This window comes from Trichomycterus rosablanca, chromosome 8 (assembly GCF_030014385.1).
Source record: "Trichomycterus rosablanca isolate fTriRos1 chromosome 8, fTriRos1.hap1, whole genome shotgun sequence".
NCBI lineage: Eukaryota > Metazoa > Chordata > Actinopteri > Siluriformes > Trichomycteridae > Trichomycterus > Trichomycterus rosablanca.
This window is the reverse complement of record NC_085995.1, coordinates 34,416,001-34,560,179: the sequence shown is the minus strand read 5'-3', so window position 1 is coordinate 34,560,179 and position 144,179 is coordinate 34,416,001. Positions and strand designations below refer to the sequence as shown.

Below are 144,179 nucleotides of genomic sequence, written 5' to 3'. Positions count from 1 at the left end.
CATTCCAATAAAAATAAAAGCTTGGAATTAATGTTGGTGCAGGAATTGTGTTTGTGATGAGATTTTAAACACAACAGCATTTTCTTCTCACATTGTTTGATGAGTTTGGTGTGGAGGAACTCCAGTAGCCTGCACAGAGACCTGACCATAACTCCACTAAACCTGAGTAAACAGCTCTGGGATGAATTGGAATGCTGATTGTAAACCAGACCTTCTTATCTAATATAAGTGCCTGACTTTACAAATACTGTAAGTGAGCACAGGTTCCCACAGATACACTCAAAATATTGTAAATAACTTTGTTAAAAAGTGGAGGCTGTTATAACCACAAGTGGGGAGAAAAGGCAACACTATTGTAATGTCTATGGTTTTGGAATTGGACGTCCAAAAGGCACATGCTTTTGTCAATTTAGTGTACGTTTCCCTGTTTTGTTAGTACTCAGGCTCATATTAAAAACAGTTTACTAGTATTTATTTGCACACAGTGATTAGAATGTAATGTATTTACACTGACTAGGCATAACATTATGACCACTGACAGGTGAAGTGAATAGCACTGGTTATCTCTTCATCACGGCAACTGTTAATGGGTGGGATATATTAGCCGACAAGTGAACATTTTATCCTCAAAGATGTTAGAAGCAGGAAAAATGAACAAGTGTAAGGATTTGAGTGAGTTTGATGAGGGCCAAATTGTGATGGCTAGACGACTGGGTCAGAGCATCTCCAAAATTGCAGTTCTTGTGGGGTGTTCCCGGTCTGCAGTGGTCAGTATCTATCAAAAGTAGTCCAAGGAAGGAACAGTGGTAAACCGGTGACAGGGTCATGGGCAGCCCGTGTGGTCCGATCCAACAGACGAGCCACTGTAGCTCAGATTGCTGAAGAAGTTAATGCTGGTTCTGATAGACACAGTGCATCACAGTTTGTTGCGTATGTGGCAGCAAAAGGGGGACCAAGACAATATTAAGAAGGTGGTCATAATGTTATGCCTCATCAGTGTACATCAGCATGCTTATGTGGGGTAGAAAAATCTTTTAATGTTTCAGTTTTTTATTCTCAGCTGTAATTAAGTGACCATGCCACTATACTTGAAAGCAAGTTCATATCTGGTTTAACATGTATTTGAGCTACCAGTTACACTGCAATATATTAATTTACAGCAGGATACTGATATTTGATATATAGGTAACATTTAGTTTGATAATGCACACTAAACATAAAATATTTCAAGCAATCACAAGTAAAAACCTTTAAGGTTAGATATAGATACAGTCAGGGCCGGAGTGAGCCCCTTTTTCAGCCCGGGAGTTTCATTCCCAAACCCGGCCCACTTTTTCCATGGAGGAGGAATTTGAATAAATAAAACAGCAGCTAGTTCTTTCAATGCCTTTTTATTGGGTATAAGTTCAGGTATATGTTGGTAAGTTAACAGAAAACACTTGACTTAAACATGTTTAATTTAAATCAGATAAAGATTTAAAAGGTAAAAAATGTTATAAAGATGAAAACGTATTTACATTTGTACAGGAGCAATAAGGTGAAGTAAAAATAATTTGAAATTAAAATTGCATGTCTTGAGAGGTGCTCTATTGTCAGGTTTACACTAAACTCTTAAGTAGCTTCACTACACACATATTTAGTAGGCTACCTACAGCATCAAAAGCCTCCTAAGCAGTGCACTGGTTTCTGCAACTTTATTAATAACGGTGTGATTGTCTATAGACATGAGAATTTCCTTCTCTGTGTACATTAACATGAAGGCCTCCAAGAGTTCCTGTTTACCTATTTCATTTGGGCTGATTTTAATGCATTTTCAGCATTCTGAATATCTGGGTACTGGGTATCATTTAGAATCTAACCATCACATCTGTTCTGTGTGCAACTTGTTACATAAAATAGTTTTTTTTTGTTCATTTTTATCCTCTCTACCTGTCTCTGTAGTCCTGGCCTCTCCATGCCTACTAGGTTCACTAGCAAGATCAGACTGGCTTATCTGCTGCTCTGAGGCAAAAAAAAATTCATTAAGGGTTAGCTTATTTTGCTGAATAACATAACATGCTTCAAGTTTTTTTGTTTTGTTTTTAGCCTATATTCTTCTTCTTCTTTCGGCTTTTCCCTTTTCAGGGGTCACCACAGCGAGTCATCCTCCTCCATCTCACTCTGTCCACTGCGTCCTCTGTCCTCACCCCAAATACTTCCATGTCCTCTCTAACTGCATCCATATATCTCCTCTTTGGTCTTCCTCTTTGTCTTTTTCCTGGCAGCTGCATATCTAACATCCTTCTACCAATATACCCGTTGTCCCTCCTCTGGACATGTCCAAACCATCTCAGTCTGGCCTCTCTAACTTTATCTCCTAGTTGTTTAACCTGTGCTGTACCTCTGATTATCTCATTCCTAACCTTGTCCATCCTTGTCACTCCCAAGGAGAACCTCAACATCTTCATTTCTGCCACTTCCAGTTCTTTCTCCTGTCTTTTTGTTAATGCCACTGTCTCCAAACCATACAACATAGCTGGTCTCACCACTGTCCTGTAAACTTTTCCTTTGACCTTTGCTGTCACCCTTTTGTCACAAATCACTCCTGAAACTTTTCTCCATCCACTCCATCCTGCCTGGACTCTCTTTTTGACCTCTTTACCACACTCCCCATTTTCCTGAACAGTTGACCCTAAGTACTTGAAGTCCTTCACCTTTGTGACTTCTGCTCCTTGTAGCCTCACTGTTCCACCTGTCTCTCTCCCATTCACACACATGTACTCTGTCTTACTACGGCTGACTTTCATTCCTCTTCTTTCAAGTGCATATCTCCACCTCTCCAAGTTATCTTCCACCTGTTCCCTGTTCTCACCACAGATCACAATATCATCTGCAAACATCATAGTCCATGGGGATTCCTGCCTGACCTCATCTGTTAGTCGATCCATCACCAAAGCAAACAAGAAGGGGCTCAGAGCCGATCCTTGATGTAGCCCCACCTCCACCTTAAAGCTATCTGTGACTCCTACAGCACATCTCACCACTGTCCTGCTGTCCTCATACATGTCCTGTACCAGTCTGACATACTTCTCCACTACTCCAGATTTCCTCATACAACACCACAGCTCCTCCCTTGGTACTCTGTCATACGCTTTTTCTAAATCAACAAAGACACAATGAAGCTCTTTCTGACCCTCTCTGTACTTCTCCATCAGCATCCTCAAAGCAAAGATGGCATCTGTGGTACTCTTTCTTGGCATGAAACCATACTGCTGCTCACAAATAGTTACCTCTTGTCTAAGTCTAGCTTCTACAACTCTCTCCCAGATCCTCATTGTGTGGCTCATCAACTTAATTCCCCTGTAGTTGTTACAACTCTGTACATCACCCTTGTTCTTAAAAATGGGCACCAGCACACTTCTCCTCCATTCCTCTGGCATTTTTTCACTCTCAACAATGCCATTGAACAATTGAGTCAAAAACCTCACTGCCATCTCACCTAGACATTTCCATACTTCCACTGGTATGTTATCAGGTCCAACTGCCTTCCCTTTCTTCATCCTCTTCAAAGCATTCCAAACTTCATTCTCATTGATCTTTTCTACTTCCTGATCCACCGTTCCTATGACCTCTACTCTTCTTTCCCTTTCATTCTCTTCATTCATTAGCTCCTCAAAGTACTCCTTCCATCTTCCCATCACACTCTCCTCACTTGTTAGAACATTACCATTCCTATCTTTGACAAGTCTAACCTGCTGCACATCCTTTCCAGCCTGATTCCTCTGTCTGGCCAATCTATACAAGTCCTTCTCTCCTTCCTTAGTGTCCAACCTCCCATACAACTCCTCATATGCCTTCTGCTTTGCCTTTGCTACCTCTCTTTTTGCCTTACGTTTCATCCCCTTATATTCCTGTCTACTTTCGTCAGTCCTGTCAATGTCCCATTTCTTCTTGGCTAACCTCTTCCTTTTAATCACTTCCTGCACTTCACTATTCCACCACCAGGTTTCCTTATCCTCTTTTCTCTGTCCAGATGCCACACCAAGTACCTTCCTACCTGTCTCTCTAATCACCGTTGCTGTTGTAGCCCAGTCATCTGGAAGCTCTTTCTTACCACCCAGAGTCTTTACCAGCTCCTCTCTGAACTCTTCACCACATTCTTCCTTCCTCAGCTTCCACCATTTGGTCTTTTTCTCTAATTTGACTCTTTTTCTTTTCTTCACAACAACAGTCATTCTACACACCACCATCCGATGCTGTCTGGCCACTCTCTCTCCTGCCACAACCTTACAGTCCCCAATCTCGGTCAGGTTTCCTCTTCTACACAGAATGTAGTCTACTTGTGAACTCCTTCCTCCACTCTTATAGGTCACCCTATGTTCCTCCCGTTTTTGGAAATAGGTGTTGACTACAGCCATTTCCATCCTCTTGGCACAATCCACCACCATCTGTCCTTCCTGGTTCCTTTCCTTGACACCAAACCTACCCATCACTTCCTCATCTCCTCTGTTTCCTTCACCAACATGTCCATTTAGGTCTGCTCCGATCACCACTCTCTCCTCCTTGGGAATACTCTCTATCACTTCATCTAGATCCCTCCAGAACTTCTCTTTTTCCTCTTTCTCACAACCCACCTGTGGAGCATAACCACTGACAACATTCAACATCATACCTTCTACCTCTACCTTCAGACACATCGCCCTATCTGACACTCTTTTCACCTCTACTACATTCTTTGCTAACTCCTCTTTCAAGACCACCCCTACTCCATTTCTCTTTCTATCCACACCATGGTAAAAAAGTTTAAACCCTGCTCCAATGCTGTAAGCCTTACTGCCCCTCCACTTGGTCTCTTGAACACATAAAACATCTACCTTCCTTCTCTGCATCATGTCAGCCAGCTCTCTACCTTTGCCTGTCATTGTCCCCACATTTAGAGTTGCCACCCTCAGTCCTACACTCTTGACTTTCCTCCTCTCTTTCTGTCTCCTGACACGTTTCCCTCCTCGCGGTCTTCGACTAACAGTAGCACAATTTCCACCAGCACCCTGTTTGTCAACAGCACCAGTGGCGGTCGTTGTTAACCCGGGCCTCGACCGATCCGGTATGGTATCTCTTAGATGAACTCGCATGATAGTTTTGGCAAAGTGTTTTACGTCGGATGCCCTTCCTGACACAACCCTCACCATTTACCCGGGCTTGGGACCGGCACAAAAGATACACTGGCATGTGTTCCCTAGTGGCTGGTTAAAGAACCCTAAATAAACATGTTAAACCCTGATCTACACAACATTACTATAAACCCTAAATAAACATGTTAAATCCTGATCTACACAACATTACTATAAACCCTAAATAAACATGTTAAATCCTGATCTACACAACATTACTATAAACCCTAAATAAACATGTTAAACCCTGATCTACACAACATTACTATAAACCCTAAATAAACATGTTAAATCCTGATCTACACAACATTACTATAAACCCTAAATAAACATGTTAAACCCTGATCTACACAACATTACTATAAACCCTAAATAAACATGTTAAATCCTGATCTACACAACATTACTATAAACCCTAAATAAACATGTTAAATCCTGATCTACACAACATTACTATAAACCCTAAATAAACATGTTAAACCCTGATCTACACAACATTACTATAAACCCTAAATAAACATGTTAAATCCTGATCTACACAACATTACTATAAACCCTAAATAAACATGTTAAATCCTGATCTACACAACATTACTATAAACCCTAAATAAACATGTTAAACCCTGATCTACACAACATTACTATAAACCCTAAATAAACATGTTAAATCCTGATCTACACAACATTACTATAAACCCTAAATAAACATGTTAAATCCTGATCTACACAACATTACTACAAACCCTAAATAAACATGTTAAATCCTGATCTACACAACATTACTATAAACCCTAAATAAACATGTTAAATCCTGATCTACACAACATTACTATAAACCCTAAATAAACATGTTAAACCCTGATCTACACAACATTACTATAAACCCTAAATAAACATGTTAAATCCTGATCTACACAACATTACTACAAACCCTAAATAAACATGTTAAATCCTGATCTACACAACATTACTATAAACCCTAAATAAACATGTTAAATCCTGATCTACACAACATCACTATAAAACCCTAAATAAACATTATTATGCCTATATTATGATGGTGTAAAATTGATAGTGATTTAGGCTATTTGTCTCCATTTGTTAAAATAAATTAGGCTATCATGCTGACATCTTTCTGAATGTCTGAACAATTTAACATATATCATGTATATTCTCTACGTTATATTTTACATTATAAATAACTATGTTAGTTTAAATAACTTCCTGTCCCTTCAGTAGTCATGGATCATCAGTACAGCAGCGTCGGAACATAAACATTCCATATATTCTATTTAATATATTACACTTCAAATTATGTTTATTATTTTCAGCTTGAAACTGGATATTTGTGATTTATGCTGTGTATTGAGTTCTAAAAAAAAACACCGACTGATGATTTGCGAAAATCACCACTGACTGTTGATTCTGTTGTAAGTTTACTTTTACCGGCGCTCAAGAAAAGACGACTCGTGGGCCAAACCAACTGAAACATTTGGGAGGGGGGATTCCCTCAGATGGTAGAACCCATCTGATGTACTGCGATGTAGGTAGGGGCTGCGCTGTCAGATGAATGAATGTAAGAAGAAGATTAGATAAGTGACAGATAAATGTCAAAATTATTTTTTCCATCCAACCGGCCCAAACCCGAGACTGACATGAGCCGGCCCATCGGGAATCCTCCCGAATCTCCACTCCGGGCTTGGATACAGTGGACACTTGACTTGCGAATTTAATTGGTTCCGAAGGGCTGTTCTTAAGTCAAAATGTTCGTTAGTTAAACCTATTTTTCCCATAAGAAATCATGTAAACAGAATTAATCCGAGATGGAGCGACATGAAACAGAAGGAAACTGCTGCTACCGTGGGAATTAAAAGGGGTTCGGTTATTATTGTAAGCAGTGTTCACTTTTAGTCTTAGTAACGCCGTGTGTAGGGCGAAAGTAAAGTAACACACGCAGGGCCGGTACTTTTCTCACTGCCCCCTAAGCAACGCAGTCCAGAACCGGGGCTGCATGTCAGTGTGAAGATGGATCATGTAAAAATGTTGTTTACACCATTGAGAAGAAATGTTACATGATGTTCTTTATGTTGTTTTGCCTAAAATATGGTTCTGATGGTTCTCCCTCTCACTCCATGTTCAAAGTTATTTGTGAGGGCAAACTGACAGATGACTTAAGATGTTAATTATTTAAGCTTTAATTTACCCATTGAACGGGTCACCTTGTCCACCTTGTGTTTGACTATAGCATTTGATTGATTTGTATCCAGACCTTGGCAGGGTGTGTACATTTTCTGGGCAGCTTGTTCTCTGCACGGCCCTTTTGAACTACAACCATTACAGTCAGTTTACATTTCATATTTAAGGATTGCCAGGTATTTACTGAGTTAAGAATGTTAAAGTTTGCATAAGCCTGTCTAGGACACTCCCTATAAAACAAGCACTTGTCTTTATGCATGATTCTCATGAATCTAAAGGTATATGTTAAGGACCACAGACACAGCAGCGCTGCTGGAGTTTTTAAATATCGTGTCCACTTACTGTCCACTCTATTAGACACTCCTACCTAGTTGGTACGATCGTTCATCTATTGTTGCTGTTTGAGGTGGTCATTTTCTAGACCTTCATCAGTGGTCACAGGATGCTGCCCACAGGACGCTGTTGGCAGGATATTTTTTGTTGGTGGACTATTCTCAGTCCAGCAGTGACAGTGAGGTGTTTAAAAACTCCAGCTGTGCTGCTGTGTCTGATCCACTCATACCAGCACAACACACACTAACATACCACCACCATGTCAGTGTCACTGCAGTGCTGAGAATGACCCACCACCTAAATAATACCTGCTCTGTGGTGGTCCTGACCATTGAAGAACAGTATGAAAGGTTAAAAAAGCATGCAGAGAAACAAATGGACTACAGTCAGTAATTGTAGAACTACAAGTGCTTCTATATGGTAAGTGGAGCTGATAAATTGGACAGTGAGTGTAGAAACACGGAGGTGGTCATAATGTTATTCCGGATCCTGTATATAAGGGCAATTTTGGTATTTGACTGCACATCCAAAGGCATTGAGTTTCAAGGAATTTTTCCCTTAAAGCTGATTTTTACATTTTCTCAGAACCTTGAGCTGTAACACAAGTTTAAAAGTAAAACAATAAGGAAAATTCAGATAAACACAGATACATGTGTAGCTTTCAGAGTGAATGGTTATTTTACACAAATGCAGATTTGTCTCATGTGCACACTTTGATGACGTATTAGCTGTCAGCAACTACGTAAACTAAGTAAATAAAACATGTCACAACAGTTATATTACCAAGAACTGGACATCCCTCCAAAACACAAGAAAAAACTGGTCTGGGAGGCTGCCAGAGGCTCCAGCTACATTAAAAGAGCTGCAGGAATTTCTGCTACTGATTGGAAATAAAAACATCCATATCTAGCTACATCTTGCAAAAAATTAACATCAAGTCTGCCAAAATCATTCAGGAACACTTGTTATGGTCAGATAAACCCAAGGTTGTATTTTTAGCCAAAATTTCAATGTGCATTACCAAATGAAACATGGTAGCGACAGCAATATACTTTGGGGCTGAAGAGGAAATAAGGAATTATAAAAAGTCTACAGTCTACTTCAGTCTAGTGTGTTACGTGGGCATACGTTAAGAAGTTAAGATTTTAGTCAAATACTACAAAATAAATACTAACAGTGTATGAGGATTTATTTACAGAGACATTAGTAGAAAGTAGATTTTACAACCTGTAATTTTACTTAAGTATGTTTTGTATTAAGAATTGTAATTCGCTACATTTTAAATAACATCCGTTACTGAGTAACTGGGAAACTGCTGCAGTGAATTCTGCGATGGAAAATAAACTGGTGCTAAAATAAAGGAGCTGTAATCTAGGTATAGAGTAGGGAGGGAAGGGTGATTTTAAAAGTTTAACATGTTTGGAGTTTGATGTTTCGTTATTTGACAACATAGTCTGATGTCAAAGAATGGCAAAGTTTTGTCTTATACATCTTGAAGGTTCTCTTTGGGTCATTTAGTGAAAGTCACAACACTTGTAACCTTGTATTTGTTGGTGATGAAAAGAAGGCTGGTCTATAGAATCCACAATTAATGCCAACTTCAGTCATTATACAGTTCGAAAAGGTTTTATGGGATAGTCTGTACTAAAATGACACATTACAAATCCCTAAATGTTTTAAATGTTGTATAAACATGTTTTTTTCTATTATATTTAAATTAAAAACAACTATTGTGAGATTTATATCCACTTGCCCTGTTTGCATTACACAGGAGACACACTCCCTCCTTCTGTTAAAAAAGTAACTAAGTAACGTTTACTCTGAGTACATTTTAAATGAGTTACTTTTTACTTGAGTAGATTTTTAGACTAGTAATTTTACTCGTACTTAAGTAAAAATTCATTAAAGTAATAGTACTTTTACTTGAGTACAATATTTTAGTACTCTTTCCACCTCTGCATATACCCACCATAACTATACCATGTTTTTGACTTTGTACTAACAAAGAAGAATTCATCAGCTAAAAATTTATATGTTTCAACAATAGAAATGATTTTTTTCAAAAGCTACAAACGAATAAGAGGTTTATTTATTTTTTAGCGTTTTACTGTCATGTTTTACACTTTACATTCGTGACATGACAGGTAGTTACAGGTTACACAGGATTCATAAGTTCAAGTTCAGTGTTAAACACCGTCACAGGCAATTTTGTATCTCCAATTTACCTAACTTACATGTCTTTGAACTGTGGGAGGAAACCCACAGAACCCACAGGGCCGGTCCACCTGGGAATCGAACCTAGGTCCTTCTTGCTGTGAGCCGACAGTACTACCCACCGAACCACAATAAATAAAAGCTATTTAAAAAAAAAAAAAAGTTAAAAAAAAAAAGTCTAAGACAACTTGGTAGTTGTCTTAGATAGCAAAGTAAAGTAAAAGCCAAATGTATGTCCCATTGCTAAAATACAATTTTAAGAAACACCCCTATAATCTGTCGTCCATTAACAGGCAGGCAAACATGCAACTGTACAACAAGCGTGTTTGTATTTGTAGAGTATAAAACTACATCTTTTAAAGCCTTTGGTTGGTGCAACAGACTAATATGATCACCCACTATGGCTGAGACCCGGGTTTCAGGTCTGAGTCTTGGTGGTGCCACCAGTCTGGCTGGTGTTTAACAGCCTCAGTTAGGTGTGTTTAAGCAAAGTATGAATGGATGGGGTATAGCAGCCTTGAAACAGCGACCTCTACTGTCTGGTAGATTCACCAGGATGAACAACAGTAAAAACTGAGAAAGGAAAGTGGTCCTCTGTATGTGCTGAAGTTCTGAGTGCACAGGATACTGAGCATACAAAATTGGGAAAATACAAAAAGTTGAACATTAAAAGGAGAAATATTGCCTCAAACTAACGCTGGCTTTCTTGTTAATATGATTTAGTTTTGCATAAATAGGTTTGAGAAAACACTGAGTTCAGTATCAGTTGGTGTTACTGACCTGTTACAGTTTCTTACATTTTGGCCTCACCTGTTGGTCAAAAGATGAACGGCATACAAAGTCTTTCAGATTATTAAACATTATATTACACCGCTTAAATAAATACAACACATTTTGTAAATCATAATAATTGAAGGAACAATGTAATCTAACATGCATTTTACACTTTACACTTACATGGCTAACCAAAACACGTGAACCAGTTTACATCTGAATGACCCCCAGACACAAATAATGTACTTAAATTGCCTAGTTAAAGTCCTGACCTCAAAAGAGATGCTTTGTATTAGTTATTATTATTATTGTGATTATTTATCCCGAATAATTTGATCTAAACAAACGAAAAGAAATCACTCGTACAGCCGTAGTTATTGCGCATGCGCATTGGCGGAGCCCCAATAGCGGTTCGGTGAATCACGTGACTGCAGTGACGGTTCACACCTGCACTCTTTCAGTCGACTGTGACGTCACAGAGCGCGGTCTCGGATCAGGGTTGATTAGGAGGAGGATGAGAGCTCATCACCTCATTTCTGTTCTTGTGTAGCAGCGGAAAGCAGAGAAATGTAAGTGCAGCTATTACATTAATGATACAGGCGGGTGCTCCTAATGGTTTTTATTGAATAGATCACACACGTCCTATAGAGCATGTCCCAATATTTTTACATTAATAAATTTGACATTTTAGGACATTTCCTAATATTTTAGATTAAATATATTTGAGATTTCAGGTCCTGTCCTGATATTTTGTAATAAATAAATTAGACATTTCAGGTCCTGTTCTAAAAGGCACTTACTTAATAATCAATGATAAAATGGGTATATAAAATTAATATTTTATTTCATTTTATGTAAACAATTACGAATTAAATCATTAAAACCTAAATAATTTCACTGCATTAATAACATAAATTAAAATTAATTTCTATGATAATTAATGTTGTTATTTTTTGATTGTGACTGTGATCTAAAACTAAATTGCTGCACAGCATTTGTTAAAGCTGCACTTTAGGGTGTGAATACTTTGGGGTCATGATCAGTTTAATAATATCTGGACAGTAGTTTAGTGTTTTTAAAGGTTTAAACCCTGGCAGCAGTGTGGATTTTCTCTAAAAGCTCTGATATTGAATTGACTATCATGCTGTTCATCCTGCATTTCTGACTGGAACTGGGGGCACCTTGATATTTTTATTGTTTTCCACTGCCTTGTAAGCATCAGTTAGCTTTATTGATGGAACTGGAAGGGTGTCCAAACCTTTATACATGTCACAAAAAATTTGATGGTGTTTTGTCTGCATTTCCAGATGCCCAGTGAGAAGAAAGAGAATGCTATAGGCCCCATGAGGACCCGTAAGGGCTGGAAGGTTCCTTTTCGCCTGGGGCGGTTGCTCCAATGGTTTAGGAGCAAATTAGGAAAAAGTGTAAGTACCTAAACTAGTTTTACTCTCGACTTTGATTATTAGACTTAATGTTGAATCAGACACTTTAAATTGAACACCATAACTTGATGACTAATATTTATTTTAGTGCATTTTGTTTCTTCTCATAGCGAAAAATAAAATCGGCAGTATTTGACCAGTCGAACCTGAACATGCAAGTGGAGCGTGGATCCTCCAACAGCCTCTGTGATCCACGCTCGAAGAAATTCATTAACTGGCCACAGAAGAAGCAGCAGCTAGTTAAACAGAGCCTCGTCACTGAGGAGGATCAGGTACGCTCATTAGATCTCCAGGAATTAGAAGGTCATACATGAGCAGTTTTACACCTTTAGCATTTCAGAAGGTCTTTAGCATCTCTGAACAAGCGCTTTGTTTCTTTTAGGTGCTGTACTCGCTGATGGATCTGATTGAGTACATAGAATACATCAGCAACGTTCAGGAGAGCTGGCAAAAACGTTTACTACAAGAGGTAACGTAAAACTTACCATACCTCTACTTTGTTAAATAAATGTTTATCTTTACATTTACACCACCATTATTAGAAAACATCTCAGTAACTGTCAGAGCAGAACTGTTTAGTCATAAGTATCTGCTCTGAGTAATGTAGCTTGCAGTTTGAGTATGAAAATGTCACGTAACTCCACTCTAAATTCAAAACGTTTATTTATTTATTAGCGTTAAAGTGGGTGTAGTACTAATAAAGCCATCACATCTGGTCCTTAGAAGCAGCTGCTGAAGGACTTTCTGCTGCTTAAAGTAAAAGGTGGAGTTCCTGAGATGTTGCCTGAGAACATCAGCTCTGCCCACATGATAGACTGGCTCATCTACAGAGGCAGGAGCACCTTCAGGAACATGTAAGCTTCAACAGCTTCTTTATTCCAAATCAAGATTCTTTTATTTATTCCTTTACATTGATATTGATCCATCATGGTTGTTTTCTATGTCAAGCACCAAGACTTATGGGAAACCCAGCAGTAATCCAATCTATGCTGATCTGGTAAGAAGAAGCTTTCACTACAATATAATGGAAAACAGCCATTTTATTTTATTAAAATGATCACTCATATTTATAATGTGTTTAGGTGTGGGAATTAAATCAGAGGATCCAGCTGGAGGAACTGAAGGAAGAAGTTCTGCAGACTTTAAGTGCTGATGACCAGGAAAAAGTCATCATTTTAGATCAGGACTCGAACCCTCCTGGTTGTGTTGGTGCTCGGCCTGGATCATCTGTACTGGTTCTACCATTTACAAACTGGAATCAGTAAGTGCTTCAACTTTTGATCAGCGTGGAGAATGTTCTGAGAATAAGAATAATGTAAAATCATGTGTAAGTCTAAAACTCTTTCCATGTGTTAGGAGAAACATGTCGACTGATGGAGCTGAAAGTGTGCTGGTGAGTTCATGATCATTTATCTTCAGTACTGTGACTTGACCAGATTTTGCACCAGATTTGACTTACTTTAATTTTCTTTTAAACAGTTCTTTTAAACTTTGATCTCTGATTTCAGATCCAATTCTAACAGTTAATGTTTTTTCTTTGCTTGTTTAGATGATGGTGGATGATCTCCAGATGCTAATTAATAGGATCAAAGCCACTATATTGGAGAAAGTTCAGGAGGATGTGGTTCCTGCTCTGCTGGACTTTGTGCAGCTCACACCAACCACCAGTGTGAATCTTCAGGATTCGGGTTCAACTCAAAATGCGAGCTGGGAATGTACAACTCTGGAGAGTTCTCGGATTAGTCCAGATAGTCAGAGTGATCCTGAAAGCTCCGTTTCAGTTTCCTCCAGCGAATCTTTGAAGATAACCACCGTGTTCATGTCGGAGGAGATTGTCGTGCTGAAGGCACTGAACAGTTTAATGACTCTGTTGAAACAGATGCAATCTGAATCCCCAATTAATCAGGTGACCTCTGGTGAGTTCGTACTTTCTGGAGAGATCAAATCTCAGGGCATCACAACTGACAATGCTGCAGAAGTCCTTCAAGCAGAGCAAATAAGTGGAGATATCTTTCGACCCACCTTGGAAAAGATAAACCGTCTTCTGACAAGTTCAGGGTTTCTGTCATCAGAGTCTGGTCCATCGATATTATCTAAATCTATTAACTCAGACAGCCATAGTTCACCCTGCACATGCTTCCACCCATTGCACAAAGCAAAGACGTTCTTTATTAATACTCTGGTGGGAATCCAGAGAAAACTATCAGCTCAAGAACCTTCTGTGTCATCAGTTTCCTCAGTCAACAGTGATGACATCAGGGACATGATCAGTGGCATCCTGAAGCAGATTCAGGAATCATCAAGTCTTCCAGGATCATCTTGTTCATGTTTCAACAAGAAGCAAGGCAGAAGGATCTCAGCTTGTTTATCAAAAAAGGACAAGACTGACCTCGGAATAACCATTAGACAGATCTTCAATATGTATGACAGAAACAAAGACCAGGAGGAAACTGTTGAATGTCTGAGCATTTCCCTGTCTGATGCCCTCTGTGAACATCTGCAGACGAAATGCCAACCTGAGATCTCAAAGGTTAAAAAATACACCAGCTCTCAGGTGGAGTGCATTCTACCCTGCACCAGCATGGCATCATCAGATCTTCAAGTGGTCTCCTATCCACTAACAGAATCTGTTCTGAATCTGCTGGAGGTCACTTTTGGTAACAAGGTGATGAACTTGGAACTTGCATATAAACCAGCAGTTGATCCAAACTTGAAGAAGCTCCTTGTTCAGTCACACAGTAACAACTCTGACCTGAATAATGTTGAGGAGCTTTCTACTGAAGAAAGAGGTCTACAGAAAACTTTTCAGGCCACTGATAACAGCAGCAATTCTTCAGGTTCTACTGATCAGGACAAACTGTTGGACTCCTGCAATCAAATTCTGGAAAAAGTGGTGAAGAAAACTGTACTGAAGGTGCTCATGGAGGAGTTCAGTGTTTCTAAATCGATCTTTAATGAAGAAATCCTTTCCAACCAGGAATCAATCAGGTCGCTGTCTCCTCGAATTCAACTGATTTTATGGCTGCAAGTTTTGATTGTGAGAAAGATCTTGGAGCACCCGTTTCCTACACAAACTGGTAATATTATTAAAAATTTTAATATTAATACAACAATTCATGATTTCTTCTTGTTGTAGCAAATTTTATATTAATTTATTAACATTTATCCAACAGAAACAGACGATGATGCAGAGAATGATTCCATCCCAAGTTTTCAGTCCATAATAATGACTGATGGCAGAGATGAACACAACACAGCTGCAGATTGTTCAGATGATTTGGGTGCAACAGAAGCTTCTGCTGAAAGAACTCCAACTCATACACCAGCATGTGAGTAAAAGCTCAACATAAATGTCTAGGTAAAAATGATCATCATGAATTATTAATGAACTGAAATATACATTGTTATTTTCTCTGATTCAAAGGCACTGAAGTTAAGAAGAGTAACCAGGTCTCTACCTTCTTCAGGAGAACCTGGAAGTCACTGAAACGGACTTTTACCAAACGGTCCAACAAGATTTACCCCGCCTAATTTTCCACAATTTGGTTCTATTCTCAGAAAGAAGCAAAAGTATATTCACTCCTCAGCTAGTCAGGAGATAGGAGATTTCTTCTTGCAAGGCTGTTTTTGTAAAGAGAAAGAGACACTTCGAGGAATTTTAACTACTTGTTCTATCATCAGGACTTCTTCATCTTTCAGCTTTTATCATTGAGAAGTTGCCTTTCTCTCTGCCATTCACCTGGCATTACTGTTTTCTGCTCCGTCTTAGTCCCTCCATCAGAGTTCTGCTGTACCAGAGACTTCTTTTGTGCCATCTTGGTGTGGTACGTGTAATGTTCCACAGCCTTTCTTTCCATCTTGATAAGGTACTACTGTACCTGCTGTACCACTGTCTATTAACTTTGGTACAATTGCTATTCCACAGTCTTTTGGGGTTCCAGCATGTTACAGAAATCTTCACTGTACCAGAGTCTGTAGTTCCTGGTGTTCTGAGTAATGCTGCTTGCCGAAATCAGGCTACTTCGTATTAACATTTACATTTACAATTAAATGGCTGTATGAAGTGGTGAAAACTGGGATTGTGTGAGCTGAGCTTCATCTTTATAGATTTTGGGCTCCTCCTTTACCAGGATTCTTACTTTAACACCTGAAGTATTGGATAACAATGAAAACTGGGACTGCGTGTGCTGAGCTTCATCTTTATAGATGTTGGGCTCCTTCCATACCAGGATTCTTACTTTAAGTGTTGGATTACAGAATGAAATCTGGGATTGTGTTTGTTGAGCTTTGTCTTGATTGACGTTGGGCTCCTCCAGCATGATTAGTGACCTCAGCACCTACTCAGCATTGTTCAGATTCTTACCTTTGGAACCTTTGTGGATCTGGAGGATTAAGGTATTTCCACTAGAGGGAGAAGAGCACCTAAACATCCCTACTGACAGAATTCCATGGTGACTTTTCTGGCCAGCTGTTCCTGTGAAAAAATGACATGAAGACATCACACTTGCTCTTCTGAACATCAACGATCTAGCTGAGGATGTGAATATACTTTTATCTACAAGCCAGACACCCCAAGACAGAGCACCCAGTTCCTCCAGCTGTGTTCCATCTCTAATATCAAATGGACATTAGACGTGCAGTGCCAGTCAGAGGAGGATGGGCTCCCCCTACTGAGCCTTGGTTCCTCTTAAGGTTTCTTCCTCCTAGTCAGAGGGAGTTTTTCCTTGCCACTGTAGGCCTCAGCTGCTCACTGGGGGTTTAAGCACTGATCTCCGTCTAGCTGCTTTCTTCTCTGCATCATTCCAATAAAAATAAAAGCTTGGAATTAATGTTGGTGCAGGAATTGTGTTTGTGATGAGATTTTAAACACAACAGCATTTTCTTCTCACATTGTTTGATGAGTTTGGTGTGGAGGAACTCCAGTAGCCTGCACAGAGACCTGACCATAACTCCACTAAACCTGAGTAAACAGCTCTGGGATGAATTGGAATGCTGATTGTAAACCAGACCTTCTTATCTAATATAAGTGCCTGACTTTACAAATACTGTAAGTGAGCACAGGTTCCCACAGATACACTCAAAATATTGTAAATAACTTTGTTAAAAAGTGGAGGCAGCAAAAGGGGGACCAAGACAATATTAAGAAGGTGGTCATAATGTTATGCCTCATCAGTGTACATCAGCATGCTTATGTGGGGTAGAAAAATCTTTTAATGTTTCAGTTTTTTATTCTCGGCTGTAATTAAGTGACCATGCCACTATACTTGAAAGCAAGTTCATATCTGGTTTAACATGTATTTGAGCTACCAGTTACACTGCAATATATTAATTTACAGCAGGATACTGATATTTGATATATAGGTAACATTTAGTTTGATAAAGCACACTAAACATAAAATATTTCAAGCAATCACAAGTAAAAACCTTTAAGGTTAGATATAGATACAGTCAGGGCCGGAGTGAGCCCCTTTTTCAGCCCGGGAGTTTCATTCCCAAACCCGGCCCACTTTTTCCATGGAGGAGGAATTTGAATAAATAAAACAGCAGCTAGTTCTTTCAATGCCTTTTTATTGGGTATAAGTTCAGGTATATGTTGGTAAGTTAACAGAAAACACTTGACTTAAACATGTTTAATTTAAATCAGATAAAGATTTAAAAGGTAAAAAATGTTATAAAGATGAAAACGTATTTACATTTGTACAGGAGCAATAAGGTGAAGTAAAAATAATTTGAAATTAAAATTGCATGTCTTGAGAGGTGCTCTATTGTCAGGTTTACACTAAACTCTTAAGTAGCTTCACTACACACATATTTAGTAGGCTACCTACAGCATCAAAAGCCTCCTAAGCAGTGCACTGGTTTCTGCAACTTTATTAATAACGGTGTGATTGTCTATAGACATGAGAATTTCCTTCTCTGTGTACATTAACATGAAGGCCTCCAAGAGTTCCTGTTTACCTATTTCATTTGGGCTGATTTTAATGCATTTTCAGCATTCTGAATATCTGGGTACTGGGTATCATTTAGAATCTAACCATCACATCTGTTCTGTGTGCAACTTGTTACATAAAATAGTTTTTTTTTGTTCATTTTTATCCTCTCTACCTGTCTCTGTAGTCCTGGCCTCTCCATGCCTACTAGGTTCACTAGCAAGATCAGACTGGCTTATCTGCTGCTCTGAGGCAAAAAAAAATTCATTAAGGGTTAGCTTATTTTGCTGAATAACATAACATGCTTCAAGTTTTTTTGTTTTGTTTTTAGCCTATATTCTTCTTCTTCTTTCGGCTTTTCCCTTTTCAGGGGTCACCACAGCGAGTCATCCTCCTCCATCTCACTCTGTCCACTGCGTCCTCTGTCCTCACCCCAAATACTTCCATGTCCTCTCTAACTGCATCCATATATCTCCTCTTTGGTCTTCCTCTTTGTCTTTTTCCTGGCAGCTGCATATCTAACATCCTTCTACCAATATACCCGTTGTCCCTCCTCTGGACATGTCCAAACCATCTCAGTCTGGCCTCTCTAACTTTATCTCCTAGTTGTTTAACCTGTGCTGTACCTCTGATTATCTCATTCCTAACCTTGTCCATCCTTGTCACTCCCAAGGAGAACCTCAACATCTTCATTTCTGCCACTTCCAGTTCTTTCTCCTGTCTTTTTGTTAATGCCACTGTCTCCAAACCATACAACATAGCTGGTCTCACCACTGTCCTGTAAACTTTTCCTTTGACCTTTGCTGTCACCCTTTTGTCACAAATCACTCCTGAAACTTTTCTCCATCCACTCCATCCTGCCTGGACTCTCTTTTTGACCTCTTTACCACACTCCCCATTTTCCTGAACAGTTGACCCTAAGTACTTGAAGTCCTTCACCTTTGTGACTTCTGCTCCTTGTAGCCTCACTGTTCCACCTGTCTCTCTCCCATTCACACACATGTACTCTGTCTTACTACGGCTGACTTTCATTCCTCTTCTTTCAAGTGCATATCTCCACCTCTCCAAGTTATCTTCCACCTGTTCCCTGTTCTCACCACAGATCACAATATCATCTGCAAACATCATAGTCCATGGGGATTCCTGCCTGACCTCATCTGTTAGTCGATCCATCACCAAAGCAAACAAGAAGGGGCTCAGAGCCGATCCTTGATGTAGCCCCACCTCCACCTTAAAGCTATCTGTGACTCCTACAGCACATCTCACCACTGTCCTGCTGTCCTCATACATGTCCTGTACCAGTCTGACATACTTCTCCACTACTCCAGATTTCCTCATACAACACCACAGCTCCTCCCTTGGTACTCTGTCATACGCTTTTTCTAAATCAACAAAGACACAATGAAGCTCTTTCTGACCCTCTCTGTACTTCTCCATCAGCATCCTCAAAGCAAAGATGGCATCTGTGGTACTCTTTCTTGGCATGAAACCATACTGCTGCTCACAAATAGTTACCTCTTGTCTAAGTCTAGCTTCTACAACTCTCTCCCAGATCCTCATTGTGTGGCTCATCAACTTAATTCCCCTGTAGTTGTTACAACTCTGTACATCACCCTTGTTCTTAAAAATGGGCACCAGCACACTTCTCCTCCATTCCTCTGGCATTTTTTCACTCTCAACAATGCCATTGAACAATTGAGTCAAAAACCTCACTGCCATCTCACCTAGACATTTCCATACTTCCACTGGTATGTTATCAGGTCCAACTGCCTTCCCTTTCTTCATCCTCTTCAAAGCATTCCAAACTTCATTCTCATTGATCTTTTCTACTTCCTGATCCACCGTTCCTATGACCTCTACTCTTCTTTCCCTTTCATTCTCTTCATTCATTAGCTCCTCAAAGTACTCCTTCCATCTTCCCATCACACTCTCCTCACTTGTTAGAACATTACCATTCCTATCTTTGACAAGTCTAACCTGCTGCACATCCTTTCCAGCCTGATTCCTCTGTCTGGCCAATCTATACAAGTCCTTCTCTCCTTCCTTAGTGTCCAACCTCCCATACAACTCCTCATATGCCTTCTGCTTTGCCTTTGCTACCTCTCTTTTTGCCTTACGTTTCATCCCCTTATATTCCTGTCTACTTTCGTCAGTCCTGTCAATGTCCCATTTCTTCTTGGCTAACCTCTTCCTTTTAATCACTTCCTGCACTTCACTATTCCACCACCAGGTTTCCTTATCCTCTTTTCTCTGTCCAGATGCCACACCAAGTACCTTCCTACCTGTCTCTCTAATCACCGTTGCTGTTGTAGCCCAGTCATCTAGAAGCTCTTTCTTACCACCCAGAGTCTTTACCAGCTCCTCTCTGAACTCTTCACCACATTCTTCCTTCCTCAGCTTCCACCATTTGGTCTTTTTCTCTAATTTGACTCTTTTTCTTTTCTTCACAACAACAGTCATTCTACACACCACCATCCGATGCTGTCTGGCCACTCTCTCTCCTGCCACAACCTTACAGTCCCCAATCTCGGTCAGGTTTCCTCTTCTACACAGAATGTAGTCTACTTGTGAACTCCTTCCTCCACTCTTATAGGTCACCCTATGTTCCTCCCGTTTTTGGAAATAGGTGTTGACTACAGCCATTTCCATCCTCTTGGCACAATCCACCACCATCTGTCCTTCCTGGTTCCTTTCCTTGACACCAAACCTACCCATCACTTCCTCATCTCCTCTGTTTCCTTCACCAACATGTCCATTTAGGTCTGCTCCGATCACCACTCTCTCCTCCTTGGGAATACTCTCTATCACTTCATCTAGATCCCTCCAGAACTTCTCTTTTTCCTCTTTCTCACAACCCACCTGTGGAGCATAACCACTGACAACATTCAACATCATACCTTCTACCTCTACCTTCAGACACATCGCCCTATCTGACACTCTTTTCACCTCTACTACATTCTTTGCTAACTCCTCTTTCAAGACCACCCCTACTCCATTTCTCTTTCTATCCACACCATGGTAAAAAAGTTTAAACCCTGCTCCAATGCTGTAAGCCTTACTGCCCCTCCACTTGGTCTCTTGAACACATAAAACATCTACCTTCCTTCTCTGCATCATGTCAGCCAGCTCTCTACCTTTGCCTGTCATTGTCCCCACATTTAGAGTTGCCACCCTCAGTCCTACACTCTTGACTTTCCTCCTCTCTTTCTGTCTCCTGACACGTTTCCCTCCTCGCGGTCTTCGACTAACAGTAGCACAATTTCCACCAGCACCCTGTTTGTCAACAGCACCAGTGGCGGTCGTTGTTAACCCGGGCCTCGACCGATCCGGTATGGTATCTCTTAGATGAACTCGCATGATAGTTTTGGCAAAGTGTTTTACGTCGGATGCCCTTCCTGACACAACCCTCACCATTTACCCGGGCTTGGGACCGGCACAAAAGATACACTGGCATGTGTTCCCTAGTGGCTGGTTAAAGAACCCTAAATAAACATGTTAAACCCTGATCTACACAACATTACTATAAACCCTAAATAAACATGTTAAATCCTGATCTACACAACATTACTATAAACCCTAAATAAACATGTTAAATCCTGATCTACACAACATTACTATAAACCCTAAATAAACATGTTAAACCCTGATCTACACAACATTACTATAAACCCTAAATAAACATGTTAAATCCTGATCTACACAACATTACTATAAACCCTAAATAAACATGTTAAACCCTGATCTACACAACATTACTATAAACCCTAAATAAACATGTTAAATCCTGATCTACACAATATTACTATAAACCCTAAATAAACATGTTAAATCCTGATCTACACAACATTACTATAAACCCTAAATAAACATGTTAAACCCTGATCTACACAACATTACTATAAACCCTAAACATGTTAAATCCTGATCTACACAACATTACTATAAACCCTAAATAAACATGTTAAATCCTGATCTACACAACATTACTATAAACCCTAAATAAACATGTTAAACCCTGATCTACACAACATTACTATAAACCCTAAATAAACATGTTAAATCCTGATCTACACAACATTACTATAAACCCTAAATAAACATGTTAAATCCTGATCTACACAACATTACTACAAACCCTAAATAAACATGTTAAATCCTGATCTACACAACATTACTATAAACCCTAAATAAACATGTTAAATCCTGATCTACACAACATTACTATAAACCCTAAATAAACATGTTAAACCCTGATCTACACAACATTACTATAAACCCTAAATAAACATGTTAAATCCTGATCTACACAACATTACTACAAACCCTAAATAAACATGTTAAATCCTGATCTACACAACATTACTATAAACCCTAAATAAACATGTTAAATCCTGATCTACACAACATCACTATAAAACCCTAAATAAACATTATTATGCCTATATTATGATGGTGTAAAATTGATAGTGATTTAGGCTATTTGTCTCCATTTGTTAAAATAAATTAGGCTATCATGCTGACATCTTTCTGAATGTCTGAACAATTTAACATATATCATGTATATTCTCTACGTTATATTTTACATTATAAATAACTATGTTAGTTTAAATAACTTCCTGTCCCTTCAGTAGTCATGGATCATCAGTACAGCAGCGTCGGAACATAAACATTCCATATATTCTATTTAATATATTACACTTCAAATTATGTTTATTATTTTCAGCTTGAAACTGGATATTTGTGATTTATGCTGTGTATTGAGTTCTAAAAAAAAACACCGACTGATGATTTGCGAAAATCACCACTGACTGTTGATTCTGTTGTAAGTTTACTTTTACCGGCGCTCAAGAAAAGACGACTCGTGGGCCAAACCAACTGAAACATTTGGGAGGGGGGATTCCCTCAGATGGTAGAACCCATCTGATGTACTGCGATGTAGGTAGGGGCTGCGCTGTCAGATGAATGAATGTAAGAAGAAGATTAGATAAGTGACAGATAAATGTCAAAATTATTTTTTCCATCCAACCGGCCCAAACCCGAGACTGACATGAGCCGGCCCATCGGGAATCCTCCCGAATCTCCACTCCGGGCTTGGATACAGTGGACACTTGACTTGCGAATTTAATTGGTTCCGAAGGGCTGTTCTTAAGTCAAAATGTTCGTTAGTTAAACCTATTTTTCCCATAAGAAATCATGTAAACAGAATTAATCCGAGATGGAGCGACATGAAACAGAAGGAAACTGCTGCTACCGTGGGAATTAAAAGGGGTTCGGTTATTATTGTAAGCAGTGTTCACTTTTAGTCTTAGTAACGCCGTGTGTAGGGCGAAAGTAAAGTAACACACGCAGGGCCGGTACTTTTCTCACTGCCCCCTAAGCAACGCAGTCCAGAACCGGGGCTGCATGTCAGTGTGAAGATGGATCATGTAAAAATGTTGTTTACACCATTGAGAAGAAATGTTACATGATGTTCTTTATGTTGTTTTGCCTAAAATATGGTTCTGATGGTTCTCCCTCTCACTCCATGTTCAAAGTTATTTGTGAGGGCAAACTGACAGATGACTTAAGATGTTAATTATTTAAGCTTTAATTTACCCATTGAACGGGTCACCTTGTCCACCTTGTGTTTGACTATAGCATTTGATTGATTTGTATCCAGACCTTGGCAGGGTGTGTACATTTTCTGGGCAGCTTGTTCTCTGCACGGCCCTTTTGAACTACAACCATTACAGTCAGTTTACATTTCATATTTAAGGATTGCCAGGTATTTACTGAGTTAAGAATGTTAAAGTTTGCATAAGCCTGTCTAGGACACTCCCTATAAAACAAGCACTTGTCTTTATGCATGATTCTCATGAATCTAAAGGTATATGTTAAGGACCACAGACACAGCAGCGCTGCTGGAGTTTTTAAATATCATGTCCACTTACTGTCCACTCTATTAGACACTCCTACCTAGTTGGTACGATCGTTCATCTATTGTTGCTGTTTGAGGTGGTCATTTTCTAGACCTTCATCAGTGGTCACAGGATGCTGCCCACAGGACGCTGTTGGCAGGATATTTTTTGTTGGTGGACTATTCTCAGTCCAGCAGTGACAGTGAGGTGTTTAAAAACTCCAGCTGTGCTGCTGTGTCTGATCCACTCATACCAGCACAACACACACTAACATACCACCACCATGTCAGTGTCACTGCAGTGCTGAGAATGACCCACCACCTAAATAATACCTGCTCTGTGGTGGTCCTGACCATTGAAGAACAGTATGAAAGGTTAAAAAAGCATGCAGAGAAACAAATGGACTACAGTCAGTAATTGTAGAACTACAAGTGCTTCTATATGGTAAGTGGAGCTGATAAATTGGACAGTGAGTGTAGAAACACGGAGGTGGTCATAATGTTATTCCGGATCCTGTATATAAGGGCAATTTTGGTATTTGACTGCACATCCAAAGGCATTGAGTTTCAAGGAATTTTTCCCTTAAAGCTGATTTTTACATTTTCTCAGAACCTTGAGCTGTAACACAAGTTTAAAAGTAAAACAATAAGGAAAATTCAGATAAACACAGATACATGTGTAGCTTTCAGAGTGAATGGTTATTTTACACAAATGCAGATTTGTCTCATGTGCACACTTTGATGACGTATTAGCTGTCAGCAACTACGTAAACTAAGTAAATAAAACATGTCACAACAGTTATATTACCAAGAACTGGACATCCCTCCAAAACACAAGAAAAAACTGGTCTGGGAGGCTGCCAGAGGCTCCAGCTACATTAAAAGAGCTGCAGGAATTTCTGCTACTGATTGGAAATAAAAACATCCATATCTAGCTACATCTTGCAAAAAATTAACATCAAGTCTGCCAAAATCATTCAGGAACACTTGTTATGGTCAGATAAACCCAAGGTTGTATTTTTAGCCAAAATTTCAATGTGCATTACCAAATGAAACATGGTAGCGACAGCAATATACTTTGGGGCTGAAGAGGAAATAAGGAATTATAAAAAGTCTACAGTCTACTTCAGTCTAGTGTGTTACGTGGGCATACGTTAAGAAGTTAAGATTTTAGTCAAATACTACAAAATAAATACTAACAGTGTATGAGGATTTATTTACAGAGACATTAGTAGAAAGTAGATTTTACAACCTGTAATTTTACTTAAGTATGTTTTGTATTAAGAATTGTAATTCGCTACATTTTAAATAACATCCGTTACTGAGTAACTGGGAAACTGCTGCAGTGAATTCTGCGATGGAAAATAAACTGGTGCTAAAATAAAGGAGCTGTAATCTAGGTATAGAGTAGGGAGGGAAGGGTGATTTTAAAAGTTTAACATGTTTGGAGTTTGATGTTTCGTTATTTGACAACATAGTCTGATGTCAAAGAATGGCAAAGTTTTGTCTTATACATCTTGAAGGTTCTCTTTGGGTCATTTAGTGAAAGTCACAACACTTGTAACCTTGTATTTGTTGGTGATGAAAAGAAGGCTGGTCTATAGAATCCACAATTAATGCCAACTTCAGTCATTATACAGTTCGAAAAGGTTTTATGGGATAGTCTGTACTAAAATGACACATTACAAATCCCTAAATGTTTTAAATGTTGTATAAACATGTTTTTTTCTATTATATTTAAATTAAAAACAACTATTGTGAGATTTATATCCACTTGCCCTGTTTGCATTACACAGGAGACACACTCCCTCCTTCTGTTAAAAAAGTAACTAAGTAACGTTTACTCTGAGTACATTTTAAATGAGTTACTTTTTACTTGAGTAGATTTTTAGACTAGTAATTTTACTCGTACTTAAGTAAAAATTCATTAAAGTAATAGTACTTTTACTTGAGTACAATATTTTAGTACTCTTTCCACCTCTGCATATACCCACCATAACTATACCATGTTTTTGACTTTGTACTAACAAAGAAGAATTCATCAGCTAAAAATGGATATGTTTCAACAATAGAAATGATTTTTTTCAAAAGCTACAAACGAATAAGAGGTTTATTTATTTTTTAGCGTTTTACTGTCATGTTTTACACTTTACATTCGTGACATGACAGGTAGTTACAGGTTACACAGGATTCATAAGTTCAAGTTCAGTGTTAAACACCGTCACAGGCAATTTTGTATCTCCAATTTACCTAACTTACATGTCTTTGAACTGTGGGAGGAAACCCACAGAACCCACAGGGCCGGTCCACCTGGGAATCGAACCTAGGTCCTTCTTGCTGTGAGCCGACAGTACTACCCACCGAACCACAATAAATAAAAGCTATTTAAAAAAAAAAAAAGTTAAAAAAAAAAAGTCTAAGACAACTTGGTAGTTGTCTTAGATAGCAAAGTAAAGTAAAAGCCAAATGTATGTCCCATTGCTAAAATACAATTTTAAGAAACACCCCTATAATCTGTCGTCCATTAACAGGCAGGCAAACATGCAACTGTACAACAAGCGTGTTTGTATTTGTAGAGTATAAAACTACATCTTTTAAAGCCTTTGGTTGGTGCAACAGACTAATATGATCACCCACTATGGCTGAGACCCGGGTTTCAGGTCTGAGTCTTGGTGGTGCCACCAGTCTGGCTGGTGTTTAACAGCCTCAGTTAGGTGTGTTTAAGCAAAGTATGAATGGATGGGGTATAGCAGCCTTGAAACAGCGACCTCTACTGTCTGGTAGATTCACCAGGATGAACAACAGTAAAAACTGAGAAAGGAAAGTGGTCCTCTGTATGTGCTGAAGTTCTGAGTGCACAGGATACTGAGCATACAAAATTGGGAAAATACAAAAAGTTGAACATTAAAAGGAGAAATATTGCCTCAAACTAACCCTGGCTTTCTTGTTAATATGATTTAGTTTTGCATAAATAGGTTTGAGAAAACACTGAGTTCAGTATCAGTTGGTGTTACTGACCTGTTACAGTTTCTTACATTTTGGCCTCACCTGTTGGTCAAAAGATGAACGGCATACAAAGTCTTTCAGATTATTAAACATTATATTACACCGCTTAAATAAATACAACACATTTTGTAAATCATAATAATTGAAGGAACAATGTAATCTAACATGCATTTTACACTTTACACTTACATGGCTAACCAAAACACGTGAACCAGTTTACATCTGAATGACCCCCAGACACAAATAATGTACTTAAATTGCCTAGTTAAAGTCCTGACCTCAAAAGAGATGCTTTGTATTAGTTATTATTATTATTGTGATTATTTATCCCGAATAATTTGATCTAAACAAACGAAAAGAAATCACTCGTACAGCCGTAGTTATTGCGCATGCGCATTGGCGGAGCCCCAATAGCGGTTCGGTGAATCACGTGACTGCAGTGACGGTTCACACCTGCACTCTTTCAGTCGACTGTGACGTCACAGAGCGCGGTCTCGGATCAGGGTTGATTAGGAGGAGGATGAGAGCTCATCACCTCATTTCTGTTCTTGTGTAGCAGCGGAAAGCAGAGAAATGTAAGTGCAGCTATTACATTAATGATACAGGCGGGTGCTCCTAATGGTTTTTATTGAATAGATCACACACGTCCTATAGAGCATGTCCCAATATTTTTACATTAATAAATTTGACATTTTAGGACATTTCCTAATATTTTAGATTAAATATATTTGAGATTTCAGGTCCTGTCCTGATATTTTGTAATAAATAAATTAGACATTTCAGGTCCTGTTCTAAAAGGCACTTACTTAATAATCAATGATAAAATGGGTATATAAAATTAATATTTTATTTCATTTTATGTAAACAATTACGAATTAAATCATTAAAACCTAAATAATTTCACTGCATTAATAACATAAATTAAAATTAATTTCTATGATAATTAATGTTGTTATTTTTTGATTGTGACTGTGATCTAAAACTAAATTGCTGCACAGCATTTGTTAAAGCTGCACTTTAGGGTGTGAATACTTTGGGGTCATGATCAGTTTAATAATATCTGGACAGTAGTTTAGTGTTTTTAAAGGTTTAAACCCTGGCAGCAGTGTGGATTTTCTCTAAAAGCTCTGATATTGAATTGACTATCATGCTGTTCATCCTGCATTTCTGACTGGAACTGGGGGCACCTTGATATTTTTATTGTTTTCCACTGCCTTGTAAGCATCAGTTAGCTTTATTGATGGAACTGGAAGGGTGTCCAAACCTTTATACATGTCACAAAAAATTTGATGGTGTTTTGTCTGCATTTCCAGATGCCCAGTGAGAAGAAAGAGAATGCTATAGGCCCCATGAGGACCCGTAAGGGCTGGAAGGTTCCTTTTCGCCTGGGGCGGTTGCTCCAATGGTTTAGGAGCAAATTAGGAAAAAGTGTAAGTACCTAAACTAGTTTTACTCTCGACTTTGATTATTAGACTTAATGTTGAATCAGACACTTTAAATTGAACACCATAACTTGATGACTAATATTTATTTTAGTGCATTTTGTTTCTTCTCATAGCGAAAAATAAAATCGGCAGTATTTGACCAGTCGAACCTGAACATGCAAGTGGAGCGTGGATCCTCCAACAGCCTCTGTGATCCACGCTCGAAGAAATTCATTAACTGGCCACAGAAGAAGCAGCAGCTAGTTAAACAGAGCCTCGTCACTGAGGAGGATCAGGTACGCTCATTAGATCTCCAGGAATTAGAAGATCATACATAAGTACTGAGCAGTTTTACACCTTTAGCATTTCAGAAGGTCTTTAGCATCTCTGAACAAGCGCTTTGTTTCTTTTAGGTGCTGTGCTCGCTGATGGATCTGATTGAGTACATAGAATACATCAGCAACGTTCAGGAGAGCTGGCAAAAACGTTTACTACAAGAGGTAACGTAAAACTTACCATACCTCTACTTTGTTAAATAAATGTTTATCTTTACATTTACACCACCATTATTAGAAAACATCTCAGTAACTGTCAGAGCAGAACTGTTTAGTCATAAGTATCTGCTCTGAGTAATGTAGCTTGCAGTTTGAGTATGAAAATGTCACGTAACTCCACTCTAAATTCAAAACGTTTATTTATTTATTAGCGTTAAAGTGGGTGTAGTACTAATAAAGCCATCACATCTGGTCCTTAGAAGCAGCTGCTGAAGGACTTTCTGCTGCTTAAAGTAAAAGGTGGAGTTCCTGAGATGTTGCCTGAGAACATCAGCTCTGCCCACATGATAGACTGGCTCATCTACAGAGGCAGGAGCACCTTCAGGAACATGTAAGCTTCAACAGCTTCTTTATTCCAAATCAAGATTCTTTTATTTATTCCTTTACATTGATATTGATCCATCATGGTTGTTTTCTATGTCAAGCACCAAGACTTATGGGAAACCCAGCAGTAATCCAATCTATGCTGATCTGGTAAGAAGAAGCTTTCACTACAATATAATGGAAAACAGCCATTTTATTTTATTAAAATGATCACTCATATTTATAATGTGTTTAGGTGTGGGAATTAAATCAGAGGATCCAGCTGGAGGAACTGAGGGAAGAAGTTCTGCAGACTTTAAGTGCTGATGACCAGGAAAAAGTCATCATTTTAGATCAGGACTCGAACCCTCCTGGTTGTGTTGGTGCTCGGCCTGGATCATCTGTACTGGTTCTACCATTTACAAACTGGAATCAGTAAGTGCTTCAACTTTTGATCAGCGTGGAGAATGTTCTGAGAATAAGAATAATGTTAAATCATGTGTAAGTCTAAAACTCTTTCCATGTGTTAGGAGAAACATGTCGACTGATGGAGCTGAAAGTGTGCTGGTGAGTTCATGATCATTTATCTTCAGTACTGTGACTTGACCAGATTTTGCACCAGATCGTTTTGACTTACTTTAATTTTCTTTTAAACAGTTCTTTTAAACTTTGATCTCTGATTTCAGATCCAATTCTAACAGTTAATGTTTTTTCTTTGCTTGTTTAGATGATGGTGGATGATCTCCAGATGCTAATTAATAGGATCAAAGCCACTATATTGGAGAAAGTTCAGGAGGATGTGGTTCCTGCTCTGCTGGACTTTGTGCAGCTCACACCAACCACCAGTGTGAATCTTCAGGACTCGGGTTCAACTCAAAATGCGAGCTGGGAATGTACAACTCTGGAGAGTTCTCGGATTAGTCCAGATAGTCAGAGTGATCCTGAAAGCTCCGTTTCAGTTTCCTCCAGCGAATCTTTGAAGATAACCACCGTGTTCATGTCGGAGGAGATTGTCGTGCTGAAGGCACTGAACAGTTTAATGACTCTGTTGAAACAGATGCAATCTGAATCCCCAATTAATCAGGTGACCTCTGGTGAGTTCGTACTTTCTGGAGAGATCAAATCTCAGGGCATCACAACTGACAATGCTGCAGAAGTCCTTCAAGCAGAGCAAATAAGTGGAGATATCTTTCGACCCACCTTGGAAAAGATAAACCGTCTTCTGACAAGTTCAGGGTTTCTGTCATCAGAGTCTGGTCCATCGATATTATCTAAATCTATTAACTCAGACAGCCATAGTTCACCCTGCACATGCTTCCACCCATTGCACAAAGCAAAGACGTTCTTTATTAATACTCTGGTGGGAATCCAGAGAAAACTATCAGCTCAGGAACCTTCTGTGTCATCAGTTTCCTCAGTCAACAGTGATGACATCAGGGACATGATCAGTGGCATCCTGAAGCAGATTCAGGAATCATCAAGTCTTCCAGGATCATCTTGTTCATGTTTCAACAAGAAGCAAGGCAGAAGGATCTCAGCTTGTTTATCAAAAAAGGACAAGACTGACCTCGGAATAACCATTAGACAGACCTTCAATATGTATGACAGAAACAAAGACCAGGAGGAAACTGTTGAATGTCTGAGCATTTCCCTGTCTGATGCCCTCTGTGAACATCTGCAGACGAAATGCCAACCTGAGATCTCAAAGGTTAAAAAATACACCAGCTCTCAGGTGGAGTGCATTCTACCCTGCACCAGCATGGCATCATCAGATCTTCAAGTGGTCTCCTATCCACTAACAGAATCTGTTCTGAATCTGCTGGAGGTCACTTTTGGTAACAAGGTGATGAACTTGGAACTTGCATATAAACCAGCAGTTGATCCAAACTTGAAGAAGCTCCTTGTTCAGTCACACAGTAACAACTCTGACCTGAATAATGTTGAGGAGCTTTCTACTGAAGAAAGAGGTCTACAGAAAACTTTTCAGGCCACTGATAACAGCAGCAATTCTTCAGGTTCTACTGATCAGGACAAACTGTTGGACTCCTGCAATCAAATTCTGGAAAAAGTGGTGAAGAAAACTGTACTGAAGGTGCTCATGGAGGAGTTCAGTGTTTCTAAATCGATCTTTAATGAAGAAATCCTTTCCAACCAGGAATCAATCAGGTCGCTGTCTCCTCGAATTCAACTGATTTTATGGCTGCAAGTTTTGATTGTGGGAAAGATCTTGGAGCACCCGTTTCCTACACAAACTGGTAATATTATTAAAAATGTTAATATTAATACAACAATTCATGATTTCTTCTTGTTGTAGCAAATTTTATATTAATTTATTAACATTTATCCAACAGAAACAGACGATGATGCAGAGAATGATTCCATCCCAAGTTTTCAGTCCATAATAATGACTGATGGCAGAGATGAACACAACACAGCTGCAGATTGTTCAGATGATTTGGGTGCAACAGAAGCTTCTGCTGAAAGAACTCCAACTCATACACCAGCATGTGAGTAAAAGCTCAACATAAATGTCTAGGTAAAAATGATCATCATGAATTATTAATGAACTGAAATATACATTGTTATTTTCTCTGATTCAAAGGCACTGAAGTTAAGAAGAGTAACCAGGTCTCTACCTTCTTCAGGAGAACCTGGAAGTCACTGAAACGGACTTTTACCAAACGGTCCAACAAGATTTACCCCGCCTAATTTTCCACAATTTGGTTCTATTCTCAGAAAGAAGCAAAAGTATATTCACTCCTCAGCTAGTCAGGAGATAGGAGATTTCTTCTTGCAAGGCTGTTTTTGTAAAGAGAAAGAGACACTTCGAGGAATTTTAACTACTTGTTCTATCATCAGGACTTCTTCATCTTTCAGCTTTTATCATTGAGAAGTTGCCTTTCTCTCTGCCATTCACCTGGCATTACTGTTTTCTGCTCCGTCTTAGTCCCTCCATCAGAGTTCTGCTGTACCAGAGACTTCTTTTGTGCCATCTTGGTGTGGTACGTGTAATGTTCCACAGCCTTTCTTTCCATCTTGATAAGGTACTACTGTACCTGCTGTACCACTGTCTATTAACTTTGGTACGATTGCTATTCCACAGTCTTTTGGGGTTCCAGCATGTTACAGAAATCTTCACTGTACCAGAGTCTGTAGTTCCTGGTGTTCTGAGTAATGCTGCTTGCCGAAATCAGGCTACTTCGTATTAACATTTACATTTACAATTAAATGGCTGTATGAAGTGGTGAAAACTGGGATTGTGTGAGCTGAGCTTCATCTTTATAGATTTTGGGCTCCTCCTTTACCAGGATTCTTACTTTAACACCTGAAGTATTGGATAACAATGAAAACTGGGACTGCGTGTGCTGAGCTTCATCTTTATAGATGTTGGGCTCCTTCCATACCAGGATTCTTACTTTAAGTGTTGGATTACAGAATGAAATCTGGGATTGTGTTTGTTGAGCTTTGTCTTGATTGACGTTGGGCTCCTCCAGCATGATTAGTGACCTCAGCACCTACTCAGCATTGTTCAGATTCTTACCTTTGGAACCTTTGTGGATCTGGAGGATTAAGGTATTTCCACTAGAGGGAGAAGAGCACCTAAACATCCCTACTGACAGAATTCCATGGTGACTTTTCTGGCCAGCTGTTCCTGTGAAAAAATGACATGAAGACATCACACTTGCTCTTCTGAACATCAACGATCTAGCTGAGGATGTGAATATACTTTTATCTACAAGCCAGACACCCCAAGACAGAGCACCCAGTTCCTCCAGCTGTGTTCCATCTCTAATATCAAATGGACATTAGACGTGCAGTGCCAGTCAGAGGAGGATGGGCTCCCCCTACTGAGCCTTGGTTCCTCTTAAGGTTTCTTCCTCCTAGTCAGAGGGAGTTTTTCCTTGCCACTGTAGGCCTCAGCTGCTCACTGGGGGTTTAAGCACTGATCTCCGTCTAGCTGCTTTCTTCTCTGCATCATTCCAATAAAAATAAAAGCTTGGAATTAATGTTGGTGCAGGAATTGTGTTTGTGATGAGATTTTAAACACAACAGCATTTTCTTCTCACATTGTTTGATGAGTTTGGTGTGGAGGAACTCCAGTAGCCTGCACAGAGACCTGACCATAACTCCACTAAACCTGAGTAAACAGCTCTGGGATGAATTGGAATGCTGATTGTAAACCAGACCTTCTTATCTAATATAAGTGCCTGACTTTACAAATACTGTAAGTGAGCACAGGTTCCCACAGATACACTCAAAATATTGTAAATAACTTTGTTAAAAAGTGGAGGCTGTTATAACCACAAGTGGGGAGAAAAGGCAACACTATTGTAATGTCTATGGTTTTGGAATTGGACGTCCAAAAGGCACATGCTTTTGTCAATTTAGTGTACGTTTCCCTGTTTTGTTAGTACCCAGGCTCATATTAAAAACAGTTTACTAGTATTTATTTGCACACAGTGATTAGAATGTAATGTAATTACACTGACTAGGCATAACATTATGACCACTGACAGGTGAAGTGAATAGCACTGATTATCTCATCACAGCAACTGTTAATGGGTGGGATATATTAGCCGACAAGTGAACATTTTATCCTCAAAGATGTTAGAAGCAGGAAAAATGAACAAGTGTAAGGATTTGAGTGAGTTTGACAGGCCAAATTGTGATGGCTAGATGACGGTCAGAGCATCTCCAAAATTGCAGTTCTTGTGGGGTGTTCCTGGTCTGCAGTGGTCAGTATCTATCAAAAGTGGTCCAAGGAAGGAACAGTAGTAAACCGGTGACAGGGTCATGGGCAGCCCGTGTGGTCTGATCCAACAGACGAGCCACTGTAGCTCAGATTGCTGAAGAAGTTAATGCTGGTTCTGATAGACACAGTGCATCACAGTTTGTTGCATATGTGGCAGCAAAAGGGGGACCAAGACAATATTAAGGTGGTGGTCATAATGTTATGCCTCATCAGTGTACATCAGCATGCTTATGTGGGGTAGAAAAATCTTTTTATGTTTCAGTTTTTTATTCTCAGCTGTAATTAAGTGACCATGCCACTATACTTGAAAGCAAGTTCATATCCGGTTTAACATGTATTTGAGCTACGTTACACTGCAAGATATTAATTTACAGCAGGATACTGATATTTGATATATAGGTAACATTTAGTTTGATAAAGCACACCAAACATAAAATATTTCAAGCAATCAAGTAAAAACCTTTAAGGTTAGATAGGAAGACACAGTGGACACTTGACTTGCGAATTTAATTGGTTCCGAAGGGTTGTTCTTAAGTCAAAATGTTCATTAGTTAAACCTATTTTTCCCATAAGAAACCACGTAAACAGAATTAATCCGTGCCAGAGCTAGCAACATAGCGAGTGACGAGAGCTAAACACAAGAGCTAGTAACATAGCGAGTGACGAGAGCTAAACACAAGAGCTAGCAACATAGCGAGTGACGAGAGCTAAACACAAGAGCTAGCAACATAGCGAGTGACGAGAGCTAAACACAAGAGCTAGTAACATAGCGAGTGACGAGAGCTAAACACAAGAGCTAGTAACAGCGAGTAACGAGAGCTAAACACAAGAGCTAGTAACATAGCTAGTGACGAGAGCTAAACACAAGAGCTAGCAACATAGCTAGTGATGAGAGCTAAACACGAGAGCTAGTAACATAACGAGAGCTAAACACAAGAGCTAGTTACATAGCTAGTAACATCCTGGAGCTAGGAACAACGTGGAGCTAGGAATAATAGCAAGGAACATGGCTAAACTAGAGCTAGGAACATGACTTAACATGAGCGTGACCTGAGCCACACAGCACCAAACCAAAATAGAAGTCCAATAGTTCCCCAAGTCTGCAGAAAAGCTGCCTCCTTAAATAAGGAGCAGCTGGAGATAATTAGTCCACTTGAACCAATCAGGGTGTGGCAGGAGACAGAGTGTGTGCTGGTGAGGGGCGTGGCACACAGGAGCACACAGAGGGTTCAAGTGTGACAATATTTTCCCTTAATCTTAAATTATAGAATATACATTACTGTAATAAACAATAATAAACAATAATACACAGTAGTACTGTACATAAAAAAACACACATCACATTTCCGTACAGTACGTGTGCTGTACCATACACCATAATACATTTCCTTCTTTATATATAAAATGTATCTACCAGAAACAACAATAACTCTCATATTTCTTTATTATCTTCTTCTTTATTTCAATAGCATTGTATTTTTTTTTTTTTTTTTTTTTTTTTTTTTTTTAATTTTAGCACGTCCAATTTTTCATCCCATCTATCGTCCTCTCATTAGTGGATTCCTGCTCCTGACCGGGGCTGACGAGGCCGTTCCACGCCTCCTCCGAAACGTGCACAGCCAATCGACCGTCTTGTCACCCACACTTGACGAGTGTAGCGCGGCAGAGTACCGTGCACGGAGGATCACACACTCCGCCATACCCCCTCCCGTCTCCATGCAGGCGCCACCAACCAGCCAGCAGAGGGCGAAACCGCCCCGTTCCTGAGAGAGCATCCCCTACGGTCTCAAGTCCCGCCCCCCACCCGGACAACAGGCCAATCGTTGTCCATAGCCGCCCAGCCTCGACCGTGAAGGCAGAGCTGGATTCGAAACGACGCTCCTTCGAAATCCAGCTCTGGTTGCAGCGCGTGTCCTCTTACCGCTGCGCCACCTGGGCAGCACCAGCATTGTATTTTGTAGGTGTAATTTCACGAAAGAATAACTTCCTTCTTCTCTCTCACTCACTGTCCCCTCTGTCTGATACACAGTTACATCTACTGGTAGGAGTAATTACACCTTTTCTGGGGACATTTTAATAAAGAATTTTACAAAATATAAAGGAAACACCGGAAAAACACCGTCCACTGTCCGAATGTTTGCTCACTGTATATTATATTATATATATATATATATATATATATATATATATATATAACCCAAAATGTTCATATGGTAAACCGTTCGTAACTCAAGTGTCTACTGTACAACATTATAACTAATGAACAGGCAACAGTTTGTATGTCCATTTGTAGAATGTTTAATTATTAGCTTGGACAGGTATGAATTTTTTTTTTTAATGGCCACCATTGTTGTTGTACAACGTCATTTTTCAGAAAAAATGAAACACACAGGACTCAATGCATGTAGTCTGCTGACAGGTGTTACAACACCTGCTGTTTGAATGATTGAAATGATTTAAAAGCAAATAATGTCATCATAACACTCCTTTAAACCTACTTTAAGACAATATTTGTTGACCACCTACTAGGGCTGGGCGATATGGATCAAAAATAATATCTCGATATTTTTTGCTGAATGGCGATATACGATATATATCTTGATATTTTTTTTATCCCATAAGGTAATAACAAAAAGACACTTCTGAGACAAAGCTACATGTTCCAATTTTTTTACAGGCACTTTTATTAATATTCATGCTGGGGAAGCTTCACACAAGAAATATATTTCCTTAAAAAAAAAAAAAAAAAAAGAGCTATTCTAAGAAAAACAAAAAAAGTTGTTTTCTAAGGCATCTCCTGTCATCTAATGTGAATTACAAATATATTGTCTGGCCCTTTAAGAATGTTAAGTGTACTATAGGGCATAGGGAGCGAGTGTGTAGGGAAGATGTCGGAATGACGGTTTCCAGCTTGTGTGACATTAAAAAAGTCCCATGTTTGGACTTTATACATTATTTTATGTATATGTCGCCACAACATTAACATTAATATTTTTTTTAACGTATAGAACTCAGTTCTGTAATACAGGCAGTTCTGTAATGTTACTGTGTAACTATTACAACATTTAATGCATTTCAATCAGCGTTCTGCTTCATGCACTTTATTATTATTTAACAGCTTTATTTGTTGTTTAATTGCTGTTTGCTCCTTGTTTACTGCAGAGTTAGTTCATGCAATTTAATAATGTTTGGTTGTTTATTTGCCGACAACAAGAAATACTATAATAGAATATAAATAAATAAATGACGTGTCGGACGTCGGGCGATCATCCAATATACAACCACGTACAACATCCAGTACAGAAATCACTCCCCATAATGTTTGATTTTTACAGATAGAGCAAATATATGTACATCACATATACAAACACACAAGTCAGAACAACAGGAGACGCACCGTTACGTTATTATTACTTTCTCAACACTTAATGTGAAGTAAATACGTGCATGTCAGCGCGTGCATGCGCTTGTATTGGTTTTTGAAACGAATAACGACTCGTTTTCTTGTTTTTTAACTTTGGGATTTGAAGTGAAAATGAATGACCAAAGGTACACGGAGCTGGAACCTTTTGTCTGGACTTTTGTTTTCGGCATTCTCTACAGAATACATTATTCCGCTGCTCATCTAACACTTTGAATTTAAACCATCTCCAAATAATTCCAAAAGAGTCATTTTTCTTTTTAGTAAGCAGCTCCTCCTCGATAGCTCATTAGGGCGATCGGGCGACACACCACCAAAGGGCGAAAGAGAAGAAATTTTTCTATCACATTCAACCAGTGTTAAAATAGCTCTGACTGTTCTGGAGTCTGTCTTGCCCCTGAACGTCGTAGTCCAATCAGCGTGGAGTTGTGTTCCGTACTCGACTCTAACTGAAAATCGCCCCAGATCACTCTCATAGACTCTCATGTTAAAGCTCTTTTTTTCCGTATTGCAGGCGCTGTAATGCATTTTGAATTACTTCCGGAGGGGCTCGCACTTACAGTGTATCACAAAAGTGAGTACACCCCTCACATTTCTGCAGATATTTAAGTATATCTTTTCATGGGACAACACTGACAAAATGACACTTTGACACAATGAAAAGTAGTCTGTGTGCAGCTTATATAACAGTGTAAATTTATTCTTCCCTCAAAATAACTCAATATACAGCCATTAATGTCTAAACCACCGGCAACAAAAGTGAGTACACCCCTTAGTGAAAGTTCCTGAAGTGTCAATATTTTGTGTGGCCACCATTATTTCCCAGAACTGCCTTAACTCTCCTGGGCATGGAGTTTACCAGAGCTTCACAGGTTGCCACTGGAATGCTTTTCCACTCCTCCATGACGACATCACGGAGCTGGCAGATATTCGAGACTTTGCGCTCTTCCACCTTCCGCTTGAGGATGCCCCAAAGATGTTCTATTGGGTTTAGGTCTGGAGACATGCTTGGCCAGTCCATCACCTTTACCCTCAGCCTCTTCAATAAAGCAGTGGTCGTCTTAGAGGTGTGTTTGGGGTCATTATCATGCTGGAACACTGCCCTGCGACCCAGTTTCCGGAGGGAGGGGATCATGCTCTGCTTCAGTATTTCACAGTACATATTGGAGTTCATGCGTCCCTCAATGAAATGTAACTCCCCAACACCTGCTGCACTCATGCAGCCCCAGACCATGGCATTCCCACCACCATGCTTGACTGTAGGCATGACACACTTATCTTTGTACTCCTCACCTGATTGCCGCCACACATGCTTGAGACCATCTGAACCAAACAAATTAATCTTGGTCTCATCAGACCATAGGACATGGTTCCAGTAATCCATGTCCTTTGTTGACATGTCTTCAGCAAACTGTTTGCGGGCTTTCTTGTGTAGAGACTTCAGAAGAGGCTTCCTTCTGGGGTGACAGCCATGCAGACCAATTTGATGTAGTGTGCGGCGTATGGTCTGAGCACTGACAGGCTGACCCCCCACCTTTTCAATCTCTGCAGCAATGCTGACAGCACTCCTGCGCCTATCTTTCAAAGACAGCAGTTGGATGTGACGCTGAGCACGTGCACTCAGCTTCTTTGGACGACCAACGCGAGGTCTGTTCTGAGTGGACCCTGCTCTTTTAAAACGCTGGATGATCTTGGCCACTGTGCTGCAGCTCAGTTTCAGGGTGTTGGCAATCTTCTTGTAGCGCAACAATTCGTCTTTTAAGATCCTCAGAGAGTTCTTTGCCATGAGGTGCCATGTTGGAACTTTCAGTGACCAGTATGAGAGAGTGTGAGAGCTGTACTACTAAATTGAACACACCTGCTCCCTATGCACACCTGAGACCTAGTAACACTAGGTCACATGACATTTTGGAGGGAAAATGACAAGCAGTGCTCAATTTGGACATTTAGGGGTGTAGTCTCTTAGGGGTGTACTCACTTTTGTTGCCGGTGGTTTAGACATTAATGGCTGTATATTGAGTTATTTTGAGGGAAGAATAAATGTACACTGTTATATAAGCTGCACACAGACTACTTTTCATTGTGTCAAAGTGTCATTTTGTCAGTGTTGTCCCATGAAAAGATATACTTAAATATCTGCAGAAATGTGAGGGGTGTACTCACTTTTGTGATACACTGTACGTGCCTGCGTCACACGTAATCGTTCCTTATTTGGAAACTAAACGAGGTGTTCCGTATATTTATCAATGGGAGAGCAACGCTGCAGATTAGTCTTAGTAACGCCGTGTGTAGGGCGAAAGTAAAGTAACACACGCAGGGCCGGTACTTTTCTCACTGCCCCCTAAGCAACGCAGTCCAGAACCGGGGCTGCATGTCAGTGTGAAGATGGATCATGTAAAAATGTTGTTTACACCATTGAGAAGAAATGTTACATGATGTTCTTTATGTTGTTTTGCCTAAAATATGGTTCTGATTTATTATTATAAAGAATGAAAATAATAAATGTTTAACAGCCTAAATAAAACTGTATGACCCGTTATATTCTTTATAGGTGCAACCCTAACCGCCTACCCCCCGCTCAGGTAAACACCTGCCACCCCCCACCTTCTGCCCTCCGCCAACCCACCAGCCCAGGGTGTTCCTTATTTCCAGTTCTGACAGTTGGCAACCCTATAGTTGGAGCAGCCAGCACCTAAAATAAAATGCTGATGAAGACTGAATTAAATTGTTAGTGTGAGGCTTTACTTAATTTTATGATTAATTGTAAAGTTTTTCTCTCTCTCTCACTCCATGTTCAAAGTTATTTGTGAGGGCAAACTGACAGATGACTTAAGATGTTAATTATTTAAGCTTTAATTTACCCATTGAACGGGTCACCTTGGCCATCATCGCAACAATTGCCCCCCCTGAGAGATTTGGCAGGAGTGTTTGACTATAGCATTTGATTGATTTGTATCCAGACCTTGGCAGGGTGTGTACATTTTCTGGGCAGCTTGTTCTCTGCACGGCCCTTTTGAACTACAACCATTACAGTCAGTTTACATTTCATATTTAAGGATTGCCAGGTATTTACTGAGTTAAGAATGTTAAAGTTTGCATAAGCCTGTCTAGGACACTCCCTATAAAACAAGCACTTGTCTTTATGTATGATTCTCATGAATCTAAAGGTATATGTTAAGGACCACCACAGAGCAGGTATTATTTAGGTGGTGGATCATTCTCAGCACTGCAGTGACACTGACATGGTGGTGGTGTGTGTTGTGCTGGTATGATTGGATCAGACACAGCAGCACAGCTGGAGTTTTTAAACACCTCACTGTCACTGCTGGACTGAGAATAGTCCACCAACAAAAAATATCCTGCCAATAGCGTCCTGTGGGCAGCATCCTGTGACCACTGATGAAGATCTAGAAAATGACCACCTCAAACAGCAGCAATAGATGAGCGATCGTCTCTGACTTAACATCTACCGGGTGGACCAACTAGGTAGGAGTGCTAATAGAGTGGACAGTGAGTGGACACGATATTTAAAAACTCCAGCAGCGCTGCTGTGTCTGATCCACTCATACCAGCACAACACACACGAACACACCACCACCATGTCAGTGTCACTGCAGTGCTGAGAATGATCCACCACCTAAATAATACCTACTCTGTGGTGGTCCTGACCATTGAAGAACAGGGTGAAAGGTTAAAAAAGCATGAAGAGAAACAAATGGACTACAGTCAGTAATTGTAGAACTACAAGTGCTTCTATATGGTAAGTGGAGCTGATAAATTGGACAGTGAGTGTAGAAACAAGGAGGTGGTTTTAATGTTATTCCGGATCGTGTATATAAGGGCAATTTTGGTATTTGACTGCACATCTTTGGAAACCCACAAAGACACGAGAAGAACATGCAAACTTCACACAGAAAGGACCCAGACCACTCCACCTGGGAATCACACCCAGGACTTTCTTGCTGTTAGGCAACAGTGCTACCCACCGAGCCACCATGCCGCCGGGTATAGCAAAGCATGAAAAAATTATTATACAATATTAAAAAATCTAAATATTCTTATAAAACATTCACTACTTAACCCCACTAAGAACGATATTTAAACATGGCCACCTTAATTTCCATTTAATGTAGCATTTGATTTTTGTTTCCAAAACCAGTTTAGAATATTGAAATTGCATGTGGTTCACAAATCTGGGGTTACCAGAGTAGAGCTTAGTGTTTCTTCAATTATGTCTAGGTTTCCCTTTTTAAAACAAGCACTTGTCTTTAAGGCAAAACATTTAAGGATTAAAGTACAGTGGTACCTTGAAACTCCACGTCAGTTGGTTCTGGGACTGACGTTAAGTTTAAAAGGCATTGAGTTTCAAGGAATTTTTCCCTTAAAGCTGATTTTTACATTTTCTCAGAACCTTGAGCTGTAACACAAGTTTAAAAGTAAAACAATAAGGAAAATTCAGATAAACACAGATACATGTGTAGCTTTCAGAGTGAATGGTTATTTTACACAAATGCAGATTTGTCTCATGTGCACACTTTGATGACGAATTAGCGCACCGCTCAAGTCGAGTGCTGAACAAAGCGACAATTCATTGTTAATTTGAAATTAAATAAATAATTTTTTTTTTAATTTTCTATTTTTCCCCACTTTTCCCTAAATTTTTCTCCCCTAATCTACTTGTGTATAATTACCCTGATTGCATCCTTTATACTAATTAGACCCTTCACTGCTGACTGAGGACGCCTCTCAACTGACATACTGTATACGCCCCCTCCGGCATGTACAGTCGATACAGACTGCATTTTTCACAGGCACGAGTCGAGTTCATACACTGACTAGCACCGTGTATGGAGTGCCACACCCCTATCAGCATTATTCCTCAGCCCTGTGCAGGCGCCATCAGTCAGCCAGCAGGGTCCGCAGTTGCACCAGTTATGAGGACCTATGATCCGACGTCTTTTACCCTCTAACCCTGAACAACAGCCAATCGTTGTTCATGCTGCTGCCCAGCCCAGTCAGAAAGGCAGATCTGAGATTCGATGTATTCGAACTCTCTGGTGCGCTAGCATACTTTACCGCTGCACCACCTGAGTGGCAATAAATAAATAAAAAAATAAAAAAACTGAACACCTTGAGTTTAAGGGAAACGTTGAGTTTAAGGGCACACATTTCTTGACGAAGGGTGATGAGTTTCAAAGATTTTGAGTTTAAGGGACGTTGAGTTACAAGGTACCATTGTAATCATTTTGGGTTAAATATGGTAGATGTTCAGTAAACATTCAGCACTATTATAGTACCAACAACACAAAAAGCAAAAAGTAAAAACATCAATAATTAATAAACTTTAAATTAGACTTTGCATTTGTATCAGGAGGACTGAATGTGCTTGGGTAACTATGTGTACCCTAACATGTATGCCAGAATTAAGGACCTGTGCTGCAAAGGTTTTGCAAATTATAATAAAGTAAAATGTAAATAGATTAGCAATTTAAATGTAAGATTTTGGCATGTACTTATTACCAGTTACAACAATCTTGTGTGCATTATATTTTGTTACAGTAAATTATTAGTGACATAGAACTTAATACTGTCCATGGTATGAGTGAAAGAAAACAGTGCTGATAAAGATATAACTAAGTTATGAAATCATTGTTTTTTATGTTCTTTTTTTCCCTTTTTCTCCCCCTTTTTAGCACATCCAATTGTTCAGTTTGCATCGTGCTTCCTCTCTGTCTATGCCGAACCCTGCCCTGACTGAGGAGATTGAAGCTAACCCATATCCCCTCCGAAACATGAGCAGCAGCCGGATGCCACCCACACATTTTATGAGTTTGGCGCCACCTAGCGTTGCATGCGGAGAGACACATCCTAAGGGCACTCTTCCTCATCTCCTGTGCAGGCACCTCTAATCAGCTGCCAGAGGTCGTAATCGCATTCTCACAGGGAGAGACCCACATCCGGTTCTTTGTCCCACCCCCCAACTGAGCAACCGGCCAATCGTTGCTCATACAGCCACTTAGCTTCGAACCGGTGAAGCAGAGCTAGATTCGATACTACGTACTCAGAATCCAGCCCCAGCCCCGCTGCGCCACCTGAGCGGCTGTTTTTTATGTTCTAATGAGTGCAATTACTGTATTTACTGCTTACAGCTAAGGTCATGACCTGTAGTGCCAAAGGTGTTTGTAGTTACATGACATGACATGTTTAATAGTGTTGAGGTCATGGGTCTGTGCAAAACACTGAAGTTACTCTATACCAAACTTGTAAAACCATGTCTTTATTACTTTTTACACCTGTTAGTAGTGGTTGTGGTTGTAACACATTCTTTGGATCTTTTAGTGTACATTATTTCTTGTGTTACATTCTTTGGTCTGTAAATAAATAAGGCAATTATGGTTGTAGTTAAAATTCTTCAGCAACATGCTGTATTCTCCATTGTTGGCCACTGCAAGTCTGAATGACAAGCTCGTACCACATCTCCACTCCTTGAGCAATTTCCAGACATCGTCCTGTGTCTTTATTCCTTATTGCATGACCCTGAGGGAAAAAGAGGGACCTCACCATAAAAAAATATTTCAGTCAAAAATTACATTTACACTTTTACAATGAACCCAAATGTAGCTCATTTCTTTCAGTTTGTAATGAGCTAAAAGTCCATGAGTGCTAACAAAATGTACTGAACACTTTGAGGCACTAATGGATTATTTACATACACTGATCAGCTGTAACATTAAAACCACCTCCTTGTTTCTACACACATTGTTCATTTTATCAGCTCCACTTACCACATAGAAGCACTTTGTAGTTCTACAATTACTGACTGTAGTCCATCTGCTTCTCTACATACCTTTTTAGCCTGCTTTCACCCTGTTCTTTAATGGTCAGGACCACCACAGAGCAGGTATTATTTAGGTGGTGCAGTGCAGTGACACTGCAATGACACTGACATGGTGGTGGTGTGTTAGTGTGTGTTGTGCTGGTGTGAGTGGATCAGACACAGCAGCGCTGCTGGTGTTTTTAAATACTGTGTCCACTCACTGTCCACTCTATTAGACCTACCTAGTTGGTTCACCATGTAGATGTAATATCAGAGACGATCACTCATCTATTGCTGCTGTTTGAGTTGGTCATCTTCTAGACCCTCATCAGTGGTCACAGGCTGCTGCCCACGGGGCGCTGTTGGCTGGATATATTTATGGTTGGTGGACTATTCTCAGTCCAGCAGTGACAGTGAGGTGTATAAAAACTCCATCAGCGCTGCTGTGTCTGATCCACTCATACCAGCACAACACACACTAACACACCACCACCATGTCAGTGTCACTGCAGTGCTGAGAATGATCCACCACCTAAATAATACCTGCTCTGTAGTGGTCCTGACCATTGAAGAACAGCATGAAAAGGGGGCTAACACAGCATGCAGAGAAACATATGGACTACAATCAGTAATTGTAAAACTACAAAGTACTTCTATATGGTAAGTGGAGCTGATAAAATGGACAGTGAGTGTAGAAACAAGGAGGTGGTTTTAATGTTATGGCTGATTGGTGTATATGTACATTGCATAATGCTAAATCTATCTATCTATCTATCTATCTATCTATCTATCTATCTATCTATCTATCTATCTATCTATCTATCTATCTATCTATCTATCTATCTATCTATCTATCTATCTATCTATCTATCTATCTATCTAATAATTAAAATTATGTACCTTAGGATGGTTTTACGATAATAATAAGTTTAATTTGTATAGCGCCTTTTAAGGTCCTCAAGGTCGTTTTACAAGAGAAGGGGGGCGAGACAGAAAAAACCCAGACAGAAGGAGGACAGTGAGAAAAATACTGATTAAAAAGAAATTTCTTCAAGAGAGACCTAAAAGAGGAGACAGAGGAACAGCCATGAAGAGATTGAAGCAAGGAGTTCCAGAGCTTAGGTTCTGTAGCACTATAAGATCTGCCTCCCAATAAAGAGTCTAGTATGAGGAACAGTGAGAAACCTGCCACCAGAGGACCAGATTTGCTGGAGCCAGACCATGAAGAGCTTTGAATGTAATGAGCAGTATATTGTAATTGAAACATAACATTACCAGCCGCCAGTGCAGCTCGTAAAGAAACAGGGTGATATGGGCAGATTTTTGTTGTACATGAGCACTCTTGTTGCAGAAGTTTGGATGTATTGAAGTTTATTGATTGTTTTTACACTTTTAAGGTCTAACAAAGAGCATGTTTATTCTTTGCAGTTTGAGAATCCCCCAATTTCTGTTTTCAGACATGAACTAAAACCTCATATTACTCATTTATTATATATTTATCTAAATACTTGTTCATAATTAAAATCTATGTGCAGATGTTTGGGTGCCTGACATTCATGTAAACTACATTTTAAATGAAGAAGACCATTGTTAGAATAACAGTAAAATTGCATTAATCTTACTCTATTTAAGTTTAATTTTTGATGTTTATTTCTGTTCAGAAAAATGTCAGTTTCACTGTGTGTTGTTATTGCTTATATGCTACAGATATGAGTGGATGGAAATGAAGTTAAACAATGATAGACTAGTTTTAGGTAGAGGTAAATGAATAATGGTGCAGTGCAATGCCTCTTAATTATCACTGATAATAACAAGAGAAAATACCTGTTTAAAGTCCCAGTGCATATGAAATCCTTTTGCCTTGGCCATTTTACAGTCATGCAATGCAGGTGTGGCCCCTTGACCAGGGTCCACCAGGCAGCGGTTACTGTTGTACCTGTGAGATTTGATGCCCCCAATGTAAAACTCCCCACTCCTCCTATAGTAACAGAGCTGTACACAAAAATGTACATATCAAACATATAAAAAGTTTATCCAATACCATAAATCATAACCCAAATAAAGATGTGATCTTTCTTTATACATACCTGAGGGGCTGAAAAATGGCATTGATAAAAAATAGGTATACTGCCAGGAACAGGACCCTGATCAATGCAGTTATTTTCTAATAGGTCATTGCGTACCTGTTTAAATAAACAAAAATATACAAATGCATGACAATAAGTTTGCATACCCCTTAGCCAAATACATTCAAACTCAGTACAAGTACACCCAGTACACATTCATTTACATTTTCAGCATTTAGGAGATGCTTTTATCCAAAGCGACTTATAACTGTTACTGAATACAGTTTGAGCAATTGAGGATTAAGGACCTTGCTCAGGGGCCCAACAGTGGTGGTGGTGAGGCTTGAACCAGCAACCTTATGATTACTAGTCCAGCATCAGCCCATGCCCACATTACCTCTTTTAGGTCAGTCAGGATTACTACTATATTTTAAGGATGTGAAATGTCAGATAAATACCAGAGATGATTTTTCTTTTAGCTTTTACTTCTTTCATCACATTCCCAGTGGCTCAGAAGTTTACATGCACATGGTTAGTATTTGGTAGCATTGCCTTCAAATTGTTTAACTTGGGTTTCAGGGAGCCTTCTCACAATAAGTTGCTTTGAGTTTTGGCCCATTCCTCAGGACAGAACTGGCGTAACTAAGTCAGGTTTGTAGGCCTTCGTTCTTGCCCACACCTTTACAGTTCTGCCCATATATTTTCTATGGGATTGAAGTCTGTCTTTGTGATGACCACTCCATTACATTCACTTTGTTGTCCTTAAGCCATTTAGCTTCAACTAAGGTCATTGTTCAGACCCATCTGTGCCCAAAAGTCCAACTCATGCAGTCAGGCTAATTGGACCTATTCGAAACATCCTTAGATGTGAGTCTGTGTGAATGTGTGTGATGGAACGGTGCCCTAATTGGGGTGTTTCCTGCCTTATGGCCAGTAAACCAGATCCACTTTGAGCCTAACCTGGATAAAGCGGTGGAACAGACAATGAATGAATGAATAAACAAACAAACGAATGAACCAACAAATGGTATTAACAAAATGTAACTGATGTATGCTCTTACATACTGTATTTTTTTTTTTTACATTTTTTAGTTAACTAACGTACTTAGGAATTCTAAAGTGGTAATTAAATACTTCCTGTTTAACTGGGGTAAAATATACTGTATATACACCGATCAGCCATAACATTAAAACCACCTCCTTATTTCTAAACTCACTGTCCATTTATCAGCTTCACTTACCATATAGAAGCACTTTGTAGTTCTACAATTACTGACAGCAGTCCATCTGTTTCTCTACATGCTTTGTCCTTCAATGGCTAGGACTCTACAGGCCAGGGTAGGTATTATTTGGGTGGTGGATCATTCTCAGCACTGCAGTGACACTGACATGGTGGTGGTGTGTTAGTGTGTGTTGTGCTGGTATGATTGGATCAGACACAGCAGCACTGCTGGAGTTTTTAAACACCTCACTGTCCCTGCTGGACTGAGAATAGTCCACCAACCAAAAATATATCCAGCCAACAGCGTCCTGTGAGCAGCATCCTGTGACCACTGATGAAGGTCTAGAAGATGACCAACTCAAACAGCAGCAATAGATGAGCGATCGTCTCTGACTTTTTTTTGTACATCTACAAAGTGGACCAACTAGGTAGGAGTGTCTAATAGAGTGGACAGTGAGTGGACATGGTATTTAAAAACTCTTACCACTCATACCAGCACAACACACACTAACAGTGATAGCTCAGTGGTTAAGGTACTGGACCAGTAATCAAAAGGTTGCTGGTTCAAGCCTCATTACCACCAAGTTGCCACTGTTGGGCCCCTGAGCAAGGCCCTTAACCCTCAATTGCTCAAAAATTGTGTTCTGTCATAATTGTAAGTCGCTTTGGATAAAAGCGTCTGCTAAATGCCGAAAATGTAAATGTAAAAATGTAAATGTAACACACCACCACCATTATGTCAGTGTCACTGCAGCGCTGAGAATCATCCACCACCTAAATAATACCTGCTCTGTAGTGGTCATGTGGGGGTCCTGACCATTGAAGAACAGGGTGAAAGTAACCTTAAAAAGTATGTAGAGAAACAGATGAACTACAGTTAATAATTGTAGAACTACAAAGTGTTTCTATATGGTAAGTGAAGCTGATAAAATGGACAGTGAGGTGGTTTTAATGTTATGGCTGATTGGTGTAGAGCCCCATTTCCCTTGGTTGGTTATTAACACTGAGGCATTAAAGAACTTACAAACTAATTGAGACAAAAAAGTGTTAAATAAGACAATAGCTACACACCTAAAATGCCCATGTTTACTGTTATAATATTAAAGAGGATTAAAAAAAACAAGATTAATAAACCTGAGTGAAAGATTTTTCCGCCAACACAGTAAAAAGTATGGTAAAAGAAGCATAGCTGTAGGGTTCCACTTATTCTAAAGATGAGTGTGCTTAAAAGAGAAATATATATTGCTTACTACACCATAGCCAACTACATTGTCCCAGGGGTCTAATTCTGGATAGACGTTCTCCAGGTACCATTTGAATGGTTTACACTGCAGACGCTCTCTCAGTTTTTTTCTTTCTGTCACATCTCCTATATCAATTCCATGATCCTGAAACATTAAATAAGAACAATTTTGATTAATTCAATTGACCTTTCATTCCAAATTATACATAAATACCTACAGTTTGAGTTAATTAAACAAAATACACCAATCAGCCATAACATTAAAACCACCTCCTTGTTTCTACACACATTATCCATTTTACCAGCTCCACTTACCATATAGAAACACTTTGTAGTTCTACAATTACTGACTGTAGTCCATCTGTTTCTCTACATAGTTTTTTAGCCTGCTTTCACCCTGTTTGTCAATGGTCAGGACCCCCACAGGACCACCACAGAGCAGGTATTATTTAGGTGGTGGATGATTCTCAGCACTGCAGTGACAATGACATGGTGGTGGTGTGTTCGTGTATGTTGTGCTGGTATGAGTGGATCAGATACAACAAAGCTGATGGACTCCTTTCTACTGAATTGTGAGCTGATGCAAGAATCAAAAGGAACCCAGGTGCAAGATGTTTTATTCATGGTAGATCTACACTGTGGTTAAAAGCCACAACAACAAAAAAGGAAAATTTACAAATAAAAGAGGTGTCCAAATTAATAGAAGAAAAAAAAAATAGACACAAAAAATATCTGCAGCCCACAAAGAAGGAGGTGGATAGAACAGGGATAGCACAGACCTGTAAACTAGATGTTACAATATGACAATTCAGGAACCTTCGGAACCTGCCGTTCCCAGCAAAGTACATGCGGCACACCACAACATTTTCAATACAAACTATGTATTTGTTTTTTTCCTACACACTACGGGACACTTGCTGTTTAGGAAAATTACATTTTATTTTTGTTTGGCCATAGGCTTTATTGCAATAGGTCTGGGAATCATCAAGGTGCCTTTATTGCAAATGTCAGACAAGTACTGATGTTTTTCCTGATTGAACATGGCTTATTGTTATGTATTTTTCTGGTTAAATCCCATTATTTCCCAGTCTTTTGAATTTTAAAGTAATAAAGCTGGGATTTTAGACATCTGGATTTTACTATTTTAAGTAGTATTTTATGGCATTTTGTGAATTCAATGTGTTGCTGAGCCCTAAGAGTACTTTTAGACAGCTGACTACTCTTAGGTGCCTGCCACTGGTGTCTAGACCAGTTCTTTAAACTAGTGGTCTGAGTAGTAGTGGGCTAGCGCATTAGACTACTGCACCATCCCAGTAACTGAGGTTCTGTCTTTTTAAATGGAATAATACTCAGTGAATTGCTTTGATGAAAACATATTGTTGGGTCTCTTTATTGCATATTAAAATTTCAGTGTCATTCTGGTTCAATTGACTGATTTAAGCTTGTAGGATTATCATTACTAACACAATAGTTTGAAAATCTAAATCTAAATCTAAATCTAAAAAATCTGAACCCCAAATCAGAAAAAGTTGGGACAGTATGGAAAATGCAAATAAAATAAATGCAGTGTTTCTTACAATTAAGGTTAGCAATGAGGTGCAAAAACAAAATAATGATGTGATTCGATGTGAACAGGTGATTGCAATCATGGTTTGGCAGCATCCAGAAAATGTTGAGTCTTTAATGAGCAAAGATGGCCAGATGTTCTCCAGTTTATCAACAAATGTTGTGAGAAAATTATTGAAATTTTTTTAAAACAATGTACCACAAAGAAAGATTGGAAGGGATTTGCATATTTCTCCCTCTACACTAAATCGCTTGGTCTCCTTGGTGCCAAAATGTATTTTAAGTGTGGTGAAAAGGAATGGCAACATTACAAAGTGGTAAACGCTTTACTGTCCCAACTTTTTTTGGAATGTGTTGCAGACCTGAAATGCAGGAACGTTTAGTAATAAATGAAATGAAGTCGACCAGAGACAAAACATGAAACATCTCAGGTTCATCCTGTCTGCAATGAAATAGAAGTCAAAGTAAATGTAAGAAACTCTGTGTGGTGTAACTAGGAGCTCATGGGCCCCAGTGCAATAAAATTTTTGGGCCCCCCTCAACAAATATATACACTGCCTGGCCAAAAAAAAGGTCACACACTCTAATATTTTGTTGGACCGCCTTTAGCTTTGATTGCGGCATGCATTCGCTGTGGCATCGTTTCCACAAGCTTCTGCAATGTCACAACATTTATTTTTGTCCAGAGTTGCAGAGTTGGACCACTGCGCAAAGTATTCTCCAGCACACCCCAAAGATTCTCAATGGGGTTCAGGTCTGGACAATACGATACGACAAGTTGAGCCTGACAAGGCAAAGAATGTCAAATGCAAAAAGATAAGTGCTAACACCTTCATGACCAATGTTGATGAAAGGAGCACAGTCACGTGTGTGTTTTGTAAGAAAGTTGGACACAGCTTACACAAGTGTCACAAATTCGTAAAGAAGACAGTTGCTGACCGAGTCAAGTTTATTAAGAGTGAGAACATGTGTTTTGGTTGTTTAAAACCTGGCCATCAATCCAAGAGCTGAGTCTGTGACACTTTCTCAAAACATCACCCTACATGTCTGCATGAAGATTGTTCGAAGAAGTCACGAAAGTTAGTACAGATACCTGAGCAAGGAAAGTGAATCACAGACAGCACAATCACAAGAAGTCAAGAATGCTGTGTCCAACAGAGTGGTGCAGCTTATATAACAGTGTAAATTTATTCTTCCCTCAAAATAACTCGATATACAGCCATTAATGTCTAAACCACCGGCAACAAAAGTGAGTACACCCCTTAGTGAAAGTTCCTGAAGTGTCAATATTTTGTGTGGCCACCATTATTTCCCAGAACTGCCTTAACTCTCCTGGGCATGGAGTTTACCAGAGCTTCACAGGTTGCCACTGGAATGCTTTTCCACTCCTCCATGACGACATCACGGAGCTGGCGGATATTCGAGACTTTGCGCTCCTCCACCTTCCGCTTGAGGATGCCCCAAAGATGTTCTATTGGGTTTAGGTCTGGAGACATGCTTGGCCAGTCCATCACCTTTACCCTCAGCCTCTTCAATAAAGCAGTGGTCGTCTTAGAGGTGTGTTTGGGGTCATTATCATGCTGGAACACTGCCCTGCGAACCAGTTTCCGGAGGGAGGGGATCATGCTCTGCTTCAGTATTTCACAGTACATATTGGAGTTCATGTGTCCCTCAATGAAATGTAACTCCCCAACACCTGCTGCACTCATGCAGCCCCAGACCATGGCATTCCCACCACCATGCTTGACTGTAGGCATGACACACTTATCTTTGTACTCCTCACCTGATTGCCGCCACACATGCTTGAGACCATCTGAACCAAACAAATTAATCTTGGTCTCATCAGACCATAGGACATGGTTCCAGTAATCCATGTCCTTTGTTGACATGTCTTCAGCAAACTGTTTGTGGGCTTTCTTGTGTAGAGACTTCAGAAGAGGCTTCCTTCTGGGGTGACAGCCATGCAGACCAATTTGATGTAGTGTGCGGCGTATGGTCTGAGCACTGACAGGCTGACCCCCCACCTTTTCAATCTCTGCAGCAATGCTGACAGCACTCCTGCGCCTATCTTTCAAAGACAGCAGTTGCATGTGACGCTGAGCACGTGCACTCAGCTTCTTTGGACGACCAACGCGAGGTCTGTTCTGAGTGGACCCTGCTCTTTTAAAACGCTGGATGATCTTGGCCACTGTGCTGCAGCTCAGTTTCAGGGTGTTGGCAATCTTCTTGTAGCCTTGGCCATCTTCATGTAGCGCAACAATTCGTCTTTTAAGATCCTCAGAGAGTTCTTTGCCATGAGGTGCCATGTTGGAAATTTCAGTGACCAGTATGAGAGAGTGTGAGAGCTGTACTACTAAATTGAACACACCTGCTCCCTATGCACACTTGAGACCTAGTAACACTAACAAATCACATGACATTTTGGAGGGAAAATGACAAGCAGTGCTCAATTTGGACATTTAGGGGTGTAGTCTCTTAGGGGTGTACTCACTTTTGTTGCTGGTGGTTTAGACATTAATGGCTGTATATTGAGTTATTTTGAGGGAAGAATAAATTTACACTGTTATATAAGCTGCACACAGACTACTTTTCATTGTGTCAAAGTGTCATTTTGTCAGTGTTGTCCCATGAAAAGATATACTTAAATATCTGCAGAAATGTGAGGGGTGTACTCACTTTTGTGATACACTGTATATTAGGGCTGTCAAACGATTAAAATTTTTAATCGCGATTAATCTCAGAATTTCATGTAGTTAATCGCGATTAATCGCATTAAAAAAAAATCTGTGTAAATGTTATAGAAAAGAAGGATTTTTAAGTGAAATGTTACAATTAAAATGGTGAACACATTTTATGCTAAATGTACTTATGTTAAAAACTGCTGGGACAAGAGAAACTGTAAGGGAGTTTTTGTAACAGACTTTTCTGTGGTTGTATCGTGACAATGGTTTGATTAAGATAAGATAAGATAAGATAAGATAAGATAGATAAGATAAGATAAGATAAGATAAGATAAGATAAGATAAGATAAGATAAGATAAGATAAGATAAGATAAGATAAGATAAGATAAGATAAGATAAGATAAGATAAGATAAGATAAGATAAGATAAGATAAGATAAGATAAGATAAGATAAGATAGATAGATAGATAGATAGACACTTTATTGATCCTGAAGGAAATTAAAGCCCCAGTAGCATAATACAACAAATAAATAACAGTACAAAAACAAAACAAATGCATGATGCATGAGGTATATTGCTAGTGTAAAAATTGAATAGTAATTAAACTATCAGATTATTAAATAGTAAAGTGACGTGACAATATTGCACAATTAGGCCAATATAGCCACATATATATACAGTACATGCACATATATACCCATATACATACATATTCACACATGTAAATACCCATATACAGTGTATCACAAAAGTGAGTACACCCCTCACATTTCTGCAAATATTTTATTATATCTTTTCATGGGACAACACTATAGACATGAAACTTGGATATAACTTAGAGTAGTCAGTGTACAACTTGTATAGCAGTGTAGATTTACTGTCTTCTGAAAATAACTCAACACACAGCCATTAATGTCTAAATGGCTGGCAACATAAGTGAGTACACCCCACAGTGAACATGTCCAAATTGTGCCCAAAGTGTCAATATTTTGTTTGACCACCATGATTATCCAGCACTGCCTTAACCCTCCTGGGCATGGAATTCACCAGAGATGCACAGGTTGCTACTGGAATCCTCTTCCACTCCTCCATGATGACATCACGGAGCTGGTGGATGTTAGACACCTTGAACTCCTCCACCTTCCACTTGAGGATGTGCCACAGGTGCTCAATTGGGTTTAGTCCATCACCTTTACCTTCAGCTTCCTCAGCAAGGCAGTTGTCATCTTGGAGGTTGTGTTTGGGGTCGTTATCCTGTTGGAAAACTGGCATGAGGCCCAGTTTTCGAAGGGAGGGGATCATGCTCTGTTTCAGAATGTCACAGTACATGTTGGAATTCATGTTTCCCTCAACAAACTGCAGCTCCCCAGTGCCTGCAGCACTCATGCAGCCCAAGACCATGATGCTACCACCACCATGCTTGACTGTAGGCAAGATACAGTTGTCTTGGTACTTCTCACCAGGGCGCCGCCACACATGCTGGACACCATCTGAGCCAAACAAGTTTATCTTGGTCTCGTCAGACCACAGGGCATTCCAGTAATCCATGTTCTTGAACTGCTTGTCTTCAGCAAACTGTTTGCGGGCTTTCTTGTGCGTCAGCTTCCTTCTGGGATGACGACCATGCAGACCGAGTTGATGCAGTGTGCGGCGTATGGTCTGAGCACTGACAGGCTGACCTCCCACGTCTTCAACCTCTGCAGCAATGCTGGCAGCACTCATGTGTCTATTTTTTAAAGCCAACCTCTGGATATGACGCCGAACACGTGGACTCAACTTCTTTGGTCGACCCTGGCGAAGCCTGTTCCGAGTGGAACCTGTCCTGGAAAACCGCTGTATGACCTTGGCCACCATGCTGTAGCTCAGTTTCAGGGTGTTAGCAATCTTCTTATAGCCCAGGCCATCTTTGTGGAGAGCAACAATTCTATTTCTCACATCCTCAGAGAGTTCTTTGCCATGAGGTGCCATGTTGAATATCCAGTGGCCAGTATGAGAGAATTGTACCCAAAACACCAAATTTAACAGCCCTGCTCCCCATTTACACCTGGGACCTTGACACATGACACCAGGGAGGGACAACGACACATTTGGGCACAATTTGGACATGTTCACTGTGGGGTGTACTCACTTATGTTGCCAGCTATTTAGACATTAATGGCTGTGTGTTGAGTTATTTTCAGAAGACAGTAAATCTACACTGCTATACAAGTTGTACACTGACTACTCTAAGTTATATCCAAGTTTCATGTCTATAGTGTTGTCCCATGAAAAGATATAATGAAATATTTGCAGAAATGTGAGGGGTGTACTCACTTTTGTGATACACTGTACATACATATTCACATATGCAAATACATACACACATACTCAAGTACACATATGCAAATACATACATATAGATACTGTATATACTGTAGTATGGACGTTTCTACACGAAGTGAGTGTGTTCTGACCCTTTGGGGCTTCCATAGTTCATGGACTCGCGTGCTTGACTCAGCTGTGCTTTTCGGTACAATAACAGAAGTAATAAAGTGTTTTGCTCCCGACAACTTGTGAATATAGCGTGTATTTATTTCTTTATTATGCAAGTGCATCACTACAACGTTAGTTATATTATTTTAACAAACCGCAAATAAACAACGGTGCCAAGTCCGACATTAAAACGTTTGTTCTACCAGTCGTCTCAACATGAACTAGAATTTGCGTTAACGGCACTAATTTTTTTAATTGCGTTAAATTGAGATTGCGTTAATGCGTTATTATCGCGTTAACTTCGACAGCCCTAATATATATATATATATATAAAAACAATGTTTATTTTTTCTTTGTATGGAAACTTATGGCCCACCCTGTTCAACGTTTTCTGATGGAGAAATTTTAACCTTTATTCATATGAAGTCAAGGGTCCCTGCTGGACAATTTGGAACTTCCACATATGTGACTGCCACATATTTGACAGCTTTTTCGCATCAACCTACTTCCCACATGAAAATAATGAAGTCTAAATATGGGTCCATCCTTACTGATGAACACCTCAAAAACTGCTTGAGCATCAGCGGCTCCTGAGCAAATCATCAGAATAAGGTCAGTGTGATTCAGTCACTTGCTCTGTAATGCTGAATATCAATACAGGAACTGAAGTGCATTTAAAAAGCTTCAAAGCTTTTTTTTTTTTTTTTAAATAATGAGTCCGACCTTAAAAAGTAGATGGTGGTGACCTGTAGACTGAAACAGTAGATCTCAAGCCATGAAAGTGTGTAAACCTCTGGTCTAGATGTACAGAACAGAGAGGTATTTGACAGGGATAAAAAGAAAAATAGCCACTAATACAGTGATAAGACTTAAACTCTCACAAATTAGTTTTTTGGCACATATTCAACTATGTTATCTTTTTTTGTAAAGTGTTTGCATATTTTATTTTTGAAATAGCAGACTGATTGAAGGAGCAGTTCAGTGATATGTCAAACGTGGTTTCAAGTTATTTCAACACAGTTAAAATCGGCCTATTTTTTCAGGGGGGTTTTTTTTTGGGGGGGGGGGATTGCAGATATTCATCTTCCAAAGGGGGGCGTGACAGAAAAAAGTTTGAGAACCACTGCTCTAGTTTAAGTAAACAACAGTTCAAGAACACAAATATGCTGAAACCCTGTTAGAAACCCTATTAGACACACAAAGTGACACTTCAATTATTCTTGATGAAGTAGCAGACGTTCTGAATACGAACACGAAACAGGTCAAACTGAAACTGTCTACAATGGCAGCCAAGACAACAATTGTACCCTGTAAAAGACTCAAAGACCTACAAGTAAGGGGATTATATTCATCTAAGAAGATCACGACACCAACAGTGTATAGTTGTGAATTTATCCCTGCTAATCGTGCACACATTCCTACTCCAGAGACTGCTAAGGGATGGCTTCATTTAGAGCATCTTGCAGGAAACATTGCTCCACAGACAGACTGTGAAATTGGGTTATTAATTGGATATAATTGCCCACAAGCACTTATGCCTAGAAAAGTTGTTTATGGTGAAGGAAGTCAGCCCTTTGCTCAGAAAACTTACTTAGGTTGGAGCATAATAAGCTATGGTGATCCGTGCGAATACTACGGTGACTCAATCGGAACAAGTCATCATATCATCGTGAAGCAAGTGACACCTGCCCCTCAACCATTGGTCAAGCTCAAGAAGGAGGTTCACTATGTTTATATTGTTTGTTTATTTGGATTTTAAAGTCATGTTTGACACTCTTTGGCTACATTCATGACAGGAACAGTAGTTACTCGATACACAAGATTCATCAGTTCACAAGGTTATATCGAACACAGCCATGTACAATTTAGTGTCTCCAATTCACCTCACTTGCATATCTTTGGACTGTGGGAGGAAACCGGAGCACCCGGAAGAAACCCACGCAGACACGGGGAGAACATGCAAACTCCACACAGAAAGGACCCGGATCGCCCCACCTAGGGTTCGAACCCAGGACCTTCTTGCTGTGAGGAGACAGTGCTACCCACTTAGCCACCGTGCCACCCCACTATGTTTGTAAGACTAAAATCAAAGACATCACTACGACTGATATAATCGCAGCTCCAGAATCTGATTTCTGGGAAAGAGTTGCAGAGGAAGGAACTATCTCTCAAGAATATCTCCACTTCTTGACAAAATTGAAGGATGGCATTAAGCACAAACAAGATGGACATTATGAAATGCCCCCCAGGTGGGGCGGTCCGGGTCCTTTATGTGTGGAGTTTGCATGTTCTCCCCGTGTCCGTGTGGGTTTCCTCCGGGTGCTCCGGTTTCCTCCCACAGTCCAAAGACATGCAAGTGAGGTGAATTGGAGATACTAAATTGTCCAAGACTGTGTTTGATATAACCTGGTATATAACTGATGAACCTTGTGTCTTGAGGGCAGTTGTAGCCTAGCGGTTAAGCTACTGGACTAGTAAACAGAAGGTTCATGCCCCACCACTGCCAGGTTGCTGCTGTTTGTGCCCTTGAGCAAGACCCTTAACCCTCAATTGCTCAAACTGTAACCTAACAAAGTACTGTAAGTCGCTTTGGATAAAGGCGTCTGTTAAACGCCGAAAATGTAACGAATGTAACCAAAGTGTAAAATATGACATTAATTTCCTAATAAACAAACAATAAACAAACACCTCATATGCTACAGATTTTGTAGAGATACTTACAGGACAAAATGGAATTATTTTATGAACGTTTTAAATCACCTGGAGTCTCGAGTGTCCGGTAGTGTCCTGTTGAGTGGTAATTTGTCACTAAGGAACACATTATAACCATAAAGCTTGAAAAGGTTCTCAGCTATCTTCTGCTCCTGCTCAGAAAGATCACCTCCCCATACTCTGAACAAATTAGAGTCTGGAAACAACTTGTTCACCCGCCTTGTCAGCTCTGCTTTTGCAGCCTGCAGTTCATCGGTTTGCTTGCAGTTTGCTTTTTGAATACTCAGCTCCAAAGTTTCAGCTGTGGAAACAAAAGCAACTGGACTAAAAAACATTTAATTCATCAGTCTAAACAAGTCCTGTTTTTGGCCTTTTGTTTAGATTTATTTCAGTATAATATTCAGTCACATTAAAATAATTTAAAAAATGATTTACTGAAACTGAACATGAGCACAAACACACAGTCGGCTTTAAAATATTCTGGGTTTTAAGAAAAATATTTATTTAAAACATATTTATTCCAAAATGACACAAATCTTTACTAAAGTATGAGTATCCCAATTATTAACACCAGTCTACCAACAAAATGTAATTAAAGCATGTTTCTATTTAATATATTTTTTTCTCTATAGAATACATAAACACAAAGGCAAAATCCCCTAAATCAATCATCAGCAAGGGGAAAATTTGAGCAAAGGTGTGTATACACTATATGCCAACAGTGTTTCAGCCACACACATTGCTAACAGATGTATAAAACCAATCATTCAAATTAAATTATATGCTTATAGATTTAGGGTATGGTGACTAAATCAAGATGTTTATATTAGATAAAATAAATTTTTTAAAACTCACAATTCAATCATAAGTTACAGAACAGCTGCCTTTGTGTTGGTGTTGCACAGACCGTGAAAGCAACGCTGAATGATTCCATAAATCAGTGGATACATCAAGACGCACCGGGTAAAACTGCTATTGTTGGGGCAAATAATTTAAATATTGACTTTAGTCCTAAACAGTCTTGTTGATCCTAATCCTAGTATTCCAAGTGTTAAAACTATGCGCTGACATTCTACAGATAACGTGCCTGCAAATAAATATAAGCTACTTTACGCACAGCCATGGACTGCTGTTTCACTCTTGTACGCACATTAAATGGTTATAGCCTACTAAGGCGATTGTGATTTAGGCTCATTGCCTAACATAACAGCCCATTATCAAATAAAATCCGATCATTCAAAGACCAAAACAACTTACCTATTTTATTGAGTAGCTTTTCATTTCCTTCCAGTGTCTTTAAAATAATTTCCTCGTTTGCGCTCCTGATCTTGTGCAGACTCAGGTGCAGAGAAAGCTGTGTGGACAAATGAGTAAAATGGGAAACAGAATACATAAAAATAACAGCGATTATTAGAATGCACAGAGCTTTTACAATCCGGTGGTTTCTCATTTTTATTGTTAAATGAAATCCTAAATCAAAGTCTGCGTTTCCAAACGCATGGATGAAGGTACATCCTGCACTGACATGACAGAACTTCAGAGACGGGGAGTGGTTCCAGCTCTCAGCTATCAACAGTAATGTTTAACCATGGGCTAAAAAGTTAATAGAATCAAGTATCAACATTCAGAACTTTGCTGGCTTTTAAACATAGGAATATAAAAAAACACCTGCATATAATACAATCAGACTGCAGTCTTTTTAATATTATGGTTTATTTATAGGACTTTGAACTTCTGTTGGGAGGCACGGTGGGTAGCACTGTCTCATCACCGTAAGAAAGCCCTGAGTTCGATGTCGAGATGGAGTGGTCCAAGTCTTTTCTGTGTGGAGTTTGCATGTTCTCCCTGTGTGGGTTTCCTTCCACGGTCCCCGAATGGAGCTACTCTGTGTGTGTGTGTGTGTGTGTGTGTGTGTGTGTGTGTGTGTGTGTGTTTGCCCTGCAATGGACAATTGCCAAGTGAATCGGACCCACAGTGAAAATGTTCGTTAGTTAAACCATAAGAAATAATGTAAATAGAATTAATCCATGCTAGACCTCACAAGTATATTCTCCCTTAAATCTTAAATTATAGAATAGACAATCCTGTAATAAACAATACAACTGTACATAAAAACACACACATCACATTTCAGTACGTGTGCTGATAACTCTCATACTTCTCTATTATTTCCTTCTTTATTTCAATAGTGTTGTATTTTGTAGATGTAATTGCACAAAAGAAAGAATACTTTACTCAGCTGAGTTACTTCTTCTCTCTCACTCACTGTCCCCTCTGTCTGATACACAGTGACAGCTACTGGCAGGAGTAATTATACAACAACAAATAGTGATTATTTTTTTTCATTTTCTCACCACTGCACTTCCTCTGCACCTTCTTTGAGGACATTTTAATATTGAATTTTACAAAATATAAAGAAAACACAGGAAAAACACAGTTTGCTGTCCGAATGTTCACTCACTGTGTATATATAGAGAATTATATACAGTGGGGCCAAAAAGTATTTAGTCAGCCACTGATTGTGCAGGTTCTCCTACTTAGAAAGATGAGAGAGGTCTGTAATTTTCATCATAGGTACACTTCAACTATGAGAGACAAAATGAGAAAAAAAAATCCAGGAAATCACATTGTAGGATTTTTAAAGAATTTATTTGTAAATTATGGTGGAAAATAAGTATTTGGTCAATAACAAAATTTCAACTCAATACTTTGTAACATAACCTTTGTTGACAATGACAGAGGTCAAACGTTTCCTGTAAGTCTTCACCAGGTTTACACACACTGTAGCGGGTATTTTGGCCCATTCCTCAATGCAGATCTCCTCTAGAGCAGTGATGTTTTGGGGCTGTCGCTGAGCAACACGGACTTCTCCACAAATTTCCACAATCCACAAATTTTCTATGGGGTTGAGGTCTGGAGACTGGCTAGGCCACTCCAGGACCTTGAAATGCTTTTTACGGAGCCACTTCTTCGTTGCCCGAGCGGTGTGTTTGGGATCATTGTCATGCTGGAAGACCCAGCCATGTTCCATCTTCAATGCTCTCACTGATGGAAGGAGGTTTTGGCTTAAAATCTCACGATACATGGCCTCGTTCATTCTTCCCTTAACACAGATCAGTCGTCCTGTCCCCTTTGCAGAAAAACAACATGTTTCCGCTCCCATGCTTCACAGTAGGTATGGTGTTCAACTCAGCATTCTTCTTCCTCCAAACACGACGAGTTGAGTTTTTACCAAAAAGTTCCATTTTGGTTTCATCTGACCACATGATATTCTCCCAATCCTCTTCTGGATCATCCATATGCTCTCTGGCAAACTTCAGACGGGCCTGGACATGTACTGGCTTAAGCAGGGGGACACGCCTGGCACTGCAGGATTTGAGTCCCTCTCGGCGTAGTGGGTTACTGATGGTAGCCTTTGTTACTTAGGTCCCAGCTCTCTGCAGGTCATTCATCAGGTCCCTCAGTGTAGTTCTGGGATTTTTGCTCACCGTTCTCATGATCATTTTGACCCCACGGGATGAGATCTTGCGTGGGGCCCCAGATCGAGGGAGATTATCAGTGGTCTTGTATGTCTTCCATTTTCTTACAATTGCTCCCACAGTTGATTTATTCACACCAACCTGCTTGCCTATTGTAGATTCACTCTTCCCAGCCTGGTGCAGGTCTACAATTTTCTTCCTGGTGTCCTTCGACAGCTTGGCCATGGTTGAGTTTGGAGTCTGACTGTTTGAGGCTGTGGACAGGTGTCTTTTATACAGATATCGAGGTCAAACAGGTGCCATTAATACAGGTAATGAGTGGAGGACAGAAGAGCTTCTTAAAGAAGAAGTTACAGGTCTGTGAGAGCCAGAAATCTTGCTTGTTTGTGGGTGACCAAATACTTATTTTCCACCATAATTTACAAATAAATTCTTTAAAAATCCTACAATGTGATTTCCTGGATTTTTTTTTATCATTTTGTCTCTCATAGTTGAAGTGTACCTATGATGAAAATTACAGACCTCTCTCATCTAAGTAGGAGAACTTGCACAATCAGTGGCTGACTAAATACTTTTTGGCCCCACTGTATATGTGTATAGTTTGTATGGTAAACCGTTTGTAACTCAAGAATCTACTGTATATTATTTATTTATTATTAGGATTTAACGTCGGTTACATTCATGACAGAAACTGTAGCTACTCAGTACACAAGGTTTACATTTACATTTTCAGCATTTAGCAGACGCTTTTATTCAAAGTGACTTACATTATACATTCTAAGCCATTGAGGGTTAAGGGCCTTGCTCAAGGGCCCAACAGTGGCAACCTGGCTGTGGTGGGGTTTGAATCAGCAATCTTCTGATTACTAGTCCAGTACCTTTACCACTAGGCTACAACTGCCCACACGGTTCATCAGTTCACAAGTTTAATGTCAAACACAGTCCTAGACAATTTTGTATCTTCAATTCACCTCACTTGCATGTCTTTGGATTGTGGAAGGAAACCGGAGCTCCCGGAGAAAACCCACACAGACACGGGGAGAACATGCAAATTCCCAACTGTCCCCTTATACCCACCGTGCCACCCATATAATATATTAAGAAATATTTTACAAACCTTTATAAGACTTAGTGCAGCTATTTATTTAAATTTGGTGCAAATATTTATTTAAATTAAATATTTTAATACATTCATGTAATAAGTGGTGTGATTACTTTTACAATTACTAATATTTGCTGACTAAACTCAACAAATTTTGCCTTTCAATCGATCAGATTTTCCATAACTGTTTCATCCCAGTCAGGGTTGCAGTGAATCCAGATAGAACTCCAGGAACACTTGATGCCAAGTAGAAAAACGCTTGAAAACTCAATAACCCCAACGTGTAACACTGGTTTAACAAGGCCAGCTGCCACCTGAATTAAGATTTGGGGTCTGTGGAAAATTTGCACAAAAGCTATTAACAGCATTGAAAATGCTGAAGTCTTTGCCCACATGCTTTTTAAAACTCGTACCTGTTTGACACTGGAGCTTAATTCAAACTGGATTCCCATTTGGTTCAGTTGTTTAAGATGTGGTTCAGTTCACTAGCCATTGTTTTGCAGCACAAAGTTAACCTCCAGTGCACATATTGCACAGCAAATAATTTTCTAATTGTTAATTGAATTGCATTCTTTGTGCAAAGAAGTGTGTAAATGTTCTGTTCAAACTGCATGGTGGGATAGAGTATGGGTCATGGTCCAAATCATGATTTAGGTTTCTTATGCAGCAGTGAAGCCAACTAAACCCATAAAACTGCGTGGCTTTAAACAACAATCTACACTGATCAGCCATAACATTAAAACCACCTCGTTTCTACACTCACTGTCCATGTTATCAGCTCCACTTACCATATAGAAGCACTTGGTAGTTCTACAATTACTGACTGTAGTCCATCTGTTTCTCTGCATGCTTTGTTAGCGCCCTTTTATGCTGTTCTTCAATGGTCAGGACCCCCACAGAGCAGGTATTATTTGGGTGGTGGATCATTCTCAGTACTGCAGTGACACTGACATGGTGGTGGTGTGTTAGTGTGTGTTGTGCTGGTATGAGTGGATCAGACACAGCAATGCTGATGGAGTTTTTAAACACAGTAATTTTTCACAGAATAATTTTTATATTTGATTTTAAACACCCAGTAGGTAACGCCATAACACATGAACTCAATAATTAAAAAAGATTCCTACTTTTGGCCAAATGGTGTACCTTAGGTTAACTCTCAATTTCACTCTCGCAATAAACAGTCCATGCCCAGGATATAGGACATCTTTTATTTATTTAGTTATGTACAGAGTCGTAGTAAAACAAGACAGCACGATGTGAGGAAGTGCAGAAGACTGGCTCCGACTGACTGCTCAATAGGTAACAGTTTTGGCAGGCTTGTTCTCTGACAGCTCAGCCTCCAAGAAACGGAAGCGGCGATGACGGCGCAAGACCTCGATGGCCTTCTGCTCCACAGAAGAAGGTGTGATGCCCAGGTCCTCAAAGCCTGGCAGGCCTGGGTACTTCATGTCTGTGGTATGAAACTGGAATGGCAAAAATGTAGTCAGCAAATTTGACTGAACCTATCAAGCCACAGTTCATTTGAATTGCAAAATCCAGTTAAATGAAAATTCTTCTGAACATGTGCAAACATACAGAAATTTACATTTCAAAATACACATCAAAATTCATAACTCTTGTACAGCAACACCATATCCTAAATATTTTAAAGTCTTCATTTCTGAGCTAACAGTATGATCTACATACCCGGTCAACTTTGTCACGTGTTGTCCAGGGCTCAAAGGGATTCATTTCAAAGAAGCTTGCGACAAGACTAAAACAAGAAAGCATTATACAGCGGGGGAAATAAGTATTGAACACTAACATTTTTCTCAGGAAATATATTTCTGATGGTTATTGACATCAAATTTTCACCGGATGTCAGTAACAACCCAAATAATCAACACATACAAAGAAATCATAACAAATAAATCCATAAATTAAGTTATGTTTAATAAAGTGGAATGACACAGGGAAAAAGTATTGAACACACTTACTGAAATTTCTTTTCATACACAGAAAAAGCCTTTGTTGGTAATGACAGCTTTAAGACGCCTTCTGTATGGAGAAACTAGTTGCATGTATTGTTCAGGTGTATTTTTGGCCCATTCTTCCAGACAAATCTTGAAGGTGCAGGCGGCCTCTTCTGTGAACTCTGATTTTCAGTTCTTTCCATAGATTTTCAATTAGATTCAAGTCGGGTGATTGACTGGGACATTCTAGCAGCTTTATTTTTTTTCTCTGAAACCATTTAAGAGTTTCCCTGGCTGTGTGTTTGGGATCATTGTGTAGTTGAAATGTCCACCCTTGTTTCATCTTCAGCATCCTGGTAGATGGCAGCAGATTCTTATCAGGAATGTCTCCGTACATTTCTCCATTCATCCTTTCTTCAATTAAATAAGTCTGCCAGCACCATATGCTGAGAAACAGCCCCACACCATGATCTTCCCACCTCCAAACTTCACTGTTGGTATGGTGTTATTGGGGTGATGTGCAGTTCTATTTTCCCTCCAAACATGGTGTGTGCTATGACACCCAAAGAGTTTAATTTTGGTCTTATTTGACCAGACTATATTCTCCCAGTATTTTATAGGCTTGCCCACATGTTGTGCAGCAAACTTTAAACAAGCTTTTTCTACAGCAATGGAGTCTTGCACGGTGAGCATGCATAGAGGCCATGGTGGTTAAGTGCATTACTCATTGTTTCCTTGTAACAAGAGTATCTGCTAATTCCAGGTCTTTCTGAAGCTCTCCGCAAGTGGTCCTTGGCTCTTGGACAACTCTTCTGATTATTCTTTTAATTCCTCTGTCAGAAATATTGCAAGGAGCACCTGGTCATGGTTTATGGTACAATTACGTTCTTTCTGCTTCTGAGTAATGGTTCCAATGGTGCTTACTGGAATATATCTGTAACCAATACCATCAGTATGTTTTGCAACAATAAGATTGCGATGGTCTTGAGAGAGCTCTTTGCTTTTACCCATCACAAGATGCTTCTTGTGTGACAACTTGGTGATAAAAATGTTTATATAGGCCAACAATTAGGACTAAACCAGCTAATATTAATTTACACTGATAGGGGCAGGATTGCTTTCTAAATAAGAACAGATTTCAGCTGGTGTTCTGGCTTTCCATCCCTTTTTGCACCTCCTTTTCTTCATGTTTTCAATACTTTTTCCCTGTGTCATTCCACTTTATTAAACATAACTTAATTTATGGATTTATTTGTTATGATTTCTTTGTATGTCTGAAATATTGGGTTGTTACCAACATCCGATGAAAATTTCATGTCAATAACCCCATCAGAAATATATTTCCTGAGAAAAATGTTAATGTGTTCAATACTTATTTCCCCCGCTGTAATTATTGACTGATTATTTAAAATTGCATGATCGAACATGGCAAAGTATTTAAACACAATTCAACTCAAGTTCCTAAACACAAACAGTATAAAGGCTTACTGATAAAGAGGACGTGGCATAGGATAGGGTACGAATGGCCTATGGGCTACAGCGTACACATATTCCACCAGATCATGCAGCAGATAGCGGTTGGGCCTGTCACAAAAGAAGGTGTTAATTACAAACAATACTTTATGAGATGCTGATTATGGCACATTACTGCAACTGTAACTATATACCTTTAATATATACACCAATCAGCTGTAACATTAAAACCACCTCCTTGTTTCTACACTCAATGTCCATTTTATCAGCTCCACTTACCATATAGGAGCCCTTTGTAGTTCTACAATTACTGACTGTAGTCCATCTATTTCTCTACATACTTTTTTAGCCTGCTTTCACCCTGTTCTTCAATGGTCAAGACCCCCACAGAGCAGGTATTATTTGGGTGGTGGATCATTCTCAGCACTGCAGTGACACTGACATGGTGGTGGTGTGTTAGTGTGTGTTGTGCTGGTATGAGTGGATCAGACACAGCAGCGCTGCTGAAGTTTTTAAACACCTCACTGTCACTGCTGGACTGAGAATAGTCCACAAATCAAAAATATCCAGCCAACAGCACCCTGTGGGCAGCGTCCTGTGACCACTTATGAAGGTCTCGAAGATGACCAACTCAAACAGCATCAATAGATGAGAGATCGTCTCTGACTTTACATCTACAAGGTGGACCAACTAGGTAGGAGTGTCTAATAGAGTGGACAATGAGTGGACACAGTATTTAAAAACTCCAGCAGCGCTGCCGTGTCTGATCCACTCATACCAGCACAACACACACTAACACACCACCACCATGTCAGTGTCACTGCAGTGCTGAGAATCATCCACCACCTAAATAATACCTGCTCTGTGGTGGTCCTGTGGGGGTCCTGACCATTGACGAACAGGGTGAAAGCAGGTTAAAAAGATATGTAGAGAAATAGATGGACTACAGTCAGTAAATGTAGAACTACAAAGTGCTTCTATATGGTAAGTGGAGCTGAAAAAATGGAGATTGAGTGTAGAAACAAGGAGGTGGTTTTAATGCTATGGCTGATCGGTGTATGTCTCAACATTCTGATTAAAAATATTCTAGTCCTGTAAATTTTAACAATACCAATAATTTATTGGGTATTAGTATTAAGAAAACAAATATTTCTGACAGCTATTTGTGTTTTAAAGACTTCCTAATACAAATTGGTGCATCAATATATCTCAACATCTATTTAACATGTATCTCCTTGATTCAAAGCACATATAAAACCTCTGTTTTTATTACTGGTGCCCTGTTATTCCCAGTAAGGGACATGTGCAACTACATGTACAAATAACAAGTCCCAAGTGTTCCACAGGCCTCAGGTTGAAGACCGTTGTGTATATGGATGACTATATTTGCTCCACAAAGACAAAGTCAACACTCCAGCTCTTACCCAGTTAACGCAAATGTTTTTCCATTAGCATCAGGATCTTTAATGGCATTAACAATGGCTTTGGCCACGTCAACCACCTACAGACAGAAAAAAATGCATTGAGAACATATTCAGTAAAGAGTCTCTTTGCTCCTTAAGTAAACATTGCAGGTATATTTAGACAAGCAATTATGAAACATACACACACACCGTTTTAGTGCACAAACATTCTAAGCAGAGTGATTTGCCAAATTTGCACCTTTCACCATCTACTGTTCATAATTTAGTAAAAAGATTCAGGGAATCCAGAAAGATCTCAGTCCGTGTAGGGCAACGGTGAAAAACCACTGTTGAATGTGTTTGACCTTTGAGAAACGGTCATGCTACTGTGATAAATATACAGCTTTGGTCAATGTGGAGGGAATTATAAAATATCCATCATTCCATCCATATTGTGACGCTGTAGCACTGGACTAGTAATCAGAAGGTCACTGGTTCAAGCCCCACCACTGCCAGGTTGCCACTGTTTGACCCTTGAGCAAGGCCCTTAACCCTCAATTGCTTAGACAATATACTGACACAGTCACTTTGGATAAAGGCATCTGCTAAATGCCAAAAATGTAAATGACACTAAGGAGAGGAATTTTACGTTTCAGCACAACAATAACCCAAAGCATCCATATCAACAACATAATGGCATAATGTCAAACAGTCATGGACAATTTGTATCACCAATTTACCTCACATGCATGTCTTTGGACTGTGGGAGGAAACCGGAGCTCCTGAAGGAAACCCACACAGACACGGGGAGAACATGCAAACTCCACACAGAAAGGACCTGGACCGCTCCACCTGTGGATCAAACCCAGGACCTTCTTGCTGTGAGGCGACAGTGCTACCCACTTAGCCAACGTGGCTTCACCAGAAAAAGATCAAAGTTTTGGAATGATCCAGCCAGAACCCAAACCTGAATCAATGAAAAATCAGCTTGGTGAAATCTGCTGAAGAGGGCTGTGCACAGGAGATGCCTGAGGAGATGACAAAGATTGCCAAGTGAAGATGCGCTATAATGACAGGCTCATTATAAAAAAAAAAAAATCATACAATCAAAACGTGCTTCAACATACACAGATCAGGCATAACATTATGACCACCTTCCTAATACAGTGTTGGTCCCCCTTTTGCTGCCAAAACAGCCCTGCAACTGTGATGCACTGTGTATTCTGACACCTTTCCATCAGAACCAGCATTAACTTCTTCAGCAATTTGAGCTACAGTAGCTCGTCTGTTGGATCGGACCACACGGGTCAGCCTTCGCTCCCCACGTGAATCAATCAGCCTTGGCCACCCATGACCCTGTCGCCGGTTTACCACTGTTTCTTCCTTAGACCACTTTTGATAGATACTGACTGGGAACACCCCACAAGAGCTGCAGTTTTGGAGATGCTCTGACCCAGTCGTCTAGCCATCACAATTTGGTCTTTGTCGAACTCACTCAAGTCCTCACGCTTGTCCATTTTTCCTGCTTCTAACACATCAACTTTGAGGATAAAATGTTCACTTGCTGTCTAATATAAAGGCGTCTGAATACTTTCTGAATCCACTGCATATACACAAACAGCCTACTGATTTAACAGGTACTCACATGACAGGGCTGCTTGACTGTTTTCTTTCCCATTGCGATAAGAGGCACAGCCTTGCCAAACCAACGCATGTCTGCAAAGAGAACCGTTCACACAATTTATGTCACATCAATCGTGTCAACCTTAACAGAGCATAATGAGATAGAACTGATTTACAAGAAATTGAGTTTACTTAACTAGTGCAAGCTGATTTGTCAATTAACCACCACTGACTTATTCAGGGTTTTAGAACTTTTCCAGCAGTGCAACGAGACTAACATGGTAATGACATAATAGTTTGCTTCATACTAATATAAGTGCATCAGGTGCAGTAGTCTTGTTGGGATTTGTACACATGGTAATGTCTGTGTTGGGAAGAACATATTGATGAACGAAGTGTTTTTATTTATGTCATATACACACACACACATACATACAGTGTATCACAAAAGTGAGTACACCCCTCACATTTCTGCAAATATTTCATTATATCTTTTCATGGGACAACACTATAGAAATAAAACTTGGATATAACTTAGAGTAGTCAGTGTACAACTTGTATAGCAGTGTAGATTTACTGTGTTCTGAAAATAACTCAACACACAGCCATTAATGTCTAAAAAGCTGGCAACATAAGTGAGTACACCCCACAGTGAACATGTCCAAATTGTGCCCAAATGTGTCGTTGTCCCTCCCTGGTGTCATGTGTCAAGGTCCCAGGTGTAAATGGGGAGCAGGGCTGTTAAATTTGGTGTTTTGGGTACAATTCTCTCATACTGGCCACTGGATATTCAACATGGCACCTCATGGCAAAGAACTCTCTGAGGATGTGAGAAACAGAATTGTTGCTCTCCACAAAGATGGCCTGGGCTATAAGAAGATTGCTAACACCCTGAAACTGAGCTACAGCATGGTGGCCAAGGTCATACAGCGGTTTTCCAGGACAGGTTCCACTCGGAACAGGCTTCGCCAGGGTCGACCAAAGAAGTTGAGTCCACGTGTTCGGCGTCATATCCAGAGGTTGGCTTTAAAAAATAGACACATGAGTGCTGCCAGCATTGCTGCAGAGGTTGACGACGTGGGAGGTCAGCCTGTCAGTGCTCAGACCATACGCCGCACACTGCATCAACTCGGTCTGCATGGTCGTCATCCCAGAAGGAAGCTGACGCACAAGAAAGCCCGCAAACAGTTTGCTGAAAACAAGCAGTCCAAGAACATGGATTACTGGAATGCCCTGTGGTCTGACGAGACCAAGATAAACTTGTTTGGCTCAGATGGTGTCCAGCATGTGTGGCGGCGCCCTGGTGAGAAGTACCAAGACAACTGTATCTTGCCTACAGTCAAGCATGGTGGTGGTAGCATCATGGTCTTGGGCTGCATGAGTGTTGCTGGCACTGGGGAGCTTCAGTTCATTGAGGGAAACATGAATTCCAACATGTACTGTGACATTCTGAAACAGAGCATGATCTCCTCCCTTCGAAAACTGGGCCTCATGGCAGTTTTCCAACAGGATAACGACCCCAAACACAACCTCCAAGATGACAACTGCCTTGCTGAGGAAGCTGAAGGTAAAGGTGATGGACTAAACCCAATTGAGCACCTGTGGCGCATCCTCAAGTGGAAGGTGGAGGAGTTCAAGGTGTCTAACATCCACCAGCTCCGTGATGTCATCATGGAGGAGTGGAAGAGGATTCCAGTAGCAACCTGTGCAGCTCTGGTGAATTCCATGCCCAGGAGGGTTAAGGCAGTGCTGGATAATAATGGTGGTCACACAAAATATTGACACTTTGGGCACCATTTGGACATGTTCACTGTGGGGTGTACTCACTTCTGTGTCCAGCCATTTAGACATTAATGGCTGTGTGTTGAGTTATTTTCAGAAGACAGTAAATCTACACTGCTATACAAGCTGTACACTGACTACTCTAAGTTATATCCAAGTTTCATGTCTATAGTGTTGTCCCATGAAAAGATATAATAAAATATTTGCAGAAATGTGAGGGGTGTACTCACTTTTGTGATACACTGTATATATATATATATATATATATATATATACAGTGTATCACAAAAGTGAGTACACCCCTCACATTTCTGCAGATATTTAAGTATATCTTTTCATGGGACAACACTGACAAAATGACACTTTGACACAATGAAAAGTAGTCTGTGTGCAGCTTATATAACAGTGTAAATTTATTCTTCCATCAAAATAACTCAATATACAGCCATTAATGTCTAAACCACCGGCAACAAAAGTGAGTACACCCCTAAGAGACTACACCCCTAAATGTCCAAATTGAGCACTGCTTGTCATTTTCCCTCCAAAATCAGAATCAGAATCAGATTTATTGGCCAGGTATGTGGATACACACAAGGAATTTGTTTCCGGCTGATGGTATCTCTCTAGTAATGGTACGATACAGTGTACAAGCAACGTATACATTAAACATTAAACACAAAATCACAAAATTATCCAAACTATAAGATTATATACACACAATATACAGATATGTAATTTAGCAGCATCTGAAATATTTACAAAACAGTAAAGTGCACAACATGTAGGATGAGTACTACAGTGTAGTCAATTTAGCAGCAGATGAATATTTTTACGCTTACGTGTTATGTATTATTAGTCATTTATTTATTTAGGAGGGAGATCGCCTGTGGGAAAATGTCATGTGACTCGTTAGTGTTACTAGGTCTCAGGTGTGCATAGGGAGCAGGTGTGTTCAATTTAGTAGTACAGCTCTCACACTCTCTCATACTGGTCACTGAAAGTTCCAACATGGCACCTCATGGCAAAGAACTCTCTGAGGATCTTAAAAGACGAATTGTTGCGCTACATGAAAATGGCCAAGGCTACAAGAAGATTGCCAACACCCTGAAACTGAGCTGCAGCACAGTGGCCAAGGTCATCCAGCGTTTTAAAAGAGCAGGGTCCACTCAGAACAGACCTCGCATTGGTCATCCAAAGAAGCTGAGTGCACGTGCTTAGCGTCACATCCAACTGCTGTCTTTGAAAGGTAGGCGCAGGAGTGCTGTCAGCATTGCTGCAGAGATTGAAAAGGTGGGGGGTCAGCCTGTCAGTGCTCAGACCATACGCCGCACACTACATCAAATTGGTCTGCATGGCTGTCACCCCAGAAGGAAGCCTCTTCTGAAGTCTCTACACAAGAAAGCCCGCAAACAGTTTGCTGAAGACATGTCAACAAAGGACATGGATTACTGGAACCATGTCCTATGGTCTGATGAGACCAAGATTAATTTGTTTGGTTCAGATGGTCTCAAGCATGTGTGGCGGCAATCAGGTGAGGAGTACAAAGATAAGTGTGTCATGTCTACAGTCAAGCATGGTGGTGGGAATGCCATGGTCTGGGGCTGCATGAGTGCAGCAGGTGTTGGGGAGTTACATTTCATTGAGGGACACATGAACTCCAATATGTACTGTGAAATACTGAAGCAGAGCATGATCCCCTGCCTCCGGAAACTGGGTCGCAGGGCAGTGTTCCAGCATGATAATGACCCCAAACACACCTCTAACACGACCACTGCTTTATTGAAGAGGCTGAGGGTAAAGGTGATGGACTGGCCAAGCATGTCTCCAGACCTAAACCCAATAGAACATCTTTGGGGCATCCTCAAGCGGAAGGTGGAGGAGCGCAAAGTCTCGAATATCCGCCAGCTCCGTGATGTCGTCATGGAGGAGTGGAAAAGCATTCCAGTGGCAACCTGTGAAGCTCTGGTAAACTCCATGCCCAGGAGAGTTAAGGCAGTTCTGGGAAATAATGGTGGCCACACAAAATATTGACACTTCAGGAACTTTCACTAAGGGGTGTACTCACTTTTGTTGCCGGTGGTTTAGACATTAATGGCTGTATATTGAGTTATTTTGAGGGAAGAATAAATGTACACTGTTATATAAGCTGCACACAGAGTACTTTTCATTGTGTCAAAGTGTCATTTTGTCAGTGTTGTCCCATGAAAAGATATACTTAAATATCTGCAGAAATGTGAGGGGTGTACTCACTTTTGTGATACACTGTATATATATATATATATATATACTTAGGGCTGTCAAACGATTAAAAATTTTTAATCGCGATTAATCTCAGAATTTCATACAGTTAATCACGATTAATCACCTTTTTATTTTTTTAAAGGAGGTGGTTTTAATGTTATGGCTGATCTGTGTACATACACTAACATACACAAAAACTCATTCACAATCAACACAGTCTTGTTCCCTGGGTTCTGACAACTCATACAAGTGACTACAGTATATTACTTGCATCTTTGCACAATATTGCATTGTTTTTGCACCTTATTCTCACCTTATTCTACCTGCTGCTATATAAACCCTACACTGCTAACTGGATATCAGAATACGTTTTTATTAGGGCTGTTGAAGTTAACGCGATAATAGTAACGCGTTCCAGTGTTGCCAGATTGGGCGGTTATTCGCCAAATTGGGCAGATTTTGTTGGAAAACAATTTAAAAGCGTTTAAATAACACTTCTGTTTAAAAGAAAATATTCAGTTTTAAGAAGCACCAGCATTGTAGAAGGCTATTGAAAGTAAAGTCAATTTTCAATGCTGATTTGGCTTAATAGTGTTGGTCAGTCTGTATCATATTCTTGAAATGATAAAGTATTGCAAAGGAATATCTTTGAAATTCTTCCTCATAATGTTAAGGTTGCTATATTTTGGTTTTTCACTTGTCAGGGAAAATTAAGAGAGAAAAAAGCTTATTATTATCATGCGTGTGATATATATAATTTACGTGATCACGTTACCACTGTGTGTTGTACGTCACTGAGCTGATATGTGTATCAGGTGACCAGCGGGTAACGGTGTGTTATGTTTAAGTGTGATGCTCCAAGTTGTGGATTAAGCAATAAAGACAACATGTTCTCCACATAACTAGTGTCATTTGTATTTCGTGGTTAAGTACAAAACAGAACAATGCGGGTCTTCGTGATGTAATTCTACATGGCACTCACTGCCTGTATAGGTAAATTTTTCCAGTATAGAACTTGCGTTAACGGCACTATTTTTTTAATCGCGTTAAATTGAGATCGCGTTAATGCGTTATTATTGCGTTAACTTCGACAGCCCTAATAATAATATATATATACACATTACAATAACATTCTTTTTCCTGCATATCCCAGCTTGTTTGGAAGCGCAGGGGCAGCCATTGTGGCACCTGTGTAGCCAAAAGACTTAAGAGCCCAACATAGATTGCATGGCAGAGACTGGAACACATCTACCAAAAATATAAAGCCAACAGCTTAACTAATAAGACTACAGAAGGATTAACAAATAATAAAAATAAAATACCTATAGTCATCAACTGTGTAAGCTAACAAGGTTTGAGTCTCTGAAGTAAGTGTAAAAAGTATTTATTTGTTTGTTTATTAGCATTTTATCGTCATGTTTTACACCTTGGCTACCATCCCAGGATCTTCTTGCTGTGAGGCGACAGTGCTGCCCACTGAGCCACCAAGCCACCCCAGGTTTGTGATCACAGGATGCTGTTGGCTTTTTATTTTTGGTTGGTGTATTTATCATAACACTGCTGCACCTGATACAGTCACACTAGTAGGAATTACAATGATATGTTATTGCTATGAGTGTTTTATGGTCCACCACCCAAAAATATCTACCAACAAACTCAAACTATATGGTAGGTGTAGTATATACTACTTAATAAATGCACATACAACAAATCTAAACCTAAAAGTGGCTGCTGTGTAAACAAATCCAACAAATCGTTAATAAAGATTATTGTAGAGCTTTGTGTTTTATTAGTCACATACTAGCAAAGTGGTTGAAAAAGCGATCCTCCCTCCCAAAGAACTCTGAGGGCTTCAAGATGATGGCATCAGGAAACTCGTCCCTCACAGCATTCTCACCAACAGCCTGTCCAACACATGTCAATTTATAACGTGTTATATAAACAGTGCATTGCATCTAAAAACGAATGTAACAACATCATTTTTAACCAACCCCAAGCATAGTCAGTCAGCCGACACATACGGTAACAGACATTTGCTTCGCAAGTTCTGTACTGAAGTTACAAGACTAATGTACAATAGATGGACAAAATAACAGAAACCTGTTACAGTATGTTAATATGAACATGCAAATAAGAAGTAGGGCAACCTTAAACCTAACAAAACAGGCCCTAAATGGTGAGAGTGTGTTCTTCCAGTTAGCATTGTAGATATGCTTTGGTTTATTATTTATCCTAACCCTATAAGGCCAAACATAATGATTTCCAAACCAGCAAGTTAATTGACCCTCTTGATATGCTATTTCCACTTTATAAGTTTAACTTTAAACCCCGAAGATGGGATCTGTACATTTGTTGGAACACTGTCCCAGTGGCTGTAATCAATGCGTGGAACCATGGTCCTGTGAAGGTGTCAGGCTGAACCAGAAATGGACAAAACTAACTGAAATATATCTTTTCCACTTTATCAATACCGCTGGCGGGTTGGTCACTGCTGCACACCTGTGCAGATCCAAAGATTTTTGGGTTTTTTTTGAGACCCCAGTTATTCTTATAAAAGTTTTTAATTAATTTAGTCAAAAATTTAAGGAAATTAAAAATGTAAGTGGTTAAAAATATCTGCTCAGGGTCACGTCGGATCAGGTTCGACTATAACTATAAGCTTTCCTAAATCTATAGCAACATGCTTTGTAGCTCCATTGCAAAATAAGAAATCAGAATTCAAACCCGTCTTGGTTTACTGAAAATAGTGAGGTGTGGAAATATAACCTTGTTTCTCAGGTATTTTGAAGGGCTGCGGATGTCAGCGTTCAGATGGGAGATGTGGATTAGCTTCGAGACTCCGGCTTCGCGTGATGCCTTTGCAATTTGCTGCGGGATGGTTACGAACACGTCCTCATACTTATAGTTTCTACAGACAGTGCAAACAAAAACATGCTGTACATACTGTGGTTCCACTGCAGGCTTTAAATCATGATATTCGATCCAGAGATTCATACACAGGATTTTGATTTCACCCACCTGGTCTCCCACTCTCTTCCCACCAAATTAATCACAACATCAGAGTGAGATATTGCTCTTTGGATAGATTCCTTATCCCTTGCATCCCATTCCTGAAAAAAGGAAGTGCAAATGTCAGTCAGTAAAGACAATTGCATTCCAAAAGTACATTTACACACCAAGAACTTTATCAAGTACACCTATCTGGTATGTACAGTCATTACTATATAAGCTACACCTACTATACAGGTTAAGTTTGAGAGTTTTCAATTACTGAGTGTAGCTCATCCATTCCATCTGTACACTCAATCACCCCATGCAGTTTTCAATAGTTGAAATTGACCCCCGCATTACCCACAATAACCAGAAGGTACATTTTAAACACCTAATAATAGTATGGTAGTGTGTTGTACTAGTATACATGTATCAGGTGCAGCAGTGCTGTTGGTAAATGCTGGGAGGAGAATAGTCCAACCAAAAATTTAGAGCAGCATCAACTGATAAAAGACTACAGTAAGATTAACACACGGCCATAAAAAAAAAAAAAACAGCTCTACTCTTAAAGTGTACATCAGTGAGTGCTATAAAGAGACCAGTATGGCTAACAACATTGCTGCACCTGCTACACTCATACCAGAACAACAAACTGCAGTGTTGAGAATGATCCACCACCCAAATAACATCTGGTCAGTGGGGTTTCCTTTTGATGAACAAATAGGTACAGTGGATGAATGATAAAGTACACAGAGCAAGAGCTGTGATACACTTAGTCAATGTACACTCACAAAGGTCATCACACCTGTGTGGCTTGTAAAATAATCAAGGAATGTACAGACTACTTAAATGTACCTCATAAAGTGTCTGGTGAGTGTACACTTTATTACTAATATAACACAAATGATTCAAAGATCAGGTAAAACATACCACAAAGAGGATCTGGCCAAGATCACCCATGGGCCTAAGGTACATGAGATCATATTGGTCGCACCGGTGAGGGATCACAATCTGAGAACCAATCCGACCTGAGAATCAGAAGGAAATTTAATCAGTTAAGAACAATTGAAATTCATCTAATGAACTGTGAAACCACCTTAGAAATAGCTGAACAATACACACATTAAAAACATTAATTATTTTGATAAACTTCCAGCGTGTTCTCCAAAGTCACACTGACAAAACATGCATGCACACTACACAAGCTAAACACCCAGAATGTTAGCGAGAGAATGAAGTAGAGAGCTATCCTCACTCTGACTGGTGGTTTACTGGTGATTTACACCCACCCCATTACAGAACCCAGGGAATCACAGAGCAACCTCGACTACTTATAAACTTTTAATAACAATTGCAAGAATGTGCAAAGAACATATTTTACAAGTCACTTTTTTCAAGTTGTCTGACCTATAATTCTGTGACACTGTTGTTTTATGTGTAATCAAATCATTTGCAGATCATACTCAAATTAAAAAAGCTCAGGATTCAGTACAGTATGATAATTTTCCATATATATATACATATGTATACATGCTTCAGTGCATATGAAACTTAAGTATGTGTGTCACTGCAGGAAATCACCAGAGAGTGCTGGACTCTAGACCAGACCTCAGCTGCACAACTTTTTCATTAACTCACCAAGGCGATTGACAACATATCGGCCCAGGAAGCCAGTAGCCCCAAAGACAGTGGCTGATATTCCACTAAACGAGGAGCGACCCCCTTTTCCTTTAGGGATGAGAGCATGGTGGATCTGCCTGTGCTGGATCGCAACAGGGCCGAAAGCCAGAACCACAGGAGAGCAGGTACCTGTGCAAAGGAGCAGGCAGAGAATGTTACAGAGTCAAAGATAAAATGCCTCCCTATAACATATTTTATAGTTCTATGTTTCTACTACTGGGGGGTGAATAAGATAACAAAATCAACCCACTGTGTAAGTGAATCCATCCCATTACTTGGGACTGAAACCTTTTGAATTATCACACATCACAACAACACGACACTCCAGGTTAAAATTTATGTGCATCCAAAAGGCAATATTTCTGAAGGGTGATTCTAGTTAGCCAGGCTTTATCCCAGACTACTATGGTTGTAAATAGTAAACCGCAGTGTGACACTAAACTATTTAGACTTAGAGCATTTCAGATTAGGTGATTGTTATTAATACTGAATGATATGCACTCTTTCTAGCTTCATCCATCTGTCTCAGTTTAAAACTCTTAGCACCTCAGCAAGAATGGTAACCAAACTCAGCACATGTATTTGGCAACAGAAGTACAAATAGAATTAAAATTTAAAAATGCATACCTACATCATGTCATATCATGATGTGATCTCTATTTCTGCACTAAACAACAATCACATAGTGGCTTTTCCATCAAATGCGTTATATGTTCGATAGAGACTCCTTCCTGGCATTCAGACTTGGTGGCAGATATACAGATAAATAGCAAGTGAAGGAAAACCCTGTGTGCATGTGAATCTACTACCATAACAGATGTTTAGTTCAACAGATGTTAGCTACAATAGAAAGCAGTATGACTGGAGTAAATTCAGTGGCAGTAAAGCAAAGTCAGATTTCTAAAACAGGCAGTGATCAATAACAGCTGAATTCAGAAACCCATAACAATGTATTACTATCAAGCTGCCAATAATAAACATATCAATTCTCTTCATTAAAAAAATACAAACAGTCTGTGATGTGATATTTGACTATTCATAAAAAACAATTCAGCTTTAAGAGATAAGTGAAGTGCAGATTATGGTGATTGGTAAGTCATATGACTTGTCTTGAACTTGTGTTCATCAACACACTGTTAAGTATATGGCATCATTATCATTAAATATAACATCATTAGGAATGAGTATCTATCTGTCTATCTATCTATCTATCTATCTATCTATCTATCTATCTATCTATCTATCTATCTATCTCTATATATATCTCTATATATATCTAAATTTTGCTGTTACTAAAGGGATTGTTTTAAAGTCACTAAATTGTTACTATCACCACTATAACTGTATACTGTCATTATACCCAACAATGACTTATTGACTGTCATTTGCTAACTGGCTGTGTACAGTATAAAGTTTTATTATTTACGCTGCTTTATACAATCATATAAAATATTACATGATAAATACAATTAATTACGAGTTTATTATTACTCATTTAAATGCAAAGCTATTACTGGCCTCTAACTGAAGCGGGGTCATGTTAGCTAGAGACTGTAGAGGACAACAGTACACTGTAAACACCGCATAAATTCTGCACTATAAACATATACAGCAATAAAAACACAGATTATTTTACACGTAAAAGTCTCATTATTACAGATATTTTTAATCATTTTAATTAATACTTACTGGAAAACCTTGGAAGGACACTCACAGGACGGCTAATCAAACCCACAGCCGCCATGTTTCCGATCCGTCACCCAACACTCCACTATGTTTCCTACCCGTTTTCAGACTACTGTGCTGTGATTGGTTACTTGGTTTTGCTTTCTGAGAGTTCATTGGTCAATATTTCACTCAAACGCGCAAATATAAATTTAGCCAATCCTAGATCGGAAGGCGGGATTTCTTAACATTTAGGTGGAAAAAGAAGCTTCAAAAACTGTCTACGGTAAGTACAGAGGGACAAGCATGGCGAGTGGATCCGTGTATCCGTTGTCATTAATTTTTTTTATTTCAAAAACCAAAATTCCGACTCGTTTCCCGTTTTTAAATGTTGGTGTTTGAAGTAAAAAACGAATGGACGAGATACGCTGACCCGAGTGGACAGTTTACTATATGCATAGGCGAGAATGGTCTGACTATATTAGCCGCAGTTTCAGGCCGGTGGCATTCGGCGCATGCGCAGTAGATATGTAGCGAGTTGCGTTGTTGCCCATAAATATTTAAAAAGGTATTTCTGCTAAAAATACGAGACATGTAGCACATGCTGCGACAAATTTTCACTACTCATTTTGTTCCGTAGAACATTATAAGCCAACGGCATTAAGTAAACCTAAGAGTGTACTGTTTTAACCGTGACATTTTAACCGGGCAGTCCAACATGAAGATAAGTCAACAACGCCAGGCAGAACTTTCCAAACTTTCATCTACCCACCCTGCTTAAAAATCATAGACACCAATAAAGATTCTGTTGGTTTCTAGTGGTGTCTCATAGTCACTAATAATATTTTGTGTTTTCCTTGGTTGGTAGCATAGTGTAAATGATTCTGATGGTTCAACAGGTGTTTGTTTTTTCATGTTTCAGGGTACACTATTAACAGATGTGGCTGATGGTGCAGGACTCGACTCCATTACCACTGCATATACCGTCAGTCAATACTGCTGTCTAAGGAAAACTTTGAGAAACATTTAACTGTGTGCGGTTCTAAATCAACCATAAATCAACTACGCTGTAGCCTAGTGGACCAGTGATCAGAGGGTCGCTGGTTCAAGCCCCACCACTGCCAGGTTGCTGTTGTTGGGCCCCTGAGCAAGGCCCTTAACCCTCATTTGCTCAGACTGTATACTGAAACTGTAATGTAAGTCGCTTTGGATAAAGGCATCTGCTAAATGCTGAAAATGTAATGTAAATGTAAATAAAAACCACTGCCAAAGCCATGTTCTGCCAGTGCAGAGTCAGTATTCATGTGTATTCACTGACTAACGTCATTGCATTTTGTAAATATAAAGAGGTTGTATTGTTTTACCTTTCCTATTAATATGATTTTTTAAAATCATTTGGAAACTCATAACTGATGCTGTTACACCGGCTCACCAGTCCATGTCTGATTTTTCTCTTCATGATGCTCCATACATCTTCACTGGAAGACATCTGGACCACAGACAGCCCAGTCAGGCACATGTCTACAAAGCCACATTGTTGTAGTGCATGCTGAATGCTAAAATTGTTAAAATAACCACTGACTTCCTGGGAAAAGATTTAACTTGATGGCAGCATGTGTGTCTTTTAAATCCCAATGTACTCCCCTATATCAACCTTCACACATACACAAGTCTCTCATACTGTGGGCATTGTTTTACCCCCCTTACCAGTGCAGATGCTTTTGCAATCCATATGGTCATTTTCGTCTTTAGCATGGTGAACTCAGCGTCCAGTTTTCATGTGAACTCATCTGACCACAGCACAGCACTTTTACAAGTATATGTTGTCTCTGACAAGAATTTAATGTAAATCATCAATAAATTGATTAATAACAACAGCATAATTGAGCTCTATCAAATTTTTATTTGCTTCATAAAAATAACACAGCTATTCTTTAGATTGACACCAGGTCTTATTTGCAAAGCAAGGAGTAGGCAAGAATGCAAAAAACAATCATTTTATCTTAGGACAATATTTGTTTTTGGGAAGCTGTTCCCAGTTTAAATACATCGTATGTGAAATGGGCCGTTATTGTTGGCAGTGTTTGGCTTTCGTATTACAACACTGTACTGTAAAAGAATGATTAAAATGTAAAAGCAAAACACAATTTCTAGAAGCAAATATGAAAAAAAGAAATTCATTCATTTAGTAATACTTCAACAATACAGAAACAAGTAAAACCTTGTCTAGTTTACATCACGTGACAGCATACACTTTTAGTGCACGGCAAAAAAGCATAAATGTACAGAACAAAATCTATATACTGATATATTTATTAATAATAAGTACTTTGAAACCAAAAATGATTATTTTGACTGGGTGCATAATGATACATCATAATTAATTACAGCAGCAGGTTTCTGGAGATCTGGGTTCTTACCAACTGTCTATAATGAGTATAGCATGTTCCACCCATGAGTTTTATACACATAATTATTCTTTTGCTAGTCTGATTCCCCCTTTCCTTTTCCCCCTAAAAACATACAAATGGTGGACTGGCTGCTTGGTATTGTTCCTAGGTGTAAATAAATGAGTGAACTGGTGGGTGCGTGATGCCCTGTGATCGACTCAGTGTTTCTGGGTGGCACCGGACCTGGCATGACCCTGATCAATTTCAGCTTCATTATTACTAAGAGTAACAAGTCATTCAGCCTCTCATATGTTTATACATTAATCATTAATCCTTATCAGGGTTAAACATACAAATGGTGGACTGGCTGCTTGGTATTGTTCCTAGGTGTAAATAAATGAGTGAACTGGTGGGTGCGTGATGCCCTGTGATCGACTCAGTGTTTCTGGGTGGCACCGGGACTGGCATGACCCTGATCAATTCCAGCTTTATTATTACTAACAGTAACAAGTCATTCAGCCTCTCATATATTTATACATTAATCATTTATCCTTATCAGGGTTGAAGTAGGTGTCGAGCCCATTCTGGAAATACAGCAGATTAAAAAATATTGTGGTAAATAAAGTACACAAATAACAACTGTGCTAACATCTCCCTCTTGTGGAGGAACTTCCATCTCCTACACGAGTGACAAATCACTTGAGGCCTTTCTTTTGAGAAGCACTAAATGTCATCACACAACAATTCATCATTTGGTTGTGAAAGATGTGAGAAAATTACAATACCCAAAAAACACATGCAAATATGGGGAGAACATGACAAATTTCAAAAATATTTAGGCCAGACCAGAGCCTAGGACCAAATCTGGAACCCAAGGCTATAGCTATGAATTGCACATTTATAGCTCAAATACTGCCATTGTAAATCATTCCTGCCGTATCACCAACTGATGGGAACACTGACAAATCCCAACATTACACAATGCTTGTGTGTGGAATATTTTTTACATTATTATATTGGGGGCACATTTTAAGCATGTCTAAATATTAAAGAGAGGGCGTGTCTTGCTAGGACCCCGTATTATGTTCTTATTCTGTCTGATTAAGGTTGGGGTGAGTTTGAAGCCTAATGTGGACACACTTTGCGTAAGGCAACAGTATATCTTTGACCCATCGCAGGGCATCACACACTTACCTCTTCATTTACTCTGCCAATTTAATTCTATGTAGCCAATCTACACACTAGTATGTCTTTCAGGTGTCTTTCTTTTCAGAAAGAAAACCGGTTAAACTCATGCAGACACTAAAGAGCATGTCGACTCCATACAGACAGTTCTAGTTATACACTATAGAGCCAAAAGTATGTGGATACCTGACCATGTTGGACATCCTATTCCAAAACCATGGGCATTTGTGGAAATAATAGTTTATGCTCTTTGGGAAGGCATGTTTCATTTTACATTTACATTTTCAGCATTTAGCAGACGCTTTTATCTAAAGAGACTTACAGTACTGTGACTGTATTTAGTCTAAGCAATTAGGGATTAAGGGCCTTGCTCAAGGGCCCAACAATGGCAACCTGGCAGTGGTGGGGCTTGAACCAGACCTTTTGAGTACTAGTCCAGTACCTTAACCACTGGGCTACAACTGCACAGTATGTTTGTGGGAAACGTGACCATTCAGTCAAAAGACTGCTTGAGAGGTTATGACGCTAATGTTTGATGAGAGGGCCTGGCTCACAGTCAACATTCCACTTCATTCCAAAGTTGTTCAGTATAGTGAAATATAGTAATATAGTGTAAAATTAATATGTTTGAAAAAATACACTGTGATCATCATCGCCCAGCTGTGCCTTGCCACTATTTTCAATCACATGACAATTTAGTTACAAATTATTTACCATTAAGTTAGAAAAAAATAACATTTTACCCATCATCCCCTATCATCCTTATCATTCCCAATACAATCTGTTTAAGCATAAATATAACAAAACATAAATATAACCTTTTATATACAGAATCCACTACTATCACCAATTAATCTCTAATAATAATAAATAATGTTCACCTGTGACTAGTAAAAAATACTTTTGGCTTAGTCTCACTGCACTGCCATAGAAAGCAGTGCCTCCATCCATCATTTAGTTAAATCCAACCCATAACAACCAAAAAGAGGAAAAAAACAAAATGACTTAAATCATGCAGACATGTTGTTCTGTATATTCGCTTTGGTATTCAGCTCGAAATATTTGTGTAACAACAGATCAGATCTAATATTCACAAAAGCATAATACTAAGTAATCGAAGAACAATTAGGAATTTAAAACGATTGAACAGCTGATTATGTGTATTTAGCAAAGACGTATAAAGTTAAAGCACATCACGAACACCAAAACAGCAAGCGATGTGCATATTAATCTTTTTCAAACATCTGACGATATTATAACATATAATTAATCATTTATCTTAACTGTTACAAAATATGAAAAGCTCCAAATAGGGATGCACTGATCCGATACTGTTCTGAATCGGTTTTAGATCAGATAAATGATCATTATGGGAAAAAAATTCATAATTTTGTCATTTATTCAGCTTCAGTAGCTCCCCAGAACACGAAGCACAACGTGCTGAAAGCAGGCTAAAAGATATGTAGAAAAACAGATGGACTGCAGTCAGTAATTGTAGAACTACAAAGTGCTTCTATATGGTAAGTGGAGCTGATAAAATAGACAGAGTGTAGGAACAAGGAGGTGGTTTTAATGTTATGGCTGATCAGTGTATGTGCACTGGTGCACAGTACCTCAGGATTTAGAAGCCCTGAGTATCTTCATCTTTGATTTATTTGGGTCATACGTCCAAGTAACCGCAGTTAAATGATTCATAGTTCTAAATGGAGGAAAGAAATTGGTTACTGTAATAATGTCAGCGCTGGATCTGCATCAGTTATTGACTGATACTGAAAGCTCTTTTAGTAGTGTATGGAAAATTGTATGGATCGGTGCATCCCAACCTTCAAACCAGTGTTTAGTAAAAACAAGTGCTAAAAGCTCTTACTGACCTTTTAGTTTCATACTATGATGTTGTTCTGCTCTGCATTTATCATCCTTTTCCAGAAAGAATTTCTGTATATCACAAATAGATCTACACAAGAACTGCATTATTTACAACCACTACTACTACTAAGCCACCGCCCATGACCTCCCTGACCCCACATCTGAACTGTGTCCCGTCCTGCACTAATAAGATTAATTGATAGGGGGAAGTGAGTGATGCTCCCTCTCTTCTGAGTCCGTGCTGGGTGATGACTGAGACTGGGGCTGGATGATTATTTCGACAGATCGTTCACCACTGTCTGATTTCCTCTCTGGGTTGCTCTGTGAGCTGCTTTCCGCTTTGCTGTCTGTGCTTTCTTTGCTGTTGGAGGTCGAGCCCACTCCTTCGCAGTTTTCTTTCTCAGCCGAAGCGCCGATCGGTCGCAGGCGCTCCGCTGTTTCTCGCTTACCTTCTTTGACTGATTTCTCCCTCTTCAGTCTGTCATCTACACCAACCATATCTGCTGTGGGGTAAAAACTGGTTTAGGACCTTACTGATTTTAGGTCTACATAAGGTAAATAAATTAAAGGTATATGAAATGGAGGTTGCCATTTATTTGCTTAGTATAGGAGTTATAAGCAGGCTGATACATAGTTTGTGCAATGATTCACTTCCGATATCTAGCTTTACTCTGTTGCTAGTTTGCCATTCCTGGGTAGATTTACAACTGTTCCTTGCTTTACTGTTGATTGGTAGAGTCTCATAAATGATGTAACTTATAAGGGCATCAAGGGCATACTTATACACTCTATACTGATCCAAAAGTTCTCAGGTGTAGCCAATTAACAAAGGTAAGCTGTATATAAAAGCATATAAATGCAATTATTACATTATTATTGTCATCTTTATATGCACTCTGACAATTAAACATCTGTATATAAGCTAACCTATAACCTCTGAATGTTACACATTCAGAACAGGATACAGTGATGCTTACCTGTTTTGTTCAGTGTTGTTCTGCGGAAACTGTAATCATAGCTGACGTCACTCTCTCCAGGTTTCCTGATTGCTCGAGTTTTTGGGCGGAGCCTGTTCAGCCGGCCTTCGTGTATCCACTCATGCTGCATGCCCTCATCTGGGGTCATTCGCTTAGTGGGGTCCCACCTATTACCAAAAGAAAGAAAATGCATTATCAAAACTGGATTTATATATCTGTTCTGTACTTGCAGTGCTAAATGTCATACACAACTGTAAATAAAAAATTACATACTCAAGGCATCGCCGTATGAAGTCCAAGAACAGAGGATCATTGGTTTTTAGGACACTGGCAAGATCCTTGGAGCTAGGTCTACGTTTTTTCCCCTTGCTGTTAGTAACGTTCCGTGGGTTTCCCTTCGAATCTGTATGAACAGCAGATGGATTGGTTTAACCATTAAACCAGGATAAATGTATAACATACAGTGTCTACATCAATCATCAGAATGAGAGAAAAAAACATACCAAAAAATAGTTTTCTTCTGGATGCAGTCTGAACAAAGTCATTTGGAGGCAAACCCATTATCTACAAAAAGAGAATAACTCAAATAAACATTTACATGCTTTAAATTAAAACATATACACCGATAAGGCATAACATTATGACCACCTTCCTAACTGACTGGTCTGCGGCTATGCAGCCCCATACGCAACAAACTGTGAGGCACTGTGTATTCTGACACCTTTCCATCAGAACCAGCATTAACTTCTCCAGCAATTTGAGCTACAGTAGCTCGTCAGTTGGATGAGACCACATGGGCCAGCCTTCAACAACCAGCCCCCCACCCCCCGTCGTTGCGCAAATGTTGTCGGTTCACCACTGTTCCTTCCTTAGACCACTTTTGATAGATACTGACCACTGCAGACCGGGAACACCCCACAAGAGCTGCAGTTTTGGAGATGCTCTGACCCAGTTGTCTAGCCATCACAATTTGGCCCTCGTCAAACTCGCTCAAATCCTCACGCTCGCCCATTTTTCCTGCTTCTAACACATCAAATTTGAGAATAAAAAGTTCACTTGCTGCCTAATATATCCCACCCACTAACAGGTGATGTGATAGAGATAATCAGTGTTATACACTTCACCTGTCAGTGGTCCTAATGTTATGCCTCGTCGGTGTACATGGCTTTATACAGATCACAAGAAACATCAGCAAGTTCATTAAATTGTAAAGAAAATATACAGTTAAAGTCAAAATGTTCAATACGCTTTTAAGGGACACAGACATCACATGGGCAAAAGTATGTGGACACGACTTTTAATTCCTGAGTTTAGGTGTTTCAGCCACAAATTAGATGGTGTGTAGAACATCCAGTGACCTGCACAAAGCCCTATCCACAACACCAATCTGAACACCTTTGAGATGAAATGGAACATGATTGCATTCTCTTCCAACATCACTACCTGACAAATGCTTAAATAATTAAATTGGGGGGGGCTGGGGTTGGTTGACCTGGATGAGCATCCAAACAAACACACTTGGTCATGCTTGAGGAAGAGGCAGTCAGGCGGGCCTGAAATTGCAATAATGCCATGGCATAAATGCCCCTATACAAGAGTACATAAACTTTTGACTTTTAACTGTTTTTATACCTTGAAATGTAGATTACTGAAATTTTCAGAAGGGGGTTTTTCTGACCTCCATGATGCAGGCGATCTGCTCAACCTCGCTCTCTCCAGGAAAAAGAGGGTAGCCTGTGTACAGCTCGGCCAGGATGCAACCCAAACTCCACATGTCTATAGCCATGCTGTACGGGTGGCCCAGGATTACCTCGGGAGAGCGGTAGAAGCGGCTCTGGATGTACGTGTACACTGTTAACAAGTATGTAAAAACACTGTGTTAACATACATTAATGATATAAAGTTTTAAGCATCCATGTATGCAACCAGCACAACAGTGAAATTTACCTCTCTGCTGCTCGTAACAGCTTGATCCGAAATCAACCACCTTGATATTCCCCTGTCCTCGCTGAGACAGAAGAATGTTCTCCTAGAAAGTACAGAAAGAATTGCTGGTTTATTATGCACCCATACCTTGTGACTAAACATATTGGCCATTTTACTAGGTACATGTACCATACTGGTTTACTTTGTAGGGTAATGTAATTAAATAACCACAATTTGTTATCTAACTGCCCATTAATGTAAAGACACCATTATTCACAGTGCAGTGACCCTGACTATGTATGATTTCAGGTGCAGCTGTAGTACTAGGGGTTTCCTGCACCTTACTGTTAATGCTTAATTAGATATAGATATTAGTTGACCCCTCAATTGTCACTGTATAATTCGCACTCTGCTTTAAAGGAAATTCATGGTAAACCCACGGTGGCACAGCGGTAAAATACACTAGCACACCAGAACTGACATCTTGAACTCGTGAGTTTGAATCTCAGCTCTGCTACTGGCGGGTTGGGCACCTACACAGACAATGGGTGTGTTCGAAAACCTAGTGAGCTCTCTACATAGACAGCATCTTACATCATCCTACGCGCACTCCTGAGAAGTAGGCTGCTCGAATTCCTAGGTGCCTAAAAATGCTGTCTACTAAGTCACCTTAAATCTGAACGCTATTTTGACAGAATAACGAGGGAGCATCTGATGCTCCCTTAACGGTGAAGGCAATCCCAGCATTCAGTGCGGCACAACTTTTTGTCTCACAGAAAAAAAAAAAATATGGCGGATGGTGCGGAGATTTCAAATGTAAATAAATTATTATTGATTTTTAATTTATATAAACTTGTGTTTACATACTGTATGTGCACAAGTGTCATTTATTTGCAAATTCGGTCTTGTCAGCAAATTTAACCGTTTTCGGTACACAAGAGGGAGATGTTATTTGACATGCTAGCGCGTTGTGCCACCCCATCCCATTGGTTTAAATGGCATGAAGTTAATTGCGTTAGCTTAGTAAGCGAAAACTGATGGAATCACTGTCTAAGTAGTGCGTTCAAATAACCTGCCTTATAAGTCAATGACTTATTAGAATCCTCTCTACTGAGGCAGCTGCCTATGTAGACAGTAAGACAGCAAGGCAGCTCACTAGGTTTTCGAACACACTCGATGATTGGCTCGTTTGTAGGGAGGGTGTTGAAGAGAATTATTCATTTTGATGCCATTACGACCTCTGCTGGCTGATTGATGGGGGAAAATGCAAAAATGTTAACCCACAATACTTATAGTACAATAGAACTTACTTAGAATTTGATTTTCTGATTACAGAAAAAACACAACAGCAGAAACTGCAGTAATTCCAAGGTAATGTCCCTTACAAATGATTGAGTCCTAGTTTAGATATAAATTAACATTCTTAAAAACACTTTCCATATATCCACATACCAAATTTGAAATGTATGCTAATTTCATTAAAGTATAATTTTTAAAAAATTTACCGGTTTGAGGTCACAGTGGATGATTTTCTCCCTGTGAAGCATCTGCAGGCATTTGAGCAGAGCGTGAGCGAAGCGTCGGATCAGAGCCAAGCTAAAACCTTGGAAGTTGTTTTTCTTGATCAGTTCATACAGGTTTGCACTGTGGAAACAAAAGAGAGTCACATGGATTCATTTATGGGTTACAGTTATTGGTCTCTAGTTAGCATATTGTTTGTGTTATTAGAACATTGTTGGAAGTTCAGTGTATTCATGAAATACCACAGGACATCATACACTCACTTACATGTAGGGTAAATATTCGAGAGGTAATCTAAGTACCCTTAAGAAAACCGAAACTCTACTGGATGTTTGTAGTAAGTGTCAACACAAACTGTCTTTTTCAATTATGCATGTATTTACACCAATCTGCCACCCAAAATCACTGGGTACAAGGCTGGTAACACCCAGTCCAGGACAGCAACTCATTTACTCACTCTTACCCAGCAGAGTATTTAAAATAGCCATTCCACCTTTAATAGGTTTCAGGAGGTGTGAGAAAACCTCCTGAGAAAAAGTACAGTGAGAAAGTGAGAAAACAGTGAGAAAGTGAGAAAAAGTACAAAGAGCAAACCCATTCAGACACGTGGAGAACAAACCAATCTCTGAACAGGCAGTGAGCAGAGGCAAGGATCAATCCCAGGTCCAAGGTTTCTACGCAGTACCCACCAGCTGCACCACCATACCACGTTTTAATATTTTTTACTAAGATGCAGTGTAATAACTCCTTCCACCTGTAGATGGCAGGATTGCAGAATATTCAGGTACACCTGGCTCATCACCATCCCGTCAAAAACGGGGCAACAACTACATGTGACACGTTGCCAGATCAAAATAAAACCCCGACAAATATGTGTTAATTGTTAAGTTATGGAATTCGATCTTAGAGAGCGGATTTAAAATTATATTTGGCAGTAAGGAGGCCAGCAACAGCAGCTGTAGAAAGCACCCACTTTGGCCGGTTGTAACCAGATCCTTCACACCATGAGTAGACAAGAAAAGAGATAGGAACATAATCAAGGCATTAAGTAAAGGAGTTGGTGACAGTAACATGAGACGCGGCGGTTTGTGTCTCACTCTGAAGGTCAGGACACACGAGCGGTTACACACAAAGCGCTAACTAATCACTTTATGCATGAGATCACCAGTTTGTATGTGTTAATAATCATCATTTTTAAATAAGTTTTAACATTTAAGTCATTTTATTCAAACATTGTTCAGTGTCATGCAGTAAACTACCAAAAGTTTTATTTCCATTTCATTTCCATTTTAAACAATTAAACAGGGAAGAATTACTGGCATACAATTTATTGAAAAAAGGACTCGACTGCAGGTCAGCCAGTCTAGCACATGCACTCTCTTACTAAAAAGCCACGCTCTTGTAACACATGCAGAATGTGACTTGACTTTGTCATGATGAAAAAAGCAGAGACCTCCCTAAAAAAAACAATGGCAACACCCTCATATCAGGGGGTTCCAGAGCCTATCCCAGCTTTTCAATTGGCACAACGCACATCCTGGAAGGGACGCCAGTCCATCGCAGGGCAGACACACATACACACACACACACACACACACATACACACACACACACCCATTCACTTATAGGGAAATTCAGTGTCTCCAGTTAACCTGACAGCATGTTTTTGAACTGTGGGAGGAAACCAGAGCTCCCAGAGGAAACCCACGCAGACACAGGAAGAACATGCAAACTCTACACAGACAGGACCCGGACCGCCCCGCCTGGGGATCGAACCCAGGAAAGACACACACACACACACACACACACACACTTTTCCCCCCAATTTTTCTCCCCTAATCTAGTCGTGTCCAATTACCCTGATTGTGTCCTCTATACTGATTCGACCCTTCACCGCTGACTGAAGACTCTCAACTGACATACACCCTCTCCGGCACATACACTCAGTACAGACTGCATTTTTCATCTTCACGAGTCGAGTTCATATACTGACGGGCACTGTGTATGGAGGGCCACACCCCCATCAGCATTATTCCTCCGCCCTGTGCTGATGCCATCAGTCAGCCAGCAGGGGCCGCAGTTGCACCAATTATGAGGACCTATGATCCGACTTTTTTTACCTCCTTTTCATGCTGCCGCTCAGCCCAGTCGGAAAAGCAGAGCCGAGATTCGATACGATATATTCGAAACCCTGGTGCGCTAGCGTACTTTACCGCTGCGCCACCTGAGCGGCTGAACCCAGGACCTTCTTGCTGTGACGCAACAGTGCTACTGTATAGCAACATCATGTAATGTACTTTTTCTGATGAACATGGAGTGCAAGCCTTCATCCTAGATGAGATAAAAATGTATCCTCTTACTGTCAGCACTCTCACACACACAGTTTGCATCATGCTCTCTTCTAGCACTCTGAATTACAGGAAAAGTATAATGGCTCATCAAAACCCATTACAGCTGAACTCATATTGACTTGACATTAAAAAAATGGTTCAGGTCAGTAAAGCTGTTGTCAGGGTGCAGACTGTGATCTTACCCGAGCAGCTCAAAGGAGATGCAGAGGTGGTTCCGGAAATAGAAATACTCCTTCATGTGGATGACATTGTGACAGTTGTCCCTGTCTCTTCTTCTCAGAGCATCTAAGATCTTCAGCTCAACCAGCGCTTGTTGATGGAATCTACAGAACCCCAACACAAAAGTAGCATGTTGGATAACATACATAAGCTGCATATATATGGCTGATCGGTATCAGCCAAAACATTAAAATCACCTCCTGGTGTCTACACACACCATCCATTTTATTAGCTCCACTTACCATACTTTGTAGTTCTACAATTACTGACTGTAATCCATCTACTTCTCTACGTACTTTTTTAGCCTGCTTTCACCCTGTTCTTCAATGGTCGAGACTCTCACAGGACCACCACAGAGTAGGTATTATTTGGGTGGTGGATCATTCTCAGCACTGCAGTGACACTGACATGGTGGTGGTGTGTTAGTGTATGTTGTGCTAGTATGAGTGGATCAGACACAGCAGCACTGATGGAGTTTTTAAACACCTCACTGTCACTGCTGGACTGAGAATAGTCCACCAACCAAAAATATTCAGCCAACAGTGCCCCGTGGGCTGATGAAGGTCTAGAAGATGACCAACTCAAACAGCAGCAATAGATGAGCGATCGTCTCTGACTTTACGTTTAGATGGACCAACTAGGTAGGAGTGTCTAATAGAGTGGACAGTGAGTGGACACAGTATTTAAAAACTCCAGCAGCGCTGCTGTGTCTGATCCACTCATACCAGCACAACACACACTAACACACTACCACCATGTCAGTGTCACTGTCACTGTCACTGCAGTGCTGAGAATGATCCACCACCTAAATAATACCGACTCTGTGGTGGTCCTATGGGGGTCCTGACCATTGAAAAACAGCATGAAAGGGGGCTAAAAAAGTATGTAGAGAAATAAATGGACTACAGTCAGAAATTGTAGAGCTACAAAGTGCTTCTATATGGTAAGTGGAGCTGATAAAATGGACAGTGAGTGTAGAAACAAGGAGGTGGTTTTAATGTTATGGCTGATCGGTGTATATGTTAGTATATATGTAGAAACAACTGGATGGCTGGCAACTTAAGAGTATATTACAAAAAACTGAAAATACTGTTTGATGTTTTTAATTTGTAAGGTGCTTATGTGTAAATACAATATATAGCCAAAAAACTTTGGACCCACTGTCTCATAAAAACGTACGACTACATGTATTACTCCTCAAACAGTTATTATTTATATTAAAACTACCCAATTTTAAGTCTTTTTTGATGTTATAAATAAGGCAGTGCACACCACACTAGCCTTTCCAAGTTCAAGTTTAGGGTCAGACACAGCGATGTGGCTAGCTCAGCCGCTAAGCTCTCGTTTTATTTACTGCAGTACTAAAAGGCTGTAAACCATAATGGTATCTATATTGATCAAAGGCGGTGGGATGCAGGCCACTGAGCACTAAAACACTTTAAAAACACACATTGATGTATCCCAGTGACCTGTGTCCAATCCTATTCAGATCAAATGGTTATGATAGCAATTTGCAAAAAAAACTTGATCCTAAAATGAATATAGAATGAATATTCTAATGAATAAGAAGTAGATACATTAGAAATGCAATATCAACTGATGTTTTGTTTTGATAATAATCTCCTGGGTGATCCAGTACACAGAGAGATTATGTTTGTTTAAATACCTTTTTTTGTTACGAATGATCTTGATGGCTACCATCTCATTTGTCTTGTGATCCAGACATTTGAGGACCTGTCCGAAGGATCCCTTGCCGATCACTTCCAGCACCTCATAGCGGTAAGCAATATGGTCATGAAGGACCTGAACACAAAACATATATGAAAAGGAAAGTCATGTCAAGTACAGCTAGTTCATTCGTCAGTATGCAGCAAAACACATCTGATGAGTAGAACTGTTACAGACAAATGGGTTTTTTTTGGGAACATTTCTGTAAAAAAAGAGAAAATGTCACATTTGATTTTCCCCCTATTGAAAAGAACAGTATTCTGACACAGCTGGTAAGATTACAGCCAGGATTTTTGTTGATGCAGGGAGGGTTTGTTATTCCTCCTCTGCATTTGTGTTTTAAATGGGGACATAACATTTTGGATGGTTGTGTAAATGAATAATTCTTTTTTTTAAATTATTTTCTCCTTTTTTCTCCTGATTTTAGTGCATCCAATTTATACCCAATTGTGTTATGCTTCCTTTTCCACTGGAGCTGACCCCCACCCAGATTGAGGAGAGCGAGACTGTCACATGCCCCCTCCGACACGTGCACAGTAGCCGACTGTATCTTTTCACCTGCACGAAGCGAGTTCATATGCCGATCAGCTTTGTGCACGGAGAGTCACACCCTGATCACATTATTCCTCGACTCTGTGCAGACGCCATCAACCAGCCAGAAGAGGTCGTAATTCGCTCAGTTATGAGGAGTCCCTGTCCGGCTTGTCCTACCCTATGAACAACAGCAAATCGCTGTTCACGCAACCGCCCAGAGAAGGCAGATGGCAGAGCTGAGATGTATTCGATGTGCGCTGGTGTGCTAGCTTGTTTTACTGCTGTGCCACCTGAGCGGCTGTAAATGAACAATTCTAACTCCAGGTTTTCCATACATACATGTGTTATTGTATTTTAAAATAAACAGCTTTGTCAGCATACCCTTCTATTTTAATGGGATTTGTTCTGTGGTACACTGACTAGCAGAGTCACTATAATTACCTCCTGCACATTGACATCTTAATTTATAGAGTATTTGACTTTTACAGAACCAATGGATTGATTGTTAGGATGACAGAACAAAATATTTTTAATGTATTACATGCCATCTTTATACATATAATCTTTGGGGGGAGGGCCAATGTTATGTAAAACATATCCTAATGTCAAAAACCTTTCACTTTCTTTCCAAAGTTGTAAAGTTGTAAAATTTTAAAACCAGTGCTAGTTGTGTCCATCCAACTAGCCAAATGCTGTCTCTTGATTTTGTCTTGGTAATTAACACAGCCCACAATCTAACTCTTTACTATTGCTTGATAGTAGAGTACGGGCTAACATGTTTTTTCACAATCTCTAGAAAATGGTATCTAAATAATGGTCAGTTTATTATATCCAGGATGTGACCACTATGCTGCTAAGCTGTGCTACACTGGTTAGATTAGAGCCTGTGAGCTGTATAAGTATTGGCATCGTTCACACCAAGGACAACAGGTTCCAACTATTAAATAATGCAAATGGGTTAGGTGACAGACTGGACAGTCCTTCAAACAGGATGGTTCACATCATAGTGCAGCAGATGCTGTTTTGGAATGCAGTTTTACACTTATTCTGTAAACGTAATGTCAGTATCTTAGTAAAGTGTGTCAGTCAATGACTTTTTTGACTATTTTCTATACCACTGTATTGTTTTTGATCACATAAATGGGCCATGAATGAAATACTGTGTTGTATGTTGTATTGTATTGTGTAATGATGTATTTCAAAAGGATCCAAAAAGTCAATCCTTCTTTCAACCCAAAACATATACCTATCAGTAACAGTTACACAACCACAACTGACCCAACCACTGCCACTAACTACAGAACACAAGGGTCATTTGTCAGACCAGTTTGCTGGTATAAGTGAGTCAATTACTACTTTTCATGCATACAAGCTCACAAATACTCATTACTTCCAGCCAGAAAGCAGAGCCAATGTTGTTATTGGACTCTAAATCACAGATAATCTCAGTTATTCCAATTCTATGATGTTTATAAAATATTATTATATAATATGTAATACTTAAATATTCATATACACCAACCAGGCATAACATTATGACCACTGACAGGTGAAGTGAAAAGCCCTTATTATCTCTTCATCACGGCACCTGTTAGTGGGTGGGATATATTGGGCAGCAGGTGAACATTTCATCCTCAAAGTTGATGTTAGAAGCAGGAAAAATGGGCGAGCGTAAGGATTTGAGCGTGTTTGACAAGGGCCAATTTGTGATGGCTAGACAACTGGGTCAGAGCATCTCCAAAACTGCAGCTATGGTGAGGTGTTCCCGGTCTGCAGTGGTCAGTATCTATCCAAAGTGGTCCATGGAAGGAACAGTGGTAAACCGGCGACAGGGTCATGGGCGGCCAAGGCTCATTGATGCACGTATGGGAGTGAAGGCTGGCCCGTGTGGTCCGATCCAACAGACGAGCTACTGTAGCTCAGATTGCTGAAGAAGTTAATGCTGGTTCTGATAGAAAGGTGTCAGAATACACAGTGCATCACAGTTTGTTGCGTAAGGGGCTGCAAGGGGGGACCAACACAATATTATGCCTGATCGGTGTATATTATGACTGGGAGTAACCTTGACGCAGTCTAGAGTTACCTTGAGGTAGCTTCCATGTTCGTCATCATAGCCTGAGTTCTGTGCAGATCCCTGGGAGCCCTGGATCTTCTTGGTGTCTAAACCCAGATACCAGATTTCAGTGTAGTCCATAATCTCCTCCTGTTCGTACTCTGTGAGCTGGCTTTGAAAGTGTTTGAGTGCAGCTGTTAGCAAGACAAAGGAGAATAGATGTATATTTAGCTGACCCAACTTCTGAAAAGCTACACTCAGTGGCCATTTTATTAGGTAAACCAAACATACAGGTATGCTTTAAATATACAACTACAGAATGTAGCCCATCTGTTGCTATACACAATCTTTTAGCTTCCATCTACACTATTTAACTTAAAAAGGTAACACTATACTAGATATTATTTGGTAGTAGAACGATTTACCACAGCAGTGAGTCTGATTTGATATAATGTGCCATAGTGATGTGTGTGATGCTGGTATGTATGCTTTACACACCTTCATGTAACCACTGGATTGAGAACATCAAACTAAAACTGACATTGACAAAGGGCTCATTTAGAAATACTTTAAAATAAATGAGGCTTTTAGTATGCTACACTTTTATTAGCTTTGGGAATTTATTTAATTTGGAGCTCCTGTAGTCATAAATATTACTAATGGGAAAATCTCTCAGCTAACATTCTGTAAACAGACACTGATTTGCATACTGTGTGTTTCCCTACACTCTACCCACGATGCGATTAAATTTGGCTGGAGAATTCAGAACCTGGCAACCCTGTAGTGACATCAACCAGGCAAGGTGAATAGCGCCAGTGCCCTCTGCTGTTTAAAGTGAATATCGATTCATTATACATGTAAACCGATTTGAATCGTTACACATGTGAATCGATTTTTAACTGTCTTGTGGTGCATCGTTACATCCCTAGTCAAAAGACACATTAGGGTAATCCAATCCTATATGGATTTAGGCTAACTGAATTCCAATTTAGGAATGTTTTAGAAAAGTGATTAGTATTTACTACACAATTTACTGGCATTGTTCCCTCATTATTTTCTGTATTTTGTATTAGCAAGTATAGACCTGATGAGCAAAGCTTTTTTTTAATATATATTTTCTTTTATGCATTTTCTCCCCTTTTTCTCCCTATTTAGCGAGTCCAATTGCCCGATTGCATCATGCTTCCTCTCCACCAATGCCGATCCCTGCTCTGATTGAGGAGAACGAAGCTAACCCAAACCCCCTCCGACATGTGGGCAGCATGCCGTATGCATCTTATCATCTCAGAGCTGAGATTCGATACGATCTATTTGAGATCCCAGCTCTGGTTTCAGTGTGTTTTTACCACTGCGCCACCTGAGCGGCATGAGCAAAGCTTTTAACATTGATCATAAAAGTCCTTGATTATTTAATATTGATCTTTAGTCTTCATGTTTATTAATTTATTAGGTCCTTAATGTCTGTGTTACAGTGGTACATTTGGTTACATTCATGACCGGACAGATAGTTACAGGTTACACATGATTCAAGTTCAGTGTCAAACAAGCAATTTAGTATCCCCAATTCACCTAACTTTTTTATTGGCGTTTCTATAATGGTTAGCAGAAGTAATGTAAACAGGTCAGTCCAGATCTGTGTTCTTCAGGTGCTGTTTTCTCAGGTCTCTAATATCCCTGCTTTGATAAAACGTCTACCAATTCTGTTTTACAATGAGCTCCAGATTTCCCCACCTTTTTAATATTGTCAACACTCAATTACTGACCAGTTTATCTTTAACCTTTGTTCCACAATATGACATAAATTCTACATGAACCTCTGACCTGTTGGTGACATGGGCAGCCTTTGTCCCTCATAAGTCCTGATCTTCTCAAACTTGTTGATGATGCTTCTGGTTAAAGACTCTGAAATGTTGTCCACACCAGAGCCAAAACGGTTTGGGAACTGGGGCCTCGGCCTTTCCCGCTCCTCCTGCACATTAGAAAAAGGTCACTACTAAAAAGATCATTAATGCACCATTACATCAGCTTTCATTAGCGAACTATAATGGGTGCACAAACTGTCGAAACATCCCTTAATTGGATAAAAAAAACATTTTGGGTAAACAACAGCCTGAGACATGGGGACAGTTTTCTTACCTGACTCTGCTGGACATTCTGCACCAGTTGTTTGACAATGTTGGGTAAGGTGCCATCTGCTTGGTGGAGAAGTTTGCCATTGGTCACTACCATCTGCTTCACCGGTTGGTCGAGTTGGGGTAAAGTGCCAGCCCCTGTCCCACACTTCTACAGGACACATACAACTCTGTTACATTATTCTGTTATTCATTAAACATAAAATTTGGACCTGTCAACAGGTCATGGGATTTTACAAGGTTCATCAGTAGGTATTTCTAAGAGATGCACTATATTGCTAAAAGTATGTATTCATTCATTCTAAATATTCAGATGTAAGTGGTCATGTGTTTTATATTCTATACTATAAAATAAACAATAAGCACATTTATTACTGCTATATATTAGTGTCTATAGTTTTAGAATAAGCTGTCCAATAAGCTTATGGTGTAGTGTTCATTAAGCTCTTCAGGTTCACATTCGGGCAGGTCAACGTAAACCCTATGATTCCTGATAAACGTACACCCTTTTCCAGCTTGAGGGTTGAGCAGTAACCGACCATGGCCTGAGTGACCTACCCCCTGCGCAGAGGATGGAATTTCAACGCAGGGTGACAGTGAGAGGGACATAAAAGCAAGAGAGTTGTCTGACAGGGTGTCCACACTGTACAAGCTGAACAAAAATGCTCCATGCTGACCTGCTTTTCCAGGTTGCTATATTTAGATCTGATTCTGAGTTCATACTGTATCTCTCAGCATTTTTACAAACGTTATTAGTATTATGATTTACACAGTTCTTCTCTGTTAAAAATATTCCTCCCTTTATGTCAATGACAATACAGGTACATTTTCCATTATAGACTGTCACAAACTGATGTTTTACTAGGACCTTTCAAATCAGGCAATCCTTTTTGTCAACAATTAATAAGCATTCATACCTCAAGTCATTTGTTAAGCCGTCTTCATGGTTTTTTTTATTCCTGATAGATGGCGCCCAGCCGACCGGTGGCAATGCTGAGTTTTGAACCGAGGAGTTCAGAATCTCGGCGCTGGTGTGCTAGTGGAATATCCTGCTGCGCCACCTGGGCACGGTATCTTCTTGTTTTTTTACAGCTAATAGTCTTTTGGAAAGAAAGTCTATGTTTATTTAGTTTTCATTTGGAGACATTTCTCTACACAAAGTTTGCCAGGTTCGTTGGAAGTGGTGGTGTACAGCAGACCACAAATGTTTGATGGGTTTAAGATCAGAACTAAAGTATTTACGGTCACCGGTTTTCTTTACTTTAAACTCTCCAGTATTTTAGTGGTTAAAAAAACAACAATGCTAACACAACCATATTTTACAATGTAAATGGTTTTACTTGGCTTAAATGTCTTGTTATATTTTACACAACACATACCAGATTACAGATACAGCGTTGTGTGAATTTCCTCACTGTGGGACTAATAAAGGATTATCTTATCTTAGATTACTGTCATCAAAATACTAAAACCCTTCCTTCATGATGGAATCTTTCAAGGAAGCTTTTTTCCTTGCAACTCCTAGTGTACCAGCTTGAACTGCACACTAAACCAGGGGGTGAGGGGGTGGGGGGAGTGACAATTACAAGATTTTTTTCTCCTTCTAAAACTAAAGCAATTCATTTTTCACCCAAGGAGACATTTGATAAGTCTTGCTGACCATGCACACACGCACATTTAATGTTAATTCAGTTCAGTCTAAAAAAAGGACCGTTGGCCAGCCAAAAATAGGGCTAACAGGGAAGGGTTTGTGTTGGGGGGGCTCAAGTTCGAGGTCGGCACATGGAAGGGGGCACATCTCCAAAAAGGTTAAAAACCCCAGCACTAAACAATGAACCACACTTTAAGTCACAACCATACGTAATTCTAGTTTAGTGATAAAGATTAGAGAGGGAATATGGCTCTAGTTTTATTTATTCTAAAGTTCTTTATGATAGACAGAAATGTATTCACCAGATCTGTACTTCTCTATAATTCCTGCAGTCCTTGACCTGACTTTATTTTCTTTAGACCAATTAAAAATAAAGGTTTCACAGATTTCTTACACAAGTGTTGACAAGTATCCACATACTAAAGAAGTGTGGAATTGAAGCTAGTCCTTCAGTTACAAAAGGTTTGAATACATCAAATTTCACTTTTATCTTTTTAAACTTTCAGTACATTGGTGAAAAGCTTTAGGTTTCCTTCCTGGACATAAAAACGTATTTACTATATTGTATATGCAATGTGGATTTAAGACAATAAAATATTAAGATTAAGGGGCTGAATATTTTAAGGCGCTGTATTAGATAGAATCCACATGTAGATTACATTAATTTAACAGTTCAAACTTAGAACCTGACAAATTTCTGAAGTGAAAAGGAAGAACCCTATCTATAGATACTCTTGATATGTAGTCTCATGTGTCCCGTGCCTGCGGCAGTATCTGCCAGCTTGGTTATGACGCATAGAAACAGAAGCTAAATTTAGTGTCATGGAACAGTAGAACCGCAGAACCACGTAAGCAGGTAAATACAGTGAGCAAACCAGAGGAGTAAAGAAAAGGTGTTTAGGTGCTGCGGCTGTGAGTTAAAACCTAAATCAGGTCAATTCATTCTGACAGGATAAGAGGCTCGACCTGGCCGCTACGTCTGGTAGTAGTTTGCATGTCCGATGCCTCCCTTGGCTGTTTGTGTGGGACTTGTGAACCCACCACAACAATAAATGGTTATTTTGAAGAAGACATCATGGATAGATGGATGGATGGATGGATGGATGGATGGATGGATAGATAGATAGATAGATAAATAGATAGATAGATAGATACTTTATTTATTCTGAAGGAAATTATTGATATCAGGGGAGAGCGCAAACACAGTCCCCCACTATCAAAAATTATGCAGTCGAGATTCCCACATTTGGGAAATTCACAGGGGTCCGCACAACCAGAGTGCAATGGCTGAGCCTCGCCCTGGGTGAACCACCTTCATGATCATGGTCTCACCCCTGCCAGGTAGGTATGATAAGCACAACATCAATATTTAAAAGTATGCATGTGGAAAGTAACATCCAGGGTCTGTGTTGTAGAAATATCCTAAATCTGTTTAATAACAATTGTACATTGGGATGCAGATGGTCAGTTACATTACTTAGATGTGCTGTGGCATTTAGACTGTCCTTGACTGGCATTTGGAGGTACTTCCACGAAACATAACACCACCTGCCTAAACTGGTGACACGATGTATGTAAGGTCTGTTTATTTACATGGTTTATGTCAAATTCTGACCCTACCGTGTGCATACTGCAGTAGAAATTTACATTCATCAGACCAGACAGTAGCCAACACAGCATGGGTTTGGAACATGTCAAAGTCTATGCAAAACCCACTCCAGCAGTCGCATCACCAAGCCCATATACACCGATCAGCCATAACATTAAAACCACCTCCTTGTTTCTACACTCACTGTCCATTTTAGCACTTTGTAGTTCTACAATTACTGACTGTAGTCCATCTGTTTCTCTGCATGCTTTCTTAGCCCCCTTTCCCAGGACCACTACAGAGCAGGTATTATTTGGGTGGTGGATCATTCTCAGCACTGCAGTGACACTGACATGGTGGTGGTGTGTTAGTGTGTGTTGTGGTGGTATGAGTGGATAAGACACAGCAATGCTGATATAGTTTTTAAACACCTCACTGTCACTGCTGGACTGAGAATAGTCCACCAACCAGCCAACAGCGCCCAAGTGGGAAGCATCCTGTCACCACTGATGAAGGTCCAGAAGATGACCAACTCAAACAGCAGCAATAGATGAGCGATCGTCTCTGACTTTACATCTACAAGGTGGACCAACTAGGTAGGAGTGTCTAATAGAGTGGACAGTGAGTGGACACGGTATTTAAAAACTCCAGCAGCGCTGCTGTGTCTGATCCACTCATACCAGCACAACACACACTAACACACCACCACCATGTCATTGTCACTGCAGTGCTGAGAATCATCCACCACCTAAATAATACCTGCTCTGTAGTGGTCCTGGGAGAGTCCTGACCATTGAAGAACAGCATGAAAGGGGGCTAACAAAGCATGCAGAGAAACAGATGGACTACATTCAGTAATTGTAGAACTACAAGTGCTTCTATATGGTAAGTGGAGCTGATAAAATGGACAGTGAGTGTAGAAACAAGGAGGTGGTTTTAATGTTATGGCTGATCAGTGTATGTTAATATGACAAATAAAGGCACCCCACTTTGTCCATGCTAAATTTCTACCCTTCTCCCAGGGAATAGTCATTTGGAGTACTGTGACCATGATCGGTACAAAACTGTTTTTAAAGATGAATGAATGAATTGTATAAAACAAATCTATTAAACCCAAAGCAGCATTTGAGCAAGAACTCAAGAAGGAGTCATTCTGTTTGAAGAGGTGTACCTGAGAAAAGTTGCGGTTGGATCCTAAGCGTGTGCTCTCAGCCTGAGACCTCTGAGGGTGAGGAAAAGCTTCCGGTCTGGCCGCCTGTAAAAATATACAAAGAAAACACGTAACGAGTGGTGCAAATGAAAGGGAACACTTGAACTTTCCTCCCACCGCCTCGGTCAGTTTTTAAAGACAGCGTGGGAAGCTGTGTGAACAGTGAGGGAATATTCTTGCGTCTTATAACTCACACAGCATTATTCACAGCTCCTGACTCATCAAGGTCTCAGATCTTCATTAAAATGTTGTATTTATGAAGGTGGGTGGCACTGTTTCGAATAAACAATGATACAATAGATACACATTGTATGCTGAAAAGTATGTACATGCCATTCCTAATTGTTGAGTTTGTGAAAGGCTCTCGTTTGTTCCAGCGTGAACATGTCCCAGTGAGCAAAGCAAGGTCTATAAAGACAATGGTTGGATGAGTTTGGCAGACAGTGGCCCTGACCTCGACCATAATAAATAATATTGTGATAAATTGGAACATTAATTGTGAGTCAGACGTTATCATCCAACGGTGTATCCAACACTTTTAATTGAATAGGCACATTTTTTAACAAACACACTTTAAAATCTTGTGGCGATCCTTTCCACAATTGAATAGTACAGCTGCATAGTATAGTACAGGGGACTGGGGTGAACTGACCGACAGACCCATGGTCAGTTGTCCATACTTTTGGCCATATAATATAGCTCTGTTTTAAAATGAACATTACTACACCATGAGCCTTCAGAGGGAGAAATTACTAAGTATGTATAAATGTATAACTATACAAGTAATTTGGCAAGACTGGCATCATTATTTTTAACATCCCAAACAATTTCAGGAGTTTGCCAGAACTGTGCATCAGTGCCTTTTTAAGTGCCTACACATTTTGGCAGTTCAGTTTGGAGCCACCTTGTGCATAGTTTATATGGGCATCCCAGTTTAAAGTGCCCTTCATAGGGCTAACCATCTTGGATTGAAAGACATGGTGTTTGGAAAAACTGGCAGGGTCAAGAAGTTTGGAAAAGCCCAGAGTTATTTACTTTTATATTCTTACCAGCACTGGGCACAAGTCAGAAATACACCCCTCACTCACCTATTCAATCACACCTAGAGTAGCCAACCCACCTTCTGCATGTTCTTGGGAGATGAGAGGAAACCCACAAGAATATCTATAAAAATGTGTGACCAGAATCAAACCCAGGTCCTTAGATCCTACACTACCAGCTAGGGATGTCCCGATCCCGATCTTTAATTTTGATCCCGATCCGATACCGATTCTCAAACCGATACTTGTATTTTCTAGATATTGTCTAGATAAGAACTAGATAATACTGTTCACACAGTGCACACTTCAAGTACATTACAGTTATTCAAATTAATCCAATGTACATGTTTAACAACTGAATAGCTCTGCAGTGCTGTAGGAAAAAAATTGCCTGCATCCAAGCTATTGCTTAATGTTCTTTTACAAAATAAAAGTAAACAAACCTAGTGCAGCATTGTAGTAAAAATGAAGTGAGATAATTAGTTTCACTTTGAACTTTATATTCAAAGAACATAATTCTGTTTAATGCAGCGATACACTAAAAATGAACAAAAATCTCCACTCACAAGTGGTGTAGCAGCTTAACTTGAATATAAAAAAAACAAATAAGTTACTTAACAGAATTACAGTAAAACCTGAATACCAAAATAAAATGGAAAGGTTCTTTTGTTATGAAGGAAAGCCAGTTCTTAAAGTGCTTGTATTGTGACAATGGTTTGATGGAGTGTGTGTGTTTTGACCCTTTGGGGCTTCCATAGTGCATGGGATAGCGTGCTCGGCTCTAGCTGTCCGCGATTCAGTACAGTAACAGAAGAAGTTAATAAAGTGTTTTGCTCCCGACAATTAGTGAATATACCGTGTATTTTATTTCTTTATTAAGCAAGTGCATCACTACGACACTCGGTTACATAACTAAGCCAATCAGAGTGCTTGATACTGAGATGTCGTTCAGTCTTGTAACACGTAAACTCGTAAAAGCTGTATGTTATGGTCCTGAAGTTTTCATACTCGGATTAAAAGTTATTGTTTTGTAAACCGGAGTGATCCTCGACTCACACACCAAATAAACAGTAAAATTCTACAGTAATGAACGCAGCTCTGCTCCCACCGCCTCGTGAAACGCTCGCATTGCAGACATTACACCGCTTTTGGACTCGTTTCACTTTCCAATTTAAAGTATTTCCACACAGCGGACATGCTGACGTAAAACAAAAGATCGGGTTATGATCGGCATTAGTAAAGCCGATTTCCGCTCAGTTAAAAATGCCTTTATCGGCCCTGATTCCGATCTTTGAGATCGGATCGGGACATCCCTACTACCAGCTGTGCTACCCCCTATTCAGACCCAAACAAGGGTATATTATACAGTAAAGTTAGGCTTGCTTTGTGGCAGGCTGGAAGAGATGCACAGAAACATGGGTCTTAAAGAACTGGGTCCAGTCATTGTCCAACAGGAGTTTTGTTATCTCACTGTCTGTGTGTTTTACTCCAGGTACTCCGGTTTCCTTAAGAAAGTGGATTGGCTACTTTAAACTGCCCAATACGTTGTGCTGCACTGTGATAGACTGGCACCCTGACCAGGATGATCCTGCCTTGTGCTCGAACCACAGGAACAAAAGGAACCTTCGAAACCACCAGATGTTGGCACATATGAAAAGGAACCAGCCTGGCATTTGTCTTAATCATGGGGACAGTGTGCCAGTAGTGATGACAGCATATGGACAGACTAAATGCCTGACTAAACCTGGGCACTGACCCAACTGTCACGGTCTGTCAATCCCCAGTCCTAGAGCTCTGCCTGTTCAGCTTTCTGTGCTCCTCCACATGGGATTCGGCTTTTCAAGAGCTCGAGCATCATTTAATGAGCTGGTGTATAAAAGCAGAGAACATGCCTAACTCTACAAACATTCAGACATAAGCCAGAAGCTTGGCAGACTGGACATGCTGATAGAACGGGAAAGAGAAATAATCTGAGAATTCTGTTCATGCATGCTGAAGGACTTAAGTGGATATCACACCTTTAATCCGAGCGATTAGGGTCTTGTTCTAAAACACATAATGGCATTTGGCTGGGACAAATATGGCTGGGATCATATGTCGAACAGCACCATGCTGCATGGCTTGTAAGGACCTTGGTTTGATCCTTACCTATGATCACTGTCTGTCAGAGGTTTTAAGTGTTCCTTACTCCAGTTTTCTTCCAACTCTCAGAAGGTTGATTGGCTGCTTTTAATCACTCTTGGTATAAGTGAATGAGGATTAAGTGTGTGGTTCCTTGCATTGGATAAGCACAAGCTTATGTGGGATCCGTGCTCAATATACACAGACATGATTGGGGGTGGCTGAAGAGCTGATACTGACTGGCGCTCTGTCCAGGTTTTCCCAGACCCGGTCCCAAAGGTTATGTATAAAGTACACAATACAAAGAATGCTTTTACTGCATATAAAATTTAAATGAATAGCATGGCAGGAATAGTATACTGTTCCTTAAATTTATTTATTTATTTTTTGCTATTTTATTTATGCATGTTCTCCCTTTTTCTCCCAATTTAGTGTAGCCAATTAGTCTTTCGCTGCTGGGGACCCCAATTGCATCTGAGAAGGGTATATTTGCCTGACATTGACAAATGCGCAGTCCACGACCCCCTCTTATTCGCCCATAATTCGGTGGATTCACTAGAGAGACCAGTCTCGTGCCCTGAGAGACACACACTGATCTCTGCATTCCTCCACTTCTGTACAGGCACCTTGGGCTACTAACCAGGGTCCCTACATAGCTTTAAAGACCCCACCCAGCAGACTAGTGGCCAATTCTGTTTGCTGCAGGCACTGTCAATGGTCCTGCCATGGGGCGCCCAGTCGACTATTAGCGGAGCCGAGATTCAAACTCAGAGAGCTAGCAGACTTTCCCGCTGCACCACCTGGCCAGTACTTTAATTTTATTTAAACTTTTTTATTAAAAGAGTTACCATTCATATTTTACATTTTACTTTCTTGGCTTAATTCTTAAATAGTCTTTTTATTTGAAACTGAATGCAATAATTATCTACTTGGGGGAAAACACTTACTTTGCTATATTTATAAAATGCAATATAATACAATGAAAAAAATAGATAAATGCTTGAAGAAATGCATTTACTGTACATAAGCTTTAACAATACACGCAAAGAGGAGGTAGCGCTACAAAACATCAAACCACTGAAATCACCTTACTGAACAAATAGTTTGATCAAATTAATTGCCCGGACTTTAAGTGCATCACAGTCTTGTACAACTTGTTTTAAATCACTGAATTTTACCAACCCGTGATTTATAAAAAAGTTAAAGGTGCTGAGGTTTTGGAGGGTAGCTGATGTTTTAGGCTCTATAGCTCAGGGTTTACAACAGTAAAAGAATACATCAGTACAGATCATATGTCCTTCAACCAAATATGTTCCTGCACATGCTGGTGCATAGTTACTGAAAAAGCACGCTGCAAATATATCACTGAGAGCACAGAAAATAGAAAATGCATGCACTGAGGGAATAAAAATAGAGGGAGAAATAGCTACTTATCTTTAATTAATTTAACACATTGTTAGAAAAATAGTTTGGCCTGAGATTAAATTTATGCTATTTTTACTTATATCCCAAAATATATCTACATCTTCTTATTTGGGATGAGACAGACTCCAAGTACTTGATAGCAACACAAGTTCTGTAGCACCTATTAAAATCAACTTTAGACATTTTATACAGTATGTCCTGGCTAGTAAACTATTCTAAATTAGGGAACATTATGTACATTGCATTTGTGGTCCAACTCTTTATTTAAAGTGGATCTAAATCAGACAAATAAAGGTTTTTAGATATATCTCTGTAAACCACACACATTTGGAGAGTCAGCAACCTTTCTGCTGTGTTTAACTATGGAATAACATAAGAGTTTTTGCAATCTGTCTTTCTATATGTCTGTCTGCCTGTCTATCTATCTGTCTGTCTGTCTGTCTATCTATCTATCATCCATCCATCTCTCTATCTATCTATCGATCTATCGATCTGTCTATCTGTCTGTCTGTCTGTCTGTCTGTGTGTCTATATATCTGTCTGTCTATCTATCTATCTATCTGTCTATCTATTTGTCTGTCTGTCTGTCTGTCTGTCTGTCTGTCTGTCTGTCTGTCTATCTATCTATCTATTTTTCTATATCCGACAAAAGTTTATGTACACTTATATGGGACATGTTTGTCTTGGCAGTCTTGGAATTATGATTTCTGTAACTGTTCTTTCTGTCAGTAAAATTATTAACACATACATGTTTCCTAAAAGAATTACATTTAAAGGTTTTAGTTCCAATAACTTTATTGTTGGTTTTCTACTAATAAGAAGTTTCTTTAGATTTATGGCAGCATACAGCTTCCTGGACTGTGGACAGTGTCACCCGTGTATCATCATTTTTGATAACTTCCTTGGTTGTTCTTGGAAAGCCTCTTTCTTTTCAGCAAGGTGATTTTATTTGAAAGTTTATTCCTGTCCTTGGCAAATCAAACACTGCCTTGTGTACTAGTTAATATGTTTAGTCAAACTAGCCCTGATTATACGGGCACTGAGAATTAATCTAAAGTAGTCAGATTAGTCAGTATAATCAGTAATGAGACTTTGGAATGTCATGCCACAAAGCTCCAAGTTACTGACCAAATTAATGATCCAATAATGTATATTTTGACTAAGCATATTTGTCATATTTTAAGAAAAACCCAGAACAACCAAAAACAAATGATTTTATATGTGAAATCTCAAGACTGCCATGACAACCTGTTCCTTACAGCTATATGTACACATCTGTTTCAACCTTCTCCATCAATACATGTACAATATTACAGTATTATTTTTATGTTTCACCAAATCTCACTGCTTTTACTTTTTATAAGATGGGATGCGCCTGGTGGGTTAAATGTCCACTCTATGCCCCGGTTCTTCAGTGTGTTTTGTATCTTGTCTGAATCCATTGCAGAAAAGGCCTTTTGCATGGCTGACGTTTTTGAACTTGCTGCTGCTTCCTTGTATTCTACTTTTTCTAATTCCCAATTTGTCTTATTTTATTTTATTTTTTGGCTAAAGGAGCTGTAAATATTTATTGGAATGAACAAAACTTTATTTTTGGAAATGTACTCAGCATCTCTCTTGGATTTATTTTTTTGCAACCAAACAAGCATCAAGATTCCCCAGTCAACAACAACTGTGGCAAACAAAGGAATTTAAACTAAGGATAAATTGTCACTACACTAACTTTATATTTTCATGTTCTTATTGTTTTATTCTGTATATAAAACACTTCATCTCAGTGGTTTTAATTCCATGTTCTTTTTTTTGTAACTATATTTGCAAAAAAGCCTTTCTGAGGTTCTAGATCTCTTATGTAGGTTCTAGATTAGCTTATGTAAAGCACTTTGAATTGCCACTGTGTATGAAAGGTGATATACAAATAAACTTGCCTTGCCTACAGCACAATGACCAATAACTATCCATTCAAAGTTACTAGTTTGAATCAGCTGTTCATACATAATGCAAATATTTTACAAGGTGACAATAAGATGATCAATAAAGCAGATTTAAAATGAGCTGTACTGAGATCTGATCTGATCCACTTCTACAAAAACACCACTCAAGTGGCATTACTACCACATGGTGCAATGTAGTGCCAATTAGGTGGTCCAAGTAAGACATTCAGAGATACTTTCAATGCATATTATTCAATGCATATTAATTTTAACAAGAGTTTAAACATGTGTTTACCTTGTTGTTGATTTCAGGAAACATGACGCTTTTAAATCAGCCAAGATCTTAAAAATGGTAAAAATGCAAAGTTTAAAAATCAGACTGTTGGTAAAGTCTGGTGGATATTTGAAGAAGACGCATCCTTGTTTCTTGAGTTACTTATGGCTCGTATTAATAAACCAAGATAAATTACACAGCTGGAGAAGAACTTCAGGGTTTCTCAGAAACTGATAAAGACTCGCGGTTATTTGCTGCTTGTTCCCCGACATGCGCCTCCTGCTCGCGGCTTTACCAGCAGTCGCTCCCCGCTGTAGTTTCCTTCTTTTCCCAGATCACATCTCTCTAAGCGCACAGAATGACCGCATTACTGCGCATTAACTCGTAAGATAAAGAAAAACAAAGAAAGCGGGGTGTAATGGGTGAGGTGTACGGTGTGTGTGTGTGTGTGTGTGTGTGTGTGTGTGTGTGTGTGTGTGTGGTGTCTGATGCGCTTCTGTCCGTTATTAAGTGCAGCAGCTCCTGATTCAGCGGTTCGCATCTCATTCTCCACACAGCAGCGCCTCCACCTACAAGCTCCTCACTACTTACTGCCTTCATTCATCCTTCCTGACCTTAATGTGCAGTTAGTGCAGCTGTTTGTGTGGGTGTCGCACAGCACCGTGCACCCTGAGGTCCTGGCTTCTGTCTTTAAGAGTTTTCGTTTTATCCTGAGGGTTTTCCATTTACCTCCCAAAAACTCGAAGAAAATGAATTGCTTGTTGTGAATTGAGTGTGTGTAAATGTCTGTAGTTAGAACAGTGTCTGTCCAAGTATCACATTTTTCAAAACTATACAACAACAAAAACTATATAGCAAATATACACTGATCAGCCATAACATTTAAACCACCTCCTTGTTTCTACACTCACTGTCCATTTTATCAGCTCCACTTACCATATAGAAGCACTTTGTAGTTCTACAATTACTGACTGTAGTCCATCTGTTTCTCTACATACTTTTTAGCCTGCTTTCTCCCTCTTCTTCAATGGTCAGGACTCTCCCAGGACCACTACAGGGCAGGTATTATTTGGGTGGTGGATCATTCTCAGCACTGCAGTGACACTGACATGGTGGTGGTGTGTTAGTGTGTGTTGTGCTGGTACGAGTGGATAAGACACAGCAGCGCTGCTGGAGTTTTTAAGCACCTCACTGTCACTGCTGGACTGGGAATAGTCATATCCAGCCGACAGCACCCCGTGGGTAGCGTCCTGTGACCACTGATGAAGGTCTAGAAGATGACCGACTCAAACAGCAGCAATAGATGAGCGATCGTCTCTGACTTTACATCTACAAGGTGGACCAACTAGGTAGGAGTTTCTAACAGAGTGGACAGTGAGTGGACACGGTATTTAAAAACTCCAGCAGCGCTGCTGTGTCTGATCCACTCATACCAGAACAACACAAGCTAACACACCACCACCATGTCAGTGTCACTGCAGGGCTGAGAATGATCCACCACCTAAATAATACCTGCTCTGTGGTGGTCCTGTGGGGGTCCTGACCATTGGAGAACAGGGTGAAAGCAGGCTAAAAAGTATGTAGAGAAACATATGGACTACAGTCAGTAATTGTAGAACTACAAAGTGCTTCTATATGGTAAGTGGAGCTGATAAAATGGACAGTGAGTGTAGAAACAAGGAGGTGGTTTTAATATTGTGGCTGATCAGTGTATGCCTTTTAATATAAGTCCCTTACATACCATACAAACAATATTCAAGATTTTATTTGTAATATACACAAAAACATACATTTTACAACCTGCATGGAACTGTGAAAACTAGCCCAACTCATTAGAATCAGTAAGAATTTTCAAAATTAAGGATAGAGGTAGAAAACCATACAACATACAGTATATACGTAAGAAAATAGATACACGAGGACAGCTGTGAAGTAAGGAAACCTGTAGCCTTCAGACAAAAGTGGAACTGTCTCTTCTTCCACAATAGTCCAAAACATCTCCAAACTATGTGGTAGTATGTTTTCTATAAACACAAATCTGGTACATGGGACAACCAGCAGCCCTCAGCTAGAGGATCCAAGAGAGCAGATGTGACAGTCAGGATGAAGGAACTCACTAAGGTATATAGGGGTGAAGTAAGCAAAATAAGTTTGTACTTGGTACTGGTAACCAGCTGATGAAGGATGCACTGATGTGACTCTGGCTGCTGAATTTTAAATGAATTGTAGCCAGTTTAGTAGTTTAGCAGGGAGACCTGACCTTGAAAAGTGAGTTGCAGTAATCCAAGTGGGAAAAATGAAGGCATTGACCAGCATTTTGGGATCATCGTCGCTGAGCCAGGACAGAGGAGTGAAATGTTGCACAGGTGATAAAACACCCTTGGTGATAGACTTAGTGAAAGTGATGAGTTTAAAATAAAGCCAAGGTTATTAATTTCGTATACAGGTTTAACAGGTAGACCATCCACTTATATAGTGAAATTGGAGAACTAAGAAACTATTGCTTTTGGGCCAATTAAGAGGACTTTAGTTTTATCTATATTAAGGTTTAAGCAATTATTAGTTTACCGGAGATTTAATGTAGTGATACATGTGGTTATTGACTCAGATGAACTTGGTGGATGTGGTGCTACTGTTAAGCTGTTTATTTTCTGTGTAACAGTGACACAAAAAGCCATGATTAAGAATGATCTGGCCTAGTGGAGAGCTTTATAATGTATTACAAATAAAATGAATTCAAGGACAGAACCTTGGGGCATTCTCTGAGCAACTGTAGGCTGCAAGATGCATTTAAGCTGAACAATTGAAAGTCTTGCTCAAGAATCTAACAGTGAAGACTTATTAAAGCTGAGATTTTACCTTACAACCACTGAGAAACCACTGTCCTTAAATACACATGAACTTTGCAGTGGTGGCTTAGTGATTAGCCCCAGGTATGGCTAGAACACCTAAAAAAATAGCAGGGTTGTTAACATACTTTTGGCCATATGGTCTTTAGGCCTAGAACTCCATATTTATAGTCTCTATGGCCCTGGCAAACCTATATAGAGTCCCAACTTCTAGTTAAAGAACACCTGGGCTACATAAACACCTCATGTGATACATGATGACACCTATAGCGCTAAGTGGTAAAGAGTAAGATTAAGTAATATTAAAGTCTTGTGTTGTAAGAATAAAGTAAAAACATAGTAAGATTTAGCAAAAGCATATTTAAATAACCCAAAAAGTTAGGATTTATTACTAGTTGCACAATTAGAAATTTACCTACAGTAAGTAAATCACAAGCCACTTTGAGTAACCCAAGTAGAACCAGGCCATGGACCTTTTTTGCAGCACACCACCTCTCTAAAATCCCAGCACATGTGCAATTGTCAATTATCTGAACTGCGAAATATATCATTTTAGTTTGTCTGTAATGATTCTGGAACTATTTCATCACAGTCATTATGTTTCGAGAGATGTATTGCTACTCAGCAGGCTGAACATTATGTATCTCTGGAGGGCATTTAATTTGATATAAGCGAATGCATGACATTCATTACAAGTCAAGCATGAAATAATGAGACCAAATATAGAACACGTGTCCTAATGAAAGTTTACTAGCCATGGTCATTTTCTCCATGCATATAAGCAACAGTAGTGGAAGTCGCTGAATTCAGATAATCTGTAAAATGTTACTATTCCTTTCAAATTTGAAAATTACAGTTGCCTTTGACTCTAAAGCAGCTTCTGGCCTTCTTGGAATTCTATCTTACAAGTCTCTGATTGTTTGTGGTGTGAGAGAGAGAGAGAGAGAGAGAGAGAGAGAGAGAGACATTCATGACAGGAACAGTAGTTACTCATTACACAAGATTAATCAGTTTACAAGGTTATATCAAACACAGTCATGGACAATTTAGTGTCTCCAATTCACCTCACTTGTATGTCTTTGGACTGTGGGAGGAAACCGGAGCACCCGGAGGAAACCCACGCGGACATGGGGAGAACATGCAAACTCCGCACAGAACGGACCCGGACCGCCCCACCTGGGGATCGAACCCAGGACCTTCTTGCTGTGAGGCGACAGCGCTAGCCACGTAGCCACCATGCCGCCCTTAGATAAAATCAGGTGCTGTGTTTGAATGGTTAAAATGAAGCTTTTGGAATGACTCTCCCAAAGTCTTGACCTCAACCGTGTTGAGAATGTGTGGACTATACTGAATAATCTAGTTTGTGCCGTAACACCAGTAAATTTGGGGGTGAAAGATCTGACCAGAGTTGTGCCAGAAACTTGTTGATAGCTATGAAGGGACATAAAACAACATATTAGATTTGCTGTATGTTCATTTTGACACAGCAGGTTTGGTATTATTTACAGAAAACCCACAATTAAAATATGGCTCTTTTTAAGTATGCATTTTAATTTTAGAATCATTGTAGAATCACTTACAAGTCTATGTAAATTTTACTTAAACTTTAAGCTATTTTTCTGGATTTAAATGACTTCATATTTTGACATTAAGCTGAACAAGACGGGTACATGAGCAGAAAGAGATAAAAGACGCATGAAAGAAATAGAACTGTGAATTAGTGCGCTTATGACAAAGAGTGAAAAAAAGCTGTGGCTGATTATGATCATGTCCTATTACGTAACTCTGAGGCACTCCATTAATCAGAACAGGCTGTGAGGATGAGCTGATCCTGATGGAGAGCTCCTTCAGCAATATACAGCTCAATGATGACACACCTGCTTAAATACAGACACGCTTAATCCACGCCAACCATGTAAACACAGAGCACATGTCCATGCCATTTGCCACACCAATGAGCACAGACAGTTCTCAGTGAATGCCTCATTTACATGTCACATGCAACCTGGTGAGACAATGACTATGACAATGACAAAAACACCCTTCTAACAATCTCTGGATTTATGCAGTTAAGTTATACCGATCAGCCATAACATTAAAACCACCTCCTTGTTACTACACTCACTGTCCACACACTGTCACATCCTGTGACCACTGATGAAGGTCTAGAAGATGACCAACTCAAACAGCAGCAATAGATGAGCGATCGTCTCTGACTTTACATCTACAAGGTGGACCGACTAGGTAGGAGTGTCTAATAGAGTGGACAGTGAGTGGAAACGGTATTTAAAAACTCCAGCAGCGCTGCTGTGTCTGATCCACTCATACCAGCACAACACACACTAACACACCACCACCATGTCCATGTCACTGCAGTGCTGAGAATCATCCACCACCCAAATAATACCTACTCTGTGGTGGTTCTGTGGGGGTCCTGACCATTGAAGAACAGGGTGAAAGGGGGCTAACTAAGCATGCAGAGAAACAGATGGACTACAGTCAGTAATTGTAGAGCTACAAAGTGCTTCTATATGGTAAGTGAAGCTGATAACATGGACAGTGAGTGTAGAAACAAGGAGGTGGTTTTAATGTTATGACTGATCAGTGTATATACATTATTTAAATTACTGTAGTCATTCCTTGTTTGTGGACACCCTCCAAGTGGACACTGTCCTAAATCAGAAGTTTCAGAAATACTCATTGGCAACAGGTGTATACATTCACCAAAATAAAATTGTGCAAAAAGGTCCATAAATACATGTTTTAAACAGTTTGGTGTGATGGACCCCCAGTGGATCGCACATGTCCCTGACCCCTCAACTCCACTGAACAATTTGGGATGAATTAATACAATGATTGTAAGCCATGCATTATCCTAAATCAATGCCTAAACCTTACTAAGGCTCATATTTCTATGGACACTCCATAATCTTGTGAAAATCCTTACTAGAGGAATGAAGGCTGTTGTAGCTGGACAAGGAGGGGGGTCCAATTTAACATTTACATGGAAAAAGAACGATGCAAATAACCAAATGCAAAGAGAGGGTTAAGGATCTTGCTCAGGGGCACAACACTATCAACTTGGTGGTGGTAGGGCTTGAACCAGCAACCTTATGATCACTAGTCCACAAGTAGACCTCACCCACTAAGCTAACCTGATACAGAGCATAAGTCCCCCAATACAAAGATGGACACACATTGTGTTGATAGGCCAGAGTTCAGCGATGCGAAACCCACAGAAACATCTAAACAATAAGTCAAGCAACTGGTTTGTTTGTTTGTTTGTTTATTAGGATTTTAACGTCATATTTTACTCTTTGGTTACATTCATGACAGTAACGGATTCATCAGTTCGCAAGGTTATATCGAACACAGCCATGGACAATTTTGTGTCTCCAATTCACCGCACTTGCACGTCTTTGGACTGTGGGAGGAAACCGGCGCACCCAGAGTAAACCCATGCAGACACAGGGAGAACATGCAAACTCCACACAGAAAGGACCTGGACCGCCCCACCTGGGGATCGAACCCAGGACCTTCTTGCTGTGAGGCGACAGTGCTACCCACTTAGCCACCGTGCCGCACCAAGCAACTGGTCAGAGGGATGTGTAGCATACACCAAGACAACAAGACAGGCCTAAACGCTTGACCCCTAGAAAAAGTGGGTTTGGTCATTCTGTTATTCTGACAAAATGAGGAAATATGTTTTAAAAGAGTGATGTTATAGTTCTCTAGAAGAGTTTAATAGATGTGTAGATGCTGCGCCAAGTACATGAAAGCTCCTCTTTTACTTTTTTCACTTTTGCAAGGATCCTTTAGCTGTGGCAAAAATAAAACAATTCGCAATATAAAGTGCACAGTTGGCACAGTAAAGTATTAATGAATAATTTATCTTATTTTAAATGGTCAAGTTCCCAGAACAGCTTTTATTATCTATGATTTGCTTCTATAGCTTCACTCAAAGAAGCCAATAAATTGTGCAAATAAATCATTTATTGTTGGAGAGGAAAATAACATGAACCTTTACAGTTACTTTGGTGATTTTACGTAATATGACATTAATTTAACTTTAAACTAATTACACTTTTAATGTTATGAGAACAGCCCAGATTGATTCTCAGACATCAAGATGAGAACAATGTTTCATTCAATCACTGAAAGAACTAAAAGAATCATTAGCCAAAGTTAATAATGGAATATGCATGCTTTCATACTTGGCAAACCTCCCTGGTCATTCATTAGCAATTTAGGTCTCAGGTTACACTATAATCCAGCATTTCCTGTTCCAGTGCTGAAATGTTCCAAACCGAACAATACTTACTTATGTTTCAAAAACTAATGTGAATGTAGTAACATTGTAATCTAAATTTGATAGACACAAAGTCTTAATGTTTGTTCACTAGTAACTAGTCACTACACCGACCAGACATAACATTATGACCACTGACAGGTGAAGTGAATAACACTGATTATCTCTATATCACGGCACCTGTTAGTAGGTGAGATATATTAGGCAGCAAGTGAACATTTTATCCTCAAAGTTGATGTGTTAGAAGCAGGAAAAATGAACAAGTCTAAGGATTTGAGCGAGTTTGACAAGGGCCAAATTGCGATGGCTAGACGACCTGGTCAGAGCATCTCCAAAACTGCAGTTCTTGTTGAGTGTTCCTGGTCTGCAGTGGTCAGTATCTATCAAAAGTGGTCCAAGGAAGGAACAGTGGTAAACCGGCGACAGGGAGTGAAGGCAGGCCTGTGTGGTCTGATCCAACAGACGATCTACTGTAGCTCAAACTGCTGAAGACGTTAATGCTGGTTCTGATAGAAAGGTATCAGAATACACAGAGCATCACAGTTGCAGGGCTGTTTTGGCAGCAAAAGGGGGACCAACACAATATTAGAAAGGTGGTCATAATGTTATGCCTAATCTGTGTATATTGAAGTATTGCAAAAACAGTTCACTAGGACCAAGGCTGTTATCACAATATATATTAAGGGTGACATGTCACCCCTTAATATTCTGTTATGCTAAAAATACCCCCACACACAATATAATGCTGCAAAAATAATAAATAAACATATTCCACTCACTAGCTTTGTGTGATTTTAGGATCTGGCAGTGTTCCTATCAGCTGTTTATAGGGCAGTAATGTTTTAGAGTAGGACCCCCATCCTTCCTCGGAAGATATGGTCCCCCAATGTTCATTTCATGGCTTTGGCCTTGACTAAAACTTTGTGTCCTATATAATGTGTTGAAGTGGCTTTGTTGGATATTTTTGTGTTCTATTTTTGTGTTTTCTTTTCCCACAGAAACAAAATCATTATTGCTCAGATTACTGTTGATTTTTCTGCAGTGTAAGCTCATAAAATCCCGTCACAGTAAAATACTGTAGCAGATATTATTTTATTTTTGCTTTATATGTGCTTTATGAGATCTGTAATAAAATAACATGGATGTTAGTATTTGTACTGAAATTAAAATGTTACAATGTGAGATTTTATGTGAAATTAAAGCAACATGCACAGAAGCAACAAGAGTATATATAAAATAGTAATGAAAAAATATGAAAATATGTAGGATTAAAATAGGTAAAAAAAATATGTAGGATTATATTCAATCAAAAATTAAATATAATAATATTTACATTCCGAAATTTGCACATAGTAGTTTTTAAGTATTGCATATGCAGAAAAATTCACAGTGATTATACATAATGATTATTATTGCACATTCCATTATTGCATGTTAAGATATTAGGATATTGCAAATGATAAACCCTTAGATCAGTGGCGTAACTTGGAACTCATGGGACCCAGTGCAAAGAAACATTTTGGGCCCCCTCAACAAATTATATATAAATATATTTTAATATAATATATTGTGACAATCGCAAGCAGTTACAATACAATCCAACAAATCAGAGTTAAGGGCCTTGCTCAAGAGCCCAGCAGTGCAACCTGGCAGTTGTGGGAGATAAAACAGCAGTCTTTTAATTAGACCAGTACCAAAACCACTCAGCTACCACTTTACCAATTTACATCATTTTACAGAAGGTCCTGGGTTCGATCCCCAGGTGGGGCAGTCCGGGTCCTTTCTGTGTGGAGTGTGCATGTTCTCCCCGTGTCTGCGTGGGTTTCCTCTGGGTGCTCCAGTTTCCTCCCACAGTCCAAATACATGCAAGTGAGGTGAATTGGAGATACTACATTGTCCATTACTGTGTTTGATGATAAACTTGTGAACTGATGAATCTTGTGTAATGAGTAACTACCGTTTATGTCGTGGATGTAACCAAAGTGTAAAACATGACGTTAACAATTCAAACAAACAAAATCATTTCATACTATTTTACCATAATTCAATTAACAGTTACAACAGTAAGATGACATGCATGTGACAAACTAAAATAAAAGGAATCTGTAACCAACAATGAAATAGTAACTGCCTGTTACTATAAAATTTAATAACATTTTTACTGTACACCGATCTGGCATAACATTATGACCACCTTTCAAATGTTGTGTTGGTCCCCCTTTTGCTGCCCCATACACAACAAACTGTGATGCTCTGTGTATTCTGACACCTTTCTATCAGAACCAGCATTAACTTCTTCAGCAGTTTGAGCTACAGTAGCTCGTCTGTTGGATCGGACCACACGGACCAGCCTTCGCTCCCCACGTGCATCAATGAGCCTTGGCTGCCCATGACCCTGTCGCCGGTCTACCACTGTTCCTTCCTTGAACCACTTTTGATAGATACTGACCACTGCAGACCGGGATCACCCCACAAGAGCTGCAGTTTTGGAGATGCTCTGACCCAGTCGTCTAGCCATCACAATTTGGCCCTTGTTAAACTCGTTCAAATCCTTAAGCTCGCCCATTTTTCCAACTTTGAGGATAAAATGTTCACTTGCTGCCTAATATATCCCACCCACTGAAGAGATAATCAGGGTTATTCACTTCACCTATCAGTGGTCGTAATGTTATGCCTTGTCTGTGTATATTACAATATACAGTGTATCACAAAAGTGAGTACACCCCTCACATTTCTGCAGATATTTAAGTATATCTTTTCATGGGACAACACTGACAAAATGACACTTTGACACAATGAAAAGTAGTCTGTGTGCAGCTTATATAACAGTGTAAATTTATTCTTCTCTCAAAATAACTCAATATACAGCCATTAATGTCTAAACCACCGGCAACAAAAGTGAGTACACCCCTAAGAGACTACACCCCTAAATGTCCAAATTGAGCACTGCTTGTCATTTTCCCTCCAAAATGTCATGTGATTTGTTAGTGTTACTAGGTCTCAGGTGTGCATAGGGAGCAGGTGTGTTCAATTTAGTAGTACAGCGCTCACACTCTCTCATACTGGTCACTGAAAGTTCCAACATGGCACCTCATGGCAAAGAACTCTCTGAGGATCTTAAAAGACGAATTGTTGCGCTACATGAAGATGGCCAAGGCTACAAGAAGATTGCCAACACCCTGAAACTGAGCTGCAGCACAGTGGCCAAGATCATCCAGCGTTTTAAAAGAGCAGGGTCCACTCAGAACAGACCTCGCGTTGGTCGTCCAAAGAAGCTGAGTGCACGTGCTCAGCATCACATCCAACTGCTGTCTTTGAAAGATAGGCGCAGGAGTGCTGTCAGCATTGCTGCAGAGATTGAAAAGGTGGGGGGTCAGCCTGTCAGGGCTCAGACCATACGCCGCACACTACATTAAATTGGTCTGCATGGCTGTCACCCCAGAAGGAAGCCTCTTCTGAAGTCTCTACACAAGAAAGCCCGCAAACAGTTTGCTGAAGACATGTCAACAAAGGACATGGATTACTGGAACCATGTCCTATGGTCTGATGAGACCAAGATTAATTTGTTTGGTTCAGATGGTCTCAAGCATGTGTGGCGGCAATCAGGTGAGGAGTACAAAGATAAGTGTGTCATGCCTACAGTCAAGCATGGTGGTGGGAATGCCATGGTCTGGGGCTGCATGAGTGCAGCAGGTGTTGGGGAGTTACATTTCATTGAAGGACACATGAACTCCAATATGTACTGTGAAATACTGAGCAGAGCATGATCCCCTCCCTCCGGAAACTGGGTCGCAGGGCAGTGTTCCAGCATGATAATGACCCCAAACACACCTCTAAGACGACCACTGCTTTATTGAAGAGGCTGAGGGTAAAGGTGATGGACTGGCCAAGCATGTCTCCAGACCTAAACCCAATAGAACATCTTTGGGGCATCCTCAAGCGGAAGGTGGAGGAGCGCAAAGTCTCGAATATCCGCCAGCTCCGTGATGTCGTCATGGAGGAGTGGAAAAGCATTCCAGTGGCAACCTGTGAAGCTCTGGTAAACTCCATGCCCAGGAGAGTTAAGGCAGTTCTGGGAAATAATGGTGGCCACACAAAATATTGACACTTCAGGAACTTTCACTAAGGGGTGTACTCACTTTTGTTGCCAGTGGTTTAGACATTAATGGCTGTATATTGAGTTATTTTGAGGGAAGAATAAATTTACACTGTTATATAAGCTGCACACAGACTACTTTTCATTGTGTCAAAGTGTCATTTTGTCAGTGTTGTCCCATGAAAAGATATACTTAAATATCTGCAGAAATGTGAGGGGTGTACTCACTTTTGTGATACACTGTATGCTCAAATCTAATATTGTACTTCTATAACACTATACTGTACAGAATTACTGACATTTTTATTGACATACCCTTACAAATCAGATTATCCTTCCAGTAATTATCTCATTCTACTGGCTTGTTTGTTTAGTCAGTAATTGTGATATTTACAGCAGTTTGTTTATTTAATTAGGATTTTAACGTCATGTTTTACACACTTTAGTTACAATAATGACAGGACAGGTAGTTACTGGTTACACAGGATTCATCAGTTCAAGTCACGGACAATTGTGTATCTCCAATTCACCTCACTTGCGTGCCTTTGGACTGTGGGAGGAAACCCACGCAGCCACGGGGAGAACATGCAAACTCCACACAGAAAGAACCTGGACTGCTCCACCTGGGAATCAAACCCAGGACCTTCTTGCTGTGAGGCGACAGTGCTACCCCTATTTACAACAATTTACAAAAGCAGTAGAAGTAAAGTAAGCATAAATTATATGGATACCAGCCCAATTAATAACTGAAACATAACCGTATATCCACAAGGCCAGCTGTGGTCAACATGGATTCAGAAATGGTTGGTTTTTACCTGAGGTTGTACTCTTTGGTTTCGGCGGTCCTGGTCTCCCCTGTGGCACCTGAAGAACTTAAAGCCACAGCAGGCGGACGAAGTACCATCTTCGCACATGACAGAGCTTCCAGTCCATGCTGCCTCAGGCCCTGCATCCCCTCAGTCTGGCAACACTGAATCCATGTTGGCTTCACGCTTTGTTTGCTTAACAGTTAACCACGCGACATCTCATTTTAAGCAGCTGTTTCCACACCACCCTAGGAGTTTCCAGATCTGTCCTTTGGATTTATGTTCCTTAGAATTCCATTTACTTTCAAAGCTTTGCACTGTCCAATCAATCTTTTATTCTGAGATCTTAAACAAGTGGGGGATATAAAGTTCCTATGATCATGAGCTTGACCCGATTGTAGCATCTGTTATTTATAGCTTTGTGGAACCTTCTCATGTACTTTGCTTCTGCTCTCAGCACCAGAAATCAGTTTCTGACTCGATGAGATGCGAGCGGATGAAAGTGCACTGGAAGCTCAATAACATGCAGCGAGGACACCACAAGAAACCCATCACGAGCCGGAGACAGACTCGCAGGGGCTCTCAGCCCTTTTTTTTCCCTCTTCCTGCTCCAGGGGTGTCCGGAAGGGCGGTTCAGCTCCTTTAAGAACCGACGGGAGCAGCCATTTCCAGGTCCTCCTGGTTCCCCCTCCCTAGTACGGTCGCCTGGAGACGGATCCAACGGGTGCTGTCATATTTCCTTGCTCTTTGCTGCTCCCATTCCCACCAGGACACTGGTGAACATCTGTGAGGTGCGGAGTTGAAATCCTATCCCCTGGCGAGCACACGTAGGCTTTGGGCTGTGCCACAGCACTTAGACAGCTCCATAGCAGGGAAAGTTACTGCTGCCCTTCATAATGCAATCTCAGCCATTTCCTAGTGGTATCATATTCGCCTCAGTGGAGTCTTGAAGAGAATTAGAGGGCCAATTTGTGAAGAGTTGTGTGTGCACCACTTAAACTGGACTTAATGGGTAGATTGGGAAGGTACCCGGGCCAACCTATCAAAGGCCATCATTACGAGTCTGTCATATCTAAAACATGATTAATAATTGATTATAAACTATATTTAATTATATTCTCTATGAATTACTTGAATTAAAATAGGTACAGTTTGTGGCACTGTCAACTAACAGCTAGAAGGGTATAGGTTCGATTCCCTGGCTGTGGTCCTTCCTTTCTGTGTGTAGTTTGCATGTTACCAGTGTCATTGTGAATGTTCTGAGGGTGTTCTGGTTTCTTCCCACAAGTCCAAAGACATCCAGTCAGTCTAACTGGAGTTACTTAAAAGTGTGTGTGTGTGTGTATGTGTGTGTGTGTGTGTGTGTGTGTGTGTGTGTGTGTCTCCCCTGTGATAAATTGGGGTGTTTCCTGCCTTTAGCTCAGAATCAGATCCACTGCATTGGACAACACATACACATAATGCCTATGATCTTAATTTAAAAAGATCTTTGGCTTTATTTGACCTAGTCTCAGTTTACTGATCAATTAACTCAATTAATATTAATAATAATTAATAATATTAATAATACATTTTATTTATGGGCACCTTTTAAAACACTCAAGGACACCTTTCAATACTTATAGTTTAAACATCAATTAATTATGTATGTATGTTACACAGATTAAGGTTAGGTGAGTTTAAAGAAGTACGTTTAAAGGCGTGTTTTGAAGCTAGGGAAAGAATCAATAGTGTGAATGTCCAGAAGGAGAAAGTTCCAGAGATGTGGGGCAGAGTAGCTAAAAGCTCTAACCCCCATAATTGGAAGGCAGAAGAAGATCTGCCTTTTTGGCTCTGTGCAAACTAACGTTATGAAGGTCCTGGGTTCGATCCCCAGGTGATGCTGTCCGGGTCCTTTCTGTGTGGAGTTTGCATGTTCTCCCCGTGTAAGCGTGGGTTTCCTCCGGGAGCTCCGGTTTCCTCCCACAGTCCAAAGACATGCAAGTGAGGTGAATTGGAGGTACTAAATTGTCCATGACTGTGTACGATATAAACTTGTGTTCTGATTAATCTTGTGTAATGAGTAACTACTGTTCCTGTCATGAATGTAAAGGTTTTAAGTTAGCGTGGTGGTTATGTTTTTGGATATACCAGGGATGTGTTTTTGGATATGCCAAGGATGTGTTTTTGGATCTGCCAGGGGATCTGCCAGGGATGTGTTTTTGGATATGCCAAGGATGTGTTTTTGGATCTGCCAGGGGATCTGCCAGGGATGTGTTTTTGGATCTGCCAGGGGAAATGCCAGGGATGTGTTTTTGGATCTGCCAGGGATGTGTTTTTGGATATGCCATGGGATATGCCAGGGATGTGTTTTTGGATATGCCATGGGATATGCCAGGGATGTGTTTTTTGGATCTGCCAGGGATGTGTTATTGAATCTGCCAGGGATGTGTTTTTGGATATGCCAGGGATGTGTTATTGAATCTGCCAGGGATGTGTTTTTGGATCTGCCAGGGGATCTGCCAGGGATGTGTTTTTGGATATGCCAGGGGATATCCCAGGGATGTGTTTTTGGATCTGCCAGGGGATATCCCAGGGATGTGTTTTTGGATCTGCCAGGGATGTGTTTTTGGATATGCCAGGGATATCCCAGGGATGTGTTTTTGGATCTGCCAGGGGATATCCCAGGGATGTGTTTTTGGATCTGCCAGGGATGTGTTTTTGGATATGCCAGGGATATCCCAGGGATGTGTTTTTGGATCTGCCAGGGGATATCCCAGGGATGTGTTTTTGGATCTGCCAGGGATGTGTTTTTGGATATGCCAGGGATATCCCAGGGATGTGTTTTTGGATATGCCAGGGATATCCCAGGGATGTGTTTTTGGATCTGCCAGGGGATATCCCAGGGATGTGTTTTTGGATCTGCCAGGGATGTGTTTTTGGATATGCCAGGGGATATCCCAGGGATGTGTTTTTGGATCTGCCAGGAATGTGTTTTTGGATCTGCCAGGGATGTGTTATTGGATCTGCCAGGGATGTGTTTTTGGATCTGCCAGGGGATCTGCCAGGGATGTGTTTTTGGATATGCCAGGGGATATGCCAGGGATGTGTTTTTGGATATGCCAGGGTTTCGGACTGGGCAGTGGTACATGACTAGTAATTATACGGTTGCCAGTTCAAGCCCTACCACCGCAAAGTTGCCCCTAAGCAAGACCTTTAACCCTCAGTTGCTCAAATTGTCACAACTGTAAGTCTCTTTGGGAAAAATCATCTGCTATAGGCTACTAATGTAAATGATTTTGCACTTATTAACTAGCAAACCAAACTTAGCCACCGTTAAAACCGCTGAAGCATTCTTTTAAAAGAAATATGATAAATACAAAACAAACAAATGCATTTCAAAATGCAGCTACCAATAAATGAGCCAATCTACTATTTCAAATCTCAGCCCCTTACAGGAAACATTAACTGCAGCATAGACAGGCCAAAATTCCTCTCAGTGTGCCTGCTGAGGTTGACTAATCTAATGCTAACACTCATGCTAGTGCTAAGTGGAATGCTTCTCGAAGCAGGTGTTTCCTCTTCTGAGTAAGCTGCATGGGCTAATGGATCATGGCTTGACTGGACTGCATCTGTACTGACCGGACAAGTTTGCACCAAACAGTTGATGGTAAGGTGATCATGTTATGGCTGAGTGTTAGAGCTCTGAGTTCCTGTGGCTATGAGGATTAGTCATGGGATACAGGTACGACAAGAGGAGCTGAAAGCTTAGCCAAATCGTTTAATATATGAGCTTTGCAGCTTGCTCTGTTATTACATTACAGAGAATCATTTGATTTTAGCTGAGAGAAGAAAATCTAACAGAATATTGATGCAATGTAAAAATCCAGCTGTTTTCTTATTGGCAAACTGTCAACAGAGCATTGTAAACCTGTACAATTCCTTTATTTATGTATTTATTTTGGTTACATTCATGACAGAAACGGTAATTATTCATTACACAAGATTCATCAGTTCATGAGTTTTAATGTCAAACACAGTCATGGACAATTTAGTATCTCCAGTTCACCTCACTTGCACGTCTTTAGACTGTGGGAGGAAACCGGAGCTCCCAGAGGAAACCCACGCTGACACGGGGGGAACATGCAAACTCCACACAGAAAAGACCCGGACCGCCCCACCTGGGAATCAAACCCAGGACCTTTTCGCTGTGAGGCGACAGTGCTACCCACTGAGCTACCATGCCGCTCATACAATTCCTTTAAGGTATAAATAAAAGTGCATTGGCTGTGACATGATGGCACATTTCCAATAAGCAGATGTGGACACACCTTTGAATTATTAAGAATTTATGGTCACACTTATTGCAGTTATATTCTATAGGTGTAAAAAATCAATGATATAGGACAGTGGTGTCCAAACTTTTTTCTAGGAGGGCCAGATTTGATCATGTGAAAGGGCCAACAGTCCCTGATGACATTATTTCAAACAATAAAATATGCATATAATACGCTGTTATTTAATCATTTTATTTTCACACAGCGAACAACAACCAACTGTAAGCATTCAGGTGCCAAACATGGTTTGGGTTTAAACTATAACAATGCATGGCTACTTTTGGAGTATTTCCTGGCATACATAACCATAAGCAAAATGTCAAGGATTGTTCAGTATAAACGTCTTTTATTCTCTTTTGTCTTAAGTTATCTGGCTAACTCAGAAATTATGCTTTTCAAAATATGTTAATCTAATATTATGCATCAATAAAGCATCAAAACACAGATATGATTATTTCATAGATCTATTAAGAAACCTATAAATACCTGAAACAGTCAAGTTACCAGACAATATATTTACTTTGTAAATCAAGTTATTCACTGTAGCTATAAAAAAGTTCAATTGTGTTCATTAATACGTCCATGTAAACACTTAGTCCATATAAATATCAGATACAAATGTGTTTTTAAAAAACTACAAACATCACAAATATAAAGCATGTTTACAACCATGTGATTAAATAACCTGAATAAACTGTATAAATGAAACATCACGCAGCAAACGAGTTTCACTTCTTTCTCAAACAGTACCAGAGGGAAGGAGGAGGAGATACGTGGTTTTAATTGACAGGTCTAGCAGCCAATGCAGAGACTTGTTAAAGAGCTTGCATTATTTTTCATCTTTTCATTAGTCATTTTGATATTCGCTGCTATGGACAGACAGCGATTTATACCCACGATCAACACATGTAAAAAAGTGAAAACCACTAAAAGTGGAGATATGTGTTTTCCATCGGAAAGTGACAATAATTGATTTTTTTTCTGTTTGACTAAGCTGGCGGGCCACAAGTCATTCAATTTAAGACAAAAGATGTGACCCATATAAAATCCGACCACGGCCAATCTGGACTTTGGACATGCCTGATATAGGACATATGCGTCCAACTTTGAGGGAATATAGTGTATACTTCATCCACATAGGTTTGAGCCTACCCCAGCTGCCAATTCTTGGTAGAACATGACATCAACAATAATTTATAGTCAGCTGTAAATTAAATTTAACTTCCGGCATGGTGGCTCGGTGGGTAGCACTTTCACCTCACAGAAAGAAGGTCCTGGGTTCGATCCCCAGGTGGGGCAGTCCGGGTCCTTTCTGTGTGGAGTTTGGATGTTTTCCTCGTGTCTGTGTGGGTTTACTCCGGGAGCTCCGGTTTCCTCCCACAGTACAGGGCTGGTGGTGTGTGAATGTGAATGTGAATTGTATAAAAGAAACAGCACATTTTGGCAAGAGCATTGCATTTGAAATAGTCATGGTGAAAAGTGATATTTGTTTCCCAAAAGGACCGAGCTATAAACAACATAGCTGAGAGTTAGCATTAGAGTTAGCAACAGGATTAACATTTATAGCTGTTTTTGATTTATTACTTTAATCAGGAATTTAACCACGTTGTAGTTTTTAATCATTTGATTTTTATATACCAGATTATCAGATTCATGTTTGCTCACACACTATGGCTGAATTTTTTCTTTTTATTTGTGTCGATTCTTATTAGAATGACAAGCCCACCCATTTTTTCTGTCCTCTATGAACAATTTGTTTAAAAACAAAGAAGAAAAAAGAGTACGGGTACCTACATGCTAATAATAGTATGTAGTGTGTATTGGTAATAACACAAACAAGTGGTGGACACAATAATAGAAACAGATAAAACCTGGGTTTAAGGGTTTGACTTGACTCGATTACTCTGCAATTACAATCACAGCCTTACAGGTGAGTCTTATTGTTTATTTATTTACTTATTGTTTTCTATTTATTTATGCTTTTACTCCCCTTGTTCTCCCGATTTAGTGTAGCCAATTAATCTTTCGCTTCTGAGGATCTCTAGATGCATTTGAGGCTAGTATATTTGCCTGCTCCACGCCCCCTCCGACACATGCACAGTCTTTCAACCTCTTCTTTTTCACCTGTGCCTCGGTGGATTCAGACATGAGGCTCATCCACTTCTGCAGAGGTCTGCTAACCAGGGTCCTTGCACAGCATTTGAAGACAGCGTTTGAAGACCCTGGTTCAGAGCTGAGATCTGAATCAGGGTATTTAGAATCTCAGCGCTGGTGTGCTAGCGAATATTCCGCTCAATATTATTTATTTATTATATTAAATTATTGTTAATAATCTCTTACAATATATTTACAAATGGACTTTTGACTAAGAGGGCACAAGTTCCCTCACACATTCTTCAATCTTGTGAAAAGTCTTCATGAGTGAAGGCTGTTTCAGCTCTACATTTAACGGTCCATAACAAATCATTAGGAATTGTATGCAGGATTAAAGCAGGTAAAATGTGGCATTAAAACTTTGGTATTAAAAAACAGGGTGATGGTAGTTACTCGTAGCTCATGTGTTGGATGCAGCAGATATGATCAGGCATGAGAACCTGAGCGACTTTGATAAGAGCCAAATCATTATGTATCTCCAAAACAGCAAAGAGCAGCCATGGTGGGTACCCAGTTTTAAATGTTGGTTTTTGGGTGGCCAAAATTCATGAATGCCAGAAGACGTGAGTAGTATGGTGACGGGTACGGGCCAACAGATGGACTGTTTAGAATCCAACCACAGATCATTTCAATACTGATGATGAGGTAAATGTGTCACAACACACAAAGCATCAAACCCTTCTGCGTATGTGTTTGACGTGCCCATGCTAACTCCTGTTTGCTGACAAAAGTATCTCCAATGGGCAGGTATCAAAACTGGACAGTGGAGTAACAATGAGTCCTGTTTTCTCCAAGACCATGTACATTGTTTACCTACAGATGAAGATGCACTGTAGGACAATTCACTTCGCAATGTACAATACCAATTGAAGGACCTGCTGGTAACGTCCTGATACTGGATACCACAGGGGTCCTTCAGATGTCTTCTGGAGTCATGTCTCAGCAAGAGAGATGGGGACCCGAGTCGCTTGTAAGTCACACACACAGTGACTTCAGACTCGACTCGGACTTGTTTCAAATGACTCGGACTCCTGACTTGCAAAAAATGACTTTTAGACAACAAAAGTCAGCTACGTGTGACAATTATATATATATATATATATATATATATATATATATATATATATATATATATATATATATATATATATATATATATATATATATTAGGGCTGTCGAAGTTAACGCGATAATAACGCATTAACGCAATCTCAATTTAACGCAATTAAAAAAATTAGTGCCGTTAACGCAAATTCTAGTTCATGTTGAGACTTGACTGGTAGAACAAACGTTTTAATGTCGGACTTGCCACCGTTGTTTATTTGCGGTTTGTTAAAATAATATAACTAAGCGTTGTAGTGATGCACTTGCATAATAAAGAAATAAATACACGCTATATTCACAAGTTGTCGGGAGGAAAACATTTTATTACTTCTGTTATTGTACCGGTTAGCGCACAGCTGAGTCAAGCACGCGAGTCCATGAACTATGGAAGCCCCAAAGGGTCAAAACACACTCACTTCGTGTAGAAACGTCCATACTACAGTATCTATATGTATGTATTTGCATATGTGTACTTGAGTATGTGTGTATGTATTTGCATATGTGAATATGTATGTATATGGGTATTTACATGTGTGAATATGTATGTATATGGGTATATATGTGCATGTACTGTATATATGTGGCTATATTGGCCTAATTGTGCAATATTGTCACGTCACTTTACTATTTAATAATCTGATAGTTTAATTACTATTCAATTTTTACACTAGCAATATACCTTATGCATCATTACAGTTATTCATTTTATGTAAATAACAAGAAAGACTCGGTTCTATTTTTTTTCTGTTTGCTTTTGTTTTGTTGTATTATGCTACTGGGGCTTTAATTTCCTTCAGGATCAATAAAGTATCCATCCATCCATCCATCCATCCATCCATCTATCTATTCTAACCATTGTCACAATACAACCACAGAAAAGTCTGTTACAAAAACTCCCTTACAGTTTTCTCTTGTCCCAGCAGTTTTTAACATAAGTACATTTAGCATAAAATGTGTTCACCATTTTAATTGTAACATTTCACTTAAAAATCCTTCTTTTCTATAACATTTACACATATTTTTAAAAATGCGATTAATCGCGATTAACTACATGAAATTCTGAGATTAATCGCGATTAAAAATTTTAATCGTTTGACAGCCCTAATATATATATATACAGTGTATCACAAAAGTGAGTACACCCCTCACATTTCTGCAGATATTTAAGTATATCTTTTCATGGGACAACACTGACAAAATGACACTTTGACACAATGAAAAGTAGTCTGTGTGCAGCTTATATAACAGTGTAAATTTATTCTTCCCTCAAAATAACTCAATATACAGCCATTAATGTCTAAACCACCGGCAACAAAAGTGAGTACACCCCTAAGAGACTACACCCCTAAATGTCCAAATTGAGCACTGCTTGTCATTTTCCCTCCAAAATGTCATGTGATTTGTTAGTGTTACTAGGTCTCAGGTGTGCATAGGGAGCAGGTGTGTTCAATTTAGTAGTACAGCTCTCACACTCTCTCATACTGGTCACTGAAAGTTCCAACATGGCACCTCATGGCAAAGAACTCTCTGAGGATCCTAAAAGACGAATTGTTGCGCTACATGAAGATGGCCAAGGCTACAAGAAGATTGCCAACACCCTGAAACTGGGCTGCAGCACAGTGGCCAAGATCATCCAGCGTTTTAAAAGAGCAGGGTCCACTCAGAACAGACCTCGCGTTGGTCGTCCAAAGAAGCTGAGTGCATGTGCTCAGCGTCACATCCAACTGCTGTCTTTGAAAGATAGGCGCAGGAGTGCTGTCAGCATTGCTGCAGAGATTGAAAAGGTGGGGGGTCAGCCTGTCAGTGCTCAGACCATACGCCGCACACTACATCAAATTGGTCTGCATGGCTGTCACCTCAGAAGGAAGCCTCTTCTGAAGTCTCTACACAAGAAAGCCTGCAAACAGTTTGCTGAAGACATGTCAACAAAGGACATGGATTACTGGAACCATGTCCTATGGTCTGATGAGACCAAGATTAATTTGTTTGGTTCAGATGGTCTCAAGCATGTGTGGCGGCAATCAGGTGAGGAGTACAAAGATAAGTGTGTCATGCCTACAGTCAAGCATGGTGGTGGGAATGCCATGGTCTGGGGCTGCATGAGTGCAGCAGGTGTTGGGGAGTTACATTTCATTGAGGGACACATGAACTCCAATATGTACTGTGAAATACTGAAGCAGAGCATGATCCCCTCCCTCCGGAAACTGGGTCGCAGGGCAGTGTTCCAGCATGATAATGACCCCAAACACACCTCTAAGACGACCACTGCTTTATTGAAGAGGCTGAGGGTAAAGGTGATGGACTGGCCAAGCATGTCTCCAGACCTAAACCCAATAGAACATCTTTGGGGCATCCTCAAGCGGAAGGTGGAGGAGCGCAAAGTCTCGAATATCCGCCAGCTCCGTGATGTCGTCATGGAGGAGTGGAAAAGCATTCCAGTGGCAACCTGTGAAGCTCTGGTAAACTCCATGCCCAGGAGAGTTAAGGCAGTTCTGGGAAATAATGATGGCCACACAAAATATTGACACTTCAGGAACTTTCACTAAGGGGTGTACTCACTTTTGTTGCCGGTGGTTTAGACATTAATGGCTGTATATTGAGTTATTTTGAGGGAAGAATAAATTTACACTGTTATATAAGCTGCACACAGACTACTTTTCATTGTGTCAAAGTGTCATTTTGTCAGTGTTGTCCCATGAAAAGATATACTTAAATATCTGCAGAAATGTGAGGGGTGTACTCACTTTTGTGATACACTGTATATATATATATACTGTATGTGTGTGTGTGTGTGTGTGTGTGTGTGTGTGATCCAACATCATTCTGATCGTGTCATTTTTTTGCTCTCTAATAACGCTCCAGCCGATTTAACCCGCAACGCACGCAATGGGTAAATGTTCCAGCCAGCTTCCGGCATAGTGATGAAGCATCGCTCCCTACTCCCTCTTTTGGATTGGAATCTTACTTAAAATGATGGAATACCCTACGTAGCGCACTTCACTGGAACAGCTGGTGTGAATGAAACGCTCCTACAGATTTGGCGCTAATGGTTGGAAGAACCGCTTTCTGAACCAATCAGACCTTCTGATTGTAATTTTTAGTAAGAAATGCTGTTATTTGTATTTATTCGGTTTGCGTCACACAGATGATTGTCAATAAAACGCTTGATTGGCTTTCTAATGAGTTTGTGTTTTATTTCACAACCGAAAAGTTTGGAGGTTTTTAATTATAAGCTCGTTTACAAAATAACGGATTCTATTCCTAATGGGACACATGGTTATAAATGTAATGGCATCTGGAAGCACATAAGCTAAGGTAAGCGGTGGTTATGGATTTTTTTGCTGTGTTTTGGATTGTAGCCGCTGTGCCCTGAAGGGGGAGTAAACCCAGTCTCGAAGGTCCTCTATCTAAGTTTAGTGTAAAAATTTTGAGAGAACCAAACAGAAGCTGTCTTATTTTGCACACAAGAACCAGTTCATTTAAAAAGACACTTGTGAAAAAAAGGTAGAGTTAAGAGTAAAAGAGGAAGAGGACGGCCAGCAACAAGATGCATGAATACAATTAGAGGAATAATTAACAAGCCATTAAGAAGCCTAAGACCCAAACAGAGGACAGTATGTACTGAAGAAACACAATCCTTATGGTCGTCAGGAGTCAGAATTGACGGCACTAATTCCACTTAATGCTAAAAAACAAACATTTACCTCTTCTCTGCTCTTCTTTCCTTTCTTTTCTTCCGAATCCACCCATGGGCCCATGTCCACTGTGCTTATGGTGTCCACCAGCAGTAATGAGATCAGCTGAGATCCAGTGCACTGCAGCTACAAACGAGAAGCAGGCAGCGAGAGACGGGTGTGAGTGTTACACCTCCTCACCACTGATCCAACTAGCTGACACTGACGTTTGGCCTAGATGAAGGAAGCAACCTGAGGCCCGACCAGTGAGTGATAAAAGCAGGTGCACCCGGGCGGTCGAGTACTGGGTGGCAGGAGGGTGTGTATTATTGGCTGATGGTTAAACTTAAACTGTTATATATGCTACATGGCCACATGTTTGTGGACGCCTGATCATGAGCTTGCTGGACAATCTAGTTAAAAATCCTGGAAATTAGGCACTTGGGTGGCGCAGTGGTAAACACTCTAGTACACCAGAGCTGACATCTCAAACTCATGCATTCAAATTTCAGCTCTTTTACTGGCACCTAAATAGATGATGATTGGCTCGTCTGAGGGTGGGGGTGCTGGAGGGGATTCCCCATAACTGCTGCAATTACGACCTATGCTGGAGCCTTTACATAGATGGGGGATAATGGAAATCAGTGCATGATTCTTGTGCAAGTGAAAAGGAGCAGTCAGCTAATGCACACATGTTGGAGGGGGCATGTATTAGTCACGTCTCTCCTGGGTCAGGAGTGGAGGTCAGCAGCAGTAGAGGAAGTGAAATGCGATCCAGTAATTGGATTAGACTCAACCAGGAGGACAATTGGGGAAAATTGAATTTTAAAATCTTGGAAATGAATATGGAATCATGGCAGTAGTAGCTTCAACTCTTCTGGGAAGGCTTTCGACAGTCTGTAGGAATTGATGCACATTCCGTCAGTAAAGCAGTTGTAAAGTCAGGTAGTTACAGTAAGTTGGATGAAAAGGTCTGGTTTGCAATCAACACTCTTAAAGGTGTAAAATGGGCTTACGGGGCACTGGAGTACCTCCACACTTAACATTTTAAAGTATGTATTAATGAGTCTTGCTATGTGTACAGGGTTAGGGTCATCAGAAAGTTTAAGTTTAAGATTTAAGAAAGACAACCATAAATCCTTACATTCTTAAATTGTTGACCACAGTATGTTGAAGCATATTTATTTTATGTAACTGATTTCATGTACCTGTAAGTAATAGGTGCTGGTATGGTTTATTATGGGGGAGTAAATTAAAAAATTGAAATCTTGCAGAAATAAATGTGTTTTCTTTATTAATAGTCAGCGGCCGCTGTCCATGGTGCTAGAATTGTTTTCCCAATTAATCAACCTACAGACGACCGACAAATTAAAAGAAAGACCAACACAACACAATTTCAGTGTTACATTATGGAGTCAATCCACTATGAGCTGCCAAAACAGCTTTAAGAACAGCTTTTGGATTCTGAAACTGGTTTCTATAACTCTCCCGGAATAACTGGACATTATTCCTCTATACTGTGTAACATCCTGGTCCAAAACCTCACTGAGATTTTCAGTTTGATTAAGATCTGGTGATTGCAAATTCCAAACCATGACTTACATTGTTTAATTCTAATCCAACCATTTAGTGCCCCCCTCATACCATTTGAATCACTGCATTATTCCAGAAGAATCCACTTCCATAGAAATCATGGCAGTATAATACCAAGTGGGTAGAGCTTTGGGAAGAGCTATCAAACAGAAAGTTGTGGGTTCAAATCCCAGCTTTGCCATGCAGCCACTGTTGGGTCCTGAGCAAGCCCCTTAACCCACTCGGCCGTACAATGGCAGACCCTTCGCTCTGATCACAGTTTCCGAACGAGCTGGAATACCTAGAAAACTAATTTAATTGTAATGTAAATGTTTATACACTGATCAGCCATAACATTAAAACCACCTCCTTGTTTTCACTCTAACACCACTTCAGTGGTCCTGGGAGAGTCCTGACCATTAAAGAACAGGGTGAAAAGAGGGTAACAAAGCATGTAGAGAAACAGATGGACTTCAGTCAGTAATTGTAGAACAACAAAGTGCTTTTATATGGTAAGTGGAGATGATCAAATGGACAGTGAGTGTAGAAACAAGGAGATGGTTTTAATGTTATGGCTCATCAGTGTATGTATATATGACAAATAAAGCATTCTATGTTTTGTGCTAATCACCCGTGTTAATAATGCATTTATTTCTTTTTTAGTAAGTGCTTTGTAAGTGGGTTGCGGTGGGTCTGGGCTTGGTTTCTGGGTAGCAACACCATGGACAGAGTTTAAGTCTGAAACTTGCTTCTTCACTCCTAGGGTCAATTCATATTAGCAAATCCACCCACTGGCATATTTTATAATTTGTAAGAGAATTAGAGTCAATGGGAACAAACCAAACTTCACAAAGACAGAAACCAGAGGTGTGGCACCTCTACCTGCTGTATTACCATCCTGCCCAAGAAATATTACATGATTTGATCCTTTGTGGTTCTGTGGCAACATGACATGGCACCCTGTTCAGAATGTTTTTTTTTTTTTTTTTACTTTGTGCCCTTTGTTACCACGTAAGCTCTGAAAAAATGTGGTAACTAAAGATGTATAAATACATTTTTAAAAAGTTATATTGCCGCTCAGCTAGCGCACCAGAGTTGGGGTTTTGAATACACCGTATCGAATCTCAGATCTGCCTTCCGACTGGGCTGGGCGGCAGCATGAACAACGATTGGCTGTTGTTAGGGGTTAGGGGTAAAATGTCAGATCATAGGTCCTCATAACTGGTGCAACTGCGGCCCCTGCTGGCTGACTGATGGCGCCTGCACAGGGCTGAGGAATAATGCTGATGGGGGTGTGGCCCTCCATACACAGCAAGGTTATAATAGTTTTGGATTTTTCATTATAGTTTAGTTTTATTTCGTTTTGACTTTTTTTTCTCTAATTCAGTTAGTTTTAATTAGTTTTTAGAGTGGGTTTGCTAGTTTTTATTAGTTTTTATTATTTGTTTAATGCTTAGTTTTAGTTTAGTTTTTATTAGTTTTAGTATTAGTTTTAGTTTTTTCATACTTTGGGTTATTTTTCAGGTGCAGGATTCAAAAAGGGCAGAGTAAGTATTGTGTAATAAAAACTCAACAAAAGATACAGTTTAAAAAATGTATTCAATTACTGCTGAACAATCAACTGTCCACAAAAACTGTAACAGTCCACAAGATAGCAGCCTTAGGTGCAAAATGTGTGCAAAACTGCTGCTGAAAAGGACACACATGAACATAATAATTAGGGCTGTCACGCGATAAATAATGTTGGGCCCCCTTAACAAATTGCAGATGCTGATAGCTGATCAGAATGAATTAAAAGTCACTCAGAAGTTACACTTCAAGTCCAGATTACTGCCTCTGGTATTTTTACTGCACAGTTTTAGTTCTTTTAATTTTACTTAACGAAAATATTGTAATATAATAATAACGACCTGGTGAGTGCAGCCAGTGGGGGGGCAGTGAGGTGAGTGGTTGAGTTCATGTTGTGGAGGACCCCCTGCCATGGGCCCCAGTGCACCTTTTGTATCTGCCGTAGTTTTTCCTGCACTTGTAATTTACACAAGAACAATTTTTTCTTAAAAAAGGGCTATTCTAAGAAAAGGAATGTTGTTTTCTAACGTCTCACTGGTCATGTAATGTATATTTTCTGGTCTTTTAAGAATGTTAAGTGCACTATAGGGCGCAGGGAGCAAGTGTGTAGGGAAGGTCTCAGAATTGACCGTGTCCACCTGTGCTTATATTTACATTTTCAGCATTTAGCAGACGCTTTTATACAAAGCAACTTACACGATGAGCGGAACACAATGAGCAATTGAGGGTTAAGGGCCTTGCTCAGGGACCCAACAGTGGCAACTTTGTGGTGGCGGGGCTTGAACCAGCAACCTTCTGTTTACTAGACCAGTACCTTAACCACTGAGCTATCACTGGCCATTATATTGTTCTTAATCAGCGTTCTGCTTCATGCACTTTTAAGAAATGCAATTAACCACAGAGACACACATTTACGTGGCACAAAGAGCCCAATAAAAATAGTTTGATTAAAATGTTTCATCTTGAGAATTTTTTTTTAATCGCGATTAAAAATGTAACGCGTTAATCGCGATTACGACAGCCCTAATAATAATATAAACTAATTAATGAGACACACATTAGGGAGCTCAATCTGAGAAAAACATAAACTTAACTTTTGCTGTGGTCATTTTGCAGCGTGGTGAGCAGAAAAAGAAACAGTCTTTTTGTAAACATGAAGTGTCGTCAGGGAGCATCTCCCCAATCTCAATCCGCTCCCTACTCACTCCCTCTCTCCACTCCGCCTCCGTTTGCGCGTTCACGTGGAGTGTCCCTCTGTAGTGGAGTGTTAGTGAGGAGGGAGCGGATTGGGAAAGACCGCATGAGGTACCGTACGGTGGCAGCTAACGTAAAACTGCTCGAGTGGAAATAATCGATTTCATATCAGTTCACAAAGCTCATAAATAGACAAACACGAAAACGAAGGCTATTTTATCTATAATTTTAGTACGTTTTAGTTAGTTTTGTAAACGCAAAATACAGTTTCAGTTAGTTATCGTTTTTTCTTTTAATTACCGTTTTTATTTATTTCAGTTAACGAAAATGTTTTTTCAATTTCAGTTTTCGTTATTTCGTTCGTTTTCGTTAACGATAATAACCCTGGTACACAGTGCCCGTCTGTAATGCAGTCTGTACTGACTGTATGTTCCGGAGGGGGTGTATGTCAGTTGAGAGATGTCCTTAGCCAGCGGTATAGAGGACGAATTCAGGGTAATTGGACACGACTAGATTAGGGGAGAAAATTGGGGGAAAAAAGGGGGATAATTATAAAAAAAAAAAAGTTATATTACATTTGTGAACCAAATTAGCTTTAGCACATTTAAGTATCTATTCTTTTGCCAGAAACTTAATGATTGTGACCTCACTTACGTATCTTATGATTTGAGACCATTTGGTCTTGTTGCACAACCCAGTTTTGCACCTTAACTCAAATCATAATATAGTGACTGGGTGTAGGACTTTTTAAGAGTTGCATTTACGGTTCTGTCAATAATAGCAAGTTTTCCAGGCCTTAAGAAATGAAAGCATCTACACCATCCCAGTTTCACCACCATGTTTGACTGTTGGTATGACGTTCTCAATGAGGAATGATCTGTTTGCTTTTTGCCTGATGTAAAAAAAACTCTTTGTCTCTTGAATAATTCAATTTGAGGTACATGAAGGTGTTTTTGTAACTGTAGAAAAGGCATTCATGCTCTTTTAATGGCATGGGTTTTTGCTTTTTAGCTTCTTCGTGGATAGAAGAACCATGACAGCTGATCTTACTTGAGACTAATGATGCCTGCAGATTATCTCAGTCCTTATTCACTTCATGACAGTTTACTGATTAGTTAGTTTAACTTACCAGAACAGGGTGTCAAGGAGAGATTAGAAGTCCAAGTTGTATCTGGCAACCTCTCTGTTTCACAGGCATGGGTGGGGGTGCTGAGGGTTGAGGAATCCCCTAGCCAGGGTTTTTCAACCATCTTAATCTCTCTATACAAGATGTAACATAAAGCCTCCACAAGGTGGCTTTCACATAGAAGTTTATTTTTCTCTGCGACCCATTTTTTTTGGCTTGTGAACCAGGGTTTGACCAACCCTGTCCTAGCAAAATAAAATGCAAATGATAGTTTATTGATTAGTGTGAGTTAATATTTATGGTTTTTATTTAAATAGTTAAATAAATAATTTAAAAAATTTAATTTACAGACTTTGCAGAGCACACACACACACACACACACACTCGTTCATAGACACACACACAAACAGACACACACACACACGCACAAATTAAATGCAATTTTACTATCTCCAGTTGGTGGCAAGGTCGCCTCACAGCAAGAAGGTCATGGGTTTGAGGGTCAAATTTATAGCAGTCAGTCCATCTACTGTCATTTTATGAGGTGTGAAAGAAATTGAAGAAATTGGAATTAGTGGGAACAGACCAAACTCCACAAAGACCGAAATCATAGATACGAATCAAACCCAGGATGCTTGAGCTGTGTGGCACCGCTACCTGCAGTATTACCATCCTGCCCAAGAAATCATACATGGTTTGATCCTTTGTGGTTCTGTGGCAACATGGTGGCACGGCAAGTAATGTTAATGCCGCACAGATCCAGGTCCTTTCTGTGTGGAGTTTGCATGTTCTCCCTGTGTCTGCGTGGGTTTCAAAGACATGCAAGTGAGGTGAATTGTAGACACTAAATTGTCCATGATTGTGTTCGATATAACATTGTAAACTGATGAACCTTGTGTGTGATGAGTATCTACCATTCCTGTCATGAATGTAACCAAAGTGTAAAACATGACGTTAAAATCCTAATGAACAAACAAACAAACTATCTCCAGTTAACCTTGCTGTACATCTTTGGACTTGTGGAAGGAAACCAGAGATGTGAGGTGACAGCATTATGCACTGCGCCACTGTGTTGCCCCTAAAACAAATGATATATTTTCAACTGGGAAGAAGGAAACTCAGTATTAATGCCCATGGTTTTGGTATTGGATGTCAAACAAGCTAATGGTTAGGTGTTAAGGTACATTTGGCCATATAATGTATATATAATCTATATGCTAACATTGCATGATTGTATGAAAAAAATAAATATTTTAAGTTTTAACATTGTAACTCAGGTGTCTACAAAGTTGTGCAGAGCCCATGAGCCCCTGCTGTGTGAACAGTACTGTATGAAATTGCTTCTGTTGCTGTAATGTTTGTTCTAAATAGTGTTATGTAACTGCACTAATGGACTAGCATTCATTAACAGAATTCATAACAGGATGTGTAAAACTCAGAAGGGCACTAATCAAACACCTAATGTGTCCTAATCAGAAAATGAACAAAATAATTGCAGTTGTATCGTCTCTACGCTGGAACCAGTCCGCTGTGTGTGTGTTGCATGTGTGTTGTCAACAGCAGTGAACCCAGATAAAGCCGTGCTCTCATTACCCCTGGGTCACCGTATAGCCTGGATCGCCTGCCAATCCAATTACGCCTTGTTATTGTGAAGGAGCATCCCAGCTGTCCACACAACACAATCGACAGCAAGTTAAATGAGGTCTCTGTGTCTAATAGAACAACAAACCGAATAATAACCACCAATTACAGGCAGAGTAACCTGTTGTTGGAACAAGAGTCAGCCCATACAAAACAAAACAAAAAAACTTTAGGATCAGGGGAGCCAGGGGGAACAAAGGCGTTTGGTTCAGTTTACAAACCACGGGATGCTAAGCCTCCTCCAACCAGAGATGTTCACAAGTCACAAAATACGAGTCCGAGTCAAGTCATGAGTCAATATAATTTACACAAAACATATATTGGAAATGTAGCATAGAAATAAACAAATAATATGTAAGCAGATAAAAACAACAACAGATTAGCAACTGTGTTTTGCCATTTTACTTCGTGCCTTTACTTTCCTAGGTACCAGTTAAAAGCTTAAACTGATACGTTTTGTTTTCATTGCAAAACTAAAGTGCGCGATAAATCAGGCACAGTGGCCAAAATCCAAAACACAGCAAAAAAATCCATAACCACTGCTTACCTTAGCTTATGTTCTTCCAGATACTATTACATTTATAACCATGTGTCCCATTAGGAATATAATCCGTTATTTTGTAAATGTGCTTATAATTAAAAACCTCCAAACTTTTCCCGGTTGTGAAGTAAAACACGAACTCGTTACAAAGCCAATCAAACATTTCATTGACACATCATCTGTGTGACGCTGCAAACTAAATACATGCAAATAACAGCATTTCTTACTAAAAATTACAAGGTCTGATTGGTTTAGAAAGTGGTTCTTCCAACCATTAGCGGCAATTCTGTAGGAGCGTTTCATTCACACCAACTGTTCCAGTGAAGTGCACTATGTAGGGTATTCCACCATTTTAATTAAGTGAGATTTCAATTCAAAAGAGGGAGTAGGGAGCGACGCTTCATCACTACACTGGAAGCTGGCTGGAACATTTACCCATTGCGTGCGCTGCGGGTTAAAACGACTGGAGCGTTATTAGAGAGCAGAAAATGACACAATCAGAATTATGTCAGATTATATATATAATTGTCACACGTAACACATGCTGCTGACTTTTGTTGTCTTCAAGTCATTTTTTGTGAGTCATGAGTCGAGTCTGAGTCATTTGAAACTAATCTGAAGTCGCTGTGTGTCACAGACTCGAGTCCCCATCTCTGCCTCCAACATGTGTGAAGTGGTCGGTCACTACTTTACACCAGCAGATTCTTTCAAAGAGCCCAAATGATTACAGAGGTTCAAGGTTATATCGAACAGAGTCATGGACAATTTACTATCTCCAATTCACCTCACATGCATGTCTTAGGACTGTGGGAGGAAACCCACACAGATACAGGGAGAACATGCAAACTCCACACAGAAAGGACCCAGACCTCCCCACCTGGGGATCGAACCCAGGACCTTCTTGCTGTGAGGTGACAGTGCTACCCACTTAGCCACCGTGCCGCCCACCATGTATAATTAATGTATTGTTTCAGATATACACCCATCAGCCATAACATTAAAACCACCTGCTTGTTTCTACACTCACTGTCCATTTTATCAGCTCCACTTACCATATAAAAGCACTTTGTAGTTCTACAATTACTGACTGTATTCCACCTGTTTCTCTGAATGCTTTGTTAGCCCCCTTTCACCCTGTTCTTCAATGGTCAGGACCACCACAGGACCATGACAGAGCAGATATTATTTGGGTGGTGGATCATTCTCAGCACTGCAGTTACACTGACATGGTGGTGGTGTGTTAGTGTGTGTTGTGCTGGTATGAGTGGATAAGACACAGCAGAGCTGATGGAGTTTTTAAACACCTCACTGTCACTGCTGGACTGAGAATGGTCCACCAACCAAAAATATATCCAGCCAACAACGCCCTGTGGGCAGCGTCCTGTGACCACTGATGAAGGTCTAGAAGATGACCAACTCAAACAGCAGCAATAGATGAGCGATCGTCTCTGACTTTACATCTACAAGGTGGACCAACTAGGTATGAGTCTAATGTCTAATAGAGTGGACAGAGCATTTGTGTCTGATCCATGTTTTACACTTTGGTTACATTCACAGGACAGATAGTTACAGTTTGCACATGATTCATCAGTTCAAGTTCAATGTCAAACACAATCACAGGCAGATTCTAAGCTCCAATTAAACTAAGACTGCATGTCTTTGGGCTGTGGGAGGAAACTGGAGCCCCTGGAGGAAACCCACACAGACTTTGGGAAAACATGCAAACTCCACACATAAGTGACCTGGACTGCTCCAACTGAAAATCAAATCCAGGACCTTCTCACTATGAGGCAACAGTTAGTCCTTAAAGGAACAGCTGAAGCTGTAGTAGCTCAGTAGTTAAGAGCCTGGCATAGTGATCAAAATTTGGACAAGCATCTGTCAAACAAATCCGTTTACACATAATAAAATGTATTGCTTCTACACAAACAACACAGCAGGAGTAATATACAGAGTGATTTTATTAGGCTTATATCGGGGTATCAGCTTCCTGTGGGGGAGGAATGAAGTTCTAGGGAGAAACAGTATCAGCTGAGAAGTTCATCAGGGTAATGGTGGCACTGCGGGAGGTTTGGCAACTCAGCCAACTGTAGATGTTTTTAATATGTAATTCAGTTACCTGAGGTAAACCTCTGGTATGGTTTATGGTTGATTCGCTGAGTGAATCCCTGCATGTTTTACTAATGTTCTGTGAAGTCACTGAGCACTTTTTACACTTTTTTTACACCTAACTGTACATTCATTGATTATTTTATAAGTTACACCTGCCATAAAGATGTCACTTGTTGATATACAATTATACAAGTGTAGCTTATCGATTTCTCTGTACACTTTCTCACATACCAGACAAAGTGGTAGCTCAGTGGTAGAGTTCTGGGCTATCAATAAAAAAGGTTGTGCATTTGAATCCTGGCTCTGACAATCAGCCACTATTGGGCCATTGAGCAAGCTTCAGGGGGCTGAGGCAATGTCTGACCCTGTGCTCTCACCCCAGCTTTGAAAAATGTAGAATATGCTGGAAAAAAACCTTCATTATACTGTACAAGCGTATATGAATTTATGACTGTGTTGCACCTGTATTAGAAACACATAGCCTGTTAGCACTAGGTGTAGGTGTGCAGTCCAAGACTAGACCTAGACCAGAGCTCATAATAGTCTTTTTTTATCAGTGGACACTTGCTAATTACAGGACACTATTAGCTTATAATTGTCTGTTAAAGCACTTCTCTCCTCTCAGCACTGACATTGACAAGATATTTAAAAATCCCAACAACACTGCTGCACCTGATACATTTATAAAAGTACAATACACACTGCCATGTTATTACAATGCTTGAAAAAGGTCCACCACTCAAATAACAGTTCTAAGGGTCAGTAAAGGTTCTATTTAGGTCCCTTTTAAATAAAAATGGGGTGCAATGGGTTGGCAAAGTGAACAGAACAGCAAATGGGCTACAGTCTGTAATATACACACAGTACACAAGTGCATTTGTATACAAAGTCTGACTTACAAAATCGCACCAATGGATGAAACACCAGGATGCAACTGCCTTCAGTTCAGTGTTTTTTTTTACCACTAAATCTCACTTGTAGGTAACTAAAGTCTTTGATTTGACTTAACTTTGGCTCACTACTTTTTTTGAATATTGACAAAATCTGCAGAATTAGTAGCAACAGCTACATTCAGAGATAGAAAATCCTAACCAAATAAATTTACTTAAGTAACACTAAATTAAATTACAATTTCAAGACTCCAATTTCAATTTCCAATTTAAAATTCCAGCATAACAAACTCACTTATTTTTTATTTTGATTGCTGATGTTTTTGATTGTTATTTTTTTTTTAATTATTGCTATTTTTTTGCACTACAGTGCTGTAAAACGCAACACATATTGCATAATGCATCACATATTTGTCACTAAATGATATCAGATCATTAAACCAAACTGAGGCTGTGGCTATGGAATAAACATTCGGGGAGACCAAAGGCGTCCTACGTTATAAAACTTTACTATTATACAGTTTATCTTTAGT

At 39.8% G+C, this 144,179-nt stretch overlaps 6 protein-coding genes and 1 non-coding gene across 9 annotated transcripts in view; 3 read left to right on the top strand and 4 right to left on the bottom strand.

Annotated features, from left to right (window-relative positions):
• The window catches only part of LOC134318733 (uncharacterized), a 5,899-nt gene extending 5,868 nt beyond the window's left edge, over nt 1–31 (top strand). The window contains exon 11 of the mRNA XM_062999664.1: nt 1–31. This exon is cut by the window's left edge and continues 1,374 nt beyond it. The gene's annotated coding sequence lies outside the window, so the exon portion shown is untranslated.
• A 7,416-nt stretch (nt 32–7,447) lies between these two features.
• LOC134318732 (uncharacterized) lies at nt 7,448–16,938 on the top strand. The gene is made up of 11 exons (XM_062999662.1): nt 7,448–7,489; nt 11,975–12,091; nt 12,220–12,381; nt 12,492–12,578; nt 12,833–12,963; nt 13,058–13,106; nt 13,192–13,370; nt 13,466–13,502; nt 13,659–15,186; nt 15,283–15,438; nt 15,534–16,938. Exons 2-11 carry the CDS (start codon nt 11,975–11,977, stop codon nt 15,638–15,640), a joined length of 2,553 nt encoding a protein of 850 aa, XP_062855732.1. The 5' UTR covers nt 7,448–7,489; the 3' UTR covers nt 15,641–16,938.
• Nucleotides 16,939–23,728: 6,790 nt separating this feature from the next.
• LOC134318731 (uncharacterized) lies at nt 23,729–33,229 on the top strand. Its single transcript, XM_062999661.1, has 11 exons — nt 23,729–23,770; nt 28,255–28,371; nt 28,500–28,661; nt 28,779–28,865; nt 29,120–29,250; nt 29,345–29,393; nt 29,479–29,657; nt 29,753–29,789; nt 29,950–31,477; nt 31,574–31,729; nt 31,825–33,229. Exons 2-11 carry the CDS (start codon nt 28,255–28,257, stop codon nt 31,929–31,931), a joined length of 2,553 nt encoding a protein of 850 aa, XP_062855731.1. The 5' UTR covers nt 23,729–23,770; the 3' UTR covers nt 31,932–33,229.
• A 10,445-nt stretch (nt 33,230–43,674) lies between these two features.
• Nucleotides 43,675–63,210, bottom strand: LOC134318729 (probable polypeptide N-acetylgalactosaminyltransferase 8). The gene is made up of 8 exons (XM_062999660.1): nt 63,172–63,210; nt 59,381–59,531; nt 58,226–58,478; nt 56,257–56,263; nt 48,752–48,889; nt 46,301–46,396; nt 46,038–46,205; nt 43,675–43,933 (listed from the first exon to the last, which is right to left on the bottom strand). The coding sequence occupies exons 1-8, from the start codon at nt 63,208–63,210 to the stop codon at nt 43,799–43,801; spliced, it is 987 nt and encodes a 328-aa protein (XP_062855730.1). The 3' UTR covers nt 43,675–43,798.
• Nucleotides 63,211–63,947: 737 nt separating this feature from the next.
• ndufa9a (NADH:ubiquinone oxidoreductase subunit A9a) lies at nt 63,948–79,657 on the bottom strand. The gene is made up of 11 exons (XM_063000108.1): nt 79,593–79,657; nt 77,862–78,032; nt 77,154–77,251; nt 76,251–76,342; nt 75,999–76,140; nt 75,034–75,136; nt 69,232–69,302; nt 67,608–67,684; nt 66,199–66,294; nt 64,445–64,511; nt 63,948–64,221 (listed from the first exon to the last, which is right to left on the bottom strand). Exons 1-11 carry the CDS (start codon nt 79,645–79,647, stop codon nt 64,051–64,053), a joined length of 1,143 nt encoding a protein of 380 aa, XP_062856178.1. The 5' UTR covers nt 79,648–79,657; the 3' UTR covers nt 63,948–64,050.
• Nucleotides 79,658–84,628: 4,971 nt separating this feature from the next.
• On the bottom strand, nt 84,629–133,229 carry dyrk4 (dual-specificity tyrosine-(Y)-phosphorylation regulated kinase 4). Of its 3 annotated transcripts, none has more exons than XM_063000105.1 (14): nt 133,032–133,229; nt 102,861–102,944; nt 98,455–98,601; nt 98,140–98,287; nt 96,349–96,512; nt 93,670–93,806; nt 91,967–92,107; nt 89,418–89,556; nt 87,934–88,015; nt 87,665–87,837; nt 86,490–86,550; nt 86,260–86,389; nt 85,987–86,153; nt 84,629–85,512 (listed from the first exon to the last, which is right to left on the bottom strand). In XM_063000105.1, exons 1-14 carry the CDS (start codon nt 133,083–133,085, stop codon nt 85,202–85,204), a joined length of 1,938 nt encoding a protein of 645 aa, XP_062856175.1. In that variant the 5' UTR covers nt 133,086–133,229; the 3' UTR covers nt 84,629–85,201. The 3 variants fall into 3 exon arrangements, with proteins under 3 accessions (XP_062856175.1, XP_062856176.1, XP_062856177.1); XM_063000106.1 differs by having other exon boundaries at nt 84,629–85,509; XM_063000107.1 differs by lacking the exon at nt 133,032–133,229 and adding an exon at nt 109,715–109,742.
• On the bottom strand, nt 101,287–101,450 carry LOC134319693 (U1 spliceosomal RNA). The gene has a single exon (XR_010013547.1). It is a non-coding gene; the product is annotated as a U1 spliceosomal RNA (small nuclear RNA).
• Nucleotides 133,230–144,179: the final 10,950 nt, after the last annotated feature.

Coding starts and splice junctions, on each gene's coding strand:
- LOC134318732 (XM_062999662.1), top strand. CDS start 11,975: ATGCCCAGTGAGAAGAAAGAGAATGCTATAGGCCCCATGAGGACCCGT. Junction 13,371..13,465: donor CCATTTACAAACTGGAATCA/GTAAGTGCTTCA, acceptor TCCATGTGTTAG/GAGAAACATGTCGACTGATG. Junction 15,439..15,533: donor TCCAACTCATACACCAGCAT/GTGAGTAAAAGC, acceptor TCTGATTCAAAG/GCACTGAAGTTAAGAAGAGT.
- dyrk4 (XM_063000105.1), bottom strand. CDS start 133,085: ATGGGCCCATGGGTGGATTCGGAAGAAAAGAAAGGAAAGAAGAGCAGA. Junction 93,807..96,348: donor AACATGGAAGCTACCTCAAG/GTAACTCTAGAC, acceptor TTTTGTGTTCAG/GTCCTTCATGACCATATTGC. Junction 86,154..86,259: donor TTCATACGGCGATGCCTTGA/GTATGTAATTTT, acceptor TTTTGGTAATAG/GTGGGACCCCACTAAGCGAA.
- LOC134318731 (XM_062999661.1), top strand. CDS start 28,255: ATGCCCAGTGAGAAGAAAGAGAATGCTATAGGCCCCATGAGGACCCGT. Junction 29,790..29,949: donor ATGGAGCTGAAAGTGTGCTG/GTGAGTTCATGA, acceptor TTGCTTGTTTAG/ATGATGGTGGATGATCTCCA. Junction 31,478..31,573: donor CCCGTTTCCTACACAAACTG/GTAATATTATTA, acceptor TTTATCCAACAG/AAACAGACGATGATGCAGAG.
- ndufa9a (XM_063000108.1), bottom strand. CDS start 79,647: ATGGCGGCTGTGGGTTTGATTAGCCGTCCTGTGAGTGTCCTTCCAAGG. Junction 69,303..75,033: donor CTTTTTCAACCACTTTGCTA/GTATGTGACTAA, acceptor TTCTCTTTGCAG/ACATGCGTTGGTTTGGCAAG. Junction 64,222..64,444: donor CACGTGACAAAGTTGACCGG/GTATGTAGATCA, acceptor TTGCCATTCCAG/TTTCATACCACAGACATGAA.
- LOC134318729 (XM_062999660.1), bottom strand. CDS start 63,210: ATGGGAATCCAGTTTGAATTAAGCTCCAGTGTCAAACAG. Junction 59,532..63,171: donor TAAGCTCCAGTGTCAAACAG/GTACGAGTTTTA, acceptor TTGTCCACACAG/CTTTCTCTGCACCTGAGTCT. Junction 43,934..46,037: donor TGCACTGGGACTTTAAACAG/GTATTTTCTCTT, acceptor TTTTTCCCTCAG/GGTCATGCAATAAGGAATAA.